This window comes from Adiantum capillus-veneris, chromosome 15 (genome assembly GCF_014529385.1).
Source record: "Adiantum capillus-veneris isolate H3 chromosome 15, ASM1452938v2, whole genome shotgun sequence".
Classification (NCBI taxonomy): Eukaryota; Viridiplantae; Streptophyta; class Polypodiopsida; order Polypodiales; family Pteridaceae; genus Adiantum; species Adiantum capillus-veneris.
Genome location: NC_140945.1, coordinates 112,220,086 through 112,364,264, shown reverse-complemented (window position 1 = coordinate 112,364,264; position 144,179 = coordinate 112,220,086). Strand labels below are relative to the sequence as shown.

Here is a 144,179-nt window from a genome sequence, read left to right as displayed (position 1 = left end):
TGATAGTAAGCTGAAGGGAATTCAAGAAGGGAGACCTGGTCTTGTTATACCACTTAAAGCTAGGCCCTAACAAACCTAATCTAAAGATAACCTTGGCGGGACCATATGAGGTCGATTGGATCTTCTCAAGTGGAGCAATTCCACTCAAAGATTTATCTGGATTATTGTTGCAAGGGTCTATAATGGGGCTAAGGACAAGCTATATTATTCCAAATCAAATAAACCTCCCCCACGCCAGAGGAACATAGCAAGCCAGATACTAAAAATCAACCATTCGATCTATTGATAATCAAACCAGATGCAATGGACCAACTAAGGGGCAGGATAGTGGTGAGGAGCCAAAGATTTTTCAATCCTAGAACTAGATGAGAAAGAATTCAAAGGTGTCTAATTCCTATAGCCGTATCTCCCAATGCATTGAAGACCAAATCTTTTGGGGCATCCCTCTAGTAATCATTAGTAAGACAAACGAATGCATGTGAAACACATTGTATACGATGTGCATAAGGTTGAGGCGCCAAAGGAGTGGTGCGAGGTGTGTATGCCACTCTACCTTTATTACTTCACCGCTTGAGTGTCTTGAACCCTACCTTCGAGAGCTCTCTCCTACATCACATGTGCAGTCTCCAGCCACCATTTCATAAACTGACACACTTACATACTCTTGGTTTTCTTTGCCACTGTCTTCAAGTGAATTTTCCTGGAATGATCTGGTCTATTTAGGTAGCTATTCCAATGTTGGAGTTCATAGCTAGTTGTGAGTTTAGAGAATTTAACTGGTGCATATCAGATCAAACAACTAGAATCAAAGTACTGAACTAGAATAGAGAATTGAACTCAAAAGAGTACTGAACTAGAAAGACTGAATACTGGAACAGTAGAACTGATAATGTATATTCAGATCAGTATGCATAATACAGAAAGTACAAGCTAAGCATTAAATTACAAATGGCTCCAAGCTCAAAAGGTTCCCAAGATTAATACAAGAACTTTAGAGATAAGTACAGAGGCTAACATCAATACATGAAAAGCGACCCGCAACCAACCAACCCTGTAGAATGTGTAATGGGTCTTATTTATAGGATTGTGTAGATTTACTACATAACTACTGTAGTTATTGCCCGTCGGATATGTTTGGAAGTTATCGCTGGTAATTCCTAAGGAACTGCTCCCACCGCTCGTAATTCCTAAGGAATTGTTCCCGCCTGTTACATCTACATCCTTCCCTTCGTTCTTGAATCTTGGTATGAACCAAAATTTACCATCGACGAGCCAAAAGGAATCTTTTGCCTTCAAAAGTATAGAGTCATTCTTGATGTGTGTATCTGGAAAATCCGCCTCCGGATTTTGATATCTGGAAGTGGACTACCTAGTATCCCTCCACTGGACCCGCTTCCTCTTACCTTTCCTCTTTGGTGCCTCAGAAGGATCAGTACCAGCATTTTCCTTGTGGATGAGCTTGTAAATGGCCTCTTGTTCAAGCTGATCCTTCCTTGTAGTCATCTGATGTTTATAGGGTATGAGAGGGTTGTATATTTTGGTGTCAGGGTCATACAAGGTTTGTTTGCCTTTAGCAAGACCGGCTCTAGCCAGGTTACAACAATGTGAGGTAGTGTGTATTCATCCTAGTGAGAGTAGCTAATTAGTCTTGACTCTGGCTTCAAAAAGGATTTTAGCCATCTCTCTGTAATGTGGGCCTAAGGCTTCCTTAGCAGTGATATCTTTTTTTGGAATTTTGGAAGATTCCACTGTTAATTGAAGGAGCTGATCTTTTATCTTTGTCAGTCCTCGGAGCTAGACCACCATTGACCCATGCAAAGCTTGAAGTGCTGGATGGAAACTTGTAAATTAGGTACATTGTCTTTCTGAGGTGCCATCTCTACTACCGATTGCCAAGCTCTCCTGTCAACAGTGGATTTGTCATACTAGTCACGGATCTCATCTGTAATTCTGAGATATGTGAACTGGTCAACTGGTTCTAGATACTAAGGATATAGTGTTGGGAGAATTGCTGGCAACTCAGATTCATTAGTAGGTAAAACATATAAAAGGACTGGAGAGTCAAGTCCAAACTCAAGGAAATTGAGAATGACCTAATTCTCTTGCTCCATCATCTTCCTGGTAATCCTTACAATTTGGAAGACATTTTTGAGAACAATTACCTGAGCTCCTATCGACACCAGAGTGTGGGGTCCTTTGCTAGTGGTAGCTTGATCCTCAATCATAGCTTGAACTCTTTGGTCTAAGATTCCCCTTGCACTCTGCATTTGAGTCAAAAGTTGTTTGAGTTGAGTTCTATCTCTTTCATACATTTGCAGGCCGGTTGCCTAACAATATATCAAGTTGTAAACCCAAAGATTTCTAATCAACTATTGAATTTCTTTGCAAAAATGGATTAACAAACTTATCCTCTTTTGTCAGTGTCTATTTAGGGACTTTGTCTAGCGGTTGAATACTGTTGGGATGAGGGGGTAATTGACAAACTTCTTGATCATGAAAATTGGCTGATTTCTAGTTTCGTACCATCTGCCTAGCCCCAACATAGAGCATCTAGAAGCGTTCTAAATCAGAGAAAATAGTTTCATCTTCCAAAAACCTCCTTGTGATGGGTGTTGATTGATGCCTTAATCTTTTATTGAGTGTAATCAGCTGTAGAGAATGTTGATCAGTGGTTTCAAACTCAGAAGGGTAGACTACAACTTTGCCTATATCTTTGCTGGTTAGTGTTGTTTGATGTTGTAGTTCGTGTTGTTTCTCATATGTACTTTTTTGATGGGTTCCTAATATTAGTATGCTACTGGTTCTGGTCATCAGCAGCACCAATATTGCCTTTATCAGCACCATTTTCCCCAGGCAGAGCTGACCCTCCATCTCCCAAGCCTGATGGTGGGGAAGGGGGAGTATCATCATCATGGTCATCAGGTTTATCTGGATTGTCCCCTGTATCTTCCTCCTCCTCCTCTTTGTTAGAATCTTCTTTAGGATTATTCTGAGTATTGATATATTCACTTATGGAATGATTCACCAGTGTTGAGTTGTAATCATTTACTTTGTCCTGCAAATCTCTTTGAATGGAGTCAATCACTGCTTGAGATCTTCAAGATTTAGTGTAACACGACCCTTAGGATTGATTATATTCGCAATATTTTGGTAAATATACTTCTCTAGTACATACTGATTTAACACAGTGTGGATTTTGAGTAGCTCTTTATAATTGGATTGCTTCATGCTTAGCACGTTTTGAAATCTGTCAGCATCAATCTAGGATTTTTCCTTTACTTTAAAAATGAGCTATTTTTTAGATCCCAACCTAGGAAGCTTAGTCTCTAGAGCAGTGATGGTATGAGCTATCTAGGCTTCTTCAATGTGATGGCAAAGATCTTGGTCAGCAAGTTCCCTTTGAGCTTGCCGAGTCTCAGCTTTAACTGTGGCCAGTTCTACTTTGAGGTTTTCTAATTCAGTGTTGGACATTGATTATTCCATCATTTGTCTAAGGGAGTGTACAATAGTATTCCACGATGTCTGAATAGTAGCGGAGCATCCATCCGTAACAGTGGCTATATCAAAATTGTTTCGCTCATAAACGAGCACAGGAGCCAGGTATAGAAGGGTTTCTCTATCTAGTTTTTGCAGTACCATCCTACCGTTTAGAATATTTTTCTGCACACGTTGGAGCCAATCACACTTTACTATTGATAAAGCTGACTTACTGATTTACTGACTTGGAGGAATGGTATATACTTTATCCTTTCCTTGGTTAGTCTTCTCTTCTTGCACTGACTACTCACTAGACTGGGTTTCTGGAGGCACAATGGAAGATGTTGGTTTGCCAAATCTTTTGGGAAAATCCTTCAATACCTCAGAGATTTTAGCCAAATTGGTAGGTTTTTTAGGGATACTGGTCTTAGTAGCTTCACCAATTATTTTCTGACCCACACCAACCAATTGTTAACCTGGATATGTATCTTGGTTTGGTTCTTCCTCATCAGAAGATACTGTAACCTTTTTAGGTGGTGCACCAGGTGATGTTTCCCAAGATTTTTTGACTTTCTGATGAGGATCTGGACTTTGATCCCAATAGAGAAATTGCCAAACATATCACTTTGAACAGATTTTGTGATTTTAGCTTGGCAATTTGCTGCAACACATTGGTAGCCAAAAATTGATTGAGATTGATAGGAGCAAGCATGGCAAAGAGATTTTCAAACACGTAGGTGGGATTGTTCTTCAGACTAATGGCTTCACCAATAAATTGATATACTAAAGGAATTCCAATGTTGCTACTGGAACCCCTTTGCCACCAGCTTTCCTCTTCTTCTAGCCTGCTCATCTTCCTTTAGTACCATATTGACCTGCTCCGGTGTAGATGAACATGGTTTCTTCTCATGAGGTAGACAAAAAGCATAAGAGTTTTCACCAGTTGAGACGTGCAATTGGACTCCATTGACTGTATCAGTACCATGGTTAGCATAAAATGTATCTGGCACCTGCTTAATGATTTCTGTGTCAAAATCAAGTTTTGTGGCCTCAACCACTAGTTGCAAATCCCAAAGATTTAGGAGCTTTATTGCTTGGTCTGTGAATACATATTTGTAAATCTTGTTGTATTGAATGGAAGGCATAGCTTTTGTGATAATATTGATCAGTGTTATAACTTCATCCATTTGCTCATGTATCCTTGCTGACATCCTTCATCTGCCCATACACTATGTCTTCACAAAACGTGATGGAGAGGAAGAAGACTCACTTGTATTTTCAAAGTTGTAGCATGGTGTGTCAGATAAAGCAGGATAAGGTGTTGAAGAAGATGACAACAAGGTTACAGGTAGTATTGTGGGATCTCAGAGCTTGGCAATGGAAAATGAGCAATAGCAAAAAGTCGTAGTGCAAGAGACTTGTGTGTGAAAACGCTTACACATCTCATTGTTATACGGGTCTGTGCCATAAAATCTCCACTACTTTCCATTTCTGGGTTAATGTGCACCAGATTTGATGTGGCACACATGCATTGGTCACTTCTTCCAGATGTTTCTGACATAATCTCCTTAATGATTTGATCACTGATTCCCTTTTGACCGTTACCTAAGACTGACTTGGGTTGTGTTTGGTCTTGAATATCTACTGGCTCTAGAAATGATGCTATTACTGGCCTGATATGAAAAAAATTTAGAGACTCTGCTTCTGGTTCATACCGGTCTATTGGTATTGATGTCTCAGAAGGAACTCTACCAACATTCTCTAGAACCCCTTCACTTGATGGAATAGTAAAGCTTAATTTTGGCCCCATTATACACTCTAGGAAATAGTAATCCAGACAGATCTTGCAGTCTAACTGTACCGTTGGAGAACACCCAGTCTACTTCGTATGGACCAGACCAGTCTATCTTGAGGTTTGGTTTTTTAAATCTTAATTTAGACTGGTAAAGTAGAACCAAATCTCCTCTCTAGAATTCTCTGACTTTGATTCTACTGTCTTGCCAGTGCTTCCTTTGTTGCTAAACCACCTCTTGCTCCAGCATTGCCCGTTGACTTAACTTATCCAATTGTAGCAATTCTTCCAGTCTCTATTGAAGATTGTGATTGAAGTCCATGCCATGCTCCCCTGCTAGTCGGAGACTGGGAATAATAAACTTCATTGGCATGAATGCTTCTATTCCATATACCATTTAGAACGGTTTCATTCCACTGGTAGCCTTATAAGCTGTTCGGTATGCCCATAAAGCAGTCTGAAGTGTAGTATCCCACTGGTGTGGCTCCTTCTGAACTATCTTTGTTAGAATATTCTTAATGGTTTTATTACTGCTCTCTGCTTGATCATTGCATTGGGGATAATATGGAGTGGATTTTCTATGTTTGCCTGAAAGCATGTCCTGTCCATCAATATTTCCATAGTATAATTAATGAAATGTGTACCCTGGCCAGTTTTGATAGGGCAGCCATACCAACAAACGATATTTTTAGAAATGAAAATAGCAATAGATTTAGCAATATTATCCGGAAGAGTCTTGGCCTCCACCCATGTGCTAACATAATAGGTAGCCATTAAAATGTATTGATTCTTTCTAGGAGTGACTTTCGTAAATGGCCCCATAAAATCTAGACCCCATTTCATAAATACCCCCAAAGGTTGTACTGGAGTGAGAGGAGTCATATCTGCTGCTGCTGCTGAAGGTATGCCCATCCTCTGGCATGCATCACAAGTTTTGCAAAATGCCCTGGCATGAGCTATCATAGTTTGCCACCATAGTCCTGCTTGCAATATCTTCTTATAAGTGATGTCAGTAGAAAAATGACATCCTAAATCACCACTATGGGCTTATGTAGAGACCTGCATTCTACCATGCATCGGTACACATCTTCAAAGAACACTATCCACACCCAACCTATACAGTAAACCCCTACTAAGAGTAAATTTCAAACTTTTGACAATCAATGCCTTCTTCTAATTCTGAGACTAAGTGTCTGGGAATCTTTGTTTCTAAAGAAAATCAAATACTTCTTTCCATTCTAGATCTAGATTTAACTCAACATCCATTGGCTCATCTCTCAAGTATATCTCAGAATAACCTTTAGTGCTTCTGGACAGAAAGTCAACTCCATAATGTGCCTTTACCGGGTTTATGGAAAATGCAAAATTCAAATTCCATCAGGAACATCATCCAACAAATCAGTATGCCCTGAATAATGACTTTTTTAATAAAAAACAATAATACTTGATGATCCAAATAAAAATGAAATAGTTTTCCCATTAGATAGTGCCTAAACTTAGTTGCACTGAACACCATTCCCAGTGCTTCTCTTTTCGTAGTGGCGTATCCTTGTTCAACAATATTGAACTTGCGCGACTGGCAAAGTAAACTTGGTAATCGATCTTTCCATCAGGTTGGGCCAATATAGCTTCCATTGCTAGTCCCGAAGCATCCACATGGACATAAAAAATTAACATCCCAATTCGGGTGTCGAACGACTGGTTTGTTGATAATCGCATTTTTTAGACACTGGAAACTTTCCTCACACTCAATGGTCCAGATAAACTTATTGCTTTTCTTAGTGAGCTCATATAAAGGTAGGGCTTTGGTTGCAAACATATGAATGAGCCTTTTGTAGGAGTTGATATAGCCCAAGAATAAACTTAATTCAGACACAGTTTTGGGTGCAATAGCTTATTGGACACATTTCACCTTATCATTCGCCATCTCAATACCATTTCGAGACACAATATGTCCTAGAAGATGACCTTTCAAGACCATGAAGATTAACTTGAATGGATTCAAGCAGATTCTTTTTTCCTTGGACCATTTCTACGAATAATAAATGCATCTCTTCCTTAGAAAAGTCTGTAAAATCATCCATGAAGATGGCTAAAAACTTGTGTAAGAATTCACTAAATATTTCCATCATACATCGTTGAAATGTTGCTAGAGCATTGCACATACCAAATGGCATTACTAGATACATAAATGCTCCCCATTCAGTGATAAATGTAGTGTAACATTTAATGCACTAGTAGCTTGTGTTTAGTGGAAATTGATAACATAGTGAGCATTTCATTAAGAACAACTTACTAATGAGCATAGAGAGAGTACTTAATTTGAGAAAGCAACATAGCAATTTACACCTAAAGAGAAAGAAATAGAACAATTGAGGACCGGATTTACATGGAGCCGGTCCCCTTCCATAAAGGCTTTGTATTATAGCTTCTCCCATCAAAGGAGACTTTTGTACAATACAATCTTTGTGTTTCTTGATGTGTGCGTCTGTCGCACGTGTCAATGCAAGGGACTTGCCGATACATTGTGTGCGAGCCACAAATGGCTCCAAGCACGCAACTAGCCTAAACTAGGAAGCTCAAAGATGATGATGGCGTGTCACTCACCGCTCTATGCTTGCTGTCGTGGAGGATTCCTCACCACGAAGAAGAGGGAGATGCCGCTACGCCGCACTCAACCGCCTCACTGCCGTCGCAATGCTTGAACACACACACACACACACACACACTCTCTCTCTCTCTCTCTCTCTCTCTCTCTCACGCATACAAACACACACAAGGACATGAAGAAGAAGAAGATGGAGATGGAGCAAGAGCACTCTTCAATTGCACAAATGAAAGAATGAGTAAATTTTAGGTTTAGTTGACTTTTATATGAGCTCGTCCCATTCACACTTGGGCACTCATGCTTAGACAACTAATTTGAATGTTCCAGTTAGAGTGCACCTCTCATCGGCGATCACTCTTACCCTTTTCCTATTGGATCGACAAGCCCGGTACCTGACTCTACCAAATAAATAAAACGGCTTCCATCTTAGGTGATAGGAATGTGCGTGAGGGTTGACATGCCCCCCTTCCTGATGTAGATTCCGTCCTCGAAAGCTATTGAGTTGAAGCTCGTTCATCGAGGTGGAAGAGCATTTGAGATGAATGTTCTTAGCCTTATTCAGTCATTGCAAAATCAAACAACATTGGCACAATCATTGCATTCTCATATACAATTAAAAATCATATGCAGTTGTAGGCAAACAATTCGATTGGTAACAGAATTTTAAACCATTTGTCAACAATAAACATTAAACTGTAGTATAATCAAATGCATAAATATTTGTAAAGATAAAAAATTAAACAAGTCTGGGGTCTCTAATGTAACGATCGAAAGGCACTAAAGATCAACTATTAATACCATGGGCGAGCTTCTCAATTTTCTCTGGTCAATTAAGTTGTTTAATCGTGAGAGCCAAGTATTTCATGTCCGAGGGCTGACTAGAGGCTATACTTAGAAGACCTTGTAGTTAAGCTACGATAAAAGGAATTGCTCATGAAATCATTGCCTGACTTATTTCCTTTTCTTTGACCCCCCAAAGTCTTTTCACATTGTTTCAATTTTGATGTGTGTGCTTATTTTATATGCCTTGGGTTTTTTGCTTTTCAAGGAAAAGTGCCCACACTGGGAACCTCTAGGGCTCTAGTACCATAGGTGATACATGTGAGTGGAGTGCCAAAACAAGCTGAGATTTCTCTTTCAGCTTAAAATTTTACATTGTGGCACTTTGATTTTTTTGTTTGTTCGTTTTTAGCATTAAAATTTTGTAACTTTGGGGGGTCATATAACACTGTTACCCTCCCCAGGCTCATCACACTAGTAAACTCTCTTTATAATAATTAAGCTAAAGGTCAATAGGGACTAAGCCCACTAGAAAGCCCTAGTACATTGCACACAATGCTGCCTAAATCGGATTAAGAACCTAAGTAACCATAGATTATTAGGAAGGCATTCCCCATGGTATTAAGAGAAGATCTCTAACACCTAGCTTGGTCAAACTAATTTAGTCGGACTGCTTGATTTTTAACCTAGACAAGTGATTATGACAAAAAATTACATTGAATTTAATGTTTGATACTAAGCAAATGCGCTGAATATTATACTACCAATCACAATTAAAGCGGACAAACATGGATGCAAAAAGATTAGGGACAATGCTAGTGGGGGATAAGAAACACAGGTTTGTGTTGATGATCGCGCTTGGTTTGAAGAGAGAATGAGAGAAAGATTCCATGAAGGTCCAAATCCTAGCCACAGCAACACATTCCTGTACACACGAGGAAACCCAAAGAATACCTCTAGGAGGCACATCAGTGGGAAGAAAGAACTTTGCTAATCACTAAACTCTAAAACAAAACCTATCATACTAATCTTACCTACCCTCCAGCACTCGAGTGATGAGGATCAAAGGTGTTTGATGACATAGGTTTTTGTTTCAGTGTACCGGATGTGAATGTGTAGGTCTGGTCAATGTTTTGACTTTTATTGTGTATACTCATTTGCTAATTGCTCTTGCTCTTTACTATTTTTGTTTTTTGTGAGTATAAGGCTTTATATATACATTCTCTAAGATTGGGAGATTAAGAGGTCAGGGAAAGAAGGGTAAGAGGGAAATAATTCAATAGGCTGACATGAATGAAGACTTCCCCCCTTCCTTGGGTAGGTCATACTGTTTGAAATGTGCTCGTCACCCTTTGAAACCAATTGTTCTAGTTGGTAATAGGTGAGTAATTTTGCCAGTAGTTTTCTATTACATTAGGTGCCTCATCGAGTTGCAAGGGTGGTAAGGTACTCTCCCAGGATCGAACTTGAAGTGATTCATCAGGTGATTCTTGAACACTGGGAGGTGTGGATTCCTTTGTAGCTTTATGGAGGTCCACTATTGTAGGTGAAGCGGCTGTGGAGAAGCTTTTACCTCTATGGATGCATTACATGAGGAGCTAGAAGCTTCATGGGACTCCCCCCTTCCTAAGCTAAGTGGAACTCGTTCTTTCTTCGGTACCCAAACTAGCTCTGGAGCGGTTGTGTAGCATTCTGTGATTTTTCTCTTTCCACAATAGTTGATTCACTTTGGAGCTACTGGATTGGGCTCACATGGCTCAGGGGACAAGTAAGAACACAATCTACGTTTGGCACAAGATTTGATCATTTCCTTGATAGTAGCCTTGGGCTTCCAATAGCTTTTTAGGAATCCAACGCAACGTTTCTTTACATTTCTTGGGGTGAATGGGACGTCTCTTACCAAGCTCCTGTCTTTTAGCACTAGCTATGGTCGCTAAAGAAGCTTTAGGGAGCCACTTGTATGTTTTCTTCGTTATATTAGGATGAGTCTTGTCAGAAGCTATATGAATTGCTTATAGCATATTTAAGGGTACGGGCATTTCATCCCCCTCATATGTTACCCAGGTCGTCCTCCTATTTTCCCAAGTGTCTATGGTTGCTGCTAGGTGGACCTTATCCACATTGTCTAATTCAGTCATCCCAGGTAGTACATCCATATAAGGAGAATCTTCCTCAACATCAGTGTCCGCTTTACACGTGTAACAATATTGCAATGGGGGCGAGTGAACTGTGGTTTCGGATCTATGATCAATTATAAATTTGTTTCCTAGGGGATGTGCCCAACCATTTACAAGATCCACTCGAATGACAAAATCTTGAAACTGCAAGTAGACATTGTTTTTAGACCAGTCATGCACCATTTTTGCTTCCCTCATGAAAGGACGTCCTAAGGTCATCTCAGATGAAATAGTGTGCTTGGAGAAATCCATAACAATGAAGTTAACTCTTATTTATGTCCAAAGACCTTGATCTTAAGATCTTGTAGCATCCCAATAGGTTTAACAATAGACCCATTGGCCATCTTCACCACTATGGTTGTGGTCTCAAGGTGAGGTCTTCCCATAGTTTCCCATCAATTTTTAGTTACAATGCTAACCCTAGCGCCACCATCAAGGATTCCTTCACAATTAATCCCTAAGTAGTGATTGGTATGGTTGCATTGGATTCATCACCCTCAAAGTATTGTCCCAACTTGTTAACATGTATTTCTATAACAAGGTTCTCATCTAGGTTAGGTTGTGGATCTAAGTGTTCCTCCTCTATTGGCATCTCCCCAGCTCCATCCATCTGTGCAAATTGTGGTAGCCCAAAATTTAGTTCTCCATTGAGGAAGGCTCAAAGAGTTGAGACTAGCTCAGGGTCTTTATATAGTTTGTACATGATGGTGGTTCTAACTTCTGAAGACATGAAATCCATCAATTTGGCAATGTTTAACGGCACCTTTTGGCCTTGAGTCCCTTGACTTGGAGAAGATGGGATCTCCATTTCTTTGATAGGATCAAGTAGTCCCTCTGTAAACATTCTTTCCATCAAGAAGTGAGTACGCCCACTTTCCCATGACTTTAAGTCAGTTTCGTCTTGGATGACACTAGGTATGGCTAAGGGTCTATGGTCTTGGTGAGGTTGTTGTTGCGTAGGGAACATGGTGTCTGTAATCTGGATCTTCCTAGGTGCTGGTTCTAGATCCCTTTGGGTATCTTTTACCAAACTCCTTAATTGCTTGACTCGCTCAATCTCCTCTGTAGGGTTTGTATAAGTTCCTATCTTCTTCTTGGATCCTGGCCATTGTGGCTCATAAAGATCTTCCTTGTTGGTTTCTATCTTAGTGGTCGTTTTGGTCTCCATGGTTTCTCCTGAATCAGAATCCTCTTCAGTGTCGTTCATATATATGGGGTCGTCACCAGTCCCTATGTTGGTGTTTGAACTGGGGTCTGACTCCGCTGCTTTTTGCGATCTCTTTCTTCGTGTTTTCTTCCTTTTTTGAGATTGGGCAATTGATGCCGTTGATAGCCGTTTTTCGGCTCTCCATAATGGCCATAGTAAGTTACTCCACCCTACCAAATTCACCCAAACGCTATGGCTATCCCTACCATTTCACTGTACATAGGCGTGTGTGAGTTAGGGGGCTTTTCCCATATCTTCTTAAAAACCCTCAGCTAGCTAGTCACTATGCTAGTTGAGCCAAAAAAATAAAAAAAATAAAAGTATATTATGGCCTCTTTGTGTGTAAATATTTCATTGTATATATGGCCTAAATATAGGGATTTTTTAGAATTATTTTGGTATTTTATTTAAATATTCTACTTAGGTGTGTGTTTTATTAAACCTATGTACACCTTCTTTCATTCTCTTACACCATAATTATATTTTTTGCCAATATTGTACATACTCTAACCTCATATTTTTCCTTTATACAAATCACTCCCACATTTTCACCCTCATCCTCGTGAAAACAAAAAATTGATTTCTACTCATTGGTTACTTTTATTATATTATTTACTTGCATACCTTTTCCTCTTTCACCCAAAATAATTCAAGGAGGGACCATATCATATGATTCCAATATCTTTCCATATCCATAACTCCTCCATATTTTTATTATTATTTTTACTTATTATTCTAACACCATGTGCTCATTGAGCTAAAGTCCATGAATAGTCCATACACTAGTCCCACCATGTATATATTTCTTTATTCACCAATAATCCTCCTCCATGCATGGGTCAAGGGAAACTTGGATGCTTTGTATTATAATATGACTAAGGAGGGGCTCACTCTTGGATGCATTGTACAAATTCAACAAAGGAGGGGGCCACTAAAAGACTTTTGCAGGCATAAAAAACAGGCTTTTTGGTGAGAATTTTGGCACCTATCTCCACTCCGAATTTGGGGCAGTGGTCAAAAGAGAAAATGTAGCCCACGCTCTGAATAATCACCTCAAATTTTTTCATGATTTTTGGAGCTACCAGCGGTGAGCTATGATTTTTTGAGTGGACCCCAGTCTGCCCACTTTTCTTACAAGTAGCTTTTAGTCTTCTCTCATCTTTCCACACTTCTACACACACACACACACATTCCTCTCAATCCCTCACTCAAACCTGCACCTTCAATGGTTTCTCTCACCTTCTTCACCATTAACCTCCCCACTTACTTCCATAGCTCTCATATGAGCTCCACATGTACATACACCATCTCTATGCCTCTCTCTATTATCTCCAAAGTACAATTCCATCTTAACCCTTATATATATACATAAATTCAGCGTGTACCATGCTTAACCTCTGCAAATCAAGAGATCTCATCAACGGAGTTACCATTTTCATCACGATAATCAACCTTGGCAGCGGTGGCATAAAGAAGGGAAGACGAAGAAGAAGATCGATAGTCATTTTGAGAACCTACACAAGTAAGTCCAAAACCTCTTCGAGCTTCACCATCACAAGGATTTTCTCACTTCATTCAACCATCTTACTTCAACCATCCACCTCATTCTACCCATTGTAAATGTAACATTAACTTTCTAGTGATTACTAACGACTAACATACTAACACAAAATAGCATTGACCTAACCATAAAAGACACCTCACCTCAAGACATGTGTATAGTAACTCTCTCTCTCTCTCTCTCTCTCTCTCTCTCTCTCTCTCTCTCTCTCTCTCTCTCTCTCCTTACTTACTTTCACCTTATCTACCATCAATAATGCTCTCTTTTGAGCCCACACCCATGACTCAAGCAGACAAAGAAGGCCCGCAATGTTTTGATATTCAAAAAAATCATAATCCTGATTTGTTAGCTTGTAAATTAGGATTTCCAATAATCTTTATGAGGGGTCTCCAACCTATAAATAGGCCCCTCTCCTTCTTGTAAAACAACCTCCAACATCTCACATAGCACCCCAACACTCTATGCGTGAGGAGAGACTTAGGTGTAGCAACCACTTGTGAGCTTCACTCTTGGTGTGAGAGAAGCCTTCAAGCTACACATTGCAAGCGAGAGAGCGTGAGTTCCACAAATCTCAAAACCACTATTGTACATGCTCCTTCATCATCAATAAATTGAGGTTTGGTGCATCAAAGGCGTGATTCGACGTTCAAATCTTCGTCCTTCCATTTGTGCAATACGGTTTGGTGAATTCAAGGTGACTTGTGTATTTTGAGTTTTTATCGGTTGATCTTGATTTTAGAAAGTGTTTTAGTGTGTTTTTCATTGCCAGTTTTGTGTCCATTGTAAAAGGGTATTGTGGTGAGAGGTTTCCCACACCCTAAGACAGTGTGTGTGTGTTTTGGAAATGATTAGCAATCACTAAGCATTGAGTGAGTTTTGTACAAGTTCTACGATAGCATCATAACGAACCATCTCCATTTGCAAGTCACAAATAAGGTATTACGCAAGATCCTTTCCTCTCTCTCTTCCCTTTGCTCTAGCTCTCTCTAGTCCATTTCATGTGTGTCTTGGTGTGAGGTTGCTTGTGTGTGTTGTGTGGTGCATCTTCTTGGTTGTGCCAAAATCTCTCTTGCGTCCTAGTTCGCATACCATAACTAGGTGGTGCGGTTGCCCCAGCCCCAATTGAGCAGCACGGGAGCCTTGAGGGGTGTTTAGAGGTCGCCTCTCTTGTTGCCCGCCCCGGACCGCCTCACCGTGTCTCTTTCCTCAAGAATATAATTTTGTTTTTGGAGCATCGATCGTGTGAGTACGTTTACTGGTACCACATGTGTACTTTGTGATGGCTCCTTGGTAACTCCAATCACGTTTAACGGCATGATCTTCGGTGCATTTGGATTATTTGGAGATTGGGCGATCAAATGATCTATGCCACATCGATTACACATGAGTATCGGCATTGTAGACGTGCTCGCTTGATTGGTTTGTATTAGTGTGGCGTTCTTTTGTAGCCTAATAGGACACTCGGCTACATGATGTGGACCTCCATACTCATAGCATTGAAGAGGTGGTATCTTAGCAGTGTATTTGATATTTTGGCCTCTTGCCGCAAGAGCAGCTACTTGATATACAGACTTGTCCCCAATAGTCCTCCATGTAGTATTGTGGAATTTCTTCAAGCACATCCATCCCATAGGCAATATTAGGATCTATATCTTCCTCACAGCCTTCCAAACAAGCAATAGATGAATCACAACCCACTTGATTTATAGAAGTGATTCTTGGATATGGTGGTTGCGGTCCTAGCACTGGAGGTGGTAAGGGTGTTGTTTGAACAACATTTTGGGCCCTAGGGACCATGTGTTGTGTTGTTTGTTCAAGAGGTGGGGCCGGCATCAATGTAGGCACTCGAGGTGTGTCTGTCCATGCTAAGGCTGGTCTATTGGCCATCACACGCTTAAATACTATGCAATCCTTAGCTTGATGACCATACCTCCCATAGGCATTGCAATTCCCATTGAATTTTACTCTAAAAGTAGGGCATTCACTGGTACTATGCGGTCCATAGCATACTGAGCACCATTGTTCCTCCCTTCTTGGATACATATGATTGTTTTGCGGAGCACGATTGTCTCTAAGACTCTTTTGAATGGCCTTGGTGAGATCTGCTAAAGTCATCTCATATATTTTTGCTCCTTAGCAATAGGCTTTAGGGTCATTGGCTGATGCCCCGATGCTTGCGAGCTAATAGATTTAGGCTCAATAGACACTCTTTCTCCTTGAATCATTAAATTATCCTCCAAGTGGATCGCATTGGTGGTGACTGCTTCCCAAGGTGGTGATACCTCTAATGACTAGGCCATTGTAGATATCCTCATGTCGTAATCCCCTAATGAATCTATCAAGCAATTGATTACTATTGAAGCACTCATTTGGATTAGAACGAGAACTCAAATGCTTCAAGCGACTAATAAAGTCTCTCACTAACTCTCCTTCCTCTTGTTGGGCATTTTGGAGCTGAGAGGCTACACCCCAAAGCACTCCCTCTCGTATGTATTCTTTCAAGAACAGTCTCCTAAGAGTAGGTAAATCTTATTTTCTTTCACCCTTAGGGTTCTATACCAATCCCCAGCCTTTCCACTTAAGGTTAGGCTTAGAGCATTACTCTTATACAGGTCATTGTGTTCTCCTAGAGAATCGCATATTTGTTCAAACACTTTAATATACTTTCTCACATCCCCTTCTCCACTAAGTTTTTGTGTGAGCTTGGATATTTGTTCTGCCTTACTTCTAGGTTCTCTATCAGGCATGTTACACATATTCTCAGCAATAGATCGATCGATAGCTTGAGCAAATGTTGCCAAGTCACTTAAGTGAGCAGGAACTGTGGGTGGAGGTGATCCAGAGACTACATGTGGAGTAGGTATTGGCATTGGGCTTGGCGCATAGGAAGCCCTTGGGTTCCACATTTGGTACGGTGTTGTGCCATGTGGCGGCCCAAAGTTCATATGGGCGGTCCTGGGCATAGCAAACATCAGATGTGACATGCTAATGCTAGCAAGTATGGTCCCATGTAAATAAGATCTTGGGTGTTGTGGTTGTGGAGCATAGGTAGTTGAAACAATGGGAGGGGTAGGAACTACATGAGTACGAGGACCCATGGGTGTATACAATTGGTACACACTTGTAGGTACTATTGTAGGCATTGAGCTACCATGTAGCGGTGCTTTACTAACAAATGAGGTCCATGGTGTGTTTCTTGGCATGACCATCATTGCGGTAGGCATGGTAGCCGTGGTATCATCAAGGGAAAGATGAGCTAGACTTGGAAAGGTAAAGCTATCACTTGTGGGCTTAGATTTCACTAAGACCCTTGGCAAAACAATATATGGAGGATCCATCGGACTTACCAAGGGAGTCTCCATTGCGATAAGGTCAGTTGTTTAGCCTTCCCTGTATCCAAGAATCTCATGAGACCCGTTGAAGGCATGTTGATCCCCTTGTTCTATCTCTACAGCTCAATAACCCTATGGATGACCTCACAAACTCTTTGTTGTTGATCCTCCACACTAGTAGCACCCATTGTGGATTGTAGGACATCTAACCAACCCACGTGATAGGTGTGACCTGTGTATAGGTTAGTTAAAGTCTCCGTTTGTAGTTCGTACTCCTAGTTCTCATTTAAGAATGCTCCATCTAAGCTTGAGGTGCTAGGGGTGTCCTTTGAGCTTGATGAAATGTTGCTCTCTATGGGCTGACCCTTAGTGGTCGCTAATTCAGGAGCACTCGATTGCTCTCCTAGCAAAGACATTGACACAGGATCTCTCGCTTTTAACTCTCTTCGTTGCTCCACCTTGCGTAAGCTCTCTATTTCCTTTTCCCTAGCCGCCGCAATGATATATCAGGTAACATAACCTCTGAGGGGAATAGTTCTAAAGAGTCAGGGGGTGCGGTGAATGAAGTATTCACGTGCACACTCTTTGAGTGCATAGGGTCTACGTTGGTCATGAATGGAGAGTTTACTTCCCCACCCCCCTCATTTACATCATTAGCTCCATGTTAGGAGCAAGTAGCTCTACTAAAAGTTTCCTTCAAGTGGCTAAGCACCCTCAGTCCGGACCGTGGGCCCATGGCATGCATGTCTTGGCTTGAGCTATTGGGATTAGGCACTCCATGACGTCGTAGTCAGAGGAAGAGTCACTAGCCGCTATGTTCGAGTCTTGGTTTGTACTACCTTGGGTTCCCGATGAGGGCCCGGAACCTAAAGTAGATGGATATTGAGAACTCGCATAAGTCAAAATGCTCTCTAGTTGCTCGGCCTCTAGCACACAACCTGGCAAATAAACTCGAAGGTTAATCGCTTACTTTTTTAGGCGTCCATTTTCACTCCTTTTTTTAAGTTTTTTAATGATCGATTTTTGGATTAGAGCGTGTGATAGCTCAAAACAAGTGTATCGCTCATAGGGTTGTGGTGTGATTTACAACACAACGTTCAGTCACCTGAAGCTCTGTTGGTCCTCAAAAAGGTCGATTTTTAGCTACGTGTGAGGCTAAAATACGTAATTTTAAAGGGCGATTGAGGCCTGAGCCTGAGCATGAGCTTGGGCTTGGGTCTGGGAGATATTCCCGATCCTGGTACTACCTTTAATTTTTTTTTGGGATAAGTTCGCCGCAACCGCGCTGTGCGCACGAGCACACACACACACACACACCTAACCTATCTACTTACAACTAATACAACTACTGTTACACACTAACACACTACTACAGTAACTCATTAGCTCTAACAGATCTACTCATTACTTACTGTACTTTACACATAACTAGTATTATGGATCTACTACCTTAATCCTAACACCTTATCATAGAAAAAACACAGTACCTTTCAAAACCTTATTAACAAAGAAAACACAGTACCTTTCAATTCGTTATTAACAAAATAATACACAACAACAAAACAAACTCCTTCTCAACACACACACCTTCCTTCTCTACCTTTCCTACAATTGAAATTGCACCACAAAGAAGCACAGAGTGCCATTCAAGCTTAGTGTATGGCATTTCCCCGACAATGGCGCCAAAAATGTGTGCCTCTGTTGCTTGCGTCAATGCAAGGGACTTGCCGATACACTGTGTGCGAGCCACAAATGGCTCCAAGCACACAACTAGCCTAAACTAGTAAGCTCAAAGATGACGATGGTGTGTCACTCACCGCTCTACGCTTGCTGTCGTGGAGGATTCCTTGCTGTGAAGAAGAGGGAGACGCCGCTACGCCGGGCTCAACCGCCTTGCCACCATCGTGCCGCCGTCGCAATGCTCAATCACACACACACACTCTCTCTCTCTCACACATACACACACACACAAGGAGATGAAGAAGAAAAAGATGGAGATGGAGTAAGAGCACCCTTCAATTGCACAAATGAAAGATTGAGTGAATTTTAGGTTTAGTTGACTTTTATATGAGCTCATCCCATTCACACTTTGATGCCCATGCTTAGCCAACTAATCCCTTGAATGTTCCTGTTAGAGTGCACCTCTCATTGATGATCACTCTTACCCTTTTCCTATTGGATGGACAAGCCTGGTACCTAACTCTACCAAATAAATAGTACGGCGTCCATCTTAGGTGATAGGAATGTGCGTGAGGGTTAACACTTGACAAAACCATTTGGTACAATGAAGATGGAAGCTTCATGCACCAAATTATGCTTGAAAAACACACTTAGTGCTCCCAGCCTCAGTCCCAAGACCTCACACACCTTCAAAAATGGTGGGAGCTAGCAAGGCATGAGGATAGATTGAGAGGAAGAAGATGTGTCTTACAAGAAAGAAGTATTCTCGTCACATAATCACTCTAATAGCATAGCTTAGCTTAGTAGTTAGCATGGTAGAGGAGATGATCATGCCATTGAAGCTTGGCTCTTGGTTGGATTTGCATTCCACAGCCAAGAGTTGTTGGTGTAGGCCTCTACTTCTCAACGCTTGGAGAAGGACATGGAGCTCTTCTTGCACACATGAGTTGTGTGTGTGTGTGTAGCATCATGTTAAAATAAAATGCAGCCCTCTCTCCCCTCTTGCTATTTGCTCATGCTGGCCTCCCATTGGCTCTTGTAAAGCTTAGCCTTGTGACATGTGTCCCCCATTCCACTTTTGTGAGAGCTTTAGGTAATTAAATAATTCAATTAAACTCTCATTGGACCTCTTGTCTTCTGGCCAATAGGAATCATGCAAGACATTGGGCTGCTGGATGCTCATTGGATCCCTTGATAGACTGTCCATAGTCTTCTAGGGAGCCAAATTTCCATTGGTTCTTTTATCAAGCATTTTCAATTGATTAGACTAACTTTACTTTAGCCTAGTTCTCATTAGTTCACCTCTATGGCCATCCAATAGGATTTGAGGGGAGCTTGGGGGCAACTAGCCTAAGAGCCTGACATGTGCCTAGTATTCCCTTTGTGTGAAGGGGAAGCTTTGGAGCGTGTATGTGTGCGTGTGTTTCACTCTCATCCCCTACTAAAAGGGCTCTCCCCCTACTTCTTAAGGATGTGGGAAGAATTTTTAGTCTTCCCATGGCCATCCAATTCCCCCTACATTGGCCTTTGGACAATTAAATTAAAATTAGGAACCTTAGCCTATGGAAGTCTTAATGGAGCTGAACCTTAGGTCTTTTAAGCCCCATTGAAGCACATTGTTCTTTTGCAGATTGTCCCCCTTCGGATCCCTGTTTTTCCTCCTTTGGATCCTATAGAGATCGGTCTGCGAGCCTTACCAATATTCTAATGTTTACTCCACTGGTACTTCCCCATATTAAGTGATCAGTTTAACATGAGAAAATCATTTGGGAGAATTAGATATTAGTTTTTATGACATTCATTGCCCGTTGTGTGCCTTAATCAAGCCTTGAAACTTCAGCAAGACCCAATCATTTTGTTTAAAGGCTAGGGCTCTTCTGTGCTTATCAACTGTAGCCTTTTGCCTTTGATGGATATAGCATCTTTAATCTTATGGAAAGATTCTTGCAGATCTCGGCTATATTCATCTGCAGTGAAGATCTTCCCATGTACCTTGAGTAGCAGGGGACTTTTTGATATTCCCTAGTACAAGGGCTGAAATCACATCTCTAAAATCGGGATTGATAGCGTACTATTGTGAGTTGCTATGGATACTGCATTCACTCTTGGTCTTGAGAGTGCATCGGCTACTTGATTATGCTTAGCAATGTGAGCAATATGAAAATGAAATTGCGAAAGGAAATTTTCCCACCTCATTTTTTTGTTAGAGAGCTTGGTATGCGTCATGAAGCACTTAAGGCTTTGGTGATCCATTCGCAAAATGAAAGGAATTCCCAATAAATCGTGCTTCCACGAGTCTGGAGCATGTAGAACTGCTAAGAGTTCCTTCCCATATATACCTAGATCTTGCTCAACAGGGTTGAGCTTTTGACTTTTGTAGGCTATGGTGTGTCCTTCTTGTAGCAAAACAACTCCAAGGCAATCACCACATGCGTCACATTGGACCTCAAATGGCTTTGAGAGATCCGTCAGTGTAAGCAGAGGTTTAGAAATAAGCTTCTCTTTAAGCTTTTTAAAAGCATTGTTCTCCTTGGTGGACCATATATACCCAACGTTTTTCTTTGTTAGGTCATGTAATGGTCTCGCAATTTGCGAGAACTTTTCTCTAAAGCGTCTATAGTATGCACACATACCTATAAAGCTTCTTAGTTCATGCAGATTCCTTGGATTAGGCCATGCTTTTATCACCTCTAGCTTTGATGGATCCATTGGGATGCAATCTTGAGAGATAATGTGACCTTAAAACGAATCTCTTGTAAGAAAAATCCACTTTTCTTCCAATTAATATAAAGTATTCTTTCTTAAAACTTGAAATATTACCTGTAGGTGTTGCTTATGTCCGTCGAATGAATTAGACTAGATGATTATATCATCAAAGAACACTCCAATAAAGGTTCGATGAGGCCTAAATAGCTTCTTCATCAGGCAGTTAAATGTGGCTGGTGCATTGGTCAAGCCAAAAGGCATATCAATGTACTCATAAAGACCAAATGTAGTACGAAATGCAGTCTTTACAATGTCTTGATCAACTATCCTTATTTGATGGTAGCCACTTTTTAGGTCAATCCTACTGAAGTAGGTTGATCCCTATAGCTTATCAAATAGGTTTTCTACCCGTGGAACGGGGAACGTATTTTTTATAGTGATCCTATTTAGTGCTCTATAGTCAACACACATACGATATGTGACGTCTTTCTTTTGCATTAATAACACTGGTGAAAAAAATGGAGATGAGCTAGGCCTAACCATGCCTTTCTCAACCAACTCATGCACTTGCCGCATAATCTCCTCTTGTTGAGCTTGAGAAACTCGATAAGGAGGTTTATTAGGCGGAGAGCTTCCTGGAAGAAGTTCAATTGCATGGTCAACATTCCCTCGTTTGGGAGGTAGTTCACAAGGGATGTCGTCAATAAAAACATCTTGGAACCCCTTGAGGAAGTTGGATAACTCTAATTCCTTTTGATTATTTATATTTTCTTTTGCTAAAGCATTAGGTTCATTTTGAGAATCTTTAACAAAAATCATGTACACAAAAATAGAGCTCTTTATTGACTTATTGAAAGCTTGCTTATGTACAAGGGGTATGGTACTACCCAACTATTAGCTTCTATGTACATATCTTTTTCCTTGAACCTAAAGTAGATTTGCCTTTCAGGGAATTTAACATTGGCAGCCATGCGATCAAACCATGGTGCCCCTAGGATTACACCCTCATGCTTGAGAGGAGAGATGAAGAAATCCTCCTTGTCCACATAGCTTTGAACATGGAGCCTCAATTTCCCAATTAAGGGAGTGATTGAGGCTTCTTGCCCCTTGAAAGCACCATCAGCAGGTAGAACATCTCCCATCTCATAGGCTTGGATGCCTAGCTTGGTGGCCAACTCTGTGTATTACAAATTGTGAGTAGAACCAGGGCCAAAGAGAATAAAAGCATCGTTTTCTCTTACCTTTCCTCAAGCATGACATAGAGGAGATCCTTTGTGATGAGAATCCTCTTCTTGAATTTCGACCAAGGTAGCTCTAGGAGGCTCATTACCAGTATTCTTGTGGGGGCAAGCACAATAGGCATGCCCTTCCTCTTCGTACTTGAAAAAACAATTATCTTTTCGATAACGCTCTAGCTCTTCAAGAGAGTTTATTTTTGCCTTTATAAACTCCCTTCTCCTTAGCTTTATTGTTGTTGGTGTTGCCTTTGGGAGACTTTTGGACATTTTCCTTCCCCTTAGGCTTGTTACAGTCCTTGTTTTTTGTGGGATTAAGATTTCTCTTAGCCCCTTGTTGGTCTTGAAGCCTCCATGGTTGGTGTATGACCGTAGATATGGTGAGTGGAATTTGGAAGTTAACATACTCCGCCATATCCTTAGTTAAACCAGCAAAATTTTTTGTTTTTGTTCTCCAAAATTCATATTTTTGAAGACAATGGCTTTGAGGTGTAAATCCCAAAACTTGTCTATATATCTATGAATAGATTCGTAGGGAGAGAGCTTCAAGCTTCGCCATTCAGTGAGTACTTTGTCTTTGGCATCGGTAGCCAAAAACTGCTTCATGATGGAAGCTCTTAAAGCTTTCCATGTTCGTGGAGCTTCACCGTTTTCTTGTAGGCTAGACCACCATTTCCTGACGGACTTTTGAAAATGCATAGCTATATGACATAGCTTAGAGGACTCCATGAAGCCCTCATCTCCAAATGCCGCATCAAATTGTTGGATAAAGGCTAAGACTTTGCTCGTAGCACCAAAGGTGCCATTGTAGGTAAGGAAAGAAATATTTTTTCCTCCCTCTTTGAACTTTTTGAGCTTGGACGACCTCTTCCAGGGGGCATAGGATTTCCTATGGCCTCTTCTTTTAGGTGGTTGAAGAGCTACACCATCACTTTCTTTAAAAGAGGAAGAGTATGAGGAGGATGGAGAAGAGGGTTCCCTCTTTCTTGCCTTTTTTTCCCTTGTTCCTCCTTGTCTGCACCATCACTTTCTTCAAAAAAGGAAGAGGATGAGGAAGATGGAGAAGAGGGTGACCTCTTTCTTCTCCTATTTTCTGTCATCCCTCTTTGAATTATGGTCTAGAGAAGTATGCGATGGTCTTCTCCATTTAGGGGGTGTTGGAGAGCGTTTTGCCCGCCATCTTTGTGGAGCCATCTCCGCCGAGGTGATAGGAGACTCACTTCTTTCTCGTTCTTTTGGTGGGGACTCTACCATTGAAACTTGGGTTCTCCTTTAAGCGTCATCAAAGTAGCAAGTTTTTGAGCCCTTTGTATGGATCCTCCTCGTCTTTCCTTATCGGCGGAGAGAGTCCTCTTTTGGAAGTCTCATTAGGAGCTTTCCTAGGTTCTCTCTCTTCTTGGTGGGGAGTTTGGAGAATACCATGGGTGCGCAATTGTTGTAGCACTTCACCTTGGAGTGATGGGTTGCCGTGGGCTTGTTGAAGCCTAGAAACAAGATAGTTTACAAGCATAGGGGTATCATTAGTTGCTCTTTCATTAGCAAAATCATATCAACATTCTTTCAATATTTTTTCCCTTGTCAACCATACTAACAAATTTTAGGTGTAAATTTTTACTTGTACTTTGGTACTCAAGCCCTAGTTGCTACTCCTCTTTACCTTCAAAGATAAGCACTCAAGCATCTATACTCGTGGCTCGAATATTATTAATTGCAAGGAATAGAAGAGAGGGTTCAATAGAGCCAAGACAGCACCAGTTCCTATCAAGCTTCTAATAGCTCAATAATGGTTAAGCCATAGGCAAGACCCGTAGGACTCCATTATTAAGACCATAGCTCTCGACAGTATCCCCATTAACTGCATAAAGCAGGCATGCTTCAAGGATAAAAAATCCCTATTCTACTTACTCTTTTGCAATTAATAACACCAACCATTTGTAGAAAGCTTGAGGACCTCTCTTCTTGAGCAAGAAAAGAGAAACCAATAGCTCTGATACCAATGTAACATTTAATGCACTAGTAACTTGTGTGTAGCAGAAATTGATAACATAGTGAGCATTTCATTAAGAACAAGTTCCTAATGAGCATAGAGAGAGTACTTAATTTGAGAAAGCAACATAGAAATTTACACCTAGCTAATTTGGCATTGACAATACTTGAAAAGAGAAAGAAATAGAAGAATCGACAACAATTGAGGACCGGATTTACATGGAGCCGGTGGTCCCCCATCCATAAAGGCTAATAGTATGGGCATTCAGTTTTATGTACTCCACACAAACCCTCAACTTCCCATTCTGCTTTGGAACCACCACTATTGGAAATAACTAGTCACTACTATCCACTTCAGTAATGAATCCTGGTTTAAGCAAATTTTCTATCTCCTCCTTGACTTTCTTGGAATAATTAGGACTCATTCTGTATCGTTGCGGCCATACTAGTCTAGCATCTAGTTTTAGTGGTATTCGATGCTGACAAACCTCTGGATCTACACCTTTTAGATCAGTGTTTCCTAAGGAAACACATCTTTATACTTCTGGAAAAGAGACTTTGCTTTCTCCTTCACCTTTGAGTTCAAGTGTTTATTGATTTTGATCATTCGGGGTTTGTCTTCTAAACCAAGGTTCCATTCTTCTACGTTGTGGTCATCTGAAAGTAACCAGTTTGGGCCACCTCCCTTCCGTTTGGCTAATGACTCTGCTTCCTTTTCACTACAAATTCTAACTACATGATCTTTGAATGAATTTCCTAATTCCAGAGTTGCACCTTGGACTTCCGTACCTTCAGTTGCCATCTCAGTGCCTTCTTGACTAGTGTTTGTCGTTGATCTAAAATCAAATTTATCCAATTCAGATTCAGACTGGTTCATTGGCCGATCATCTAATTGGATTGTCCTTTCTCTAGCATGAAGTTTAGTGAATTGGTTTGGGAACTGTCTCTTTTGTTTGTTAGCTTGCACCTTATTTATTGATATTGCATTCAGATCAATCTCTGCTAATGGAAATATATTCATTGCTGCAAGCATTCTTTCTATCTTCCTAGAACTGTACTTCTTGCATAATTCTTCAGGTCTTAAGGAGTTTTTCTAGCTTCTGGTATTATCAGTTTGGATTTGAATCCGTCTGTTAGCTCCCTGAAGAGGTATCATCTGATTTGCATAATCATGAATGGCTCATGCAGTTCTAAGCCAGGGTCGCCCTAGTAGCATTCCATATGCTCCTTGGACATCTAACACAAGAAAGGTGGTTTTGAATTTTTCCTTACCCAAGTGTATTCACATGTTTTTTATCAGACCAGTAGCATGCACTACCCTATGGTCTGCCATTCTCACTTTGAATGGTGCTTGCTTCAAATCAGTGATGCTTAGTTTCTGTCTGAGATGTTCCCCCAGTATGTTGACACCGGCACCTCCATCTAGAATAACACCGATAAAAGGTTCCCATTGTTTCCTCAACGTATAATCAACCTGAATGACTGGTACTTCATCATCTCTTACCGCTGAGAGGTCTGTTGTCCTTGCCTCGACTTCAACTTTCCTTTTTTGTCTAATGAGGCTTTGCAGTGATAGCCGTTTTTCGGCTCCTTGTAATTGCCACAGTGAGTTACCTCACCCTACCAAAATCACCCAAACACTGTGGCTATCCCTATCATTTCACTGTACATAGGCGTGCGTGAGTCACGGGACTTTTCCCATATCTTCTTAAAAAACCCTCAATTAGCTAGTCATTGGGCTAGTTGAGCCAAAAAAATAAAAAAATAAAAAATATAAGTATATTATGGCCCATTTGTGTGTAAATATTGCATTGTATATAGGGCCTAAATAAAAAGATTTTTCGTAATTATTTTGGTATTTATTTAAATATTTCTACGTAGGGTGTGTTATTTATGCTATGTACATTAACTCACCATTACCATATTTTTTCTTACCATTTTGCATACTCTTTATTCCATATGAAAATAATCTCATGCAAGCTTCTCTTATATTTGGTGTAACTCCACCCCAACAAAAATCCAAAAAAACTAGTTTTATTTATGTATATATTTTTTCACTATTGTGATTTTTCCCTTCCTACATCTATTTTGTTTTTTTTTCTAAAAAATTAGAACACCAAAAATATTTATCTTTTTATGGTAGCCTCATAATGAGAGAGATTTCTTTTGACCCCTTTATATTTTTTCCACTTATATTATTTATATTTGACATGTACATATTTTTTAGACCCCTCAATATTTGATTTTCTTAGTTGTACTATTCACTTATATCATAATCTCAACAATATCTTCAATTATAGACCTACCAAATAAGGTCAAGGGTAGGTGGCATGCATACATGCACTATGGAGGGCTCACTCTTGGAGGTATTTAAAAGAATCATCCAAAGAAGGACCCCACAAGGACCTTGTGCAGTGGAAAAAAACGGTCGGTTTTGCTGAATTTTTAAAGTTCACTTGCTCTCCGAATTTGAAAAGGTGATACAAAAAAAAGTTGTAGCTCGTGAGCTGAACTTTTGCCTCAAATTTTTTCATATTTTTTTGAGCTACGAGCTGTGAGCTATGATTTTATTAGTGGACCCCAGTTTTCCCATGCTATGCAGCCACGCTCTCTCTTCCACTTTATCATTTTCCTCTTTCACACACACTTCTCCACTCATCATCCCCACCTCTCTCACCACTCCTCTCTGCACCCTACTCACCTTCTCCTCAACCTTGAAGAATAAGAGAAACCATGGTGAACTCATACCTCCCACACACAATTCCATTCCAAAATTGACCACCTAGTCTCATTTTTCCTCCTCCAATTTACTTATATCTATCAAAAAAACCACAAAATTCAGCCTCTTCTCTTAAAAGACAGCATCATGGTGGTTGATTACTCAGCTTCAATTACCTTGTCTCTCAAGGAAGGTCAAGAGTGGAGAAAAAATGTACCGTCAAAGCTAGTGGACCGTCAACAAGCGTCAAAATTGGCCCTACTCAAGACACTTGGAGCATCAACCTTGTAAGAAATCCACCTTTTCTTACCTCTTAAGAGTTTTTCTTCCTTATTTGTATCCTACATGGATACTCCCATTGTAAATATCCAATTCCATTTGTAAATTAATACTAACTCTACTAACACTAACCCACTATGAAAAGTCCTATCACCTCCATTTCTCTCCTCTCTCTTTCCCCACCAACTGCTTGATAATTCCAAGCAAAAGAAATTAGATAAATTGCGGAAAATCTAACCCAACCATGGTTAGAGGAGTAACCCTAGCCTTCAAAATTGCTATAAAAGGAGGGTGTGGCTAGCACAAAGGGGGGAGCCATAAGCAAGAGCACTATGCTATAGCTTGAGAAGCCAAGCTCAACCTCTCTAGAAGGAGCTCTTGAGTGGAAGCTCATTGTCTTATGCATGTGCATGTGTTGTAATAGGGGATTAGCAAGGGAACTCTATGCCATCGTAAGAGAGAGAGTGATCATTTAATTGAGAGTAGGAAATCTATCATTTCTCCTACTAGTGTAAGCCCAACATTTGCTGAATCAAGGAGGGTGGATCTGGACTAATCTTGGATACTTTGTCTCCCTTCCAACGTGAAGTAATGGACAACAATGATGCGTAAGTGTCTTGGTGTTTTTTGTTAAGTTCTTGATAGCTTGTCTCTGGTGTTTTCATCAATCTAGCCATAAATCCCATATACTGTAAGAGGGCGACAGGGTGGAGAGGACTCCCCTGGCCTTAAGACAGTGATTGGGGTGGCTTTTCTTGTGATGTGTTGTGGTGAAATTTACGCAAGCTATGTTGAACAAATACTAATCTCACTTTGATTTGTCATGACAGATTTGTAAGAAGGTATTAATGCAACAAGCACCCCCTCCCCCTTTCTCTCTCTTTCTTAAATATATAGTTGTGTTTGCTTGATCATTGCCGATACGTTTCAAAGCAGCCCGAGCACTATCTCTCTCTCTCTCTCTCTCTCTCTCTCTCTCTCTCTCTCTACGCGTCCTAGTTCGCATCCAAAACTAGGTGGTGCCCCAAATTTGTGTAGGGTTAGGTTGCGGGTTTGTGTGTGTGTTTGTTGTTTTTTTCCAACCCTAACCCAATTGAGCAGCATGGGAGCCTAGAAGAGTGCTTGGAGGCCACTCTTCTTGTTGCCCGCCCCAGACCGCCTCAAATTGGTGCCCCCACTGAGGAACGGCTTGTGTATTTTTGTGTAGAATCAACCTTTAGCATAGTCAAGTAGTTTGAATGAATCACGAAAATTTGTATGATCCCTTCATTCCCATTGCAAGGCAAAAGGTACACATAATTGTTAGTACGAAGTTGCAATTTCAACGTGTCATTCGTAGAATTTTAGGTCCTCTTAGGTTGGCCGAGATAAACGCTTCAGTAAATCCTTTTATTTTGCCTCTCATTAGGTACGACCTTAGTTTGGACGTCTATATTTTTGTTTTGTTTTAAGCATTAGGTCATGCATAGACCATGGATAATGGCCCAGGAATAGAGGTTTTCCCCTTCCATTTCACTCCACACATTAGAATAAACATTGCAATTAGTAGGAAAATCCATTTTCAACAACGTATGGTATTCATGTTTGGTGCCCAAAGAGTAGGAGAAATTCTCGCATCACCAAACCCTGTCATCCTACCTCTTATTGATTATCATAGGTCGTTTGATGTGAATATCTTTATTTTGTTGTAGAATAGATTGCAAGCTAGAAAACATTATTGTGTAAATCTTTTTAAGAAAGAAAAACAAAAACGGGTGTCACTTTGAAATCAATTCAATGGAAAGCCAACGCCAAATGTCTGGGTATCCTCTTTTCTTTGGAGAGCCTGGAGAGGATGCAGAATTATTTTTAGCGAATTTCAAGATGTCTTGCCGTATCAAGAGGATAATAACTGATCAAGAACGTGTAGAAATGTTTGAGGTGGTCCTTAGGAAAGATGCTAGCACTTGGTTTGACTCTTTGCCTGAGGAAGTTAAGGGGAATTACACAGAATTTTTGAATCGTTTCAAGAAATACTTCTTTGATCCCCAAAACACTCAAAAATTATGGCAAGACATTGTTTCTCATAAGCAAAAAGACTTAGATGACTACTACTTGTACAAGCAAGAGTTTCTACATCTTTGGGCTCTATGGATACGAAATGTTGCTAACCCTGGTGATGGTGCAAAATTTCTAAAGAAGGAGAGGTTCATAGCCGGACTCTTTCCTGACCTTAAGGTAAAAGTTGAGGCGGGTGCACCTGCTACCTTTGATGCAGCTGAAACTAGGGCTGCTGAGAAATATAGGAAACTCAAGTGCTTAAGGGGAGAGGTTCCAATAGAAGGTCTTAGACCCAAAGGTAAGTCACAAGCATCAACATTGATAGAGCTTCCTGAGGTAACGGTGGAAGTAATTGAGAAGTTAAACGAATCTTTAAGCAGCCTGTCAATTCACCTTGCACAAGCTGTAGGTCCAAAGGGACAAGCAAAGAAGTCTAAAGAGCGAGATCCACGACCTAGGAGAGTCTTGCAATGTTGGAATTGCGGAGAGTCTGGACATGGGATGTATAATTGTCCTTGGCCCCGTGGAGAGCCAGGGAGACCTAACATGAATTACCCAGTGATGAATGCAGGAGAAGGAGCTGGTCAACAACCAAGGCTTCTACAAAGGCCAAATGGACCAAGACCACCTCCACAAGGGGTAGAAGGAGTTCCACCTTTGCCAGATCCAAATGTGCATGTGGTAGAGGTGACAAACTCAAATGAGGTTGACATGGAAGCAAATGGCATTAAGTGTGGCCGAGGAAAAGGTAAAGAGAAAGAGAAAGAGGGTGTCCCATCACAGAGTGACCATGGACAAGGCAAGAAGGCAAAGGAGACCAAGGAAGCTAAGAGGACTCGACGTCGTATCAATCTCCAAGACTTCCCTCTTGGACATGGTATGGCTCCATACAACCTGTTGGAAGACATGCAAGGTAAGGGTCCTGATATCTCATGGCCTCAGTTTCTTGCATTATGCCCACAAGTTAGGAGGGATTTAACAAAGGCAGTTAGCACTAGGAGAAAGGTAAAAGAGAGTTTTCCTGTTGTAAAAATTGCACATGCTGAAATGAACGAGGATATTACACCTGTGCTAGATTGTTACATAAAAGGAAGATTGGTTAGGAAAGGTCTAGTGGATGGGGGAGCACAAATTTTCATCATGACAGAAGGGCTCATGCAAAGACTAGGCATGCACATCCATGAGACACCTGAAATCAAAGTGAAAATGGCAAACAATAGCAAGGCTAGGTGCGTAGGCATTTGTAAAAATGTTTTTGTGGAGGCCTTTGGCATTAAGAAGGCAGTGGATTTTTATGTTATGTCGACCAAGGGAAGTGGTTATCCATTTATCCTAGGAAGACCATGGCTAATGAAAATGCGAGCTTTGCAGGATTGGGAGAGTGGGAAATTAATTTGTAGGAATGACAATCATAAGAAGGTTGTCTTTGACATGAAGGAGCAATGCCAAGAGGAGCTCCATGAAGAATCATCTCAAAGTGAGACGGAAGAAGGTTGGACCGATAGCACTTCAGAAGAAGAAAGTAGCAGCAGCATTACTGAAGAGGAGTCTTCCATCGAAGTCATGGGGGTAAGGTTTAAGCCAAGCAACCAAGAGACCTCTTGTCAAGGCTTGGAGGAGGTAGGTCCTCAAGAGAACGAAGGTGTTCAAGATGAAGGGATGCTGGAAGGTATGCTATCAACAACACTTACAAAGGATGAAAGAGAGGAGTTCAAATGTGTGCTAAGGAAGTTTCCTAGGCTTTTTGCTAAAGACTACACTGATGTGCGTGGAGTAGATGCTGTTCAACACAAAATTGAGTTGAAGCCAGAGGCCACGCCTAAGGCTCAGAAGCTACGAAGGCTAGGAGTCATCAAGGAGCAGGCTTTACTCAAGGAGGTAAGAAAGCTTCTAGCAGCAGGTTTCATTTATCCAGTGGAGAATTCAGAGTGGGTCTCTCCCGTTGTTGTCACTCCTAAGAAAAACGGAAAGTGGAGGGTGTGTGTGGATTACCGTCCACTCAATGAGGCAACAAAAAGAGATCACTTTCCCCTCCCATTTCAGGATGAGATACTAAATGAGGTAGCTGGTCATGAGAAGTACACTGTGTGTGATGGCTATTCAGGCTACTTTCAAATAGGTATCGCATTGGAAGATCAATTGAAAACAACCTTTATCACTCCTTGGGGTTGTTATGCTTTTAGAGTCATGCCATTTGGTCTGACAAATGCTCCTGCAACATTCCAATGTTTCATGAACATGGTGTTCAAGCATTCTTTGGAAAGTCAATTAGGGTGTTCATTGATGATTTCTGCATTTATAGCTCAAACCTATCTTTGTTGTTCCCACTTCTTGGCCTCAATAGTTAATTACTGCTGGAGCTCCTCTAAAATTTCTTCGATGATCATACCTTTGCTTCTAGTAACTACCCGAACTGGCACTGGTTTTGGTGCCTTTACATCAGGTGCTTCAGTTTTGATTGCATCCGGGCATTGAGCTGCAAAATGCCCATACTTTCCACAATTGTAGTAGTCAAAACTTTTGTGCTAAAAATGCTTATACCCTCTACCTCAGCCGGGTATCTACCTCGTCCATTACCAATCCCACCGATGCTTGGATTTTTTGCTTTAGAGTCACTGGCTCCTTTCGTTTTTACTGGTTCTGTGTTGGTTAATGCTATCAAGGATAGATCTTTGCCTTTCTTGAAGTGATGAATCCGAATGGCGCAATTATTCTAGAGATGGCCATAAGACTTCCAATGCGTGAATTGGGACATTCATTTGAGACGTGATCTCTAGATTTGCATTTGGAGCACCAGGTTTCCATCTTTTTGATGGAAGGTCTGATATGGGCAATCTCAGTAATCTGTCTAGACATTCTTCAATTTTGTGTGACCAAGATCCTTTCTTTCCTTTACCCTTACTTTTCTCATCTGAATCACTTTCAGATGTACTAGAATCTGAATTCTCAATGGATGAACCACTGCTACTGGATCTTCTCTTCTTGTGTTATTTTTCTTTCTTGGCTTGTTGCTCTAATTTGAGGGCCCTCTGCACCAAGTCATTGAATTATTTGTTGGTGCACGTACTTCTTGTTCTCCGAGTTTCTTACTACAACAACCATTCAATAACCATGCTCTCATTCTCTTTTCAGAAGGAGGTTCTTGCAATTGTCTGGTCAACTCTTGATTTTCTCCACATAGCTTTTGACATGCAATTTCCCTTGTTTAATCTGATCCAACTCACATAGTATATCCTCATACCCTCTATTATCTGAATACTCCAGTTTGAAAGCTTTTAGTAGTCTATTGTATGATTTGAGCTGGCAAGCTGGGTAATGGTAATACCATTTCTAGCTGCCACTTTCAATGTTTGGGGAAAATATTCCCCCCACTCATACTTGTCAATGTGCTTTAGCTCAACCTACTTTTCCAAAGCTTGGATATGAACATATGGATCATCTTTCTTACCTTCTTTGAAGACTGCAAATGAGATTTCAATAAGGTATTGACAGTAGCTTCTCTAAGTACTGTTGGCTTTCAAAGAATGACAATGGTGTTTGAATTGCGGTTTACGATAATGATCAGTATCAGCTTTCCAGTGACCATCTTTCTGAGTCTCAAACTCAGTACCAATACCAATATCTTACTGACTTCTTCTCTGTGTTGTGGTGAGTTCCCATGGTGCTTTTACTTTTGGTGTGCTTATTTGTGGACCTAGACCCCCCCTGAGACCTGGTTCGGTGTTGCTCACGTTCAGCCCGTCGTCACCTAGAATGACTGGAGTGGTGAGAGTCCCTTGCCTCTTCATTAGTACCATGCTTGAGAGGAGTGCCAGTTTCATTTCCAAGCTCTTGTTCTGTAACAAATCCTTGATCTCATTCTTCAGGAATGGTACTGACCTGCTCTACTTCACCACAAAACCTGGTCATTGGCTTTCGGCTACGTAACTCTAGGCGGCATGACTACAACTTAGAACACCAACGGGGAGAGAGTTCACTGGTCAAAGAGCACTTCAGATCTAGCCACCATGATTGCAAAAATGAAACGAGTTGGTCCCTTTAGGTAGCTATTCCAGTGTTGGAGTTCAGAGCTAGTTGTGAGTTCAAAGAATTTAGATGGTGCATTAGATATTAGACAACTGGAATCGAAGTACTGAGGTGGAACAGAGAACTGAACTAAGATAAAGTACTGAATTAGAAAGAGTAATGAACTGGAAAGACTGAAGACTTGAACACTGGAACTTATAATGTATATTCAAATCAGTAGGCATAATACAAAAAGTACAAGCTAAGCATTAAATTACAAAAGGCTCCAAGCCCAAAAGGTTCCCATGATCAATACAAGAACTTCAGAGATAAGTACAAATGCTAACAACAGTACATGACAACCAACCCGCAACCAACCAACCCGGTATAATGTGTAATGGGTCCTATTTAAAGGATTGTGTAGAGCTACTACAATACCTATTGTAGTTACTGCTCATTGGATACTTGTGGAAGTTACCGCTAGTAATTCCTGAGGAATTGTTCCTGCTTCCTACATCTACATTTCCTTTTCCACACAGAGTTTCTCGCCATCTGCAACTATGCTTGTATCACCCTCACCTTCACCCTCATCATGCCACTACTGCATAGCCCAACACAACCACATACTCTTGGTTTGCTTTGCCATCATCTTCAAGTGTGTTTTCCTTTTCCACACAGAGCTTCTTGTAGAGTTTGCCTATGGGAAAAAAGGGGCAGTTTCTTTCACACGCCATGCAGTTTACACATGGATGAGAATGTAGCAAAAAATAAAGAGCTACTTCAACCTATCTGGGAGCAATGTTCTTACCACATTAGAACATTTCCAAGTACATATTTCAAATAATTGAGCCATCTTTGCTGAAAATATGGGGCATGGAAGTAGTGGTAGGCGCCACTAGGATCGCTTTTGATGTTGGTATCATTCAACAGGTAATTGACACATTTAATTCTAATAGTGGAGCAATAATCAATAGTAGATTGATATAGATGACTACGACAGCCTTATCACATGTTTTAAACTTACTGTTTGATTTGAAACCCCAACCATGCTCAACCAATGAGGTCAGTGCTTTCGTGAAGGAAACCCCATAAGCTAGGAAGATAAGGAAGGATCACAAATCAGGGCATCTCAATAGCCTCCTTGGAGTACAAACCATCACATAAGCTTGTTGCTACTGAAGCAATCAATTTGAAAAACAACCCTACATATGTGTCAGAAAACTTGTTCAATATGCTACTTCTTCAGATGAAGAACACTCATGTGCAAATTAATTTAAGCTCCACACTGCTCAACAACATCATGCCATGACCCAAATTGCCAAAGTGAAAAGCCAAAATTCATTCAAAGTGTGATACATGTGGTAGTTTTTGTATTGGGCAACTTGCATTCCAACACACATGTTAATGTCACCAATGCATTGGCAAAAGTCAGTGGGGTAGGACCAATCAAAGATTGGATGCGGGATTTGAAAAACCAACAAGAACCCTCTATTGAACATATGGCCTTGGTAACTATGGGAAATAAGGTGGTATATTGCCCAGACAACAACTACAACTTCAAAGAAGGGTATTTTCTATATTGGGTGACTTGCATTATAGCACATGTTAATGTCACCAATGCACTAGAAAAGTTAGTGGGTAGGACCAACCATAGATCAGACGACCTATCTCTAAAACTAGCAAGAAAAAACAACCGAACAGCTAGCCTTTGTAACTATTGGGAACAAAGTGGGATATTGCCCGGACAGCAACTACAACATAAGAGGCTGCATCAAAAAGACAAAAAAGCACACAAGACCTCTTGGATCAAATCAAGGCTAGGAGAAATACAGATCCAACAACCACCACTTAGACCATTTCAAAGCCATATGCTGGTTAGATTCAAGGGTCATCAACTAAAAAAGAAATTGTATAGCAAGGATCTCAACCAAAGGCCACAAGACAAATCACAAAGAAACCTGATCAAGCTAGTACATTTGAAAAGACCATTGTAGTAAGCTCTTGCAATAATCTGGTAAACAACACTTGATAGGTTACAGGTTTTGCAAAAAAATTCTATGGTAGGTAGTCTAGTGATCAACACATCTGGAAAACTATCAGTGCCTTACCACATAGGAAACAAATCACAGACAGATAAGGACGCAATAATAGATGGATGCATATCAACCATTCTGATAGGGTGGAACACCATAGTGAATGAAATAGGGTAGATGATGGAAGCTCAAGGCTCCATCTAGCAACCTAAAACATGTCATCTGGAAGTTGGATTGGAAAAGGAGAGGATCACATTTGAGGAGAAAAGATAAGAAAATCTACACATCTAGGATATGGTACTCAAACTAGAAGTGCAACTAGAAAGGGATGGGAAGACAAGGGTGCAAGCAACGACACTAGGTGCATTGTAGCAAGGAGTGGAGGATATCATTGTCCCTCTTTCAAGGCACCATTTTGGAAATGGCCCATGCTAAGCCTGTAACTATTAAGCCCATAGATATGTCCTTAGCACTTCGCCTTTGTAGTGATGATTGCTTTCATGGAGCCTAGAGAGGAAAGTCGTTGTAACTTCTCAAGCAACATCTTTGCGAGCTTTATCATGTAATAGTTTTGACAATGAAATTATCATATCCATGCTTGTCAATTGCAATGTAGTGTTTGACATTTTAAGCTTGTGTTGGTTTTGTATTTGAATGTGGTTTCTTGGGTTGATTTCTCCAATCAATCCAATGAATCCATATAGATATCCACACGGTGCTCACAACATGTGTCTCTACGCTCATGGGGTCCATGTTATCTAGCCAATTCAGGCACAGCATTAATGGTAGAGAAATTGGAAGCACAAAATTCATCTTTGAATGAGGATAAAAGCCAACTAACCATAGCTAACAATGCTCATAAGGTACTTATTTCCCAGAAGATGGACGCACTTAGCAGCTTGAAGCAGGTGCACAATATACTAAAGAATTCTATTCTAGATAAGTATATCTACCAATCTCTAGTGAATATATTGGATCAAGATGGAAACTTAATGCAAAATCTTGAAGATCTCTAGAATTTGGTCAGTATTATCAAAATAGATTTGGAAGAGAAAAAAGGTATTCACAGCCACGCTGGTGAATCACGCATTAATGGAACATCTTACTCACAAATCAAAGGATGAGGATGAGGATGAAGAGCCAGGATAGGACAAACATTCTAGAGAGGGGATGACTGATAAGAGGGATGATGATGACAACCAACCCACTCCACCTCCTCCAATATTAGGGTCGGTCGCAGGTGGTCAACAGATAGGAGACATGTCATAAAATCTAATATCTAATATCTAACCAACCCAAATGATTTTCTCATATTAAATTGATCACTTAATGTGGGAGAATAAACGAGAACAAGTGTTAAGATATAGACATGTGCTTATATATCTATCTCAACACGGGGCCAATGGTAAAGGGGCCCAAATGAGAGATGGCCTATCAAAGAGCAAGGCTAACAAATGGAGCATAAGACCTTAGGGTTAGATTCATTGAAGACCTTCAATAATGTGTGTAAAAGGCCTTTGACCTTAGGTAAGCTAGGGCTGAGCTTGAGGCACGGGAACCCGACCCAGCTCGAGGTGCTTGTCATGCTTGATGACTAAGGTGCTTGAGGTGCTTGATGATTGAGGTGCTTGAGATGCTTGAGGTGTTTAATTATTGAGATGCTTGAGGTGCTTGACATGCAGCTTGAGATGCTAGGGTTGCACTTGAGTGAGAACCCAGCCTAAGCTTAAAGTGCTTATGAGCCAAGCTTGTGGTGGAAACTGGGCCTATGCATGAGGGGCTTGAGGTGTCAAAAAGTCAAAGATTCAATCCCTACAAGGAGGGGGCGAGCCCTACATGAGGGGGGATGAGAGAGAACACCCACACACTCACACAAGGCATGCATGGTACAAATAAAGCAAAAGGGACACTTGTTAAGTTCCTCCTCATGTTGCCCTCATGGTGTGCCTAAAGCCTATTGGTTGGCCACCCAAGGGGTCCAATAATAATTTAGGAGATTTAATTAAATGATTTAGCATTTATCTATCCCTCTCTCTCAAAGGGGAAAGGGGACACTTGTCTCAAGGCTACCCTTGCTGCTTGTAATGCCTCCTGCTTGTGATTGGCTAGGTCTGGAGGGGTCCAATGAGCTTCAGGCATGAGCTACAAGGGGGGGTCGACCCAAGAAATCTAGGGGGTTTCTTAGGGGGTATACTCACCCACACACACTCGAAAACACTCTCATTGTGTGCTATGCAAAGTGCAAGAGCTTCCTCTCCTTCTCCAAGCAAGTAGAGGTTGAGAGCCTACACCAACACTCTTGGATATGGAGTGCAAATCCAACCAAGAGCCATGCTTCAATGCTTAAGCTTGCCATCTCATTCTTCTTCATTACTATGCTATTATGTATGCTAGCAACGAGAGTTATGATAAGTGAGGAACTAATTCTTTCTCCTACGAAATGTTTCTTCTTCCTCTTCCCTACCCTCATTCCCTGCTAGCTCTCTCCACCTTCGAAGGTGTTTGAGGTCTTGGGATAGTTAAAGATTTCTTCAAGTTTATGTTATTTTTGTGATGCATGAAGCTTTTCATCTTCATTGTATCACCTAGGTCACAAGGAACACAAAGATTGTATTGTAACAAGTCTCTCTTAATGGGAGAAATCATAATACAAATGCCTATTAGAGGGGGGACCGGCTCCACATAAATCCGGTCCTCAACTGTTGTCATGTTCTCTAAATTCTCTCTCTTGCAAAAGTATTGTTCATGCCAAGTTAACTAATTGCTATGATTATGTTGCTATCTTCAATTATGTTTACCCGCTATGCTCACAAAGTCATTTCTCAAAAGTACTCTCATTAATTTCCGCTACTCTCAAATTAAATAGGCCAATTTCATTACATTGGTATCAGAGCATTTGGTTTCTCTTTTCTTGCTTAAGAAGAGAGGTCCTTAAGTAGCCTATAAATGGTTGATGTCGTTAATTATATTAGGGTAAGTGGAACTGGGATCTATGATTGGTTTTGTTGAGCCCACTATGTGGGGGATGGTGCACACCTCGGAAGCTTTGGACTTAATAATGGAGTCTTTTTAGACTTGCCTACGGCTTTACCATTATTGAGCCATAAGAAGTCCGAAAGGAGCTAGCCCTCGGCAACTCTGCTATGTTAGACCTACTCCTCTACTCTCTATAATTAACCACTTCGAGCCGTGGGTGTAGATACTTAAGAGACGATTTTCAAAGGCTAAGAGGAGTGGCAACAAAGGTTTTGAATTTCCAAAGCATACACTAAGTACATACATAAATTTTGTTAACATGGCTGACAATAATCAAGAGAGTAGAATGAACATTGATAGTTTTGATTTTGCACATGAAGGTGCTAATGATGATGCTCCCATGTTTGTGAATTATCTCGTCACTAGGTTGCAGCAAGCTATGGGCAACCCTGCTTTGCAAGCCGAAGTTACTCAACAACTTCGTGCTTATGGAATTTCCCTTCCTCTCCAAGAGGAGAGAGAGCTTAGGAGGCCTCTTGAAGAGACCCCCAAAAGAAGACTCTCTCCCATTCGAGAGGAGGAATCCAAAGAGCAAGAAAGCAATGAAAGTTTAAGTTCCTCTGAAGATTTGGCTCCACGAAGACGTCGGTCTAGACGATCGCCCACTCCTCCCAAGAGGAAAAGATCAACACATAGTCCTTCTCCTCATCACTCAGAAAGGCAAGAGAGGAAACAAAGGAAGAAAAGGGCTAGGAAGAGGTCACCCTCTTCTCCTTCTTCTTCACCTTCCTCCTCTTCCGACGAAAGTTATGGCTATTCTCCTAGAGAATAAAAGAGGGGAGGACATCGCAAATCATTTCCTGCATGGCGAAGGTCACAAAAGCTAAAGAAGTTCAAGGAGGGAGGAAAGAGTATCTCTTTTCTCACCTATGATGGCACCTTCGGTGCTACCGACAAAGTGTTGGCCTTCATCCAGCAATTTGATGCGGCCTTTGGAGATGAGGGCTTCACAGAGTCCTCTAAGCTACGCCATGTAGCTATGCACTTCCAAAAATCAGCTCGTCAATGGTGGGCTAGCCTTCGTGGAAATGGTGAAGCCCCAAAGACATGGAAAACTCTACGAGTTTCCATCATGAAGCAATTCCTTGCAAGCGATGCAAAGGACAAAGTTCTTACCGAATGGCGCAGCTTGAAGCTCCTCTCCCATGAGTCTATCCACAAATATGTAGACAAGTTTTGGGATTTACATCTCAAGGCTACTGTCTTTCAAAAGATAGACTTTGCCGAGCAAAGGCAGCAATTCTGTGCGGGATTACCTGAAGAGATGGCCGAATACATCAACTCTCAACGGCCTGGTACTATTACCGAAGTAATCCATCACACCATGGTTGCTTCACGCATAAATTTCCATCAAGGGGCTAGACGTAATGTCAAGCCCATGGAAAACAAAGAAAAAAATGATGCAAAGGGGAAAACCAATGTTCAAAATACTTCCCAAGTCAATTCCAACAACAACAACAATCGGTCCAAGGAGAAGGGAGTTTACAAAGGTAAAAACAAACTCTCTCTTGAAGAGCTTGAAGCTTTTCGCAAGGACTATAAGTGTTTCAAGTGTGGGGAGCAAGGACATGGCTATCGTTCTTGCCCCAAGAAGAATACTCGCAATGAGACTCCTAGGGCTTCCACCATCGAAGCTCCAAAAGAGGATGCTCATTGCAAAGGATCATCACTTTCCTATGCTTGGGGAAAGGTAAGAGAGCATGATGCCTTCATCTTGTTTGACCTTGGCTCTACTCTTAACTTCCTACCAATGGAGTTGGCCACCAAGTTGGGCATTCAAGCTTTTGAGATGGGAGATATAGTAGTGAATGATGCAGCTTTCAAGGGACAACAAGCCTCCGTTACTCCCTTGATTGGGAAATTGAGGCTTCATGTACAAAGCTATGTCGACAAGGAAGACTTCTTCATCTCTCCTCTCCAACATGAGGATGTTATCCTAGGGGCACCATGGTTTGATCGCATGGCTGCCAACATGAAGTTCCCTGAAAGGAGAATCTACTTCACCTACAGGGGAAAGAACATGCATATAGATGCTAGTGAGCGTGGTCGCACTATTCCACTTGTAAATCCTCTTGCTTTTGATAAGTCAATGAAGAGCTCAGTTTCTACGTACATGATTTTTGTCAAAGAGTCTCTAAAAGATACTAATGTTTCATCAAATGTAAATGGTAGGAATCAAGAAGAGTTAGACTTATCTAATTTTCTAAAAGGATTCCAAGATGTGTTCATCGATGATATCCCTATGGACTTACCTCCAAAACGAGGGGATGAACGAGGGGATGATGACCATCGCATTGAGCTCCTTCCTGGAAGCTCACCACCTAACAAGCCTCCTTATCGAGTCTCACAAGCTCAACAAGAGGAGATCATGAGGCAAGTACAAGAGCTGGTAGACAAAGGGATGGTGAGGCCTAGTTCCTCTCCCTTTTGTTCTCCAGTCCTTTTAGTGCAAAAGAAAGATGGTACATACCGTATGTGTGTGGACTATCGAGCACTAAACCATATCACTATCAAAAACAGATTTCCCGTACCTCGGGTAGAAGATCTGTTTGATAAGCTACAAGGATCGACCTACTTCAGTAGAATTGACCTTAAGAGTGGCTATCATCAAATAAGGATAGTGGATGAAGATATCTTGAAGACCGCGTTTCACACAATGTTTGGTCTTTATGAATATCTAGTCATGCCTTTTGGCTTGACTAATACACCAGCTACGTTCAATCGTTTGATGGGTGGAGAAAATTTTTAGACCATACCGCAAATTCACTGGAGTGTTCTTTGATGATATCATCATCTACTCCAAGTCTTTGGAGGAACATAAGCAACATCTCCAAGTGATTTTTCAAGCATTGAGGGAGAACAAGCTTTTTCTCAACCAAAAGAAAAGCGAATTCTTCCTTCAAGAGATTCAATACCTAGGTCATATTGTCTCTAAAGATGGTATCCAAATGGATCCATCAAAGTTAGAGGTAATAAAAGCATGGCCTAACCCAAGAAATCTACATGAGCTGAGAAGCTTTGTTGGTATGTGCGCATACTATAGACGCTTCATAGCAAAATTCTCTCAAGTAGCAGGACCATAACACGACTTAACTAAGAAGAACGTTAAGTTTGTATGGACTGCTAAGGAGCAAAACGCTTTTGAAAAGCTCAAAGAGAAGCTTACTTCCCAACCAGTCCTCGTGCTTGCGGATCTCTCAAAGCCATTTGAGGTCCAATGTGATGCTTGTGGTGATTGCCTTGGAGCAGTTTTGCTTCAAGAAGGGCATGCCATAGCATATGAGAGCCGAAGGCTCAATAATGATGAACGAGTCTTGGGCATTTATGAGAAAGAGATTTTAGCTGTTCTACATGCCCTAGACACATGGAAGCACTACCTATTGGGGACTCCATTTATCCTACGAACCGACCACCAAAGTCTCAAGTATTTCATGACGCAAACCAAGCTTTCCGACAAACAAATGAGGTGGGCAAATTTTCTTTCACAATTTAATTTCCATATTGCTCACATAGCTGGTAAGCACAATCAAGTGGCCGATGCACTTTCACGACGACCCAAAGTTAATGCGGTGTCTATAGCTACTCTCAATGATCTATCCTCTATGATAGATGAGTATGCTACTGACCCTGACTTTAGAGACATAATGTTAGCCCTTGCTTTGGGGAAGAAAGAGGAACCATTCACCTTGCAGGATGGTTATCTTCTCCACGGAAATAGGCTATGTGTTACCCATTCCCTTCGTGAGAAAGTTATGTATGAATCCCATGCTCCTCTACATGCGGGGCATAGAGGTATTCAACCTACTCTCCAAGCAGTAGAGACGTACTTCTATTGGCCTACCATGAAAGTGGACATACAAGAGTATGTTTCAAAATGTGTAGTATGCCAAAAGACCAAGTATGATAGAGGGAAGCAACCTGGATTACTCCAGCCATTGCCTATCCCAAATTCACCATGGGAGAGTATATCCATGGATTTCATCTTTGGATTACCCAAGTCTATCCATGAGAATATAGGAATATGGACAATAGTTGACAGGTTTAGCAAGCAAGCACATTTTATTCCTGTCAAAAAGACTATTAATGCACATCAAATGGCAAATCTCTTCATATCTCATATTTTCAAGCACCATGGATTACCCACATCCATCGTGTCAGATAGAGATCCTAGAATGACCAGTAATTTCTGGAAAGGTCTCTTTGAAAATCTAGGAACAAGATTGAATTTCTCTTCGGCCTATCACCCACAAACGGATGGCCAAAGTGAGATAGCCAATCTTATGATACTCGATCTACTCAAGACTTATGTTACCGAAGTAGATCAACGCTCACAATGGGAAAAGTACATACCTCTTGTAGAGTATGCCTACAATAATACTGTACATACTTCTACGGGAAAAGCACCTTTTGAGATCATTGAGGGAAGACTTAAAAGTGCATTGCTACTCAAAGTACATGGGAAGATCTTCGCCGCCGATGAGTATAGCCGTGACCTACAAGAATCTTTTCAAAAGATTAAGGAGGCTATATCCATCTCTCAACAAAGGAAAAAAGCTGCTACTGATAAGCACAGAAGAGCCTTAATGTTCAAAGAAAATGATTGGGTCTTACTCAAGTTTCCTAAGGCTCGATTAAGACAAACGACGGAAAATAATCCTATGGGCCATCAAAAGTATTATGCTAAACTAGCAAAAAGATATTATGGTCCTTTCCAAATCTTGAAGCCCATCAATGAGACGGCTTATCAACTCAAGTTTCCCAACCATTGGCTCATACACAATGCCTTTCATGTAAGCCTTCTTAAGCCCTACAAAGGAGAGCCACCAATTGAACCAATTATTGAAGACCCTCCCGAAGTTGAAGACCAAGAAGAGGTGCTACAACCCAAAGCTGTTCTTCGGTATGAAGACAAGGTACTAGGACATGGTAAGATTATCCGACGGTATCTTATTAAGTTCAAAAATTATCCTTTTGAAGGTGCTAGATGGATGCAAGGAATACAGCTTAAGGATAGTATGAACCTTGTCAATGCTTACAATGCTACATTAGAGTAAGCAAATGTACAAATTTCTTTTAAATGACTCATGTTTTTGTCTTATAAGACTAGTCCTCTTTTTAATTGTGCACAAATTTAACTAGTATGCATGCTTAGAATCATGTTTGTGATGACAACGTCTCTCAAACACCAAGTAGAATTTCTCACTCTAATTTGGGAGAATGAAATGGACTAAAGAGCAGACATGCTTGCGGCAGCTATGTCTCCCAAGCACCAAATGGATTAGTCATCCATCTTGGAAAGATGTCGTAGGGTAAAAAGGGATCCTCTACCGGCTAAGTAAAATTGACTAATGACTAAGGCTTTATCTCTTCTACCTCATAGTCTAGGACGACTATGATTTCAAGAGAGAGGTAATGTCATAAAATCTAATATCTAATATCTAACCAACCCAAACGATTTTCTCATATTAAATTGATCACTTAATGTGGGAGAATAAACGAGAACAAGTGTTAAGATATAGACATGTGCTTATAGATCTATCTCAACACGGGGCCAATGGTAAAAGGGCCCAAATGAGAGATGGTCTATCAAAGAGCAAGGCTAACAAATGGAGCATAAGACCTTAGGGTTAGCTTCATTGAAGACCTCCAATAATGTGTGTAAAAGGCCTTTGACCTTAGGTAATCTAGGACTGAGCTTGAGGCGCGGGAACCCGACCCAGCTCGAGGTGCTTGTCCTGCTTGTCATGCTTGATGACTAAGGTGCTTGAGGTGCTTGGTGATTGAGGTGCTTGAGATGCTTGAGGTGCTTGACATGCTTGAGATGCTAGGGTTGCACTTCAGGTGAGAACCCAACTTAAGCTTAAAGTGCTTATGAGCCAAGCTTGTGGTGGGAACTGGGCCTATGCATGAGGGGCTTGAGGTGTCAAAAAGTCAAAGATTCAATCCCTACAAGAAGGGGGCGAGCCCTACATGAGGGGGGATGAGAGAGAGCACCCACACACTCACACAAGGCATGCATGGTACAAATAAAGAAAAAGGGACACTTGTCAAGTTCCTCCTCATGTTGCCCTTGTTAGGAAATAAGACGTAGCTAAATAGATGATTGAGTAGATTACTTAATGGAGAGAGAGAGATTTACATACACGAGATTATAGAGTAGAGAGAGAGAGAGTACACACGATATACGTGGTTCACCCAATGTGGGCTATGTCCATGGGAAAGCAGCCACTCAATGGCTTTAGTACTTCAAAACAAGAAGTAGTTTAAAAAAGGATTATACCCTTAATGGAGCTCCCGCCTTGCTTCACTCTCACCACCTCACACTCACCTTGTTGCATCAACTTCACACACTATGAAATGTGTGTAGAAATGGCCTCCTTTTATAGGCCAAAAGGGCTGCCCTCTCTCATGAGAGGCAGCCATGTGTAGCCGCCCTTGTGTAGATAAGTCCAAATCGGACCCTCCAATCCGCCCATGTGTGGCCGCCCTTGAGAAGACAAGTCCGCTTTTGAATTCGGCCACCGACCATTGAATTCGGCCACCGGCCACCGGCCATTGACTTCCGACCACCGGCCAACCGATGGTTGTTTTCCGATCACTTTCCGGTGAGTGATTTTCCTTCACGCATGATGGCTTCTCCTCATAATGGGGGCCTTACAAATGTTTAGGTCCAAGGTTCGAAGCGGAACCATCACATTTACCTCCTAGTAGTAGATTCAGGGCAGGGGAACCGACAAGGGTAACCCATGAAGTCCATGATGCTAGAGAAAGCTTTAGCCGGGACACAGGAGCAATGAGATTGGTAGCAGACCATAGACGTATGAGACCATCTCAAGTAGCCAAGTGTATGCCAAAGAAGTATGGTGGCTCAAGAGATCCGTATGCACATGTGTCACTCTTTAAGCAAGTCTTAAGAGCTGAGCAGATAATAGATTTCCATACACAATACGAGGGATTTGGTCTTACTCTAGAAGGTACGGCATTGACATGGTTTCAACCACTGAACAGAGGGGGATTCCATGACATTGACCATTTGCTGAGAGAGTTTGCTGAGGAATTCTCAAAACGAGGGATTAAGCACAATACGGTCTCACAAATATATGCTTTTAAACAGAGAGAACACGAAAAAGTGAAGGAAGCTTCACTTCGCTTCAAACAATACATTGAGAGATGTCCAGTACGTGAACGACCACAAGATGACAGACTATCTATTCTCTTTATTGAAGGATTGAGAAACGACACTCTCAAGAAGGATTTGCACTTGAAAGCTTGTACAAGTTTCGAGCAAGTAACGAGAGCAGCATTGTACTACTTAGTGGATAACTGTACGGTTTATGGAGAGGTGTCAGCGGATACAGATTTTGCATTCAGTAGCTCTTCCTCCATAGCGAGCGAGACTACCACTAAAAAGAATGTTCAAACAACAACCATGCCAAATGTAGAGCAAATGATAGAAGATGCTCTAAAAAGGATGGCACCATACCAAAAACCATTGCCAAAACCACTGAAATGGTGTGCTATTGAACAAAAATGGACAAACCATCCAACAGAGGAGTGCTATTACAACAAAGGGTATGTAAGGGAGCGTCAGTATGCACCTCCTGCTCAATTAGCACCACCTCAGGTACATCCAGTACCTCGATACCCAACGGGAAATGTACCAGGACCTATGGGGATAGAAAGACCGCAACCGGTATTGGGACAACAACCACCTTTACCAGGAGCAAGACCAGTGGGCATTAGATATGCACCAACCTTAGAGAATCAGGAAGAACAAGCCTTAGTGCCTGTTCAAGCCTATTATGAAGAATCTGGTGCACACATGTCTCCAACTGTGTATTACCCACCGAAAGAACCCAAACAACCAGAACCATGGGGCATGATTGGGAATGTTGGAATACCAACAGTTACAAGTGCTTCTGATGAAGAGAGATACAATTTGGACGCAAGAACATTGATGTTCATAGCTCATGGAGGGTTAACAGGACAAAGACCATCCTATCCACAAAGGACGAATCAAGTGGGACCAAGACCAGCACTAGGACCCTGTTACAAGTGTGGAGGTGACCATCTGATGAATGTTTGTCCACATACGGAAATCATTAGAATTAACGCTTATTGCACTCAGTGTGGGGTTACTCACTTCATTGAGGATTGTTCAAATAATCCAAACAAAGTGCAAAAGACGACATTGAATATGCTAGAAACTATTCCTACCAACAGTGGGTCCGAAAATGAAACTCTGATACCAACGCAAGTTGTTACTAGAGCTCAAGCTAAGAAAACCACTAGAGAACCTGAGAATGGAAAGTTAGCGACTGAAGTGGTTAGTCAAGGACCGCGGAGTCATAGAAACACATGGAAAGCTAGAAAAGCATGCATGAAGTTGAGATAAGAACGTGAAGACGCTATTCTAGCTGAGGAACTAAAGCGAACTAAAGATAGATTAGAAAAACTTGAGAGTCAAAACGGAAAATGAGATATGAGCCCGGAAAGAACGAAACAAAAGAGTATCAAAGAAACAACGAGCTTAAGCTCAGGGGGATCAGTGCTAGTTGACAAAATACACGAACCATTGGACGCATTGATGAGAGCTTACGAAGCTAGGTTAAAGAACAACCAAACACAAGAACAGAAGTGGATGACATACCCAAATGCGGAATTGGAAAAACAGAGACTTGAAATGTGCCAGAGAATGATCAAGACTGCACAAGCCTTATTAGAACCACCAAGAGAAACAATGAATTGTGGAACGGAAAGCCCAATTCAGTAAGAGACTATCATTTCACGGGTAGTTGAAAAGACTCACAGTGCACAAAAGTCTGAAGATACACACAAGGATGACCGCATAGTACTGAACACAATCGATCAGGAGATAGAGAAATTTCATCTAGTCATACAGAGGTCTTACGGAAGAGATGAGGATTACAATGAATTTTGGAAACAAGTGAGAGAGACAAACGTTGCAAACGAGCTATGTTGCCAAGCTAATCAGACAAATTGGGAAAAGGACATCAGGAATCCTCCCATAGTGGAATTTGAGGCAGGATCTCAAGTGGACTTGGATCTGCAATCTTACTGGGGAGATGGGGGCTCTGTTAGAACAATGGAGAGAAAACCTCATTCACTGAATACCTTACCTTCATACTTAGGAGAGTATGAAGCAAAATCCGAGATTAGAGCACTTCCCTCACGAAGAATCTCATCAGAAAAAGTCATGGACTCGCAAGGATTGATAGAGATCTTGTCAACACCAGTGACATGCACTATCACTCTAGCTGAGCTTTTGAGGCTAAGACCACATATGTGGACCACTGTAGGAAAATGCTTGGAGAAATTTGGGATAAAAGACCCAACATCGAGACTGCAAGAGGGTATACAAGAGCTGAGCAAACCACAAAAGAACGCTAAGCATGTACCCTTAAACAAGGTCGGAGAGTATTGCGAAGGTGAAGAGGGGAATACAACCTTACCAATTGAATTCCAAGGAGTGAACACGATGGCAATACTAGACAGCGGAGCTGGGGTAGCCATTGCTACAAAAGAAATCTGGAAAAAATGGGGGAAACCAGCAATAAGGAAGACTAGGTTGAAACTCCAATTAGTAGATGGACACATGGAGAAACCTATGGGGTTATTAGAGAAAGTCGTAGTGACTTCTTGTGGCATTGAATACGAACATACTTTTGCTATTGTTGATTTTGGCAAGGAGAATAACTATGATATCATACTGGGAAGACCATTCATGAGACAGTTGAAAATGGTCCAGGATTGGGGCTACGATCACATACACCTGAGAAATATGGAAACCACTACACGTGTGAACCTGAAAGACCATAGCTACAAAGATGTGAACCGAACAACGGTAGAGGAGTTTGATTCAGCTACTTTGGCGGGATCCGAATTTCCAGCTTGGTTAGGTAAGCCCAAGGAGTTATGGATGTGTGGGGCCTCGAAATGTGGAAGTCTGAGGCGAGAAGAATATGTTTTAGAAAGGGCTATCGAAGACGAAGCTTATATAGGAGAACCCTTTCCAGAGGACACGCTTGAACCATTAGAATGGACACACATTCTAGCAACCCTAGATGTTTGTGCAATTCCGGATGGTCCCACAACAAAATTTTGCGACAAGGACGGGTACGACGTGGTTCCGTACTTCATGTTGAGAACTGTACTCGAAAAAGAAACTTAAAAGAACGATACACTGGAAAAGGAAGATGAAGAAGAGGTGTTTCACGACATTCCCGATCATCCAGAGTGGGGAAATGAAGCAGACAACGAGTCAACCGACAATTCAAGCGGAAACGAAGAAACTATAACGGATGTCCGATTTTGATGATTTTCCGAACCAAACTAAACAACGCCAGAAACGCTATAGAGCAAAGAGAAAAACAAAGGGGGTTAGAACCAATCCGATGCTTAGAATAAGAGGAAAAAATCAATTCCTAATGCTAGTAAAGGCGGAAGATTGTGTTAAGGATAAGATTTCTGGAAGAATGAGAGGCAATGATCAAAAGAGCTTACGAAAAGACAAAAGAAGCTCAAGAAATCAAGTTCAAAGGAATGAAACGAAAACTGAAACAGAAAAATCAGAAAAGAACAAGCGCAACAGAGAACACACGGATTCCAAGTTAGAACGTAGAAACAAGTACAGAGAGCTCAAGAAAACTCTGAAAGAAGTTTGGACGACAGAAATTGAGAGTGGAGAGGACGAAAACGCCAAAATCAAGGAAAACATGGATGTTCCCTCTCACTATAGGAAATTCACAATAGAGGATAGGAAGGTGGTATTAACCCAACCTATTTGAGAGAGAAAGGCGAACGAATCTTATGACGGACCGGAGGATGCAAAAAAAGTTGATTTAGCAGCTCCAGGTGAGACACCTAGACCGGTGTACATAGCCACAGATTTGTCTCCAGGCGAGGAAGAGAGACTTTTGAGTCTTCTCCGAGAGTACAGGGATGTGTTTGCATGGTCTTATAAGGACTTAAGGGGAGTTGACCCATCGATATGCCAACACACAATCCCACTAAAACAAGATGCAAAGCCTAGCAGACAGAGACCATACACATATAATGATACGTTTGCTAAGTGAATCAAAGACGAGATAGATAAGCTAATGGAAGCTGAATTCATATACGAGATTGAACACACCGATTGGGTATCTCCGATTGTGGTGGTACCCAAGAAGAACGGAAAACTCCGAGTGTGTGTCAACTTAAAGAAAGTGAATGCTGCAACAATCGGGGACAATTATCCCCTGCCGATAACTGATCATGTCCTAGAGCGTGTATGAGGGAAAACAGCATACTCCTTTCTTGATGGTTTTTCATGATATAACCAGCTAGCCATAGCACCGGCAGATCAACATAAAACAGCTTTTGCAATGGAGTGGGGAATTTATGCTTATCGGGTTATGCCTTTTGGTCTAACCAATGCTCCCGCAACCTTCCAGAGGCTGATGACGCATGCTTTCAAAAAATACTTAAGGTTGTTTCTAGAAATATACATGGATGACTTATGTGTACATTCTCTTCTGAGAGATGAGCATCTAGAACACCTAAGAAAAGTATTTGAGAAATGTAGGACATATCGCATTTGTCTCAATCCTGAGAAATGTGTGTTTATGGTCCGGCAGGGAAAAATTCTCGGACATATTGTCTCACAAAACGGAATATCCACGGATTTAGAGAAGATAAAAGTTATAGTGGATATGCCTAGACCAACCAATGCGAAACAAGTACAGAGCTTTATGGGACATTGCGGATATTATAGAAGATTCATTTACATGTACGCTATAAGACCATATTAGGTATTTTGGTAAAAATCTCACATTATGGGAATCTCCAAATCGACTAAATTCATGTAATTTGGGAATTTTCCACTTAAAGTGGGAAAAATTGAGGTGTGTGGTTAGTAAATAAAGAAAATCTCATAGGATTGTGGTGTTGATAAACACCAAAAGTCAAGAGGATGTACAACACATGGATTTGAATAATAACTATAAATTACATAGAACAAAGGAAGATACAAAAAAGATTTTGTTTACAAAATGACTAGTATAGTCACAATAGAAGCTCCACATAATTCTACTCCACATTTGATACCATATCTGAACTTTGATCCAAGTGTGGTTGATGTGCACGAGTGAGGCCTTCTTTGGCTTTTAGAGCATGCCTTTCTGGAATCTTTATTTTAGAAAATGGTCCTTCTTTGTTGGATCTCCAGGACCAAACAATTGCATCTACAGTTTCCCACACTTGTGGGTCCTTATAGTTGACAGCCCAATAACCCTTCCAACAATTGTTGTAAGCTTGAGTATCTGTCATCCCACTTTTTCTCGCGCAAGGTGCCCAATATTGAATCAAGAGTTTTCTGTAGTTTGGTGATGTAGGCTCATTATCAATGTCAGATAAATCCATTGCAAGCCACACTGGATAGATTTCTGTGTCACTCGGAACAAGCATAAGAAAGTCACCTTGGTGCACATCAGACATAGGGTCAAACTCTTCCCTTGGCCTATCTCGTTGAGGCCCACAAAAATGATCGTTCAACTCTTCAAGGCCTAGGAATCTTTCTGCTCCTTGTTGCAAATTCATTGTAGTGCTTTGTAGGTGAGAATATTCTTGAGTTTTTGGCCAAAACATTTCATACAAGACTCCCTCTCATATGATTGCTTTTCCAATCTCTTCAATTACCTTACTCCAATAATCTATCACGGGTCTATAATATCGCTGAATACTTGAACCATTCCCTAAATTTTTCCAAAATTTTATATAGTTCTTTAGCCCCAAATTGACTTCTTCGTGGGCCTTGACATACTCCGCCATTTGTACTAGAGGTGGATCTCCATGTGGTAACATTGGCTTGCCTTCTATGTCTGTTTTCCAAAGGCGAATACTTCCACTCCAACTTGATACACCTACATGTGCCTTATATTGCATCATTGGTGTCTCATCCTGCATAAAGAACCTGAACTGAAGCGGTTTGGAATGTCCAACAAGTATGTCTTGTCCATCACAAAGATAGCCATCACAATATTGCTTGAAATCGGGGATCTTTGTGAGAAAAAATGGAGCTGGAGATGAAGATGAGTTGTTTCGTAATGTATCCATCAAATGTGGCAAAGTATAGGTTTGTGTAACTCTCAGCTTCTCTGAAAACCTACTAAACATGGCGTCTATGTCCTCATGTGTATGCCCAACCATTAAAAATCCCAGCTGGATGGTTTTGAAAACACCCCTTGCAACAAGCATTGACAAATAGGCAAATAAGTATCGATTTTTGTTTTCCCCTGCACAATTATCCAATTGTAGCAATAAGTTCTCTGGCAATCTGCGAAATGTTGACCCCAATTCCTCTTTTGCAATTTCTGACGACTGCACAATGGGCTCTTTTCCATCACTCAAGTTATGGTAGTCCAAAGCATCCCTTGAGTTCAAAGCATGTAGAAGTGAAATATTGCTCCTTGGAAGTCTATTTGTTACTAGATCACCAAGAGGATGCTTATCTATCCTCTCTAGGTTATGTAAACAATTAGCAATTGAGCCAATTGTAAGATTTGGATCAGCTGGCCACAAACCATTCAAGACAAAGTGTCCGTAATGACCTTCTCCATGTCCATGAGTGATCATGCCAATCAATGCCACCTGCAGATTATATCCTGAATCCACACCCTTGGGAACAATGCGTAATCTAGGAATGGTAGTCTTCTTTTGATCCATCTTATCATGGATTATGCATACATATTTTTGTGGTTGAGTTTCTGAATACGTGCGCCATGCATAATATAGGCTTCTACAACTCTTTTGTTGTGCCATGTGAACTTCTCTCTCCCTCAAGAGAAGAGCTCTCTCTTCAAGAGAAGGTTTAGCTTCTAACCTTGCCTTGATTGAGCTACAAATATTGCACTTAGAGAACTCACTCGTCTTTGTTAAAGTGACATGTGGGTACTCTTTGTTCCAAATTCTACCAACAGAAGATTGGGATAGCTTCTTCTCATAGCCCATTTGGTCAAGTGTCGTGTTGATTTCACATAAAATATCCACTTGTTTGTATGTTGATGGAATCACCAATTGAGTCTCTCTTGAGCCATCTAGCAGTGTTCTACTTCTATGTGGCATCTTCTCAGAGTTGTTTTCCACAAACTCATTTAGTAGTGCTCTTGCTAAACTAGTATGTTGAAGTCCCCTTCTCAATGTACATGTGTTCCCATGTACATATTGGTGCACACCATTTTCAAAGTTCTCCTTGTATCGATAAAATGATGTCTTTGGTATTCCATGTAGCTCATACCATGCTCTACAACAAACAATAGAGCCATTTAGCCTGAATTGGTATCGTGACTTCTCATCTTTCTGATAACATATAGAAAGAACATCATAAACATAATTAGTGCGTGATTTTTTAGACTCTCCCCAAAACTGTTGTCGTAACCTTGTCACCATATCACGATCTGCAAACTGGCAACATTTTTGTGCACAACAATCAATGCATGATACCCTTTGAATTGATTTGTTTGAAAGGTAAAAAGTCGAAGCTGGTGCTGCTTTTGATTTTTGAGTCCTGTTCATGAAAGTGTATTGTCTCTTCCTTGACAACTGGACAACATTACTCCCATCAATTTTTTTTCCAACATTGTCATCGTTGGATACATCCTCATATGTAGCATGCATGCCATCAATAGGAACAAATCGTTGTAATGGGCTCCCATTCAACATTGTTGTCTGCTTGATGGGTCACTTTAGCAAAGTGATGCTACCCACTTCAACCACATCATCAATGCTTGCATTTTCTCTTTCAATACCCACACCCACACAATCAGGACCAAGTTCCTGAAAGTTGACATAATCATGTGGAAATACATATAAGATGGTCCCTTCATTCATGGTTTGCATCATTGTGTCATCTTTTAAAAGGACCCTCTGATTTCTCCAAGACTCTCGAATCATTGCTTCAAATTTTGGGCTTGTCATAGGTATTGCATCTGTAACTAGAGGATCAGAATGATCATGTTCTTCATCACCATTGTAGCTTTCCTGTGGATCAATTAAGTTCCCATTTAATACAAAAGATTGCAAAAGAAGCTTTGACCATCGAACAACACTCCATAATGAGCCTTGGAGAGATGAAGTATCCATTGTAGGAAAAGGTAGGACCACATCCTTCAAGCATTCCTCCACTAGTATGGAGACATTTCCTTGCCCTATCTTTGTACCACCACAAGTGGAATCTGGATCTGTTCTACACACACAACCAATACCAACAATTTCATTGTCAAGTATCATATGTACTTTCTCCCCAGATTCAAAGTCCATGCTGTAAGTGAAAAAGATTACATTGTTAAATCCATAGTTATAGAAAAATACTCTTCAAACAAAAAATCATGCTACAACATGGAAAAGGTTTGCATAGGTTGGACAAGTGGTGAACCTTGAGACAAAATCCTCCTTGCTATATTAATGGAAGCAAGGTTGGAAATTATGGTGGATCTTGAAACCAAAGCATCCTTGCTATATTAGAGCATAGGTTGGACAAGTGGTGGACCTAGTTGTAATACCCACTGCCACCTATCAACTACTATAGGACTATGCTTTCCAATGTCCAAGTATCCCTTGAGGCTTTCAAGGTTGAACACGTGGTGGACCTTGAAACAAAAATCCCCTTTCTATATCAGAGCATAGCTTGGACAAGTGGTGGACCTAGTTATAATGCCCAATATCCAAGGTGAAATACCTTAGGACCTTGCTACCTTGCTTGCCAATGTTTACGTAGCCCCTCATTTATTTAATGGAAGTAAGGTTGGACAAGTGGTGGACCTTGAAACCAAAGCCTCTTTGCTATTTGAGAGCATAGGTTGGACCTAGTTGTTATACCCACTACCACCTATCAACTACTATAGGACTATGCTTTCCAATGTCCAAGTATCCCTTGAGTCTTGCAAGATTGAACACGTGGTGGACCTTGAAACGAAAATCCCCTTTCTATATCAGAGCATAGCTTGGACAAGTGGTGGACCTAGTTATAATGCCCAATATCCAAGGTGAAATACCTTAGGACCTTTCTACCTTGCTTGCCAATGTTTACGTAGCCCCTCATTTCTTTAATGGAAGCAAGGTTGGACAAGTGGTGGACCTTGAAACCAAAGCCTCTTTGCTATATGAGAGCATAGGTTGGACCTAGTTGTTATACCCACTGCCACCTATCAACTACTATAGGACTATGCTTTCCAATGTCCAAGTATCCCTTGAGTCTTGCAAGGTTGAACACGTGGTGGACCTTGAAACAAAAATCCCCTTTCTATATCAAAGCATAGCTTGGACAAGTGGTGGACCTAGTTATAATGCCCAATATCCAAGGTGAAATACCTTAGGACCTTTCTACCTTGCTTGCCAATGTTTACGTAGCCCCTCATTTCTTTTATGGAAGCAAGGTTGGACAAGTGGTGGACCTTGAAACCAAAGCCTCTTTGCTATATGAGAGCATAGGTTGGACCTAGTTGTTATACCCACTGCCACCTATCAACTACTATAGGACTATGCTTTCCAATGTCCAAGTATCCCTTGAGTCTTGCAAGGTTGAACACGTGGTGGATTATTGAGACCGAAATCCCCTTTCTATATCAGAGCATATCTTGGACAATTGGTGGACCTAGTTATAATGCCCCTCCTTTCTTTAATGGAAGAAAGGTTGGAAAAGTGGTGAATCTTGAAACCCAAACCCTTTGTCTATATATAGAGGATAGCTTGGACAAGTGGTGGGCTTAGTTGTAGTATCCAATGTCCAAGGTCCAAGGTGAACTATGTAAAGACCTTACTTCCAAAAACAAAGTCGTACAAGTGGTTCTCCTTCAAACCAAAACGTCCTTAGTGTATTAGAACATAGCTTGGAGAAGTCGTGGACTTAGTTGTAATGGTGAATGTCCAAAGCAAACTATGGACAAGTGGTGGATCTTGAAACCAAAACCCCCTCACTGTATTAGAGCATAGCTTAGATAAGTGGTGGAGCTAGCTGCCATGGAAAATGTTCAATGTGAACTGCTACAGGACCTTGCTATTAAATGTCTAAGTAGAGCTAGATTCTTTAATGGAATCAAGGTTGGGAAAGTGGTGCATCTTAAAACCAAAAGCCCTTTATTGTATTAGAGCATAGCTGGACAAGTGAGGGACCTAGTTTTAATGTGTGATGTCCAAAGAAAAGTATTACAAGACCTTGCTTTCCAATATTTGAATTGGTCAAGTGGTTAAAACTAAGTATAAAACTTTGACCATTTTCTTCTCGAATTGCCAAAAAGCTAGTTTTAGACACCCCTAAATGAAAATGGTTTAGGGTGGCCTTAAGCAACGTTTTTTCAAAGACTTGAACAAAAGGGTTGCCGAAGAGTAATGAAAATTTATTATGGCTTGAAGTGCCTGAGTATGTGAAAACAAGCCTAGGTTTTCCACGAGGCAAAAGGTGACATAATAAGAACATTGGAAACTTAGGATTGACCATGTGGCCTAAACTTTGGCAGGTGAAGTGGTGGCCAAGTTTTGTGGCACTGTGTGCACTTGGTCCTATATGTGTTGACCACTTGGCTAAATCTAGGACCATAAGGCCAAACCTTTGGCACCTTAAATATAGTATGGGACATAATCTAGAACAGCTATAGTAAATTAGTAGTATAGTTAATATGTTAATATTTGTATTATATTTAAGTATATGCTAAATATAATTTATGTTCAAAATTTCACTAATGAAGAATGTTCCCATTTAGCACTCCAGATGCGGGGTCTTAGGGCAATGCCACAATGGGGTGACAAGGCAGCGCTTCCACGTGAGGTTTGGGGGTAGCGCTCTTGATGGGGATGTGCAATATAGCGCTCTCGATGGCGGGGCTTGGGAGGCTGATTTTGGGATATTGTTCCGGGCGGGGTCCTGGGGAAGCGCCCCAGGCGGGGTCCGGGGCACGCCCAAAGATTTTTTTTTTAAAAAGTGAATTCATAGTATAGAGTTACGCATGTTTTGCATATTTTCAACCATGATTTCTTTAATTTTGGCTGTGTGAATTGGTTAATGTTTTATATTGCTTTTGTTTTTTTTAATCCTATGATAAAACATGGACTTGTAGCATATGTGGCATTCTAATAAACCCTATCAAGATTAGGCACAGAGAGAGCGCACGAGCAACGCACACAGAGAAAGCAGGCGAGCAGCAAACACACAGAAAGCTCACACGGATCGTACACAGTTGGAGTATACGCGCATGTAGAGGAGCAAGCCCGGCATCGTACACAACACACAGGTGGAGTGCACAGGATTGAAAGTTCGCGCACAAGATAAAGAAACAGCAGCGTACGCAACGCTTTCCAGAAGGGCAGGATCGGGCATAGCTTCTTCTCAGGAGACATTGCACACCTCACGAATAGAGAAAAAACAGGTATTTCTCTCTCTCACTCTCTGTCTTTCTTCATATAGAGAAGATGGTTCTCTGTAACTCTTCTTGCACACACACTCTCTCGTCAAAAGACGGAGATACGTAGTTTAAAAATATCCCCGCACACATACACATATTCCTACACATCGTCTTCCTCTCTTCCACATACATAACCACAGTGAAATCTGTTATCTTGTTGTCTCTCTCTTGAAAATACATGCACATATTCCCACACATCGTCTTCCTCACTTTCACATACATAACCACAGTGAAATCTGTTATCTTGTTGTCTCTCTCTTGAAAATACGTGCACATATTCCCATACATCGTCTTCCTCTCTTCCACATACATAAACATAGTGAAATCTGTTATCTTTCTCTCTCTCCTCTCTCTAAAAAACAGGTATTTCTCTCTCTCTCTCTCTCTCTCTTTCTCTATCTATCTATCTCTGTATCTTGCTATCTCTCTCTTGAAAATACATGCTCATGTATGTGTGCGTCTGTGTTATCTATGTGTATGTATGTATATTTGTGTTATTTCATTGTAATACTCATACATAATGCAGATACACAATTACACTTAATTACGATATGCACACATAGTATATATACATACATAAATATCACAAATAACTAACACATTGTAATACTAGTAAACTTGAATGGAAGACTTACTTGCGTGATCTGTTAAAGTCGATTCTTGTAGCGAGTTCTGGATGTATGCTGAGCTGATTTTCCTCTAATCCATTTGTAGATATGATTGTAACTTCTGTTTCTCAAAAATAGTAGTGTTGTTTAGTGATACACCTAATGGACATAAATGGTTGAAACTAGGACACGTAGACCAAAAATACGTGTATTTCTTTGGATGAATATATACACTTTTTGGTGACCCTTACCACAAGTGGTGGACCTTGAGACCAGTGGACTATAAGGACCTCCAAACAATACCTTGTACACTCAATCCTTCTTGGTATCTAGGTTGGACAAGTGGTGGACCTTGTTCAAATTCTCCAACCACTCTCTCTAACATGGTGACATAATTTAGGTGTGATAAATTCATATCTATGCAAACTAATATCAGTTTAGGCTTGTTAATTTGAATTTGTTTGAATTTATGTACAATATAATGATTTGAGGTCTGCATATTTGAATTTAGGTTGTATAATGATATCTTTTTGTGGTAAACTTGAATTTAAAATCAATTTCGCGTGGAATATTTTAAATTTAAGTAGTAAAATTTAAATTTTTATAAAAAAGTTTGAATTTTAAAATTTGGGCGGGATATTTAAAAATTTAGGCGGGATATTTAAAATTTGGGAGGGATATTTTAAATTTAGGCAATTAGATTTTGAATTTTAAATTTAGGCGGGAAGGTTTTGAATTTATAGCGAGATCTCCCTTACATAAGAGAGTATAGGTTGGACAAGTGGTGGACCTTAAAGCTACAACATCCATGCTACTGGACATGATACGTAGGGAATCTAGTTGAATATTGTATGTATAATATATATGTAATAGATCTAGCTTGGACAAGTGGTGGACCTTGGAGCAAAACCCCATGTAAAACATATCATGCATATTCCAAGTGGTGAGAAAAAATATCATTTAAGATATAGCCTTATAGGTTGGACAAGTGGTGGACCTTAACACCCAAATATTCTTAATATAATGACATAGAGTGAAAAAGTGGTGAATCTTAAGACAAAACCACTCATGCTACTAGCGATAATAGCTTGGACAACTGGTGGACCTTGAACGTAAACCCCCCATGTTTCAATAGACTTAGCTTCGACAAATGGTGGAGCATCGTTCTCTCCATGTTTCAATGGAGCCTAGCTTGGACAAGTGGTGGACGTTTGTTTCTCTCTATGTTTCAATAGAGTTAGCTTGGACAAGTGGTGGACCTTGGAACCAAACCCCCATGTAAAACGTATCATGGTCACTCCAAGTGGTGATAAAGAATAACCTTAATGATATATCCTTATAGGTTGGACAAGTGGTGGGCCTTAACACCCAGATATTCTTAATATAATGGCATAGAGTGGAAAAGTGGTGAATCTTGAGACCAAACCACTCAGGCTACTACCAATAATAGCTTGGACAAGTGTTGGACCTTGAATGTAAACGCCTCATCTACGACATATCGTGGGTTTAGTGTTTTTCGATGGAGCCTAGCATCTTGGAGACATGGTGCAGCTTGCTTCTCGTCATGTTTCAATGGAGCCTATCTTGGACAAATGGTGGAGCATCCTTCTCTCCATGTTTCAATGGAGCCTAGCTTGGACAAATGGTGGACCTTTGCTTCTCTCTCTGTTTCAATAGAGTTAGCTTGGACAAGTGGTGGACCTTGGAACCAAATCCCCATGTAAAACCTATCATGGTCACTCCAAGTGGTAAGAGAGAATAACCTTTAAGATATAGACTTATAGGTTGGACAAGTGGTGGACCTTAACACATACATATTCTTAATATAATGACATAGAGTGGAAAAGTGATGAATCTTGAGACAAAACCACTCATGCTACTAGTGATAATAGCTTGGACAAGTGGTGGTACTTGAATGTAAACCCCCCATGTACAAAATATCGTGGGTTTAAGGTATTTCGACGAAGCCTAGCATCTTGGAGACATGGTGCAGCTTGCTTCTCTTCATGTTTCAATGGAGTCTATCTTGGACAAATAGTGGATCATCCTTCTCTCCATGTTTCAATGGACCCTAGCTTGGACAAGTGGTGGACCTTTGCTGATCTCTATGATTCAATAGAGTTAGCTTGGACAAGTGGTGGACCTTGGAACCAAACCCCCATGTAAAACCTATCATGGTCACTCCAAGTGGTGAGAAAGAATAACCTTTAAGATATAGCCTTATAGGTTGGACAAGTGGTGGACCTTAATACCCAAATATTCTTAATATAATGACATAGAGTGAAAAAGTGGTGAGTATTGAGATAAAACCACTCATGCTACTAGCGATAATAGCTTGGACAAGTGGTGGACCTTGAGCGTAAACCCCCCATGTTTCAATAGACTTAGCTTCGACAAATGGTGGAGCATCGTTCTCTCCATGTTTCAATGGAGCCTAGCTTGGACAAGTGGTTGACCTTTGTTTGTCTCTATGTTTCAATAGAGTTAGCTTGGACAAGTGGTGGAACTTGGAACCAAACCCCCATGTAAAACCTATCATGGTCACTCCAAGTGGGAAGAAAGAATAACCTTTAAGATGTAGCCTTATAGGTTGGACAAGTGGTGGCCCTTAACACCCACATATTCTTAATAAAAGTGGTGAATCTTGAGACCAAACCACTCAGGCTACTAGCAATAATAGCTTAAACAAGTGGTGGACGTTGAATGTAAACCCCTCATCTATGAAATATCGTGGGTTTAATGTATTTCGATGGAGCGTAGCATCTTGGAGACATGGTGCAGCTTGCTTCTCGTCATGTTTCAATGGAGCCTATCTTGGACAAATGGTGGAGCATCCTTCTCTCCATGTTTCAATGGACCCTAGCTTGGACAAGTGGTGGACCTTTGTTTCTCTCTATGTTTCAATAGAGTTAGCTTGGACAAGTGGTGGACCTTGGAACCAAACCCCCATGTATAACCTATCATGGTCACTCCAAGTGGTAAGAAAGAATAACGTTCAAGATGTAGCCTTATAAGTTGGACAAGTGGTCGACCTTAGCACCATCATATTCTTAATAAAAGTGGTGAATCTTGAGACCAAACCACTTAGGCTACTAGCAATAATAGTTTGGACAAGTGGTGGACCTTGAATGTAAACCCCTCATCTACGAAATATCGTGGGCTTAATGTATGTCGATGGAGCATATCATCTTGGAGACATGGTGCAGCTTGCTTCTCGTCATGTTTCAATGGAGCCTATCTTGAACAAATGGTGGACCATCCTTCTCTCCATGTTTCAATGGAGCCTAGCTTGGACAAGTGGTGGACCTTTGTTTCTCTCTATGTTTCAATAGAGTTAGCTTGGACAAGTGGTGGACCTTGGAACCAAACCCCCATGTAAAACCTATCATGGTCACTCCAAGAAAGAATAACATTTAAGATGTAGCCTTATAGGTTGGACAAGTGGTGGACCTTAACACCCACATATTCTTAATATAATGACATAGAGTGGAAAAGTGGTGAATCTTGAGACCAAACCACTCAGGCTACTACCAATAATAGCTTGGACAAGTGTTGGACCTTGAATGTAAACCCCTCATCTACGACATATCGTGAGTTTAATGTTTTTCGATGGAGCCTAGCATCTTGGAGACATGGTGCACCTTGCTTCTCGTCATGTTTCAATAGAGCCTATCTTGGACAAATGGTGGAGCATCCTTCTCTCCATGTTTCAATGGAGCCTAGCTTGGACAAGTGGTGGACCTTTGCTTCTCTCTCTGTTTCAATAGAGTTAGCTTGGACAAGTGGTGGACCTTGGAACCAAACCCCCATGTAAAACCTATCATGGTTACTCCAAGTGGTAAGAAAGAATAACCCTTAAGATGTAGACTTATAGGTTGGACAAGTGGTGGACCTTAACACCCACATATTGTTAATATAATGACATAGAGTGGAAAAGTGGTGAATCTTGAGACACAACCACTCATGCTACTAGCGATAATAGCTTGGACAAGTATCGGCCCTTGAATGTAAACCCCCCATGTACAAAATATCCTCGGTTTAAGGTATTTCGATGACGCCTAGCATCTTGGAGACATGGTGCAGCTTGCTTCTCTTCATTTTTTGATGGAGCCTATCTTGGACAAATGGTGGAGCATCCTTCTCTCCATGTTTCAATGGACCCTAGCTTGGACAAGTGGTGGACCTTTGCTTCTCTCTATGATTCAATAGAGTTTGCTTGGACAAGTGGTGGACCTTGGAACTCAAACCCCCATGTGAAATCTATCATGGTCACTCCAAGTGGTGAGAAAGAATAACCTTTAAAATAAAGTCTTATAGGTTGGACAAGTGGTGGACCTTAACACCCAAATATTCTTAATATAATGACATAGAGTGAAAAAGTGGTGAATCTTGAGACAAAACCACTCATGCTACTAGCGATAATAGCTTGGACAAGTGGTGGAACTTGAACGTAAACCCCCCATGTTTCAATAGACTTACCTTCCACAAATGGTGGAGCATCGTTCTCTCCATCTTTCAATGGAGCCTAGCTTGGACAAGTAGTGGACCTTTGTTTCTCTCTAGGTTTCAATAGAGTTAGCTTGGACAAGTGGTGGACCTTGGAACCAAACCCCCATGTAAAACCTATCATGTTCACTCCAAGTGGTAAGAAAGAATAACCTTAATGATATATCCTTATAGGTTGGACAAGTGGTGGACCTTAACAGTGAGATATTCTTAATATAATGGCATAGAGTGGAAAAGTGGTGAATCTTGAGAGCAAACTACTCATGCTACTAGCAATAATAGGTTGGACAAGTGGTGGACCTTGAATGTAAACCCCCCATCTACGAAATATCGTGGGTTTAAGGTATTTAGATGGAGCCTAGCATCTTGGAGACATGGTGCACCTTGCTTCTCTTCATGTTTCAATGGAGCCTATCTTGGACAGATGGTGAAGCATCCTTCTCTCCATGTTTCAATGGACCCTAGCTTGCACAAGTGGTGGACCTTTGCTTCTCTCTATGTTTCAATAGAGTTAGCTTGGACAAGTGGTGGACCTTGGAACAAAACCCCAATGTAAAACCTATCATGGTCACTCCAAGTCGTGAGAAAGAATAACCTTTAAGATATAGCTTTATAGGTTGGACAAATGGTGGACATTAACACCCAGATATCCTTAATATAATGACATAGAGTGATAAAGTGGTGAATTTTGAGACAAAACCACTCATGCTACTAGCGGTAATAGCTTGGAAAGTGGTGGACCTTGAACGTAAAACCCCCATGTTTTAATAAAGTTAGCTTCGAGAAATGATGGAGCATCCTTCTCTCCATGTTTCAATGGAGCCTAGCTTAGACAAGTGCTGGACCTTTGCTTCTCTCTATAATTCAATAGAGTTAGCTTGGACAAGTGGTGGAACTTGAAACCAAACCCCCATGTAAAACCTATCATGGTCACTCCAAGTGGTGAGAAAGAATAACCTTAATGATATATCCTTATAGGTTGGACAAGTGGTGGGCCTTAACACCCAGATATTCTTAATATAATGGCATAGAGTGGAAAAGTGGTGAATCTTGAGACCAAACCACTCAGGCTACTACCAATAATAGCTTGGACAAGTGTTGGACGTTGAATGTAAACCCCTCATCTACGACATATCATGGGTTTAATGTTTTTAGATGGAGCCTAGCATCTTGGAGACATGGTGCAGCTTGCTTCTTGTCATGTTTCAATGGATCCTATCTTGGACAAATGGTGGAGCATCCTTCTCTCCATGTTTCAATGGAGCCTAGCTTGGACAAGTGGTGGACCTTTTCTTCTCTCTCTGTTTCAATAGAGTTAGCTTGGACAAGTGGTGGAGCTTGGAACAAAACCCCCATATAAAACCTATCATGGTCACTCCAAGTGGTAAGAAAGAATAACCTTTAAGATATAGACTTATAGGTTGGACAAGTGGTGGACCTTGAATGTAAACCCCCCATCTACGAAATATGGTGGGTTTAAGGTATTTAGATGGAGTCTAGCATCTTGGAGACATGGTGCACCTTGCTTCTCTTCATGTTTCAATGGAGCCTATCTTGGACAAATGGTGGAGCATCCTTCTCTCCATGTTTCAATGGACCCTCGCTTGGACAAGTGGTGGACCTTTGCTTCTCTCTCTGTTTCAATAGAGTTAGCTTGGACAAGTGGTGGAGCTTGGAACCAAACCCCCATGTAAAACCTATCCTGGTTACTCCAAGTGGTAAGAAAGAATAACCTTTAAGATATAGACTTATAGGTTGGACAAGTGGTGGACCTTAACACCCACATATTCTTAATATAATGACATAGAGTGGAAAAGTGGTGAATCTTGAGACAAATCCACTCATGCTACTAGCGATAATAGCTTGGACAAGTATCGGCCCTTGAATGTAAACCTCCCATGTACAAAATATCCTTGGTTTAAGGTATTTCGATGAGGCCTAGCATCTTGGAAACATGGTGCAACTTGCTTCTCTTCATTTTTCGATGGAGCCTATCTTGGACAAATGGTGGAGCATCCTTCTCTCCATGTTTCAATGGACCCTAGCTTGGACAAGTGGTGGACCTTTGCTTCTCTCTATGATTCAATAGAGTTTGCTTGGACAAGTGGTGGACCTTGGAACTCAAACCCCCATGTAAAACCTATCATGGTCACTCCAAGTGGTGAGAAAGAATCACCTTTAAAATATATGCTTATAGGTTGGACAAGTGGTGGACCTTAACACCCAAATATTCTTAATATAATGACATAGAGTGAAAAAGTGGTGAATCTTGAGACAAAACCACTCATGCTACTAGCGATAATAGCTTGGACAAGTGGTGGACCTTCGCTTCTCTCTCTGTTTCAATAGAGTTAGCTTGGACAAGTGGTGGATCTTGGAACCAAACCCCCATATAAAACCTATCATGGTCACTCCAAGTGGTCAGAAAGAATAACCTTTAAGATATAGACTTATAGGTTGAACAAGTGGTGGACCTTGAATGTAAACCCCCCATCTACGAAATATGGTGGGTTTAAGGTATTTAGATGGAGCCTAGCATCTTGGAGACATGGTGCACCTTGCTTCTCTTCATGTTTCAATGGAGCCTATCTTGGACAAATGGTGGAGCATCCTTCTCTCCATGTTTCAATGGACCCTAGCTTGGACAAGTGGTGGACCTTTGCTTCTCTCTATGTTTCAATAGAGTTAGCTTGGACAAGTGGTGGACCTTGGAACCAAACCCCAATGTAAAACCTATCATGGTCACTCCAAGTCTTGAGAAAGAATAACCTTTAAGATATAGTCTTATAGGTTGGACAAGTGGTGGACCTTAACACCCAAATATTCTTAACATAATGACATAGAGTGAAAAAGTTGTGAATCTTGAGACAAACCCACTCATGCTACTAGCGGTAATAGCTTGGAAAGTGGTGGACCTTGAACGTAAACCCCCCATGTCTCAATAGAGTTAGCTTTGAGAAATGATGGAGCATCCTTCTCTCCATGTTTCAATGGAGACTAGCTTGGACAAGTGGTGGACCTTTGCTTCTCTCTATGATTCAATAGAGTTAGCTTGGACAAGTGGTGGACCTTGGAACCAAACCCCCATGTAAAACCTATCATGGTCATTCCAAGTGGTACGAAAGAATAACCTTTAAGATGTAGCCATATAGGTTGGACAAGTGGTGGACCTTAACACCCACATATTCTTAATATAATGACATAGAGTGAAAAAGTGGTGAATCTTGAGACCAAACCACTTAGGCTACTACCAATAATAGCTTGGACAAGTGTTGGACCTTGAATGTAAACCCCTCATCTACGACATATCATGGGTTTAATGTTTTTCGCTGGAGCCTAGCATCTTGGAGACATGGTGCAGCTTGCTTCTCGTCATGTTTCAATGGAGCCTATCTTGGACAAATGGTGGAGCATCCTTCTCTCCATGTTTCAATGGAGCCTAGCTTGGACAAGTGGTGGACCTTTGCTCCTCTCTTTGTTTCAATAGAGTTAGCTTGGACAAGTGGTGGAGCTTGGAACAAAACCCCCATATAAAACCTATCATGGTCACTCCAAGTGGTAAGAAAGAATAACCTTTAAGATATAGACTTATAGGTTGGACAAGTGGTGGACCTTAACACCCACATATTCTTAATATAATGACATAGAGTGGAAAAGTGGTGAATCTTGAGACAAAACCACTCATGCTACTAGCGATAATAGCTTGGACAAGTGGTGGCCCTTGAATGTAAACCCCCCATGTACAAAATATCCTGGGTTTAAGGTATTTCGATGAAGCCTAGCATCTTGGAGACATGGTGCAGCTTGCTTCTCTTCATGTTTCGATGGAGCCTATCTTCCACCAATGGGGGATCATCCTTCTCTAAATGTCTCAATGGAGCCTAGCTTGGACAAGTGGTGGACCTTTGCTTCTCTCTATGTTTCCATAGAGTTAGCTTGGACAAGTGGTGGACCTTGGAACCAAACCCCCATGTAAAACTTATCATGGTCATTCCAAGTGGTGAGAAATAATACCCTTTAAGATCTAGCCTTATACGTTGGACAAGTGGTCGACCTTAAAACCTAGATCTTCTTAATATAACGACATAGAGTGGAAAAGTGGTGAATCTTGAGACCAAACCACTTATGCTACTAAGGATAATAGGTTGTACAAGTTGTGGATCTTGAATGTATACCCTCCATGTACGAAATATCATGGGTTTAAGGTATTTCAATGGAGCCTAGCATCTTGGAGACATGGTGCAGCTTGCTTCTCTTCATGTTTCAATGGAGCCTATCTTTGACAAATGGTGGAGCATCCTTCTCTCCATGTTTCAATGGAGCCTAGCTTGGACAAGTGGTGGACCTTTTGCTTCTCTCTATGTTTCAATAGATTTAGCTTGGACAAGTGGTGGGCCTTGTAACCAAAATCCCATGTAAAACCTATCATGGTAACTCCAAGTGGTGAGAAAGAATAAAGTTTAAGATATAGCCTTATAGGTTGGACAAGTGGTGGACCTTAGCACCCAGATATTCTTAATATAATGACATAGAGTGGAAAAGTGGTGAATCTTGAGACCAAACCACTCATGCTACTAGAGATAATAGGTTGGACAAGTGGTGGACCTTGAATGTAAACCCCCCATGTACGAAATATCATGGGTTTAAGGTATTTCAATGGAGATTAGCATCTTGGAGACATGGTGTAGCTTGCTTCTCTTCATGTTTCAATGGAGCGTATCTTGGACAAAAGGTGGAGCATCCTTCTCTCCAGGTTTCAATGGACCCTAGCTTGGACAAGTGGTGGACCTTTGCTTCTCTCTATGTTTCAATACAGTTATCTTGGACAAGTGGTGGACCTTGGAACCAAACCCCCATGTAAAACCTATCATGGTCACTCCAAGTGGTGAGAAAGAATAACCCTTAAGATATAGCCTTATAGGTTGAACAAGTGGTGGACCTTAACACCCAGATATTCTTAATATAATGACATAGAGTGAAAAAGTGGTGAATCTTGAGACCAAACCACTCATGCTACTAGCTTTAATAGGTTGGACAAGTGGTGGACCTTGAATGTAAACCCCCCATGTTTCAATAGAGTTAGCTTCGACAAATGATAGAGCATCCTTCTCTCCATGTTTCAATGGAGCTTAGCTTGGACAAGTGGTGGACCTTTGTTTCTCTCTATGTTTCAATAGAGTTAGCTTGGACAAGTGGTGGACCTTGGAACCAAACCCCCATGTAAAACATATCATGGACATTTCAAGTGGTGAGAAATAATACCCTTTAAGATATACCCTTATAGGTTGGACAAGTGGTCGACCTTAACACACAGATCTTCTTAACGTAATGACATAGAATGGAAAAGTGGTGAATCTTGAGACCAAACCACTCATGCTACTAGAGATAATAGGTTGGACAAGTGGTGGACCTTGAATGTAAACTCCCCATGTACAAAATATCGTGGGTGTAAGGTATTTCAATGGATCTTAGCATCTTGGAGACATGGTGCAGCTTGCTTCTCTTCATGTTTCAATGGAGCCTATCTTGGACAAATGGTGGAGCATCCTTCTCTCTATGTTTCAATGGACCCTAGCTTGGACAAGTGGTGGACCTTTGCTTCTCTCTATGTTTCAATAGAGTTATCTTGGACAAGTGGTGGACCTTGGAACCAAACCCCCATGTAAAACCTATCATGGTCATTCCAAGTGGTCAGAAAGAATACCCTTTAAGATATAGCCTTATAGGTTGGACAAGTGGTGGACCTTAACACCCAGATCTTCTTAATATAATGACATAGAGTGGAAAAGTGGTGAATCTTGAGACCAAACCACTCATGCTACTAGTGATAATAGGTTGGACAAGTGGTGGACCTTGAATGTAAACCCCCCATGTACGAAATATCATGGGTTTAAGATATTTCAATGGAGCCTAGCATTTTGGAGACATGGTGCAGCTTGCTTCTCTTCATGTTTCAATCGAGCCTGGCTTGGACAAATGGTGGAGCATCCTTCTCTCCATGTTTCAATGGAGCCTAGCTTGGACAAGTGGTGGACCTTTGATTCTCTCTATGTTTCAATAGAGTTAGCTTGGACAAGTGGTGGACCTTGGAACCAGACCCCTATGTAAAACCTATCATGTGCATTCCAAGTGGTGGTAAATAATACCATTTTAGATATAGCATTATAGGTTGGACAAGTGGTGGACCTTAACACCCAGATCTTCTTAATATAATGACATAGTGTGGAAAAGTGGTGAATCTTGAGACCAAACCACTCATGCTACTAGGGAGAATAGGTTGGACAAGTGGTGGACCTTGAATTTAAACCCCACATATACAAAATATCGTGGGTTTAAGGTATTTCAATGGAGCCTAGCATCTCGAAGACATGGTGCATATTGCTTCTCTTCATGTTTCAATGGAGCCTATTTTGGACAAATGGTAGAGCATCCTTCTCTCCATGTTTCAATGGACCCTAGATTGGACAAGTGGTGGACCTTTGCTTCTCTCTATGTTTCAATATAGTTAGCCTATATTAGATGATTAGTAGACCTCGAATCTCTCCATGTTGTCTAGAGCTGAGCTTGGACAAGTGGTGGACCTTACTTCTCCCTTCCCTTAGTTTACTAGCTTAAAAGATTACTATGTATACTTGCTTAGATCTAACTTGAACAAGTGGTGGACCTTGTATTCACACAAACTTAATTCATTACAAAAAAGTATATGCTAAAATAACATTTTGTTTTTTTTGTTTCAGGAAAGATGGCTCCAAAAAAACAGGTTGCAAGGGTTGCTGTCTCAGTCGACTATACTTGCAATGATGTTAGGAAATGGTATTTGGACATACATGGTATAGAGGGTGCACAATTTCATAAGGTGCATCTATTTATTGCCAAAAAGGAGAATGACAGCTTGTTTGAAGATGTTGGACAAGTTGTGGAAGCATCTGTCTCTGTAGTTGATAGTCATCCGGAGGTGGAATGCATTGACATTCTAGTTCCAATGAATCTAGAATTTCAACTATCTCCAGGAGCATATGCATTGGAGCGCATGTCTAGAAACAAAGAAGAGACAATGTTTTCTCGAGGATGGAAGTTTGCAGAATCAAATCCAAACATCACAGCAGATCAACTTCAAAGCTCCATCATTGCCACACTACAACGAAAAAAGGTGAAAGCTTCACGACCACCATCCACAAAGAAGCAAGCAAAAGTGCAAAAAGTAGCAGCTAAGCGAACTAGTTCCATTTTGGATGTAGACAAGGCATCTTTGGCATCCTCATCAACAGAGGGTTCAATATCAAAGATGAGAATTGTGGATCCAGATGTTTTAGAAGCTGAGGCCATGAAAGGACAAGAAAAAGATACAGGAGGAATGAATAAGTACATAAATTATTTTCCTTTCCAATATAGGGAATTTGATATCCCTATTCAAAATTGTTGGCTTGCTCCTGATCACTATAATGCACGTAATATGGATAAAAAACACGCTGAAAGTGTGTTATTTGGATTTTCACGGAGTACGACCAAGCCTGCAGCATGTGCATATTTGATGCCTGTTCGAAATGCAAAATCAAAGAAGGGGACTCCTTTGGCAGTAGAAGAGGTAGAGGAGCAAAAAATTAAAGATTATCATTATTGGATTCTTGATGGGCAGCATTCAATCTATGCTGCAAAAGTTTTGCTTCACAATGAACAAAACAACAAAGAGATATTTGAAAGACTGATTAGCGTGTATAAATTTAGAAAGGCTTGCATTGTTGTGAATGCTCCTCCATTTGTTGCAACTGCTATATCTGCCATTGCAAATGAGGAGGCTCAGGCATTGTATGTCAAGCAACCTTACAGCCAAATATTGAGACATTTACGGAGTCAATGGATCTTCTCAGGACGACCACCAAAGGTAGCAAGTGGAATTGCAGAGGGACATGCATCTCGTGCCGGATGGGATGTAAGTTATTTTCTTTGTCTTTTTTATAGTGTTTAATTAGCAAATCTTGCTCAATAGTTTAATTATTTCTCTATTTCTTTTTAGGCTTTTCTTCGATTGGCAAGAATGAGTGCAGCAGCAAGTTGGATTGCTAAACAGGCACACATGGTCACGTACTCTGATTTAGTTTTTGATTGCTGGATAGAAATCATTGAAAAGCTAGAAGAGGAGAATAAGAAACCCCCAACAACTGTATTTAGATACCTTTGTGGCCTTGAGGAATCAGAGGTAAAGACTATTCAAGAAGAGATTAAAGATGAGAAGATTTTACTGTCAAAGAGTGCAAAGGATGGTGATGCAACTGACATGTATGATCGAATCAAGCAGTTTAAGCAAGACAAATTGATTCAAGATGCACTTCTTGAAGGCTTCAACAATTTGAATGAGTCTTCACCATGTAAAGACTAGGAGGAGGTGGTCAAAATGTATAACATCAACGATGTTGTTTATAAAACAATTTTAATGCTATGCGAGGAATGGATCAAATCTAGTTTGACGCGTGGAACAAAGAAAATGGCTTTTCCAGATGGAGCAATAAAATACATGCATTGGGCAATTCACCTTCAAAAGGAGAAAACTGAGCCTAGAGATTTGCCATGGTCAATCTATGTGGTGAGCCTACAAATGGAAGGCAATCTCTACTTGATGCGCCACTTCAATAATAAAGTGCCTATTGGCTTATGTGTTTTAGATATGACAAAAAACGTTGGAGGCAATTTGAAGTGGAGTGAGGAGACATTTAACAATGCTTTGGATGGGATCTTGGCTATTGCTGGAGGGTCAACAGATCCTGGATTTGTCTTTCTTGCATTTATGGATTTCACTAACTTCACAAAATTGCAATGTGCCTTTCACGCCATGGGAGATAATCTGAGCTACCATTGTTGTGGTGCATTGCATCACTTTCCATCAGCTCCTTTCAAAGGAGCAATTAAATTCCTAACAGTTATTGCCTTCTTGGGACAAGGCAATGCATTTGAAGACTTGAGAAGAAGATCAGAGGAACATCCCATGCCAATTGATTGTTCTCTTCTTCAAGTAGCAGATAACGATATGTCAGATTTGCAATATTTGGAGGCCAAAAAAAGAGCTTTGGTCAAGCACTACATTCGTACATATTGTTTTGAAGACCGCAAGCTTGTTGATGTTTTTGGTGATGGCTCCTTGGTTGCACAAGAAGGAATACAACAGAAAAAAGAAGTTATATGCTTAATTGATAGTGTGGAGGAGGCAAAAAACGTGGAGACCATGCTGCTAGACTTTGCTAAGTCTCATGAAGATATAGAAAAATGGGTTGGACTTCAACAATCCACTTCGTAATCAGATGACATTGTGCCTGTTACAGAGGAGTGCTCTCCACAAAGAGAAGAAGAAGAACAACAACAACATCCTCTGTCAATGTAGGACTTTTTGGAAATGGAGACACGTATGTTTTGAGTTTCTTGTGCATGTTAGTGTTTCTTGTTACTGATTTAATACTCTTAATGTTAGATTTTGCTTTATATAGTATTGATTGAGTTTGTATTTTTTATCTCAAGCATTCAAGGTTTGAATGTAAATAATAAATTACTTGAGTTTTTGAATGGTGGATCTTTAGACTAAAACTATAACATTTAATACTCACAAAGACTTAATTACTTGAGAGCTTGAACTCAATAAGTTTTGGACCTTTTATCAATACCCCCTTGATATGATACATTATATCGTAGCATGGTTAAATGGTGATGCTTCATAAATTGAACCTAGCTTAGACAGGTGTTGGAGCCTAAATTTAAACTAACCTTGCTAGAAGGGAGCTTATGTTTGGACTTTGAGAACTAGCATAAGTAATCAATTAGAGCATAGATTAGACATGTGGTGGTGGCCTTAGAGACCAAAATCTTAATGAGCTTGGAAAGGTATTTAAGTACTGCAATTTACTTAGTTTTAGTACTCACTAAATGCATAGCTTGACAAAAGGTGGACCTTACATGGATCCTAATCTCAAGAGGTGTGGTAGACCTTCAAACCAAGATCATATAGCTTGGACATGTGGTGGACCTTGCATGGAGACTAGTTTAGACAAGTGTGGTACACCTTGTAACCAACACCCATTTGTTATATTAGCTTGGACAAGTGGTGGACCTTGCTTTTATGTTTCAATGGAGCATATTTTGGACTGGTGGTAGACCTTGTTTCTCTCCATGCTTCAATGGAGAGAAACATTAGCTTGGACAAGTGGTGGACCTTGCTTTTATGTTTTAAAGGAGCATATTTTGGACAAGTGGTAGACATTGTTTCTCTCCATGGTTCAATGGAACCCACCTTAGACAAGTGAAGTACCTTGAAACCAAACCCCCATAATACAACCTACTAAATAGGTTGGAAAATTGGTGGTATATGAAACCATCCATGATAGAGCATAGTATAGGTGAAAACGTAGTGGTCCTTAGATCAATTACCCATGCATAGCTTGGACAAGTGGTGGACCTTGATTCTCTCTATGCTTCAATGGATCATATCTTGGACTATAGATATATCTTACTTATTTCCATGCTTCAATGGATTGTAGCTTGGATAAGGAGTGGACCTTCAAACAAAACTCCACAGCATAGCATATATTAACAATTCATGGGTTTTATAGAGATTTTCTTGCCTATTTTGGAGAGTTGGTACACCTTTATTCTCCATTCTTCAATGGATCTGAGGTTGGACAAGCGGAGCTGGAGAAGTGGTCAACCTTAAAATGAAACCTCCCATGCTACAACCCATCATAGATCGTATATGTAGTGGACCTTGAAACTCTTTTATGTCCCTAGCTTAGAGAAGCATTGCACTCTTTATTATCTCCATACATGAAGGCAAGGTTGGACAAGTGGTGGACCTTCAAACCAAAATCTCTATGCAATAATAGGCAAGTGGTGGAGCTTGTTTTCTCCATGTTCCAATGGAGCCTAGCTTAGACAAACAATGGAGCTTGCTTCTCTCCATGTTTCAATGGATCTTAGCTTAGAAAAGTGGTGGAGCTTTGATTCTCTCCATGTTCCAAAGGACCATAGCTTAGACAAGTGGTAGACCGTGAAAAAACCCCCCCGTATACAACATATTATGGGGTTTTCATGTTTCAATGGCACCTAGCTTGGAAAAATGGTAGAGCTTGCTTCTCTTTATGTTTTAATGGATCCAATCTTAGCCAAGTGGTGGACCTTGAAACAAGAATCCCCCCCCCCATGTACAACATATTATGGGTTTTGAAAGCACTGGGAGAAAATAATAGCTTTGATAAGTGGTGGACCTTGCTTCTCTCCATGCTTCAATGGAGCCGAGGTTGGACACATGTTGGAGAGAAGATGGTTGCCCATGAAATAAGACCATGCATGCTATAATCAATCATATGTTGTACACATGGTGGACCTTGCAATTGTTATATATGCCTAGCTTGGACAAGTGGAGGACCCTTGATTACCTCCAGATATCAACAACAAGCCAAGTTTGGACAAGTGTAGTACCACCAAACCAGAATCTCTATGCTACAATAGAGTATAGGTAGGACACGCAGTGAACCTTGATATCAAACCATCCATGCTACTAGAGATGATAGGTTTCACATATGGTGGAACCTTGTATCAATGTTCTATGTGTAGTTTTTGACTAGTTATAGACCTTGAAACTAATCCCTCTAGGCTACAAGAAAAAAGAGATGGATGAGGAGGCTAGACTACTTTTGTTGCATCAATGCATCCCATGTTACCACATATACTATAGGGTTCTTGGATAAGTGTTGGATCTTGTGTCAATGCTCCATGTCTAGCTTGGACAAGTGGTGGATCTTGGTTCTCTCTATGCTTCAAATGGGCAATAGATTGGAGACACAGTGGCCTTTTTTTTCCAATGATTTTATTTTTTGGAAACCTTGGAGGCACCATGTAAGAGGCACTCTAAGTCTTCCATACAATAGACCTATTGGACTATAAAATAATGATATCTTTCTTTGATATTGTCATTATTTTATGCATAATATTTTCTTCTTTTTGCAGACACAAAGGAGTTAAGTGATATAAAAACTAGATGTATTTCACACTATGATTGGCATGAAGATCCTTTTGGGACACCAACTTTTCCTATTCCCAAAGATGTAATTTTCCATATTAACGGTGTGGATTTTGAAGTGCGACTTTCATGTATTGAAGGAGCTGGTTATGGGCTATTTGTGCATACTACCCTGGAAAGTGGTTTGACTATTCTAAACTATGGAGGGCATAAGTATAGATTTCAAGACTGGAAAAAGATATGCAAAATTTTTCCAAGAGCTTATAAATATTCTCTTCTAGAGGATCCAAACATAGAAGAAGAGGAAGATCAATCATACATTATTGGTTGTGTAGAAGAAGGAAACGTGTCGGGCAATATAAATAGTTCTCACAGTACAAATGTCTATCCCAACGTACGCTATACATTTGATCCAAATTTGCCACCTTGGCATAAATGCACCTCTTCACACATCAAGTCAGAAGAATATGGCCATGTATGCATTGAGACTATTTGTCAAGTTGAAGCAGGAGAAGAGTTGTTTGCTGACTATAACTTTACTTGACATTGTAAAGTATTGTACATGGATGGAAATCTCAAGTACATGCATCATTTTCATTTTTCATGAATGAAATCTCAAGTGAATATAACATTTGATTATTGTTTAGTTTATGCTCAACGAGAATCTAAAGTGCTCTTATGCTTTGTGTGTTGTCTAACTTATTTGACTACCTTGGCCATAGAATCTTGATTCTACTCTAGATTTGTGATAAATCTTACCAAAATTTAATCAATGTCTAGGTTGGACAAGTGGTGGGGCTTCAAACATTACTGTCTTAAACAAGTGGAGTTATCTTACTTGAATAAGTGGTGGCCTTTGAATCCAAATCTAAGCCAAATCTCTAATTGTTTGCTTGTAGTCTAGGTTGGAAATTTGGTGGACCTTGTATCCATGTTTCCTCAACAAGGGTGGCTTTTAGTTTTCACTTTAAGTACTTATCTTTGATAAAGTGTAGGATGGAAAATGTTGAGTTAGTAGATTGTATTTTAGACAAGTGGTGTTTGGTGTACGAATGCTGAAAATGGTTGCAAGGATTCTAACAACGACTTTACCTTAAATAAATTTCTTACTAGGAGTTCTACATATAAATATGGTGAATAAAATTCTAGTGGTTTTGAGATACCATTTGTGTGTGTGTTTTCTTAGATTCACAAACTGGGATGGATAATGCTCCTATGGTTCAGTCAACAACTATAGAATCCATAGATTCTATGGTTTCTAAAGTGCCCAAGATGGATGATATTTCTATACTAGAGTCTAGTGTTGTGCAACTTGAGCAAGCTTCCAATAATGAGAACCAAGAAATCGATGCTTCAAAAATGCAACATACATCAAAAGAGACTGAAAAGTTCACTCACGAGCTATTGCCAATTGGTACTACGTCATGTAGCGTAGATGTTGAGAAATCCATGCTTACAATTATATTGGATTTAAATGGTCTATTGTTGAAACGTTCCCCTAAACCATCCTCACACCACAACTCAGTGCAAATGGATTCAAAAAGATATATTATACTCAGGCCAGGTTGCATCCAATTCTTAAAGACTATTTTACAGAGGTTTAATATTGCAATTTGGTCGACAGCTACTAGGAATAATGTGTATCAAATCCTTGCAGCACTAAACAACTTAGCTGAGGATACATTGCCTTTATTTGCAATTTGGTCACAAGATGTTTGCTACACCGCTCAAACTCAAAAATTGTTTAGACCCGACAATCCAAACGTTGAGGCAATGTTCAAGCCTCTAGCCAAAATTGCCATGGGTTTTGAATGTGATCCACAAAGAACAGTGCTTATTGATGACTCTCCTTACAAGGGATGTATTTCACCAGAAAACAATTGCATTTTTCCACCACAATTTGATGCTGAGAAGATGGTTGACAATATGCTCTTGGAGGAGCTACTGCCATACTTGATTCAGCTTGATGAGAGAAGGGATGTGCGTGATTTAATTGCTTCTAATCGTTATGGACAACCTATAGTGACAAATGATAGTGAATACAAACAAATCATGGAGTATTGGAAGCAGAAAAATGATGTTTGGTCAGCTAAGGTGTTCTTTACAAGAAGAATACCACCTGCAAAAGGTGACAGGGATGAAACTATCATTGAAAATGCAAGTGACACAAGCCACCGCAATGAAATGAGAAGAGCCCAAATACAAGAGATCTTAGCAAAGGAGCGTACACCCATTGAAAGCATGAAGGCGTCACAATTGACCACTTTAGCTAGGCAATTGGGTTGTAACACAAAAGGAGTTTTGAAGGCAACCACAGCAAAGGCTTATATAAATAAGGTGAAAGCTGAGAACAATCTTCTAAGGCTGGATAGAAAGTAACCCTAAGGTACTAGTGACATGTCATATATTCTTGATACACATACTTGAACACTCATGTGCATGGTATCTAACAAATCTTTCTTTTTATTCCTTCCTGCAGGATCTTACAAAGGATACTACTAGATGGAGCTCAATCAATAGAGATTTTGATTTGTTTGCTCAAAATAATGAAGCAGTCATCTACATTTTTTGTTTATCAATTTCTTGAGAGACTTTCTTTTAGTTTGTAATCATCAAATGAAATGAAAAGTATCCTTCTTATAATATTGCTGATCTTTTTCTCGTTCAAAACTTTCAATTGTGATTTATAGTTTTGTTAGCATGAGATTGTGCTTTTTTAGTTTGAAAAAAACTGTCAAAGATCCAAGTCTTTTTGGCTTTACTTAAGTTATTAATTGTGAAAGATCCAAGTCTTTTTGCTTTACTTAAGTTATTGATTGTCTATGAAATAGTCCTTAAAACAATATCGAATGGCTTTCTTGCTCCCATGTCTCACATTGGTCTTTAGGTAAGACAAGTGGTGACCTTGAAAGTATGGTCTCATATCTCGATCAAGTGAAGAGACATGAAGCTTAAATATCACTACTATGTATCTAGTGTTAAACTCCATCAAGACAAAGATACTAGAGTGCCAAATTGCAGTTTAGTTTAAGTGAAAATCCATTTGAGCTAAGGAAAAACTTATAGTGCCTCATTTTTCTAGGATTCTACCCCATCAAGGAAGTTAGAATCTAGCACAAACCAATTAAGACTCTTTTGGAGCCTAGATAGGACAATTTGTGGAACTTAAAAGACTTATTATTGAGTTAGAGTCTAGTTTAGATAAGCAAAAGATCTTCAAACCAGCACTTGACTTTCTTACTATTCAATATTCAAAGTCCCTTGAGGCTAACAAATTACATACCTACTTGTAACCTAACTAATGAGTAATTATATAGATCTAAGCAAGTATATATAATGAGTCTTAAAAATAATAAACCAAGGGAAGAGAGTAGCAAGGTCCACTACTTGTCCAAGCTCAGCTCTAGACAACATAGAAAGATGCTAGTTCTACTAATTGTCTAATTATAGGCATGGAGAAATGATAGAAGGTTGAACACTTGTCCAACCTATCATCTCTAGTAAGATGGGAGGTTTGGCCTTAAGATTCACCATGTAACCAACCTATACATCATTGTATTATGAAGAGTAGAAAAGCAAAGCTCCACCACTTGTCCAAGCTAGTTCTAAAATCCACATGGAGATAAGCAAGCTCCACCATTTATCAAATCTCTCTTCCATTAAAACATGAAAAAACTCAGCTATGTTGTACAGGGGGGACTTTTTTCCAAGGTCCACCACTTGTCCAAGCTAGGATCCATTAAAACATGGAAATAAACAAAGCTCCACCACTCGTCCAACCTTTAGAGTTGCAAAGTGTATGGGTTGTCTAAACTAGGTATGGGAAAATAATTGAAGGTCCTCCACTTGAAACATGGAGCGAAGCAAGCTCCACCATGTCTCCAATATGCTAGACTCCATTGAAACACCCTAAACCCATGATATTTTGTACATAGGGGATGTACATTCAAGATCCACCACTTGTCCAACCTAGTATCCCTAGTAGCTTGATAGCTTTGGTCTCAAGATTCACCACTTGTCCACTCTATGTCATTGTATTAAAAAGGATTGGGTGTTAAGGTCCACCACTTGTCCAACCTATAAGGTTATATTTTAAATGGTTTTTTTTCTCACAACTTGAACTACCCATGCTATGTTTTACAAAGGGGTTTTGTTCCAACACCCACCACTTGTCCAAGCTAACTCTATTGAAACATAGAGAGAAGCAAAGGTCCACCAATTGTCCAAGGTAGGCTCCATTGAAACATGGAGAGAAGAATGATCCACCATTTCTCCAAGATAGGTTCCATTGAAACATTGAGAGAAGCAATCTCCACCATGTCTCCAAGCTAGGCTCCATTGAAATACCCTAAACCCATAATTTTGTACATGAGGGGTTTACATTCAAGGTCCACCACTTGTCCAACCTATTATCCCTAGTAGCACGAGCGGTTTGGTCTCAAGATACACCACTTGTACACTCTATGTCATTATATTAAGAATATCTGGGTGCTAAGGTCCACCACTTGTCCAACCTATAAGGCTATATCTTAAACTTTATTCTTTCTCACCACTTGGAGTTACCATGATAGGTTTTACATTGGAGTTTGGTTACAAGGCCCACCACTTGTCCAAGCTAAATCTATTGAAACATAGAGAGAAGCAAAAGGTCCACCACTTGTCCAAGCTAGGCTCCATTGAAACATGGAGAGAAGGATGCTCCACCATTTGTCAAAGATAGGCTCCATTGAAACATGAAGAGAAGCAAGCTGCACCATGTCTCCAAGATGCTAGGCTCCATTGAAATACCTTAAACCCATGATATTTCGTACATGGGGGGTATACATTCAAGGTCCACCACCACTTGTCCAACCTATTATCCTTAGTATCATGAGTGGTTTGGTCTCAAGATTCACCACTTTTCCACTCTATGTCGTTATATTAAGAAGATCTAGGTTTTAAGGTCGACCACTTGTCCAACCTATAAGGCTAGATCTTAAAGGGTATTATTTCTCACCACTTGGAATGACCATGATATGTTTTACATGGGGGTTTGGTTCCAAGGTCCACCACTTGTCCAAGCTAACTCTATGGAAACATAGAGAGAAGCAAAGGTCCACCACTTGTCCAAGCTAGGCTCCATTGAGACATTTAGAGAAGGATGATCCCCCATTGGTGGAAGATAGGCTCCATCGAAACATGAAGAGAAGCAAGCTGCACCATGTCTCCAAGATGCTAGGCTTCATCGAAATACCTTAAACCCAGGATATTTTGTACATGGGGGGTTTACATTCAAGGGCCACCACTTGTCCAAGCTATTATCGCTAGTAGCATGAGTGGTTTTGTCTCAAGATTCACCACTTTTCCACTCTATGTCATTATATTAAGAATATGTGGGTGTTAAGGTCCACCACTTGTCCAACCTATAAGTCTATATCTTAAAGGTTATTCTTTCTTACCACTTGGAGTGACCATGATAGGTTTTATATGGGGGTTTGGTTCCAAGCTCCACCACTTGTCCAAGCTAACTCTATTGAAACAGAGAGAGAAGCAAAGGTCCACCACTTGTCCAAGCTAGGCTCCATTGAAACATGGAGAGAAGGATGATCCACCATTTCTCCAAGATAGGTTCCATTGAAACATTGAGAGAAGCAATCTCCACCATGTCTCCAAGCTAGGCTCCATTGAAATACCCTAAACCCATAATTTTGTACATGAGGGGTTTACATTCAAGGTCCACCACTTGTCCAACCTATTATCCCTAGTAGCACGAGCGGTTTGGTCTCAAGATTCACCACTTGTACACTCTATGTCATTATATTAAGAAGAACTATGTGTTAAGGTCCACCACTTGTCCAACCTATAAGGTTATATTTTAAATGGTATCCTTTCTCACCACTTAAAATGCCCATGATATGTTTTACATGGGGGTTTCATTCCAAGGTCCACCACTTGTCCAAGCTAACTCTATTAAAACATATAGAGAAAGAAAGGTCCACCACTTGTCCAAGCTAGGCTCATTGAAACATGGAGAGAAGGAACCTCCACTGTTTCTCCTAGATAGGCTCCATTGAAACATGGAGAGAAATAAGCTCCACCATGTCTCCAAGTTGCTAGGCTCCATTGAAATACCCAATACCCATAATATTTTGTACATGGGGGGTTTACATTCAAGGTTCACCACTTGTCCAACCTATTATCCCTAGTAGGTTTGGTCTCATGATTCACCACTTGTCCACTCTATGTCATCATACTAAGAGGAATTGGGTGTTAAGGTCCACCACTTGTCCAACCTATAATGTTATAGCTTGAATGGTATTTTTTCTCACCACTTGTAATACCCATGACATGATTTACATGGGGGTTTTGTTCCAAGGTCCACCACTTGTCCAAGCTAAATCTATTGAAACATAGAGAGAAACAAAGGTCCACCACTTTTCCAAGCTAATTATGTTAGGATTTACAAGGGTTTATCACAAAACTTTGAGTGATATTTGGAAGATATTTGAGGATTTGGATGCAAACAATACCTTAATTTTTGATGACACTCCATATAGGGTGATGTGGAACATGCCAGGGACATATCTTATATTTCCAAAGATGTGGAGGCAAACTTCCGAGCAACTTCAAAACTTCTTGCAGAGAACCATAATTCCATGGTTGGTAGGATGGTTGTATGCAAGAGATAAGAGAGTCTATACATACAACAAAATTGTAAATCAGTATAGTGATTCTGAGACAAATTATGTCCTTGGTGTGTACTTGTCAACACGAAAGAATTGAATAAATATGGCCATAAGATGCTTTTTTTATTCTAGTGTGTATCTTTCAACATTTGTATAATTTGATATAGTCTTTTTTAGAAAAAAACAAAGGTGTGTCAATTTTATGAACACTTGAATGGAGTGCACCCTACTCTAAGGGGACTTCAATGTACTATTGGAGTGCATCCTATTGTAAGGGGACTCTGATGTATTGCTAGAGTGCACCCAAATTTTTGGAGACTCATTTTTTATTTGATTGGGGCCTATGTTGGGTCATATAGTAAAAGAAATTCATTTTTTGTCAATTCATATCGCGGTTGCATTTATTTGTAACTATGAGAGAATTGATGTTTGATGTCAAAATAAAACTTGTAAGTATGGATCAGAGAATTCATGGACTTTAAATATGTGAGAGGGATCTTTTTCTTGGGCACAAATGTTTGCTTCAAGAATTTTGTCATTACATACTTTACGTGAAAGAGTTTTAGAACCTAAAAGACTTTGAAAACAAAACTATGAAATCTAAGTGCATGTATTCTTGAATGGCTTGAAAGTTGATGTATACATGCATGTCGCCTTGATGAAGATTTAGATCTGACAAGATGCAAAGCTAGAATTCTTGGACGTTACCTTTGTCAATTTGGTAATAACATATTTAACTTTCTTTTATTATGGGTGGAAAATATATTATTATGTGCATTTGGAACCTAATTGCTTGACCTTCAAACCAAGATTCCTATGTTATTTTTTCATATACTTTTTTGTAATGAATTAAGATTGTGGATACAAGGTCCACCACTTGTTCAAGCTAGATCTAAGAAAGTATATATACTGAGTCTTCAAACTAGTAAACCAAGGGAAGAGAGAAGCAGGGTCCATCACTTGTCCAAGCTTATCTCTAGACAACATAGAGAGATGTTAGGTCTACTAATTGTCCAATATAGTCATGGAGAAATAATAGAAGGTTCATCCACTTGTCCAACCTATCATCTCTAGTAAAATGGGAGGTTTGGCCTTAAGATTCACCATGTAACCAACCTATACTTCATTGTATTATGAAGAGTAGAAAAGCAAAGCTCCACCACTTGTCTAAGGTAGTTCCAAAATCAACATGGAGAGAAGCAAGCTTCACCATTTGTCCAAGATAGGTTCCATTAAAACATGGAAAACCTCATATATGTTGTACATGGAAGCTTTTTTCCAAGGTCCACCACTTGTCCAAGCTAGGATCCATTAAAACATGGATAGAAACAAGGCTCCACAACTCGTCCAACCTTTATAGCTGCAAAGTGTACCGGTAGTCTAAACTAGGCATGGGAAAATAATAGAAGGTCCACCACTTATCCAATATATTATCTCTAATAGCATGGGAGGTTTGGTCTCAAGATTTAGGAATTGGCTAACCTGTATTTCATTGTATTATGATGAATTTGGTTTTAAAGTCAACTACTTATCCAATCTATAAGTTTATATCTTGAATGGTATTCCTTCCCATCACTTAGAAAACCAATGATATGTTGTACATGGGGGGGTTTGTTACAAGGTCCACCACTTGTCCAAGCTAGTTTCATTGAAACATGGATGAAGACAAGCTCCACCATTTGTTAAATCTAGACTCCATTGAAATCTAGAAAATCCATTCTATGTTGTACATGGGGTTTTTGTTTTAAGGTCCAACACTTGTCCAAGCTAAGATCCATTGAAACATGGAGTAGAGAAACACTCCACCACTTGTCCAAGCTAGGAAACATTGATAGTAGTTGGCTTAGTTTGAAGATCCACCACGTGTCTAAGCTAACTCTATTGAAACATAGAGAGAAGCAAAGGTCCACCAACTGTTCAAGCTAGGCTCCATCGAAACATGGACAGAAGCAAGCTCCACCATTTCTCCAAGATAGGCTCCATTGAAACATGGAGAGAATCAAAGGTCTACCATTTCTCCAAGCCAAGCTCCATTTGTCCAACCTATAAGGTTATATCTTAAATGGTAATCTTTCTAATCACTTGGAATACCCATGATATGTTTTACATGGGGGTTTTGTTCAAAGATCACCACTTGTCCAAGCTAACTCTATTGAAACATAGAGAGAAGCAAAGGTACACCACTTGTCCAAGCTAGTCTCCATTGAAACAAGGAGAGAAGCAAGCTCCATCATTTCTCCAAGATAGGCTAGCATGGATAAGTCCACCTTGAAACCAACCTTCCTATGAGGCAATAGAGCATATGCTACATATTTTATGTATGCCCCATGCCTCAAATTAAGAAGTTATAGATTAGAAGTGGACCTTGCTTGAATGTCACATGCAATAAATTAAGGAAAAATAGCCAAGTGGATTGTATTCCTCGATGGATCCTTGCTTTCACAAGTTGTGAACCTTGAGTCACCTTTACATTAACTTGGACAAGTGGTGGACATAGAAACCAAGCTCTCCATGTTGAGATAAGTTGTAGGTAGGACAATAGAACATAGACAACGATAATGGATGCAATATACTCGTCTCCTAATAATCCAATTGATTGAAACCATGGTATTTTAGTTGTTTTCATTGTGTATTGTATGTGCATAAAGTGGAATGAGACCTTAAGAAAACTCAAATTTTGACAAAATCTCTATATTTTGTACATGATATATTGAAAGTTGTCCAACCTGGGAATTGGGATTTTCCCACTTTACCTAATATGGTCTTCTATAATAGGCCAACCACTTTACAGGCTAATAGTGAACTTTGAATGGACAGAGAAGTGTGAGGAATCATTCAAGAAATTGAAAGAGGCACTCATTACTGCTCCAGTCTTGAAATCACCAGATTGGGAGAAGACATTCCATGTGCATATAGATGCTTCGGCATATGCAATAGGATGCATTCTGGCTCAGCCAGAAGAAGGAAATATGGATTTTCCTATCTGTTACGCCAGTCGACAGCTCAACAATGCAGAGAAGAATTACAACACAACAGAGCGAGAGGGATTAGGAATGATATATATGCTGTGAAGAAATTTCGGCATTATCTTCTAGCCAACAAGTTTGTGTTTTTTACGGATCACCAAGCCTTGCTCTACCTAGTGAATAAACCATGCAATACCGAGAGAATAGTGAGATGGTTCATTATCTTACTTGAATTCGACTTCACGGTAGTAGTAAAGAAAGGAAAAACACATCTTAGAGCTGATCATCTTTCACGATTTACGAATGGGGAAGACCCTATAGGAGTAGATGACGACATGCCAGACGCGTACTTGTTCAACATAGAAATGATACCGAAGTGGTCTCAAAATGTCGTTAGCTTATTAACCTATGGAGGAGAGTTTGATAGAAGAGAATACAGCCAGAAACATATTGCTATTCAGCAATCCAAGAATCTTCAATTGGTTGCAGGAAGGTTGTATCAATTGGGAAATGATCATGTTTTACGATTATGCATCAATCCTGAGGAATATAATATATATCTGCGTGAAGCACATGTTCAGGAATGTGCATTTCAATGTTCAAGAAGGAACACATATAGGAATTTGTTACAATTGGGAGTCTATTGGCCAGGAATGAAAGAAAGCGTACATGAATATGTCACTGTATATATTGTATGTTCATCAAAACCGCCAGCAGAGTATTCGACATTATATCAGATAATGATAGCTCCGGAATGGAGTCAGTATATTGTTGAATATCTCACAAATAGAATTTTCCCAGAAGGAACGTCAAAAGCTCGTCAGAAATCTGTAGAGACAGAAGCTAGAGATTACGCTTTAATAGGAGATCAACTCTATAAGAGAGGTAAAGACAACCACCTTAGGATTTGCGCATCAGAGTCTGAGTATATGATAATCCTGGAGCAAGCTCATGGAGGAGTAGGTGGAGGCCATTTCTCAGGTGATAAGACAACAAAACTTGTCTTAGCCGCAGGAATATGGTGGCCAACATTACATATGGACGTTGAGGAATACGTTAAACGGTGTGATGACTGTCAGCGGACCAAAGTACCACTTAAAAGAGATGATATGCCGCTTAGACCAATGATGGGGGCAAGAGCTTTTGCAAAATGGGGGATTGATTATGTCGGACCCATTTCACCTCCTGCATATAAGACTCATGCACAATACATCGTTGTGGCTACAGACTATCTAACGAAGTGGGTCGAAGCAAAGGCAACTCAAAAAGCAGATGCCAGGACCACGACACAATTTCTATATGAATACGTCTTTGTACGATATGGATTGCCAATAGAAATTGTGAGTGATCGAGGCACACATTTTATAAATGAAGTGATAGAGATCCTTCTAGATGAATTCATGGTAATCCATAGGAAATCAGCCCCGTATCATCCACAAGCAAACGGACAAGCTGAAGCAACAAACAAAACCATATGTACGGTCCTTACGAAGATTGTATCTGAGTCGAGAACTGACTGGGACCAGAAGTTGCATTCAACATTATGGGCATATAGGGTAGCATATAAAACATCAATAGGAACGACCCCATATAACATGGTTTTTGGGCTAAATGCTATCGTACCAATAGAATTCTTGATTTCAACCTTAAGGGTGTCTAAGGATCTAGAGTGGACAGGACACGAGCTTTCTGATAGAATAGATGACCTGGAAAAGCTAGACGAGCTTCGCCTAAAAGCAGTAGCTTCTATCTACGCTCAAAAAAGGCGACAAAAGGAATTTTTTGATAAGCATGTGCGGACTAAAGAGTTTAAGGTTGGGGACTATGTCCTAGTTTACACTCTGAAATAGCATGCTAAGAAGCTTAAAAAGCGAGGGATGGGACCTCTGGTGATTAAAGATCTATCACCAAGTGGAGCCGTCAAGCTTGCTACATTAGACGGAGAAGAAATGCCCAATTGGATTAGTGGATGCAGAGTGAAAAAGTATCTTTTGCCGCTAACCCAAGACATGCTTCTCAAAATACATCAAGAAAAGCTGCGTGCCCAGAAAAAGAAAAAGATTGTGGAGGAAGCGCAAGCCGAGGCGAAGGAAAGAATGGAGAAAAGAAGACTACTACGTCAGGAACAGCGCAATGAAGGAGCAATAAGAATAAACGCAGTCAGTATAACAGAAATGGATAATGACAAAGAAGAACCCATCATTGAATGCAAAGTAGGAACCAACCAAATCAAAGCCATAGGACTATTGGATTCAGGAGCTCAAACTAACCTACTTTCACTCAATTTGTACAGACAATTGACAAATGACACTAAATTACAAACTGCCAAGCAAAAGTTAAAAAGTTACTCTGAGAATTCAATCAAAACTGTCGAATGCACAGTTTTACATATACAGATTAACCAGTATGTGTATCCTCATATGTTTTACGTGGTTGAAGACCAAGCTACACAACATCCATTATTGCTAGGACAACCATGGCAGAAGCAATACAATGCAATGATTGACTGGAGCTCTAAATCAGTGCTTATCAAATACGAAGGTGAAAGTCAATCAGTTAAGTTCACTAAAGGATCAGAGACAACTCCAAAGGAAGAATCCTAGAACAAAGGTAAACAACAACCAGAGAAAAAGAAGAAGCAATGGCAACCAAAAATTTCTATACAACTGGATTGCTCTTCGACGAGGAACTCTCAACATTGGATAAGGAAGACAAGCAATAATATAACAGCTCAACCTTGGGAAAAAACGGAGTCAAAGTTGGTATGGAGACCAAAAAAGGTTGTGCCAGAGAACACAAAGGTGGAAAACAGAGTCTTCAATACCAGACAACAGAGTGATTCCAGACAATCAAGGACAGTGAAACAGATCTGGATTACAAAGAAGTTTATGCCGGCACAAAGCTATAGCAAGCAAATTTGGATCCCAAGGATTTGTAAACAGGAACTCCCTTCAGTACAATCCACGGAAACTCCTAGGTATTTCAAGGCGAGGAAATCAACACAAAGAACAAAGCAGGTTTGGGTCACAAAGAGTTTGTGGCAAGCACAAGCGAAGCGGAAGCAGATTTGGATTGTGAAAAAGAACAACAAGGTAAAGAATAATCCATCTACTGATTCTACTACCGAAGTGCCAAAACCAACCCAAAACCCGACCACCAATCCTTCAATCAAACAAAGAGCAGCTTTATTGGAAAGACTATTGTATCATCGCTCTACAATTGCATTGGGAACTTATGACCAAAAAAACTACAATGCTTCGCCCACAGACACTTCATAGTCGTCCAGGAGGACTCAGACTAGGAGGGGGGGAGGTATACAGGTATACAAGAGCTACAGAGCAGCTACAAGCGACAAAAACAAAGAAAAACAAAAATTATATTACAAGGGCAGTGTCTTACATGATTTTGCAATTTTTATGTTTGATTGCGGATATTGATAATATTTATGCCCTTATATACCTTGTTTTTCAACAAGAAGAGATCAAATGATGAATTTGGGTCTCTAGACGTGTAAATATCACTAAATAAGAGTGTTTTTGGAGCTAAAAAGTGGAAAAAAGTGGTAATCCAAGTCCAGAAATCACAAATAAGTGTATATTCATATACACAGGGTTACCAGCTATTTATTGTGTATGTTTGGAATTTTTTGGCTTCAATTTGCTATTTTCCTTTATTTTTTATGATTTTCTTGATAAAAGTAAAAGAAAAATAAAAAAGCAGGTGAAACGAGATCAGAAAAAAGAAAAGAATAGATGGTGATGATCCTAATAACAAGGGCAACCCATGGTAAAAATTGAGTGCAATTCGGGAAAAGTTGCGGAAAGTCCGAAATGACAGAATTTTGGCAAAGTGGACAGATTTCTCAGAAACAGGTCAAACGGAGTCCAAATTGAGAAATTTCAAATCCTAAAGTGCATTTCACGACGAGATAGGAGCACATGTCAAATTTGGTAACAAGTGATCCGGGAAGTCCGAAGTTAAGTATTTTTCACATCACTTTCAAGCTCATTTCCACTATTACCTTCTTGGAGAGAGCAAAGAGCACACAGGAGCATCCAACCTTCTACAGCCTTCTATGACTGCTACGAGAGCTCAGAGGACACCAGACATGAGAGGTAGACTCGTTGCCATAAGCTTTTGATGCTTATCATTAACTTTTGTCGCGAAAACTGACCAAAACCAAGAAATAAGAGCAGACGGGGAATGCGGTAGAATGCTAGGTAGTGGCACAACCGCCTAACCAAACCTTGCAAGAACTTATAGGTGGGTTACCCTAGTATAGAAGATGGGTTTCTAACACTCAAAGCTCGAGAAAGAACAATTGGAAAAACCCTAGGTCAACAGAGCCTGCAAGAGGCAAACAGGAAAAAGTTGTCGAAACGACACAAAACTTCTCATTAAGCTTAACAACATCGAGGGCAATGCAACCATGGAGTATCTCCAGGTTTGGACCACAAAAAGTGGGTCAAAACAACCGATTCGACGACAGACACACAAAGCGTCATTTTGACATAACGACTGAAATTGACGACCGAATGAAATGAAACTTCACAAGCAGCTTCAAATATACATGGATGACTTATGTTTGCAAGCAAAACCCAAAAGAAAGCTTATTTACTTACCGATGGTGAAAAAGACGCTTTCGGGCAACCAAAAGGAGAAAGATGGAGAACGGGGAGCCAAAGTCAAGTTCAACCAAATAGATGGCTTCACAACATATCCAATGAGCTGGAAATGCAACTCTCGAGAAGAAAAGTTGAAGAAATTCAACTCCAAGGCAAAAAGACGACTTCGGAGACTGAAATGCCTATAAGGGGGCTTTTTAGCTAAACTGATGACTTTTTAAGTTGAAAACTACTTAGCAAGGCTTAGGGCACTAGCACAAAGCATTCTTTGCACAAAAAGACCAACATTTCAAGAAAAGACATCATACGCGTATGATGTCTCACAGCATGAATTTCACATCCATTTCAACATTTGAGTGCATAGCCTCATTCCACATGTTAATCACATCCTATGAACCAAGTATCATGAGAATTGGAGTTAGAAAACCCAAGGAAAACCAAAAAGACGCAAAGTAGGCCATAAAATTGATTTTTGGTCCTAATTTTGTCAAAATAACTCCAAACTCATTGAAACTTTGTAGGATTGTTGATTAACACATCTACAAGCTATCTGAAACCAAAAAGCACCATTTTGACACAAAAGACATCATACGCGTATGATGTCTATTTACACTTAAAGAGCCAAAACTGCTCATTTGTCATCATACATCCATTATATATATCTAATACATGCTACATATGAAATTTGGAACCATTTGGTCAAGAGGATCACCCCATTAGCCCAATTGAGGGAAAATCCTTCACCTAAAGCCTATTTTTGGCCCAAATCCAACATACTCAAGTCCAAACCAAGATTTGAGTAGAAACAGTCCTTCACTAGTACATGGGGAGTCCACAGAACCAATCCCATGAAAAATTGATGAAAAAGACATCATACGCGTATGATGTCTCCAGAGCCATTTTTAGCCCAAAATCTATCCAAACTTCATAAATCCACTGAATAAGCCTATCTAAAGCCAAATCCAAGCTTATAGAGAAATTTGATCCAAAAATACACTAAAAGACATCATACGCGTATGATGTCTCACTATGTGATTTTGGCATCTCAGGGCTTCAACCACCAAACAGAAGTGATCTACATGCCATTTGAAAGTGAACCACCGAGTTTTATCCAATTTGGATCATAAAATCCAAATCCCTTTCAAAATTTTGCCAAGAGCCGGAACTAGACTAAACTGGCCAAAACTTGACCAAATGGGATCCAAACTCAAATCCAAGCATATGATACTCATGTATACACTATCAGCTACAAGCACAACCAATATGAAGTCATTTTGACACAAAAGACATCATACGCGTATGATGTCTCCAGCATGAATTTGAGCCCATTTTGCATATTTTTTCACCTACCTTGCATCCTTAGGCCCTGAATAGCTCATGTTTCAATTTTCAAGTCATTTGAATAGTTAAAAGCTTCACTTCGGCTTTCAGTACTAAAAAGACGCTAACTTCTGAAATTGGAGTTACAGGATCCATGGATTCCGCCAAGTCATCGGCAACGAAGAGAAAGAGACCGACAATCAAAGATGCTCTTGCAGAAGCGGAACCCTTTGACATTCCAGCAGAAACCCTCAAGCCAACCAAAACTTGGGTGGAGGAAGCAATATTGGAGAAAGAGGGAATAAAGATCTACCAGCGGACTTTCAGAGATCCTCAAGGGCAAGCGGTGGATGTACCGATGATCCCACAGGAATTGGTAGATTATAGCAGGTCAGAAGACATCAGCAGGTACCTGGAAAGGGCAGACTTGCACAGTTTCTTCACCTCGAGACCATCAGGTGTGGATACAAGAAGAGTGTACGAGTTGGCAACATCCATTCAGAAGGATGGAAAAGCCACATTGACAGCCATGGATGGAGAGAAAGTAGAAGTACAGATCACTCCACAGCTCATTGCAGACGCATTGAAGCTGCACAACAAAGGGAGCTCAGTCAGGGAAAGAAGGGAGGCCATAGAGGTCTATGGGCCCAAGAAGCAGAATCCAACCTATGGAGATATGGCGGACCCAAGAGCGACAACCCTTTGCCGACTGTACAACCAATTTCTTCATGTTTGCAGTAAAAGACCGCAAAAGTATACGACACCACCCCATGCCATTGCGACCACCATCACATGGGCATTAAAGAGCAATATGCCAAAAGAGGTGAATTACGCTCAACACATCCACGAGCAAGTAATTGCCATGCATAACGAGAAGCCAAAGTACATAGGAGGAGCGGAAATTCTGACAAGAATAGCTTATGAAGCTATTGGAGCTAGAGATCAGTGGCTAAAGGTTCCCTCCCAGAATGAGTGGCTTAGAGAATCCGACGAGGAGGAAGAACAGCCCGAAGTATCCAAGAGGGCATCCACAAGAGCACGCCGAAAACTAGAAGTAGTTTCAGAACCTGCAGAGGATGTGGACGAGCCGCTTAAGAAGAAAGTAAAGAAGAAGGTTGCTCCCAAGCAAACCAAAAGTCAGAAAGCGGAAAGAATGGAAAGACTAGTGGAGAATTTTAGAGTGGAAAGAGCTCTAAAGGGTGACTTTGAAGAAAAGTGGGTGCCAGACCCACTAAAGTCGGAACTAGCTTAGCCAGGCCACATATTGATCAATACGATCAATATATTAAAGCTTATGAGGAGTCAGAGGCTATTCTGGAGCAGCAACATGTCGAGCCATACACTGAAGAGGAGGTACAACAATTAAAAGCTGAGCTGAAAAAAGACGACAAGGGGAAAAGGAAAGTAGATGAGTCTACTAAGCCTCAAGAGAAAGATGGGCAAGCCGACAAAGGGAAAGCCAAGGAAGCTGAGGACAGATATCCCCCTATGACTGATGTACCAAGCCCTAAGAAGACGGAAAAAATTGTGGAGGAGACCACAGTAGAGGTGGACACAGATGATTTGGAAAAGCCAGAGGCCGAGACCAAAGAAAAGAAGATAGATCCAGTTCAGCAAAACAGAAATGATTATGAGGATCTGGTAGAGATAGGATACACCGAAGAAGAGGCCCTTGAGGTAGTTTATGGGATCACCCTACAAAAACAAGATGAACGGAGAGGAACGGAGGAAAAAACAAAGAGTAAAAAAGAAAGTGAAGAGAAACTGGACGAGCCGAAAGTACTAGAAGAGCCAAAGCCAGTGGAGGTGGTGGCGGAAAGAGCTTTAGAGTTGACAGATGATGATGAAAAAGACATACACATGGTGCATGAACTGCTCAGCAAGATAAAAGAAATGTCCAAGGCAAAGGAAGTAGAGATTGAGACAGCCAAACAAAGGGAAGCGGAGTTGCAGAGAAAATTAGAGAATGCTATGACTGAATCTGAAAGTCATAAAGCATCACTCTATGACGCGGAAAACGAGAGAGACGGCTTGATACTCCAGCTAGCCGAGGCTTCAAGAGAAGTAACAAGTGCACAGGAAGCAAGGGAGCGGATAGAGGATGAGTTGGAGGCGGCTAAGGATGAGCTCATTGAGCTAAGGGAGAGAGTCGAGCTCCAAGAAAGAACAATCACTATACTCAGGACTACCCCTAGAGCTAGCAGAGCAGGAACTGAACAAGAGGGAGCTATCATACCAGCTTTGGAAGAGCAGAGGTCCGAAGCTTACAAAGAGAGCTGAGATTAGAGCAAGTGCAAAGGTTGCACATTGCGGAGGGATCATTGGCCGCAGAGGAGAGGCTTACATTAGAAAATCAAACACTACGGACAGAGAATGAGACCCTCCGCAAACAGCTCCAAGATCTACAAGAGCAACAAAGAAGAGAGACAGAGACACCACAAGAAGAATCAGGTGGAGCAGCCATAGAGCTACCAGAAACTGGAGAGGCAACCATAATTGAAGATCCAGCCCCATCTCAAGAGGTGGCCTCGACTTCAAGAATCTCTGAAGAAGAAGAACAAAGGCTCCATGACCAAATAGAAAAGTCAGCAGAGGAGAGTGCCAAGGCGGAAATGGAATGGGAGAGGAGACTCCTAATCTCCATTAGACTTCAGGGACTAGACACAAAAGTGCTCCATGAACAGTGGATGCAACCCAGCCTGCCTTTCCCTTTGATGAAATTTGAAGTGCTAAAGACGAAAAAGAGAATAGAGGAGGAGCAGTATGTTGCTCTTTACGAAGGCGACATCACAAAGGAGGAACAATCAAAGAAGATAGTAGATTCACAACCTAGATGGAGGAAAGGTTGGCTGAACAAATACCCAGCCTACCTCATCTACTTGGTGGAGGCACCAAAGGAGATTCGGGAGGATGCAACCTTCTGCCCGGTGCCAAGAGTCAGAAGCTGGAAAGAGCATGGCAGGATTGCAGAAAAGAAGCCAAATTGGTTTAATTATCCCAGGATTCCAGGACCAAAGGCAGGAGAGAGAATAGGTAAAGCCTACATGGTGAAAACCCTAACGGGCACCATCAAGATCTTTACTGGCTCTACTGACCTTTCATGTCAGATGCTCAAGAAAATCTGCAGGACTCTCTTAGCTTGCATTGAAGTGTTCGCGCCAGATAAAGCCACGACCTCGAGTCTACTATCGACGGCCGACACAGTGACTGATATGATGTACGATCTTTCATTGCAGCCTTCTCCAAAAGTGTTACACCTCCTATACCAAAGGATTATGTTTTTGCCTAGCTTCCACATGCAAACATTCGAAGAAGCTTTCTACACCGGCTTTTTCACCCACGAAAGCAAAATATTCGGCCCAACCTTGACCATCGGCAACCTACGATACGAATCACATTTGCAGATGCTCAAGATGACAGGACTTTATTGACCAAGCATAAAAGTCATGTCAGGGACGACATGAACGCGGAGGGGGGGAGTGTTGAGCCAGCAGAAGATCACACCCACATTTTTACTCACACTCATCATTTTGTAACCATTGATTGTAATAAATGTCTTTCCGACATTAATTTTGATTTGAGCCATTCATTAAGTAACGGGACTCAATTGAGTTCCAGCTTGTAATCCCGAAGTAATTTCACTTGCTGATGTAATTAGTTAGAGATGTTCTCACCTCCAAGGCTGAGGTATATAAGCCAAAGTTTTTGTAACCTAAAAAAGGCAGATTATTAATCAAAGTGAGTTTTTTGAGCGCCGTGACTGTGTTTGAGAGAGAGAGAGAGAGAGTCTTATCTGCTTGCTACGCGAGCTACGAAGCCGCCATTGGAGAAGCGACACCGCCATTGTGTTAGCAACGGCGAGAGCTACGCACAGATACCAAGAGTGCACGCTATTGGCTTTTATGTGTGGTAAGTTCCTACGAGCTTCGGTGTGAGTTTTCTTCCAACTCGTGTGTCAGAATGGAGCGTGTAGCATATCTATAGAACCACAACGAGTAGAGCTACACATTAGTACCATCGGGGTCAAGTTTCGATCACCTGTATTTTTCGACCTATCTTCATACGCGTTTACCGCACGGAGTGGTTATAGGTTGATTTTGCAGTTCAAGTCTTTAGGGTGTTGTTCTTACCTAGTGTATAGACTTCCCCTTGAGTTTGAGATCGATTCAATGATTCTTGATCCTGTTTCGTATAGCATTCGTTCGTAGTACGGATTTCAGTCACTTGCGTATTTTAGAACTTAGATTTGATTTCCTTAGTAGTGATTGTCATTAGAAGGTCCAGTAGGTGATTTGACACCCACCTAGTTGTTTCCATGCGCCTGCGGGTCAAGCTCCGTCCTCGTCTGACAAATTCTGTTGTTGGTTGAGTTCTCGCTATTTAGCTTCCGCTAGCGGCGTAACCGCCTTAACAGTCCTTCAATCACCATCATTGCGATGGGGAAGATCCCTTCTACATTTAGCCTCTCTATCATGGTCTCTTTGTCTTTCATACTTCTCTCATGTCGATTATGTCAGTTGTGACCCCCATCATCATGTCGATCATGTCTATTACGACGTCCATCATCATGTTCATCATGTCTACTACGTGTAATGTGTGAGCTTTGTCCTACAGTATGAGTTGAGAGAAGAGGTGCATTATCCCACATGTAGTAGTGCAAGGCTATAGAGCTACTTAAAGCTCATTTCATGAAAAAACAAATCCATTCCATGTTTACATTACATCTCTCTTGTTTATGGTGACTTTGTGATGGGTTTGCAAACTATCCAAGATCGTGTTTATGAGTCCAAGTTAACCAATCTTGGAACCTAATTCACTTGAGTAACAATCTACCCTACACACACTCACTTGTGTAAATTATGCTTGTCTTTCATCCACCCTAGCTAGCACGATCCCATTTCCATCAAGTGGTATCAGAGCTCCAGGTTATGCTAGCTAGGTTTGTTATTATGCATTTGTGTGTTAGTAATTAGCATCTCCATTAGAATGATTAGTATTTATTAATCCTTCTTATCGTTGCTTCATTACCAAGCATTGGACACCCTCTCAAATTAAGTCCCTAGGCCACTACCCTTCTTGATAATTAGTGCATTGATATACATATGTAATTACATTACTGCATGAAGCCTATTCTCACTCATCTTGCATTAATAAGCTGCTCCTCACTTGAGGAAAATTTGTATCGATTCATCGGTGTGTGCGGTAGCCCGTCTTGAGAGCTCTCATTTGAGCCTATGCATGTCAAATTTGAGTTGGGTCTCTAGGATTAACGCCCCAATTGAGTTTTGCTTAATTGAGCTTAATCTCTGGAATTTCTGTTGTAGAACCTAAGTGTGTGTGTGTGTGTGTGTGTGTGTGTGTGTGTGTGTGTGTGTGTGTGTGTGTGTGTGTGTGTGTGTGTGTGTGTGTGTGTGTGTGTGTGTGTGTGTGTGTGTGTGTGTGTGTGTGTGTGTGTGTGTGTGTGTAGAAGACATTTAATGCTCAAACCTTTTTTATTGCTTCTTGGAAGGCCAAAAATTCCTTTCTAGGAACGTGGGAAAACTGCCTATTAAAGGCAAAGGCAAAAAAGGGAGGGTGCCCACACCCATAGCCTGCCCAGCTGGCGGATCTCAAAAATACGCCAAGCTACATTCTAATTCTTTTTGGGTCCATCACCAGACACCCTCTAACTGGTACATCTCGTTCCCCTTTTCAATTGCTCCACCCGATTGGCCACATGCTACCCTGCTTGCCTAGCTACTGCCTACATGCTTGGTTTGATTGACCAATTGCCTGCTGCTTGAGTCCTTGCCCCTGGCTATCGATTGACTATTGGCTGCTCACATTGCCCGACTCTGCAGAGCACCCATTCCTGAGCCTCCCCACGGGGTGATTTTCCAAAGGCTCCAAGCCCCTTCAAGGGCCTACTCCCACCAAGGTGTAGCAAAACCAAGGAATCAAGCTTTGAGGCCACTCAAAAGGCTTCAACAAGGGACTTCAAAGGCAACCATCCAACAAGCATTCAAAGAAAGCTTTCACATCAAGCATTCAAATACCTTCAAAAGGCCTTCATCATCAAAGATCAAGCTTCCAACTGTGAAGAGGGGCTTCACCCCGGTGAAGAGGATCTTCACAAAGTTCCAAGAATTTTTTTGTTTCTCTCTCTCTCTCTCTCAACCCTAAAATTTTGCAACCAAGAACAACAGTTTTTGCAATGTATATTAGAATCTACATTTATGGTGATGATTTTATAGTTGTGCTTGTATAAAGAGGTACACATTGGCTGGGAGAGTCTTATAAGCTAAGACCCCTCTATTAGCGCAATGGAAGAGAAACGGCTTAGGAAATTTAAAGGGGAGTGCTTTCACACTTGGCAAACCAAGTTGAAAGGTTACTTAATGAAAAAGCAGTTGTGTGGGAAACAGTCAAGCCAACGACCATTGATCCATCATCCATTGATGGAGCATATGTACAAACATGAGCTATGAGCGCACAAAATCAAGCCAAGGACAATCATGCATTAGGAGTCATAATCACTGCACTACATGGCAATTCTGTACACTCTACTGATGATTGTGAAACCTCATCAGCTGCATGGGAAGCACTAGAAAAAAACTTTGGAGCTAGGAAAAAGAAGAGCTAAGTGATCTTAAAGAAGGACCTATAAAAATTAAAAATGGAACATAAAGAAGATATTGCAAGCTTGGTCAATCGCCTTAAAAGCATGACCACACAACTAGCTTATGTAAACAGTACAGTACCAGAGGAGGACAAAATTGCAGTTCTTCTAGCAGTCTTACCACCTAGATTTGACTCGATAATGACCATAATTGAGGAGAAGTATCCAACACCAAATTTCCAAGATGTAATCAACTCTCTAATGTCCAAGGAGAAGATGCAAGGGAGGAATGTTACTTCATCAGGAGGAGCTTTTGTCGCATCCTCATCATCAAGTGTAAAGAAGTGCTACGATTGTGGGAGAATGGGACATGTAGCAAAGGATTTCTACACCAACAAGTCTTGCAACAAATGTGGTAAGAAGGGGCATCCTCCTTCTCGATGCTACTCAAGCAAAGGCAACAGTAGTGGAGAAAGCAACAATGGCAGCAACAACAACAAAAACTACAAAGGCAAGAAACTTGTTAGAGGATCATCTCATGAAGTGTAGGACAAAGAAGAAGACAAATACCAAGGTGAGAACAACCTGGTCTACTACAACGACATATTGTGAATATTGTAGCCTCTTTTCAAGGGACTGATTTTAGACACCCTTTGTGGAACTGTCATCCTTAGTACATACATATTGACATCTTGTGTGGATACTATGTGTCATCCTTAGTGGATAAAGAATCTTCAAAGTATTGTCCTATTCCAAACCTCAAGGGGAGGATTGTAAGGTGTGAGCTTTAACCTAGAGTCACTAGAGTATGAGTCAAGGAGAGAAAAGGTGGTATTATTCCACATGTAGTGGTGCAAGGCTGTAGATCTACTTAAAGCTCATTTCATTGAATAGACAATCCATTCCATGTTTGTATTACATCTCTCTCGTTTATGGTGAGATTGTGATGGGTTAGCAAACTACTCAAGATCGTGTTTATGAGTCCAAGTTAATTAGTCTTGGAACCTAATTCGCTTGGGAAACAATCTAGCCTACACACACTCACTTGTGTGCATCATGTTTGTCTTTCATCCACCCTAGCTAGCACGATCCCATTCCCATCACTACAATCTCAATGATTATCTCTTATACAACATATACCATTGTTTCATAATTCTTTTAATCGATCATGTCTACCGTGATCTCCATCATCATGTCGATCATGTGTACTACAATCTCTATCATTATCTCTTCTATGAATTTTTCCATTGTGTTGATTGTCGTGTTCACTATTGCTATCATGTCTACCATCACCACCAATTTGGTGTTTCCTCATAGATAAATGCTCAAGCTCCATATGTGCATCTTTTATTCTTCCTTTTTCATTAGGACAAAATGCCCAAGGAAGACTGAATCTGAATGCTCCCTTTTGTGTTTATATGTTGGTGAGAAAAATTTTGATGTACTCATGAAGCTCAACACCACTCTATTTGAGGTTATCCCCAAAGAATAGCTGATGTTGACTTCCAACTTTGTGCAGATGCTTGAAACAAGGGACGAGTACTCCAAAGATTTCAACCCATCATCGTGTTAGGAAATATGATGTAGCTAAGTAGATAATTGAGTAGATTACTTAATGGAGAGAGATAATTTTCACACACAAGAGATTATAGAGTGGAGAGAGAGAGAGAGAGAGAGAGAGAGAGAGAGAGAGAGTACACACGATATGTGGTTCACCCAATGTGGGCTACGTCCACGGGAACGTAGCCACTCAATGGCTTTAGAACTTCAAAACAAGAAGTAGGTTATAAAGGGATTATACCCTTTTGCATCTCCCACCTTGCTTCACTCTCACCACCTCACACCCACCTTGTTGCATCAACTTCACACTATGAAATGTGTGTAGAAATGGCCTTCTTTTATAGACCAAAAGGGCTGCCCTCTCTCATGAGAGGCAGCCATGTGTAGCCGCCCTTGTGTAGATAAGTCCAGATCGGACCCTCCAATCTGCCCATGTGTGGCCGCCCTTGAAAAGACAAGTCCTCCTTTGAAATCGGCCACCGGCCATTGACTTCCGACCACCGGCCATTAACTACCGGCAACCGGCCAACCGACCGATCGTTTTCCGACCACTTTCCGGCCGCCGCCCGGCCATAATATTCCGACAAAAAAGGAATACTCCGACGAAGCCACCCGACTCGAGACTGGGTGCCAAAATTTTGGTTTCCGACTAGTGATTTTATTTTGCAGCGAGTTATTTTTCTTCACGCATGATGGCTTCTCCTCATAATGGGGGCATTACAAATGTGCATTTTTAACACAAAAAATTACAAGGGGTAAATCAGGCTCCATACTTAACAATCTCCCACTTGGAGACTGACCTCCAAACCAAACCTAAGACTGCTTTCCATCCTGGCTTCTTATCCTTGAATGTCGATTGAAGATGAGCAAAAGCGCAACTTCTCCTTGTTGACCACCTTTGTAAACATGTCTACAGGATTTTCAGTTGTATACACCTTTCCTAGCTTTAGCTGTCCCTCTTCCAAAAGAGTGCGTATATAGTGATATCTCACCTCAATGTGCTTTGTCCTTGAATAAAAGGCTGAGTTCTTCGCAAGATGGATAGCGCTTTGGCTATCACTATACAAGACTCAATTGTCTTGTTTGAATCCAAGCTCTTCTAAAAATCAGTGAAGCCATAGAATTTCTTTGCTTGCCTCTGTCATTGCTACATACTCTGCTTCTGTGGTAGAAGGTGAGACCCACTTTCTGCAGCTTTGAAACCCAGCTTACTGTTGTGCCTCCAATTGTGAAGACATAACAAGTAGTCTTCTTCCAGTATCTTTGTCATGCCATATCTGCATCAGCATACCCTTCTAGAAAAATATCAGTTCCTCCAAAATACAAAGCATTTGTTTTTGTCCTTTTTAGATACCTAAGTATCCACTTCACAACTTGCCAGTGCTCTTTACCTGGGTCGTCCATGAACCTACTTACAACTCCCACTGCATGTGCAATGTCTGGCCTTGTCCAGACCATAGGATACGTAAGAGAACCTACCACTGCAGCATATGGAACTTTAGACATATAGGCTATCTCCTCTTGTGTCTTTGGACACATATCTTTGGCTAGTTTAAATTGATCAGCCAAAGGTGTAGAAACCATTTTTTCATTTTGCATTGCAAACCTTTCTAGTACCTTCTTGATGTAATCCTCTTGAGATAGCATTATTGTCTTCTTCGTCATGTCCCTTGATATCTTCATACCAAGTATCCTCTTTGCAGCACCTAAATCTTTCATTGAAAAAGATTTAAACAGCTCTTCTTTTAGGTCTTTGATGTCCTGCATGTTAGCACTTGCAATCATCATGTCATCAACATACAACGTTAGGATGATGAACTTCCCATCTCCCAAATTCTTTGTGTATACACATGATTTGAGTTGCATCTTCTGAATCCATGATCTAACATCCATCAATCAAACTTCAAGTACCATTGTCTTGAAGCTTGCTTTAAACCACACAAGCTCTTCTTTAATCTGCAAACCATTTTCTCCTTACCTTTTACTTCATACCCCGAAGCATGTAAATTTCCTCCTCTAAGTTACCATGAGGGAATGCCGTATTCACATCCATTTGCTCAAGATTTAGATCATGAGCATCCACAAGGCTTAAGACAAGCCTAATTGAGTTCATTTTTACAACAGGAGAAAATATTTCATTGAAGTCAATACCTTTGTTTTGAGAAAACCCTTTTACCACAAGCCTAGACTTGTACCTTTTCTTCCCACCTTCTTCTTCCTTCAGCTTGTACACCCATTTTTTTTGAAGTGCCCGCTTACCTTTAGACAACTCAACCAACTCCCATGTTTGGTTACGATGTAGTGAGTCCATCTCCACTTGCATGCTCTTCATCCATTCTTTTTTGGATTTGTGATGCATAGCTTCTTCATATGATTCTGGCTCTCCAGAATTTGAGATCAAGAGATGGTTGAAGGAAGGAACAAACCTTTCTAGATGTCTACTTGTCGGGAAATAGGTTGAGTCTCCTCATTTGGTTGACGTTGTTGCATGTTGTCACCGTTTGCAGTCCTTGAGTCTTCACCGTCCTCAAGCTTCATGTACTCATCACCTGTTTCTTTTATTTGTTTTCTTTCCAAGTAATCTTTGTATATATTTTGTTCATTTACATCCCTACTCCTTAAGATTTTACCATCTTCAGGATTCCATAGGCAATACCCAAAGTCACCTTCTCCATAGCCAATGAAGAAACACTTTTTGGACTTTGCATCTAGCTTTGATCTTAGGCTTCTATCTATGTGCATGAAATCCTCACACCCAAACACTTTGAGAAATGCATAATTCATCGGTTTACCTATCCATGCCTCTTCTGGAACTCCCCCATCCAATTCTGTTGAGGGTGACATGTTGATTAAGTACACATACGTACTTATAGCTTCTGCCCAAAGCTCAAGCAGATGGTGCTTTCAAGGGGCAAGAAGCTTCACTCACTCCCTTAATCGGGAAATTGAGGCTCCATGTCCAAAGCTATGTCGACAAAGAGGACTTCTTTATCTCTCCTCTCAAGCATGAGGATGTAACCCTAGGGGCACCATGGTTTGATTGCATGGCTGCAAATCTTAAATTCCCTGAAAGGAGAATCTCCTTTAAGTTCAAGGAAAAAGATATGTATATAGATGCTAAGGAAATGGGTAACACTATACCCATTGTACATACACAAGTCAACAAGTCAAAAAAGAGCTCTATTTCCGTGTACATGATTTTTGTTAAAGATTCCCAAAATGAACCTAATGTTTTAGCAAAAGAAAATATACACAATCAAAAGGAATTAGAGTTATCCAATTTTCTCAAGGGGTTTCAGGATGTCTTTATTGACGACATCCCTCGTGAGCTACCTCCTAAACGAGGTAATGATGACCATGCAATTGAGCTTCTTCCAGGAAGTTTACCGCCTAACAAACCTCCTTATTGAGTTCCTCAAGCTCAACAAGAGGAGATTATGCGGCAAGTGCATGAGTTAGTTGAGAAGGGCATGATTAGACCTAGCTCATCTCCATTTTGTTCTCCTGTGCTACTAGTGCAAAAGAAAGATGTCATATATCGTATGTGTGTCGACTATAGAGCACTAGATAGGATCACTATGAAGAATAGGTTTCCCATTCCACGGGTAGAAGACCTATTTGATAAGCTACAAGGGCCCACCTACTTCAGTAGGATTGACCTAAAAAGTGGCTATCATCAAACGAGGATAGTTGATCAAGACATTGTAAAGACCGCATTTCTCACTACGTTTGGTCTTTAGAAATACATTGTCAAGCCTTTTGGCTTGAACAATGCACCAGCCACATTCAACCGCTTGATGGAGAAGCTATTCAGGCCTCACCGAACCTTTACTGGAGTGTTCTTTGATGATATCATCATCTACTCTAATTCATTAGATAAACACAAGTGACACCTCCAGGTAATATTTCAAGTTCTAAGAGAGAATAAACTTTATGTTAATCAAAAGAAAAGTGAAATTTTCTTGCAAGAGATTCAGTATTTAGGTCACATTATCTCTCAAGATGGCATCCAAATGGATCCATCAAAGTTAGAGGTAATAAAAAGATGGCCTAAACCAAGGAATCTTCATGAGTTAAGAGCTTTATAGGTATGTGCGCATACTATAGACGCTTCATAGAAAATTTCTCACTAATAGCATGACCATTACATGACCTAACAAAGGAAAACGTTAGGTACACGTGGTCTGCCAAGGAGAACAATGCTTTTGAAAAGCTTATCTCTCAACTTGTGCTTACACTACCGAATCTCTCAAAGCCATTTGAGGTCCAATGTGATGCTTGTGGTGATTGCCTTGGAGTTGTTTTGCTTCAAGAAGGGCACGCCATAGGCTATGAAAGTCAAAGACTCGACCCTGTTGAGCAAGCTCTAGGCATATATGAAAGCGAACTCCTTGCAGTTCTACATGCCTTAGACTCATGGAAGCACTATTTATTGGGGACTCCTTTCATTCTGCGAACGGATCACCAAAGTCTTAAGTACTTCATGATGCCAAGCTCTCCGACAAACAAATGAGGTGGGCAAACTTTCTTTCGCAATTTCATTTTCATATTGCTCACATTGCTGGCAAGCATAATCAAGTAGCTGATGCACTCTCAAGATGGCCAAGAGTGAATGCAGTTTCCATAGCAACTCACAATGATCTATCTTCTATGATAGATGAGTATGCTATTGATCCCAATTTTAGGGATGTGATTTCAGCCCTTGCACTAGGGAAGAAAGACGAACCATTTACTTTACAAGATGGTTATCTTCTCTACAGCAATAGGCTACGCGTTACTAGCTCACTACATGAGAAAGTAATGTATGAATCTCATGCTCCTCCTTATGCAGGGCAGAGAGGGATTCAGTCTACCCTAAAGGGGATTGAAACATATTTCTATTGGCCTACCATGAAAGCAAACATACAAGAGTATGTTTATAAATGTGTGGTATGCCAAAAGACGAAGTTTGATAGAGGGAAGCAACCTGGATTGGTTCAACCTTTGCCAATCCCTAATTCACCATGGGAGAGCATATCCATGGATTTTATCTTTGGATTGCCTAAGTCTATCCATGGGAATAAGGGAATATGGACGATAGTAGACAGATTCAGTAAACAAGCTCATTTTATACATGTCAAAAAGACTATCAAAGCCTATCAAATGGCAACCCTCTTCATTTCACAAATCTTCAAATACCATGGCTTGCCAATGTCCATAGTGTCGCGGATAGAGATCCTAGAATGACCAGTAATTTATGGAAGGGTCTCTTTGAGAATTTAGGAACAAGGCTAAACTTCTCTTCGGCCTATCACCCGCAAACAGATGGCCAAAGTGAAATAGCTAACCTAACAATTCTCGATCTACTAAAATCCTATGTAACGGAAGTAGATCAAAGATCCCAATGGGAGAAGTACTTACCCTTAGTGGAGTATGCCTACAATAATATTGTATATACTTCCATGGGAAAAGCACCTTTTGAGGTAATAGAGGGAAGATCAAAAAGTCTTTTGCTACTTAAGGTACACGGGAAGATCTTCATTGCAAATGAGTATAGCCGAGACCTACAAGAATCTTTCCAAAAGATTAAGGATGCTATCTCTATCTCACAACAAAGGCAAAAGGTTGCTTCTGACAAGCACAGAAGAGCCCAAGCCTTTAAAGAAAATGATTGGGTCTTACTTAAATTTCCCAAGGCTCGATTAAGGCACACGACGGGCAAGAATCCTATGGGACACCAAAAGTACTATGCTAAGTTAGCAAAAAGGTACTATGGTCCCTTCCGGATTCTTTGGCCAATCAATGAGATGGCCTATCAACTCAAGTTGCCCAACCATTGGCTCATACACAATGCTTTCCATGTGAGCCTACTAAAGCCTTACAAAGGAGAGCCACCTCAAGAACCAACTATTGAAGACCCACCGGAAATCGAGGACCAAGAAGAGGTACTGCAGCCCGAGTCCATTCTCCGACATGAAGACAAGGTACTAAGAGGTGGTAAGACTATCCGACGATATCTTATTAAGTTTAAAAATTATCCTCTTGAAGATGCTAGGTGGATGCAAGGCATACAATTAAAGGATAACCTAAACCTTGTCAATGCTTTCAATGCTTCCCTAGAGTAAGCAAATGTAAAAATGTTTAAAATGAACAAAGTTTTTGTCTTATAAGACTCTCTTTTTCTTTATTATGCACAAAAATGAAGTAATATGCATGCTTAGATCAAGTTTGCAGAGATGACGTCTCCCGAACACCAAGTAGAGCTTGTCACTCTACTATGGAAGACTAATAGAACTAATGTGCCGACATGCTTGCGGTAGCTTAGGCTCTCAAGCGCCAAATGGACTAGTCATCCATTCTGGAACGATGTCGTAGGGTAACATAGGGATCCTCTACCTGCTAAGAAAAGGACTAATGAATATGCTTTATCTTCTCTACCCCATAGTCGAGGACGACTATTATTTCAAGAGAGAGGTAATGTCATAATAATCCATATCTAATTCTCCTAAATGATTTTCTCATGTTAAACTGATCATTTAATATGGAGAAGTGCTAGGGGAGAAAAAGCTAGAATATTGGTTAAGCTAGCAAACCGGCCACAGTAGGGATCCAAAGGAGGGAAAATAGGGATCCAAATGGGGGGCCATCTGCAAAAGAGCAATGTGCAACAATGGGCTTAAAGGACCCTAAGGTTCAACCCATTAAGACTTCCAAAATGCTAAGGTTCCAAAATTCAAACGTTGTGTCCAAAGGCCAAACACTATGTTAGAAGCTGGACACACCCCACGGCTGTAACTACTCAGAGGACTATTATTTTTTGTAATTATTCATTCATTGAGGGAAACCTGATTTTTCACCTTGTAATTATTGGGACTTACAGAAGTTTCCAGATTGTATCCCAGTTTTGATAGTTAGATTGAGTAGATGGTTGATTTTGGAACTTTAGGGTTTGAGAAATTGTAAGGTATATATACCACTTTTTGACCTTAATGAAAAACCTTTTGTCATTTCGAAAAATAAGTTTGAAGTCTGTGAGTGAGCATACTGTGTACGAGAGAGAGAGAGAGAGAGAGTGTGAGATTCATCTTGACGCTACGTGTGCTCTAGTGGTCGGAATTGAGTGCGGAGAAGTGCAGCGTGTTGCCCTCGACGAGAGCTACGCGCCGATACCTACATTGCGTGCGTACGGTCCGGTCTTGCGAGCTCCTTCTACGAGCTTCATCGGGTGTTTGGGTGAGTATACGTTGTCCGATATTGCATTGCAGCATATCCACGCGTTCACATTGAGTAGAACTACACATTAGGCACTTTAGATTTCAAAAATGAAGACTTGCAGATTTCGGCCAGACATCCTACGTGTTTCTGCACCGGGTGTTTTGGGTCTGGATTTTGGTTCATAGACCCTAGGGAGAGCAACCTATTGGTATTGGTAGGGTCTCTTTCAAGTTCTATGGTGTTTCGAGATTGTTTGATGGGTGTTCGGCTCTAAAAAGTGTTGTAGGAAGTTTCCTCTTATGCACTCTTGAAGGCTGTGACTTAGACAATTGGTAGAGACCTCTGTAGGAATTAGTTAGGAGTTGGTCGAGTGTAGGTTGACACCTTATACTTGCTTCCACGCGCCTGCGGGTCGAGCTTCGTCCTTAGCTGACATTACATGTTAGGTGAGTTCTCGCTGTGCTGACGTCCGTCACGGCGTATCCGTCCAACATTGGCGCCGTTGCCGGGGACGAAAACCTTAGGTAGGTGACCGAGACTAATCCTTGAGGATTGGGATTTTTGGCTTGCCAAGAGTCTCGCTTTACATTTAGATAGGATCAGAGGGTGGAGGACTCTCTCGGTCTTAAAGGGAGTCTAGGAAGCGTGTGTCTGGCCTAGATCCTTCGACTTAGGTAGTTTTAGGTGGTAGTTGACTTCTAAAGTAGGAGTTGGAGTGGTAGAAGCGGTGAGAGGAGAGCTTGAGAGTCCGGAGAGGCCAAACAGCAACCAAAAACACCATTATCATCATTTCACATGATAGGTAGGAGTAGAGTAAGTAGGACATCATGATTCAGGATCTAAAGCATTTCATGCATGTACACTTGCTTGGTAAAATCATTACAAGTTTGTAAAAAACGCAAAAAGACGCAAAAGTGTGTTTGAAAGCCTAATTGAAGTCCAAAAGTTACTGTGAATGTTTTTGATAGATCTACAGAGCATCGGGAGCATTCCTGTCATAAAAAACTTTAATTTTAAGCTAGGAGACATCCTACGCGTAGGATGTCTACAGGCTAATCTGGGAGAAATTTTGGGATTTTGAGTTGACCAGTGTGTTCAGAAGGTAGGGTCTACCCTAATTTCAACTGGAAAGTGGAAATTTGGCAATATCTTGATAGGATAAGGCCAGATAGACTGAAATTGCCAGACATCCTACCCAAATAGGGCCAAAACATTATTTTGAGACCAAAACCATAAGATGGCTGCGTGAGCATGTCTTGCATGATATATTGAGTGATTGAAAGGGGTTTTACCTCATTTGGGTAAGAAAATTGGATTCAAAGCGGACTTTAGCACTTTTGATTGAAAAAACAAAAATAGCTGAAATTTGGGACTTTTGACATCCAAACCAAAATCTAAGCATACCATTGGGTTACTGACATCAAGGGGAAGCTGTGGGACAAATCTAGGGTCAAACAGGCCAAATAGACATCCTACGCGTAGGATGTCTTCTGAGTGATTTGGGACTCCAAACTGAATTCTGAGTATACCAAAGTGATCAGCAACTCAAGGGGAGTCTGGGCTTTGAGTTTGAAGCCATTCTGATGAAAAAGACATCCTACGCGTAGGATGTCTAATGCAAGAAATTGAAGCCAGACTTTGACTTTGAGCATAGTAAGGTGTTATATAGCCTAAGGCAAGCCTCCTAGTCAATTTTGGTCCAATTTGGAGTTGTTAGACTGATCAATATCAGCAACAAGCTGTCGGAACAGATTTCTGACTCATTGACCAGCTAATAGGTGTCCAAACCAAAAAGTAAAAGCAGTTGTAGGCTCAGCACAACAAGGGGAAACAACAGTGCAAAAATCCAAGCAAAACACAGCGGGAGACATCCTACGCGTAGGATGTCTATTGGGGCATACTGCAAGGAAAATTTGACTTGACATAGACAGTGAGATTCTATTTGGCTTAGGGGTTCCAGAACTTCTTTCAGAAGTGAATTTGGACCTTGTTTGCCCCTTTGATGAAGCAAAGATTTAATTCACACTTTTTCGCATAAATTAACCAACATCTGAGGGAAGTACTGTTTCAGATTAGCAAACCTAATCCAGAACATCAGCAGTGTATAAAATACAGTAGTGGTTGAGATTAACTCTCCAGTTATACCAATCATTAATAAGATAACCTCTAGCAGATAAATGCTTTGATTCAATTGCCGAATTAAAACACTTGTGTACAGGTATTTTCAGCAACAAAGCAAGAAGCTGAGCAGAAACTGACCTTTGCCAGGTGAGTGGTTGGATTTGTGATAAATTGCATTGATAAGATTGATGAATTTAAGATCAGGAAGATACATTGTTAGAGACCAGAAGGTGGCAGGTGACCAAGGTAGCTTAGTGTCCACCGAAGAGAGTGTAACTCAGGCAAGGCTAGATCCGCTAGCACCGATTATTGAAGAAGGTAGTGATACGACACTTCGTCAGACAAATCTTTCTTCATGATGGGTAGTCAACAGCCAGGAGGTTTCACCTATGATGGACCTATGCGAGGAGGAAGCACCTCCCAAAATCCTTTGAAAGAATCCAAGCTCACGGTGATCTTCTTAGAGGGAACAAACTTGAGAGGAGCCCTAGTCTATTCTGACTATCAAAGCCGCAAGTGCATTTGTATCGAAGAGAGGCTAGCTCAAAGATTGGAGATAATCTGAGTGTATGATGATGGAGATAGATTTCGAGACGAAAATGGGAACCACTATTTAATAGTTAGTAACCCTGAAGATTACAACAGATATGGAGATAACATGGCGAAAGGGAAAATGGTTTCAGAAACTCAAGAACCGCCACCAAACATTGATCGGCTTGGAGCTATTTTTATGTACGATAAGAAAACAACCAGGGTTCCAACTTATAACGAAAACATGGGAATCTACAAGCATAAGAGTGAGGGTATAGTCTCTTACTTTTGCAGCAAAGAACCATACGTAAACGAATTAAGCAAAGACAAGGTTCTTTACTTATTCTCTTATGAAACTGCTACGGGGAAGGGCATAGTTTTTGTTGATAGATACGGGCAAGAATACCAACGTATTCTCCCAGAGGAAGTGGAGAGAGCAACAGGCCCAGGAGCATCACCATATGCCCCTAAGGAAGTGCCAAGAGCCACCTACACCCCAAGCAAGTCAACGAATCGTTTTTCAGATGAGTATGACGCTACCTCACATTCCACCCGACTGCAAGCATTCAACAACCAAGACCAACCAGCAAACCAGCCATCATTGCAGGCATGGCTTCGACAGAGTGCAACAATAGAATCAGACCGAAACCGAGATGGTTATCAAGCCGCACGAGGGCTCAGGGATTTGCAAGAACCACCACTCTATTCAAGGTATCAGGCAGAGAGTAAGCCAAAAACACAAGGGTCAACAAAGCCTGGAGGACCACCCATAGAATGAGTATGAAGAGAAGAACCACCTCCAGCGAGAACCGTTAGAAATTATGGTTTAGGAGCACCACTGGGAGAGGAACCAGCCTATTACAGAAGGTCTGAGGAGGTATATTGACTAGGACGGGGGGATCCAATGATGAGGTTTGTAGACCATCGAAGAATTATACCTTCTCAAGTGCAAAAATGGGTAAACAAGAAATACACAGGAAGCAGAGACCCAAGAGATCATGTAGCAGCCTTTGTGCGCGTAATTAGAGCCGAAGAGGTGTTAGATTTTCCTACCCAATTTGCAAGGTTTGGACTAACCCTAGAGGATGATGCGGCCACTTGGTTTGACTATGTAGAGCGTAGAGACTTTGAGTCGATGGAAGAAGTGTTTGACAAGTTCATCGAGGAATTCTCTCAAAGGGGGATAGCTCATAATACCGTCTCACATATCCATAAATTCAAACAAAAAGATGGAGAATCTGTACGAAAGGCAGCCCTAAGACTAAAAAGATATGTTAAGTTCTGTCCGGTTGAAGAACTGCCAACTCAGTCCAGACTTATGCTGATATTCATCCAAGGACTAAGGAATGCAGATCTCCAGAAAGACTTACATATGAAAAGGAGCATGACGTTGAATGAGTTGACCAAAGAGGCTCTTTACCTTGTGGACAATTTTGCGGTCTACAAAGAAGGGGAGTTCAAGGACCTTGATGACGATTCGTCTTCATAGCAAAGTGGAAGCAAGTCTTCTAAGACAGCACCGAAAGGAGAAGTAGCGGTAAATCAGGAGCAGCTTGTAGATGAAGTGCTAAAAAAGATCAAGTTGTACGCCAAACCCCAGGCTAAACAGCCCAAGTGGTGTGCTATTGAACAAAAATGGACAAACCATGGGACCGAGGAATGTTATTATAACAAGGGATATGTGAGAGAGAGACCTTACGCTCCCCAAGCTCCAGTAGCTTCCCCTCAAGTTCAACCAATGCCTAGATATCAAGCAGGCAACTTACCAGGACCTGTAGGTGTAGAAAGACCACAACCGGTGTTGGGGCAACAACCACCCCTACCAAGATTACGACCAGTTGGTATAAGATACACACCAACAGTAACTGAAGGAGAGGAGAAGGCTTTGGTGCCTCTGCATGCATATTATGAATATCCAAATGGATATGCGGAAAACCCTGTCTATTATCCACCGGAAGAACCCTCGACACCAGAACCATGGAGCATGATCGAAAATACAGGACCACCAACTGCTATACAGGCAGCAGGAGAAGGAAGATATAGCTTAGATGAACAAACACTGATGTTCATAGCCAATGGAGGCATGGGCGGACAGAGACATGCTTACCAACAAAGAGGAGCTCAAGGAGTGCCTCAACAACCCAAGGGACCCTGCTACAAGTGTAGAGGAGACCATTGGCTGAGAGACTGTCCTCATGATGAAATCATTAGAGTCAATGCGTATTGCCCAGAATGTGGAATTACTCATTTGATTCCCGATTGCCCTAAAAACCCGAGCAAAGGAGCAAAAACCACCTTGAACATGTTAGAAACAATAGCCAGCGGAGGATCAGAAAATGAAACAATCATACCTATTCAGGCGGTAACACGGGCCCAAGCTCAAAGAAGGACGAATGAACCCATAGTTGAAGAACCAAAAACCGATGCCCAAAGTTCAGAAACGAAAAATCAGAGAAGCACTTGGAAAGCTAGAAAGGCGCGTAGGAAAGCTAGGAAGGAACGAGAGAAAACAGCCCTATCCGAGGAGTTGAAACATACCAAGGACAGATTGGAGCAGTTAGAGGATCTAGCTAGCTTAAGCTCACACACCACAGCAGCCATAGCACCCAAGGAAATAGCAGAGCCCAAGAGTGTAGGATCAGGAGGATCTATACTGGCAGACAAGGTAAATGAGCAGTTGGATGCGCTTCTAAAAGCTTATGAAGCTCGACTTAAAAAGAACCAAACCCAGGAGCAAAGGTGGATGACTTATCCATATGTAGAAATAGAAAAACAAAGGTTGGATATGTGTAAAAAGATGATTGAGATGGCTCAATCATTGATGGAAGACACGCTAGGTAAACCTACAAATTGGCATGAGGCACCAGCTCCAACCCCTACCCAACCAACTTTAGAGAAACATGTGGAAATAAAGGAAAGACTCACTAATGCCTATGAGTCCAGAGGAGAGCCTATCATAGTGCCAAATACCACCGATGGGGCAAGTGACGGGTTCCAGCCTAAAATATTGGCAGAAATAGGTAAGGACTGTAACGGTCTAGATGATCTGTGGAAGCAAATCTGTGAGGCCAACGAGGCTAATAGGATGAGTAACCACATGAATAGCACGAGAAAAGAAAATAATGTGATCTTACCTCCTATTGAAGAATTTGAGGCAAGGTCGTAGATGAACTTTGAGATACATTCACAAGGGGGAGACCAAGGATCAATTAGTTTGGGGCACAGCCAACCAGACTCGTTGAGAACTTTACCCTCTTACCTGGGAGAGTACGAAGCCAAGTCAGAAGTGAGAGAAATCCCATCTCAAAGACTTTCTTCTAACAAGGTGATGGATTCGCAAGGATTGATTGAGTTGTTATCCACTCCGGTGGTATGCACAATCACGTTAATAGAACTCCTAAGGTTAAGGCCAAACATGTGGACCACAGTAGGAAAATGCCTAGAAAAATTTGGAGTAAAAGACCTCACCTTGAAGCTACAAAAAGGGATCAGAGAGTTGGACAGGCTTCAACTAAACAATAGGCCAGTACCATTGAATAAGGTTGGAGAATATTGCGAGGGAGAAGACGGAAACACCACGCTACCGGTAGAATTCCAAGGAGTAGTTTCCAAAGCTATTCTTGACAGTGGAGCGGGGGTTGCTATCGCCACCAAAGAAATCTGGAAAAAATGGAGAAAACCGGCTTTGAGGGCTACCAGAATGAAAGTGCAGTTGGCAGATGGGTTCATGGAGAAGCCTCTAGGACTCTTAGAAAAAGCGATTGTCACTTCTTGAGGAATCGAGTATGAGCATACATTTGCAATAGTCGATTTCGACAAAAAGAACAATTATGAGATCATCTTGGGACGACCATTCATGCGACAGTTGAAGATGGTCCAAGATTGGGGTTATGACCACATATACCTCAGACATGGCGAGACAACAACTAAAATACACCTGAAAGACCATAGTTACAAATATGTGAACCAAACACCTGTGGAAGAGTTTGATTCGGCTACAGTAGCAGGATCCGAACTACCAGCATGGTTAGGGCAACCAAAAGAGCTATGGATGTGTGGAGCTTCACATTGTGGAAGCTTAAGAAGAGAGGAATGCATCTTAGAAAGAGCAATTGAGAACAAGGAGTATATTCCGGAACCTTTCCCTGAAGATGCCTTGGAACCCCTAGAATGGGAACACATACTAGCAACATTGGATGTCTGTACCATTACCGACAGTCCAACAACAAAATTTTGCGATAAGGATGACTGTGATGTGTTACCCTATTACATGGTAAGCGTTATACCAGAAAAAGAGACGGCAGAACCACCAGAACAAGAAGAGTTTTACAACTCCTCTGAACACTTGAAAGTAAATGATGATGCAGATAATGAGTGTTCAGACACCTCAAGTGAGCGTGGAAATGAAACCGAGAATATCAAGTTTTATGAGTTTGCTAATCAACGCCCTAGACGCCAAGAACGCTATAGGAGGAAACGAGCAGGAAACAAAGCGAGAGAGAACCTGATGCCAAAGATAAAAGGTAAAACTCACTATTTGATGCTTGTAAAAGCAGAGGATTGTGTAAAAGATCAAATATCAGGAAGATTCCCAAAAAATCGAATAGAAAGAATGCGAGAGGAAATAAAACAGGTACGAAAAGCTAAAACCGAAACAAAATCTCAAAAATAAAAAAAAGAAACAACAGAAGTCCAAGAGTGGACCAACTGGAGCGTAAACAGAAATACCAAGAACTGAAACGGTCTTTGAGAGAGATATGGACCACTGAAGAAGATAGCGATGGTAAAGGGAAGTCAAAAAAGGGGAACATGAATGTACCATCACACTATCAAAAATTTACTATCCAGGACAGAAAAATCATAATGACACCGCCAGTCAGATAAAGAACCAACCAAGAATCTTACGATGGGCCTGAAAATGCAAAAAAGATAGACCTCGCAGAACTAGGTGAAAAGCCTCAGCTGGTCTATATAGCTAACGATTTAGAGCCTGAGGAGGAAGAACAGCTAACACAACTTCTCAAGAAGTATAAAGATGTGTTCGCTTGGTCCTATAAAGACCTCAAAGGAGTTGATCCATTGATATGTCAACATACAATTCCTTTGAAATCGGATGCAAAACCTAGCAAACAACGTCCTTACACATATAATGACACATTTTCTAAACGAATCAAAGAAGAGATTGATAAACTAATGGAAGCTGAATTCATCTATGAGATTGAACATACAGATTGGGTGTCACCCATTGTGGTAGTTCCCAAAAAGCATGAAAAATTGCGAGTGTGTGTAAACCTCAAGAAGGTGAATGCAGCAACCATAAGGGATAATTATCCCTTGCCAATCACAGAACATGTCCTTGAGCGAGTGGCCGGGAAACGGGCTTATTCCTTTCTATATGGGTTTTCAGGATACAACCAACTGGCAATAGCAAGGGAGGATCAACACAAAATAGCGTTTGCCACAGAATGGGGAATTTATGCGTACCGAGTTATGCCATTTGGCTTAACTAATGCACCAGCCACTTTCCAAAGGTTAATGACCCACGCATTCAAGGAATACCTCAGAATATTCTTAGAAATTTACATGGATGACCTGTGTGTACACTCTCTTCTACGAGAGGAACATATTGACCATTTACAAAAGGTCTTTGAAAAGTACAGGACATATCGAATCTGTCTTAACCCGGAAAAGTGTGTATTCATGGTTAAGCAAGGACGAATCTTAGGACACATTGTCTCAAGAAATGGCATAACCACAGACCTAGACAAAGTCAAAGTCATTGTAGACCTACCCAGGCCTACTAATGCGAAACAAGTGCAATCCTTCATGGGACACTGCGGATATTATCGAAGATTCATATACATGTATGCGGTTATCGCACAACCTTTGTATCGTTTGCTAGTCAATTTCGAGTGGACCAAGGAGTGTGAAACTATATTCCAAAAGCCGAAGGAAAACCTTATATCAACACCTGTACTAAAGGCACCTGATTGGGAAAAGATATTCCATGTGCACATTGATGCATCAGCATATGCCATTGGAAGTATTCTAGCTCAACCTGGAGACGGAACAATGGATTTTCCGATTTGCTATGCGAGCCGACAGTTAAACAGTGCTGAAAATAACTACACAACAACCGAGCGGGAAGGGTTAGGAATGATTTATGCTGTAAAGAAATTTCGGCATTATTTGCTTGCAAACAAATTTGTGTTCTTCACAAATCATCAAGCTCTTTTGTACCTAGTAAATAAACCTTGCAATACAGGGAGAATCGTACACTGGTTTATTATATTGCTAGAATTTGACTTCACAGTGGTGGTTACAAAGGGTAAAATCCATCTACGAGCGGATCATCTTTCAAGGATACACAATGGGGAAGCTCCTGAAGGAGTAGATGATGACATACGAGATGCTTATCTTTTCAACATTGAAATGGTACCCAAATGGTCGCAAGAAATTGTTAGTGTTCTTTCATTTGGAAATGGGTTTGATAATACAGAATGCAGATCCAAACAACAAACAATTCGACAAACAAAAAACTTCCAGTTGATAGCAGGACGGCTGTATCATCTTGGATCGGACCTAATCCTACGATTATGTATAAATCCGGAAGAATTCGAGTGCTACCTTGAAGAGGCACATGTCCAGGGTTGTGCATTTCATTGTTCAACAATGAAGACACACCAGAGACTGAAACAGTTAGGGGTTTATTGGCCAACTATGTATGCGGACACACATTCTTATGTTACCAATTGTACTATATGTAGTGCCAAACGACTAGTGGATCACGCAACTTTGTTTTAGGTAAACATAGCACCTGCATGGAGTCAATATATCATTGACTTCTTAACCACCAGGACGTTCCCTGAAAATATCACAAGAGCACAGGAAAAGGCTATAGAGCTGGAAGCTCGTGGCTTTCAATTAATTGGGAACCAACTCTATAAGCGGGGAAAGGACAATCAACTTAGAATCTGTGCAAGTGAAAGCGAATACCTGCTGATTCTAGAACATGCACATAGCGGAATAAGTGGAGGCCATTTTTCAGGCGATAAGACGGCAAAAATTGTCTTAACCGCAGTAATTTGGTGGCCTATATTGCACATGGATGCTGAAGAGTTTGTAAAGCGTTGTGATGCATGTCAACGCACCAAGATGCCAATAAAAAGAGATGAGATGCCATTACGGCCAATGATGGGAGCAAGAGCATTTGCAAAATGGGGCATTGATTTTGTGGGACCTATATCACCCCCTGTATATCGCACCCATACCCAATATATCATTGTGGCCACAGACTATCTCACAAAATGGGTCGAAGCCAAAGCAACACAAAAAGCTGATGCACGCACCACGGCACAATTTTTGTATGAGAATGTTTTTGTACGTTACGGGTTAGCAATCGAAATCGTCAGTGACCATGGAACACATTTTCTCAATGAAGTCATTGAATATCTGCTAGAGGAATTCATGGTCATACATAGGAAATCTGCACCATACCATCCAGAGGCCAATGGGCAAGCTGAGGCCACTAATAAAACACTATGTACGGTTCTCACTAAAATAGTGTCAGAATCAAGAACAGATTGGGATCAGCAGCTACACTCAACACTATGGGCATACAGGGTAGCTTACAAAACATCAATCGGAACAACACCATACAACATGGTGTTTGGCCTAAATGCTATACTACCCATAGAGTTTTTAATTCCAACTCTATGAGTAGCAAAAAGCTTATAATGGACAAGGCATGAGCTCTCTTCAAGAAGTGATGATCTTGAAAAGCTAGATGAACTCCGCTTACGAGCTGTCGCTTCAATCTATGCTAAAAAGAGAAGACAAAAAGAATTTTTTGACAAACATGTGCGTACCAAAGAGTTTAAAACAGGTGATTACGTACTTGTTTATACCTTGAAGCAACATGCCAAAAAACTTAAAAAGTGGGGGATGGGACCATTTGTGATTAGTGATCTATCACAAAGTGGAGCTGTCAAGCTTGCTACATTAGCAGGTGAAGAAATGCCAAACTGGATTAGTGGATGTCGACTGAGAAGGTATCATCTACCACTCACACAGGAGATGCTCCAACAAATTCATCAAGGAAAAGAAAGAACGAAGGAAAAACAAAGAGTACGAGAAGAAGCTCAAGCTGAAGCACAAGAACTCATTGCAAAAAGATGGCTTCTGCGATAACAACAACAAAGTGGAACACCATTGCGAATCAATGCCATTCGACTGACGAAGTTGGAGGAGAAAACAGTGGAGCCAATAATTGAGGTCAAAGTGGGCAGCAATCAAGTTGAATCAATAGCATTGCTTGATTCAGGTGCTCAAGCAAATTTGATCTCTAACGGATTATACCAACAGCTCGAAGTAGCAGGTCAACTTCATCCTACTCCTCAAGTGCTGGAAAGTAGCACATCACACCCGTTGAAAACATTGGGATGGACTATATTGCATGTACATGTACATCAATATATTTATCCACACAAATTCTATGTGGTGACAGACGAAAGCACACAATACTCAATGATGCTGGGGCAACCTTGGCAAAAAGCATACAATGTACAGATAGATTGGAAAGCAAAGGTAGTCAAAATTCAAGACGAACATGAACAACAGGTGATAGCTTTTGCTCAGCAATACCAGCATGATCAACTGCAAGCCATGCAATCACTGAAAACAAATCCAAAAGCACCAATGCCATTAAAGAACAACATGATACCTGCGACCAACAATCAGGTAAAAGTCAACCTTGCTAATTACAGACATATGAAGTCACCGGCCGCAATGCAAAGATGTAGGCTACCAAAACAAGGTAAACAAGTATGGATGCGGAAGGATAGAAATGCCATAAACGACAACTACAAAATTCCAACAAAGCAGATGGTTCAACCACAAACCAAGATCATCAAACAGATATGGATCCCAAAGAAAATGCTTAGCCATAACCCAAATTTCACTCACATTTGGATACCAAAGCAAAAGCCAAAGGAACTCCCTTCAGTACAAGCAACAACGAAAAGCAAACAGCTGCATTTCAAAAAGGAAAACTGACATATGTGGATGCCAATGAAAGACAAAACAGTGGCAAACAAAAAAATTCCAAACCATCTACAAAGATCGGCAGCAACAAAATACCAATGGAAAGCAAAGGCAATACGGCCCATAACCATTCCGGCCCAGCCAATTCTATCCTTAGGAACAGTGTCGGCAAAGCAATTGCCGTTTGCAAAAAAGACAATTAAACAGAGAGCAGTAGAGTTACAGTTGTTACTTGCAAAGAAAGCAAGAAACCTCGATGGCAAATGCCAATAAGCATCTTGCTTATTCCCTTCTCTTGCACAGCGTTAAGTTTTCCATGCATTGACAGAGTATGCATAAAATAGGGCCACATTAATCGGCCAGGCATTAGCACAACTGTTTCAACCTATGCATGGCACATACTCCGAGGTGATACCATGTCGTTCAGGAGGACTCCGCCGGCTAGGAGGGAGGGAGGCATTCTAGAGGCACTCTCAAATGCGGAACCAATAACAGAAACAGCAAAAAAGGACATGATTTTCGACTATTTAAAGGGTTGTTGTTTGATTGCGAAATTTTCTGGAGTAACCCAAGTACATATGCCCTTATACAGCATGAAGCTACAGGTATATGGGGCCAAACGCCAAATCAAGCCCCTAGGTGTGTGTATATAAGTAGAAATAGCCATTTTTCAGGCAAAATATTGGTAAAACGGAGAAATCCGGCCATAAAAATTGCATGTGAGAGTATATAATGTGTTGCGGTGATGTTTGTGATTTATTATGATTTTTGGGTTGGATTTGCTATTTTCCTTTTAATTTTGCTAATTTTTGGCACAAAAACTTCAAAAATACAAAAAGCGGGTGAAAAACAGCGTAATGAAAAACAAAAAATATGGGGATGACCAGTGACTATAGGACAACCTATGGTACAGTGGGGGTGCAATTATGAGACTGGAGCGGAAAGCATGTTTTGGCCAGGTTTTAACCGAAATGCCAAATTTCTGGTAAACAGAGCAAATGGAGTCCAAATCAAGAAATTTTTGAGCCTAAACCGCATCTCGCGAGAAGATAGGAGCACATGTCAAATTTCATGAAAAGTGGTTCGCGGACCTCCATTATAAGAAATTTTCACCCCATTTTTAGCTCATTCTCACTATTGACTTTGTGGAGAGAGCTTCTGCCACCTAGAGCGGATCGACCTTCCAGTAGCTTCTACGACGCGCACGACTACCCGACGAGCTCCAGACATGAGAGGTAGGATCACCACCTTGAGCTTTTCGCGCATGTTTGTCATTATGTCGCAAAAACTAGCGTAGGGGTCACACACAAAGCGGGCGGTAGAGACCTGACCTACAAGTAGAGACGGCGGCCTAACGGCTAACCCGAAAGCAACAAGACTTCATCGGCAGCTTACCCTAGTCTAGGAGACCAGTCCTGGATAGCCAAAGGCAGTAGGAAACCATCGGGAAAAACCTAATTCCTAGAAACCCGCAAGAGGCCACCAAATGGGAAATCGGCGAAAGGGCGACCAAATGCTACCAAAATTCATGGGTAGGAGCATCTCAACATGCTCGACAAGTCTATATGACCCGCATGACCAAAAAGTGACCCGAAGCGGCACTAAACTTCAGAAACGGCATCAAACACACAAAGCGTCAAATTGCACTTGCGGCTAAACCGCAAGTCCGTTTGCCACCAAACTTCACGAGCGGCTTTCCTAGGCCATCAACAACCAAGTCCTATGGTGGTAGACCACCACAAATCATCAAAGGTATGTAAACGCAACTACGGGTGCTTCTAGAGCGACAAATTGCCAATTGGAGCTCTGATGAAGCCAAAGTCGACAAAAACCATACGGCAAGGATCCCCAAGGGATCGGGAAGCTATGGAGACCAACATCGAGAAATTTCATCGCCAAAAAGCACTCTAAAAGTCAGAAAACGGCTTGGAGGCTCTGAAGTCCACACAGGGAGTTATACTCTATCCATTTGACTTTTTTGTTGAAATTATGCTCAAAAGGGACTTAGGGGGGCAAAGGGCAAGCACTGGGAGCACCAGCAATGAAAAAATCATTAGGAGACATCCTACACGTAGGATGTCTCAAGGGCACTTTGTGGCACAAACTCCATCATTTTTTATCATGCACATGTTCTGAATGACATTTACAAGCCATACACCAAGTTTCATCACATTTGGACCAAGTTTGACCTCATATGCATGAAAAAAAACGCAAAGTTAGGGCATAGAGGCAATAATGGGCCATTCACCTACCAAATCTTGTCAAAATCCCATCAAACTTGCACAACACATTCACCAACACATCAACAAACAATCTGTGTGGTCAGGTAGAAAAAATGATGAAATAGACATCCTACGCGTAGGATGTCTAATTGACCTTTTTGACATGCAATGGATGTTTTATCATTCCAGATCAGGTCACCTCATCATCAGGAGCCCATATATCAAGTTGGAAGCCATTCTAATCACTTTTGACCCCCAACACCCTCAGGAAACACTTTTTGAGCCCAAAAACACCTCACAGAGCCTTACAAGCATCAAATCCTGTCTAAATTCAAATCCAAGAACATGGCCATGTTCCATAGGCCAAGGACAACCCACAGAACAAGTTTCATGTCATTTTGATGAAAAAGACATCCTACGCGTAGGATGTCTCCAACATAAATTTAGCCTTCTGTGCAAAGAATGACATCATGGGAGCCAATACCATGGTGCAATGAGCCCATATACCAATTTTCAACCCATTTGGACATCAATTGCTACCTATGATGGACATTCTACCCAAATTGTGACCTAAAACCTGAATCAGCCCAAAAACCCACTTTTTGATATCCAAATCCAAATCCAAGCATATAGCCATGTTCCATGAGCCTTACACTACCTGCATGTCAAGTATGAACCAATTATGATGAAAAAGACATCCTACACGTAGGATGTCTAGATGGAAAATTTTGGCCAGATTTGCACTATGAGCACATGCACAGCTTCACAAGTTCCTTTTAAGCTTTATTTTCAATTTTCAAGTCATTTGGATAAGTAAAAGTCAGTTTCGCAGCTAATATGGAAAAAACGCTAACTTCGGACTACTGAGTGCAACAGGATCTATGGCAGCCTCGAAGTCACCGGCAAAGAAGAAAAGAATGACCATCAAGGATTATCTGGACGAAGTGGAACCCTTTGTCATTCCAGAAGGAACACTAAAGCCCACCAGCACCTGGATACAAGAGGATCTGTTGGAGTCCAACGACCTAAAGATCTACCAAGGAGTATTCAAAGACAATGAAGGCAATGTCATAGAGCTACCAATGCTGCCGAGAGAACTCAATGAGTTTGTACGAAGCAAAATGGCCGGCTACTTGGAGAAAATTGACCTCCATAACTACTTTGAAGCAATACCGGCAGGGGTGGACATCAAAAGAGTCTGGGAGTTTGTAACAAGCATCAAAGAGGATGGAGTGGCCAAGGTAACATATTTACAAGGCAGACCAGATACAGAGATAATAATCACTGAGCGGGTTGTATCCCATGCACTAGACCTCTCCAATGAGGGAGATAGTGTAACAAAAAGAAGGGATGAAGTCAAGGTGTACAAAGAGAAAAAGGTAAATTACACCTTTGAAGACATTGCCAACCCAAAGGTGGCAATCATGAGCCAGTTATACAACCAATACTTCCACATGTGCACGAAGAGGCCACAGAAGTACAGGATGCCGCCAGGTGCAATTGCCACAACGTTTACTTGGGCAATGACAAAAGGCACCCCAAAGATAATCAACTATGCGGCATATATACATGACATCTTAGTAAAGATGGGCAACAAAAAGCCAACCTATATAGTGCCAGGAGAGCTGATCACCAAGGTGGTTTATGGGGCACTATACGCAAAAGGAAGGTGGCCCGAACCCCCATCTCAAAATGATTGGCTGAGAGTAAAAGAAGACAAGGAAGATGAGCCGCAAAGGGCACCAAGGGTGGCTACGAGGTTGAAAAGACGGCTAGAGCCATTTGAAGAGGAGCAACCCGAGCAGAAGAAAGGAAAGAAAGAGTTTGCTCAAGTGCTGGCCAAAGAGACAAGGTCACAAAAAGTGGCAAGACTAGAGAGGCTGATGGAGAGTTTCCGAGCAGAGAGAGCCCTCAAGGGTGATTTAAACGAACTCTGGAAGCCATCTCTCGAGTCTATGTCCGAATCGTCCAGAAGAGTGCAAAGGGACCTCTTTGAAGATTATAGAATTTCAAGATTCTTGATGCTGCAGCAGCAGAAAACATTCCCCATGTCCCTTTCACAGAGGAGGAAGTAGAGCAGATAAGGCAGAAACTGCTAGATGAACAAGAAAGCCAAGAAAGAGAAAGAAAAACAAAAGCAGACAGGGACTTAAAGGGCTAACCTGCAACTTTACCAGCCAGTCCTAAACCCAACCCACCGCCCTCACCACCTCCTAGCAGCCCTCCACAGGAAGACAAGGAGGCTGAGGACAAACAAGAAGAAAGGCAAGCAGAGAAGCAAGAGCAAAGGCAGGAACCTGAGCCAAAAGAAGAGGCCAAGCCTGAATCTCAGCAAAAAGGATTAGATGAGGCCTATTATGCATTTTTGGACTTCTAGCTGCAGGCGATACAAAGGAAGAAGCCGCAACAGTCGCATTCGACTTGGCGAGGACAGGGCCTAAAGAACAGATGCAAGGCATCAGGCTAGTTGAGCTAAAAGAAATTGCTACCGACACGGTAGACCTGCACCCACCCTCCAATGACTGGGACGTGGTGATGACAAAGCTAGCCGGATTGAGGGCACAATCTATGGCTTCAGAGAAAGAACTGACAACTCTCAAAACCACTGAAGAACAGATCAAAAAGGAAGTAGATTCTTTGCAGGCACAAAGCCAAAGGCAAAAGGAGAGAGAAGATGACCTGCAGGCCAGCTTGGCAACGGCTCTACAAAACTGTCAAGCAATGGAAGAAGTAAATCAGGAAGCAGTAAAAAGAATACAAGAAGCTGAAGAAGAGTGACATCAGCTCAGCAAGTCATTGCGCGATGCCGAAAGAGAAAGAGATAATCTGACACTACAGCTAGCAGAAGAAACAAAAGAAATAGAGGCCATGAGGAATGCCAAGGAAAAAGCAAAGATAGAACAAGAAGCAAGCCTGGATGAAGTCCTTGAGCTCAAGGACCAATTAAAAGTCAAAGATCAAACCATCCAGAGACTGCGAGCATCACTTGCTAGGGTCAGAGCTACGAGCTCGACTCAAATCATTTCTGAGAGTCAACTATATGAAGAGCAAATGCAGGAACTTCAGAAGGAGCTGACTCTCGAGAAAAAGTAGAGATTGATGATGGCTGAAGGTTCTATAGTAATACAAACAAGAATGGAGGAGGGCCAAAAAGTCCTGCAAGAAGAAGTGGAAAGCATGAAGATAAAGCTCGAGGAGGCGGAAAGAATAAACGTTGAACTTAATGACCTCCTCGTGAATATGGGCGGACAAGCTGAAGTGGAAAAGAAAACACTCATCAGGCAAATTGAGGAGTTGAAAGGCCAGCAAGGAGGAGAGGCAGAAAGCTTAGGGCCAACCGCCAATGAGGGCATCGACCTCGAAAATGTGGCAGATCCTGTGGACACACCCATGCAAGAGGAAAGCATAGCAGGATCCTCTCAAGAGCCACAGGATCTAACACAAGAAGAGGAGGAAAAATTGCGCAAGGCAATAGAGGAAGAGCTCAGAGAAACCACGAAGGAAGCCTTGGAGTGGGAGCAGAGGGTCTTCAAATCTATGACCATTCAGAAGATCGACGCCAGCAATCTTAGGCGCGAGTGGCTTCAACCCTCTCTCCCATATCCATTGCTGAAATATGAGGCAACTACAATAAACAAGCGGATCAGAGAAGAGCCAACGGTACCTCTCTACAATGCAGACACCTCGAAGCCAGAAGGAGTTAAGCTTATAGTGGATTCTCAGCCAAAGTGGAGGAAGGCTTGGCTTACAAAGTACCCACAATACCTAATCCACCTGGTAGAGGCACCTAAAGATATCAGAGACAACCTAAGCTTTTGTCCTCTACAAGGGTTAGGACGTGGAAGGCACAAGAAATTTTGCAAAGAAGCCAACCCACTTGGCTGAACTACCCAAAGCTGTCGGGCGTGAAGGCAGGTGAGAGAATAAGTGTCCAATACATGGTGAAAACCCTAACGGGCGCCATAAAGTTGTTCACTGGCTCACCTGACCTTACATGCATTATGATGAGAAAAATCTGCAGAACCATTTTAGCAGTGTTCGAGACCTTCAAGCCAAGCCAGGTGACCGACAGCATATTCTTCTTCCAAGATACATACAAATGCGCCTATGATCTGTCAGGTCAGCCTTCCAAGGAGGTGATACATGCGCTGTATCAAAGAATCATGTTTCTACCATCCTATCACCTCCAGGCTTTTGAAGAAGCATTCTATACAGGGTTCTTCACCATGAATACAGACATCTTTGGCCCAACAATGCTGAACCTACATGCCAGGTACGAATCACTGCTAAAGATGCGGGAAACGATAAGATGAAGCAGCCGATCAAGGCCATGTCGGGGACGACATGAGCAAGGAGGGAGGGAGTGTTAGAAGCTGGACACACCCCACGGCTGTAACTACTCGGAGGACTATTATTTTTTGTAATTATTCATTCATTGAGGGAAACCTGATTTTTCACCTTGTAATTATTGGGACTTACAGAAGTTTCCAGATTGTATCCCAGTTTTGATAATTAGATTGAGTAGATGGTTGATTTTGGAACTTTAGGGTTTGAGAAATTGTAAGGTATATATACCACTTTTTGACCTTAATGAAAAACCTTTTGTCATTTCCAAAAATAAGTTTGAAGTCTGTGAGTGAGCGTACTGTATACGAGAGAGAGAGTGTGAGCTTCATCTTGACGCTACGTGTGCTCCGGTGGTCGAATTGAGTGCGAAGAAGTGCAGCGTGTTGCCCCCGACGAGAGCTACGCGCCGATACCTACATTGCGTGCGTACGGTCCGGTCTTGCGAGCTCCTTCTACGAGCTTCATCGGGTGTTTGGGTGAGTATACGTTGTCCGATTTTGCATTGCAGCATATCCACACGTTCACATTGAGTAGAATTACACATTAGGCACTTTAGATTTCGGAAACGAAGACCTGCAGATTTCGGCCAGACATCCTACGTGTTTCTGACCCTGGTGTTTTGGGTCTGGATTTTGGTTCATAGACCCTAGGGAGAGCGACCTATTGGTATTGGTAGGGTCTTCTTCAAGTTCTATGGTGTTTCGAGATTGTTTGATGGGTGTTCGGCTCTAGAAAGCATTGTAGGAAGTTTCCTCTTATGCACTCTTGAAGGATGTGACTTAGACAATTGGTAGAGACCTCTGTAGGAATTAGTTAGGAGTCGGTCGAGTGTAGGTTGACACCTTATGCTTGCTTCCACGCGCCTGCGGGTCGAGCTTCGTCCTTAGCTGACATTACATGTTAGGTGAGTTCTCGCTGTGCTGACGTCCGTCGCGGCGTATCCGTCCAACACACTAGGGAAATTGGATGCTTAGTGTGTGTCACAAAAAGTCTTTATCAATCCCTACATAGGAGGGGGCGAGCCTTGCAAGTTGGGGATGAGAGAGAAACTCACACACACACACACACAAGCTCCCTTTACACAAAGGGAATGAGGGACACATGTCAGCTCCCTAGCCCAGATGCCCACAAAGTGTACCCAATTCCTATTGGATGGCCTTGGAGGTGGACCAATGAGAATTAGGCTAGAGTAAATGTAGTTTAATTAATTTAAAAACACTTAATAAAAGAACCAATAAGAATTAATCTCTCTAGAAGACTATTGGACAGTCTCCCAAGGGGACCAATGAGCATTCAGCAGCCCAATGGCTTCTATTGGCCAGGAGGCAAAGGGGTCCAATGAGAGTTTAGTTGAATTAAATAATTACCTAAAGCTCTCACAAAAGGGGAAAGGGGGACACATGTCAAAAGGCTATCACTTATACTGCTTAATTCCCATTGGCTAAGCCTGGGGAGGTCCAATAGGACTATAGCAAGAGCAAATTGGAAGGGGGGTCTACCAAGAGAGAGAGAGAGAGGGGGGGCTGATTTATGCAAGGCATTATCACACACACACTCACAGAATCTCATGTGTGAAGAAAAGAAGACTCTCTCTCCTTCTCAAGCTTTAATGGAAAGCTTACCACCTACTCCAAGCTTGTGAGAAGGGAGGCCTACACCAACAACTCTTGGCTTTGTGATGCAAATCCAACCAAGAGCCAAGCTTCAGTGCATGCTCATCTCCTCCACCATGCTAATTACTAAGCTAAGCTATGCTAATATGAGTGATTCTGTGAGGAGATGTACGTCTTTCTCGTAAGAATACTCCTTCTTCCTCTCAATCTACTCTCATACCCTGCTAGCTCTCACCATATTCGAAGGTGTGTGAGGTCTTGGGTCTGAGACCATGAGGGAATTGATGTTGTGTTTGATAAGTGTTTTTCTTAGTGCATGAATTTTCCATCTTCATTGCACTAGCTAGTATTGAAGGAACACAAAGAATTGTATTGTAAAATGTCTCTCTTGATGGGAGAAACCATAATACAAAGCCTTTTTTTTGGGGGGGGGGGGGGGGGGGGGGGGGGACTCCATGCAAATCCGGTCCTCAGCTGTTGTCAATTGCTTAATTTCTCTCTCTTTTGAAGTATTTTTCATGCTATCTAACTAGGTGTTATGCTTTTTGTTGTTTTCTCCACCCAAGCACTCTTGTTAATCTCATTAGGAATCTATTCTAATGAAATGCTCACTATGTTCATGCTATTTTCCGCCACACACAAGTTACTAGGCCATTAAATGTTACTGTTCTTTTATGGGGCGATGATGTAGAAGGGGCCTTTGCAACAGATTCTTATTTTCTAGAGGCTAAGATTTTAGAGACGCATCGGCCTCTTGCCCACCTTCTTCTTTTGCTACTTCCTCTAGCTTGCGTTTGGCCTTGCCTCACACAAAAATTTGGTCAATCTATTACCTGCGGCACTAGCCTTCATTGCTTCATCTCTGGCTTTGGAAGCAATGCCTGGTTTCAGCTTAGAACACCCATCACCTATTTCTTCTTCTTGCTGGGTATTTCATACCGGCCTCCGTTTTTGACAAAAACTTATAAAAAATCTCTCTCTCTCTCTCTCTCTCTCTCTCTCTCTCTCTCTCTCTCTCTCTCTCTCTCTCTCTCTCTCTCTCTCTCTCTCTCAGCCCATGTCAACGTGGAGTGCTACAGAGAGATTCCATGGAGGAAGTCATAATAAATTTGCATGCTTTTGGTCATCATATGAAGAAGCATATGACACATTCAATGGTTATTCATTTGCGGGAAGCAATTGCACATCAAAGGGATTTTACAAAGAGGGGGAAGCTTGTGTGGTTCCATTAAGAGGGTGATACAAATTTGGAGAATTATTTAAGGCATGATGATTTGTAGATGGAGCATCTACAAACTCTTTGTCTTTGTCGAGCTGTAGTGGTAGCACTGCTTGCCACTTGTGCATCCCTGCAAACCATTCAGGTGAACGGATCTGTAGCAAGTGTTAGAGGTCATTTAATGAAGGTGTTGAAGGTGCTGACTGCATAACAGTCACCAAAGCAACAAAGAAAAGCACGGTTTGCGATGTGGCCAATTCTATAATGGTCGCCTCTCAAGGGCTACATTGCCACCACATTTGGCATTTGTGCACATTAGTTTGATCAGAAATATGCACATGTCATGTTGAAATGTAGACCATGTTTCCATACTATCGCCGCTCTTTAACAATCTGGTGACCTCCTAGAAATAAACAAATGGAAAATCTTAGAGATATTAGGCTATACAATTTTGTTAAAACAGTGAAAGTGAAGAATCAAGAGAAATACTCCTCTTGTGTTTTGTGAAATCTCTCTCTCTCTCTCTCTCTCTCTCTCTCTCTCTCTCTCTCTCTCTCTCTCTCTCTCTCTCTCTCTCTCTCTCTCTAGGACGGTGGTGGATTTGCGGAACGTGGCTTGTCCTAAATTGTTTTCTCGGATTTGTGTTCGCTCGAAAAATATTGCTCGGGGTATCGTAAGACTTGCCGCAATATATGGAGAGCATGCATGCCAAGAATGCTAAACAGGAGGAGATTGCTAAGGCTAGACATGAGAAAAAGTTGGAAAAGGAGCAAAAATAAGTTCAATCACTTGTAGAGAAGGATGTGCGGTGTCAGCGAAAGGAGGCAGCCACTCAAGAAAACACATCCAAAAAAGATTGGGAAGTCCAGCAATCGCTTTTCGAGAACAGGATGCGAGCCATTTTGTGGGATCTCCCTAGAAGGGTTGGTTTTGAAGCCCTTGCATGCTGATCAACCTAATCATGCCAACGCACACACAAGTGACAACTACAAAAATTGTGTAGGTCTTGACAACAAGCCAAGATGTATAAGAGGCATTACAAGTATGTGGATATAAATTTCAAGGCTCAATTTTGGGTTTTTGGAAATATGGTCAAAATCAGAGGAAGTATAACAAACAACTATATTTTGATGTTGCCACCTTATGCTATTTATATCAGCTTTGTCTAACCCATCGCCAAAAACCAACGATCCACTTATCTTTTTTTATGAAAACAATTCTATGCGCAAAGCATCTATCTCAAAACAATTTGATGTAGTGAGAATTAATCTCTGACTCAAATCTATATGACAAAAAACTTTTTTATCGTGTTATCTTATGCTGCTTACATATGACTTAAACACATTGTCAAGTCAAACTTATTTACTTTGAGTTTCTTATTGATTTTATACTTTAGATTTTTCAATATTCCAAGGTCTTTTTTATTGGTTTGCAGTTTCATTTCAACATGAAAAATAAACAAAACACTCGCTCCTTTACATGACACCATGATTGCTAAGTGAGGTAAATGCCTTACCTTAAAATGTGCTACAATCTTTCAGCATTTGAAAGCTTCTTTCGATCCCTTATCCCTGTACATTGACTCTGCAAGTACAATTTTCCTTCATATAAGTATGCATACATTTTTAGTGTAAATTAGAAAGATATTAGTTGATTTGTTGTTGCTTTGCACCTTCCTACAAGTGTTGTTTTCAGTGAAAATGTATGGTAGATAACTATACCTTGTATGCGAGAATGAGGAAAACCCACACAGTTTCAACAAACACTCATCACCCTATTTCATCAAGGAATTGGCAATTCCTTAACAATCATACAAAACAAGGAATCACAAGTACATGCATTTGAAGAAAGAGCATGCACCATGAGAACACTTGGCAAAACCTCATCAAAACTAAGGTACAACTGAATAAAAGATGACGTCATTACAACAAACACGGACTTGTTGTTAGGATTGCTATCGCTGAATGACTTCTGGAATTCTTCAAAAAGGAGATGACGGATTGCCAACTCAACAAGAAACAAAGAACACAGAGATGGCATTGGGGGCTCTTGTTGGCTTCACAAGAAGATTTAAAAATTTTCTCATGTAGGAAAACGGAGTTTTTTTCAGTGTTTTTCATACAATGAATAACCCCCCCCCCCCCCCCCCCCCCCCCCCCCCCCCCCCCTCCTCCAGGCCGATGGTCCCCTGCCCCCAATCATACCTAGCTAGGTATGCGGTGCCTCCCTCGCAAAAGCTCATGATGTTGATAAGTCACAATGTGGGAATTATTGTGAGAATTTGTCCAAAAATTCTTGTGCTTGTAGGTGCAACCTTTCTTCACCTGCTCTTAGTGTTTCCTTCATTCATTTAAGTCTGGTTTTCCTGCACAGAGGAAAAACTACATAAAATTAGAAGAAAAGCTAGCATGTAGATACAGAACGCATACAAGCATGCAAGAAAACTATAATTTGAGAAGCCAATAGAATAATTTGACAGATTATTGTTGTGGCCACCATCATCTCACACTACAACATGTCGCACAAAAATCTGTGCAGGTACCGACAAAATAAAGTTAGTTTTTAAACTAAAAAGCGTTGAAATAGGCCTCGAAAGAGACGTCGGTATCGTAGCGTCGGTATGAGCATTGGTATACGTAACGTCGAATAATCCTTGAAATACGCATCGGAATAGACTACAAAATATGCACCAGTATTTCTATAGTATATTTCAATGCTTACTTAGAAGCCTGTACCGACTCTCATACTGTTGTTTGTACCAACGACCAAACCTGCAAATTTTTTTTGGGCAGAGAGGACTGGACACTAATGCTGCATGTACTGTAGCAAAAGAAAACAACCCTCTCTGCCCAAAGGAAGAGTGCACAAGCAACCACACTCCACCTACAAGCTGTCGCTAAAGAGTGAATGTATGGAAATTAGCAAAATTGTAAGAATAACATAACCTGTTTGCCATACCATAACCTGTTACCATAATTAAAACATGAGTCGAAAACTGTAAAACCATAAACATAACCTGTTTGCCATACCATAACCATTACCATAACTTGCTTGTCATACCATAACCATAACAGCCATACCATCATTGCACAACCATAACCATAACCATAACCATAACCATCACATGATTGCTATACCATCATAGCAAAACCATAACCATCACCTGATTGCCATACCATCATTCACAACCATAACCATAACCATCACATGATTGCCATACCATCATAGCAAAACCATAATCTTAAGTTGACTGTCAAACCTTGACCATAACATCTGTGCCATACCATAAACCATAAACATAAGCACTACAAAATTGTACATAAGGAAACAATCACTAAGTGAGAAGACCCTCATGGTAATGCCTCTAGTTGACGTCCTCTCCCTCCTCCTGCAGCAGCAGCAGTTGGGTCAAAAGGGCCACAAGTCCGTGCGTGTACCCATACTTCTCCTCTCCGCATGTCAGAAGGCGCTTCACGGCAACTTCCTGCAAAATTATGGTTTAATCATTAGATAAATCTTCAAATAACACATATATTATCAATAATTTAAAGCATATATATAATACTTACAAACTCATGTCGAAGCGTATCGTAGCCTCCACTCCTAAGATGTGACGCTCCAGCAAACTCTAAACTTGCTCTGGCTGCATCTCTCTGCTGCTGAAATCTATCAGGATTGTCTTGTGTCTCTCGTGCAATCCCCGTCCACTCCTCTGCATCCAACCATGCCGGCTTGGGACTGCCGTCATTGTACCTGTCTCTCACCTCTGACCAACGGAGTGACATTGTGGACTTCGCCACGCTTAAAATCCAGTTGTTCGAGACTTGATTGTACCCCTCTGCTGGCCTGTACTCTCTATGAATGGCCTCGATGATGTAATTCTTTCTCTCAAGATCGAGGTTATCCCAAATCTCCATCACAGACTGACCAAATTGAATCATACAGAGCTATTGAATCCTCTATCGCATGGCCTTTCTGACCCTATCTGCCACAACAGCCCCATCTCTGCTCTTGTACACCTTGCTAGGATCATGCTCGTGTGATCCCCAAGGTGTACGTGGTGTGCCGGCGATCGGTGAACTATCTACTAAAGAGAGTGGTGGACTCTCTCTCGGTGGTGTGGACGCATTGGTAGAACCACTACCACAGCAACCACTGCCTCCAGAAGGACGCCTACCTGGTCTTGAGGATGAACCACCCGTCGGTGTAGGGGGCACATGAGTCCTAGGCGTAGGGGGCACACTAGACTAAGGTGTGGGGCCGCTCGGTGTAGGGACCACACTAGTCCTGGGCGTAGGGTCGGCCATAGTAGGTCTAGAGGAACTGATACCACAGCAACCACTACCTCCAGAACGACGCCTACCTCATCTCGAGGATGAACCACCCGTCGGTGTAGGGGGTACATGAGTCCTAGGTGTAGGGGGCACACTAGACTGAGGTGTGGGGGCGCTCGGTGTAGGGACCACATTAGTCCTGGGCGTAGGGTCGACCATAGTAGGTCTAGAGGGACCTGCTGCCCAAAGGTGTTGTGCCATCACGATCTGCTCTAGTGTGAACTGAGATAAAAACGAGCCCATCTGCTCGGGTGACATGCCGGCCGGAGTGACAGGAAAACTAAAACTAGGAGAATATGGCTCATCGTCATTGTCCATGGCTAATCATACACAAACAACACCCACAAAATACATTAGTTTACGTAAGAAATGCTTAATCGATACAATGAACAAATCAACGAAACTACTACACAAATGACAACATCTAAAGTGTACTGTAGACTAATAAAAAGAGCTTTACAAAAGGGTTCCTAGAAAAAATCATTAGTTAATCTCTCATCCTCTATGAAATCTGATGCACCAAAGATGTCTATCTCAATCTGTACTTCTGCATCTTCGTCATCGAACTCTACTTCTTCGTCGCTCTCCACATCAGCTTCACTATTTGACACCTCATCTCTAGGTTCAAACAATTGCTCAATGTTGACATCCACCTCAAAATCTAAACTCAAAGTTGGAGTCAGTCCTGCGCTTTGTTCATGAATCACCTCTTTGACCTCAACATTTAATCCTTCACAAACTTGCTTGCTACGTGGAGCAACTTGAACGACATAGAGCCAGCACAGCAAGGTTTAGACAGATCATTCTCATCATTTTTTGTCCATAGTGGATCGTGTATGAACACAACTTGTTCACAATGCTGCGGAAGTACGAATGTATCCCGCACATATGTCCACACCCGCCTAGAGTTCACTTGAATCAATCCACCCTTGTCTTTACGCACAGTTGCATTAGGGCCACTGGTAATAACTTTGAACCACTTGACATCAAAGATAAACATATCAAACTTTCTAAAGCTAATCTTCAAGATGTCTTGGATGTAGCCAAAGTATTCAAGTTGGCTAGTCTCTGTATTCTCATCCCTGGCACTACTCCTACTTTCTTGGACGAAGCTTGCCCTAACACCGCTATCGAAAGTGACCCTTTGTTCGTCGATCCATTGCACTCTGAAGTGCTTCCCATGCGACCACAAAGCTCCATATTTGTGATACTTCAGCCACAAAATTGAAACAGACTAAAAGTTTTTAAAGAAAACTAATCTTCATGTGGAGCTCAAAAAGGAAGTTGTGAAATATAAATGCCAATCGCAACCCCTTGACATCTCCTCTTCCTCTTCAGTAATCAACACTCCATTCCTCTTTGCCTCTGAGAGTGTCGCATCTAACCACCGCCTAGTTGGAAAGTCAAGCAATTTTTGAAGATGATCTGGAAAAGGAAGGTTTCTAGTTGCACGGTTGCGCTTGAATTAAAGGCGATATGTCAAACGTTGTTGCTTTTTCCCTTCGTACCTCTCTAGTCACTTTTGCATGATGTCTGAGTTGAGAAGGCAAAATCTCATAACCTTTTCTTGCATTGTGATGTCCATCTTCCTAACGATGCCTTGTCCCTGTGGCTCGTCCCTTGTCACCTTGACGTTGACCTCAGTAGTCCACATTCGGGGCATCTCTGGATCACCAAAAATTCACTGATGAGGACAAGAGACTCTTGTAAACCCATCCTTCGGCCATGCTACCCTCGGGGCGAGCCCTTTGACGAACAAACCCCTTTAAAGTCTTCATAAATCTCTCCAAGAAGAACATCCACCTGCTATGGACCACCCTAGCAGCTGCAACTTCATCGACCACATGCACAAGTACATGCATTTGGATGGTAAGAATGTTTGTTGGAAAGTACTTCTCCACCATGCACAGTGCTTCAATAGCATTTAAGCATGCTGCATCGATGTTGTCTTCTCTTATCTCTTTTGAACTGATCCAACATACCAACTCACTAATTTTGTAGATTGTTCTTCTAATGTCATATGGCAAACAACCCTTTATGGCAATAAGATGAACTGTAAAAATTTGTGCCAATCGTGGGACTTAAGACCACTGAGATTTTCATCTCTCGTAAAAGCCCGTTTTCAAACATCGCATGCACCCTGTGGGAGTCTTGAATAAAGATATAGTCTTCTTCACTTGTTGCTCTTCTGCGTGACTCAGAACCCATGGACCTTTTGATATAGACCACTTTCCATTGGGTTTAAGTCAAGGCCATATCTCCGGCATTCGACCCACAGCATGCAGGTCATCTCTTTGGACCTTGCTCTCCCTTTTTCCAGTGATGGTCTTCCAAAGGATCTCCCCCACATTCTTGAAGATGTACATTGGGTCGAGCAAATGATTAATCAGCAAGTCACTCCAGTACGGGAGATCATGGAAATAGAAAGTCTTTTCATTCTAGGTGGCATCCAATCTCCCCTCTCCAGCCACATGTTTTTCCAATCGCTCGCTTTCAGTGGATGCATGTCATGTTTGCATATGTTTGGTCCACGTAGCTCATGTCCTTCAGGCAAAAATATACCATGCTCCTCATAAACTGTCTTGCTCAAATGCTTAGAGCGGTAGAAGCCAAGTCGAGGACCACATTTTGGACATGCATGAATGCCTGAGTAACTCAAGCTTGAAACATCACAAAATTAAAATATAAAAGCGTTGACATAGCCATGAATCACATGTGTGTGAGGGTTTTAAAGGCACTTACCTGAGCACTCACCGAAGCCTGGCCAATCGTGCATGGTCCACATGAGAATGCCTTGCACATGTACATTCCATTGTCCGATTGGTTGGGACATATCAAGCACATCGATTCCTGTCCACAAGATTTGGAGGTCTTCTATAAGTGGTGCCAAATAGACATCCATGTTCTTTGCTTTGTACTTTCCTGGGACAATCAATGATAACAACAGATGGCCCTTCTTGATAGCGAGCCATGGTGGAAGAGTATAATTAACCAGACAAATAGGCCACGTGCACCATGACGAACCCCGTAATCCGAATGGGTTTACTCCGTCCATTGCCAGACCAAAGCGGATACATCGAGGCTCGTTCTTAAATGTAGGCCAACTTTCCTCTATGTGCTTCCATGCACGAGAGTCAGCAGGTACCCGCATAACATCATCTGTCGATCTAGTATTTGAGTGCCATGTCATAAAAGCGGCTATGGACTTGCACCTGAACATGCTCTTTATGCTTGGAATGATAGGAAAGTGTCGAAGGACCTTTGCAAGGATAAATTTTCCTTGTGTGTCCTCCCTATACCTGTTTGATCCACGATTGGGACACTGTTCCAGGTTTGCATACTCATTGCGAAAAAGTATACAATCATTAGGACATGCATGTATTTTCTGATAATCCAAGCCCAAATTAGTAAGAAGCTTTTTAGCTGCGGCTGGACGGGTAGGGGGCATGTGATTCTCTTCTGGTAAGATTTGCTCATTCAACAACCTGTCGTTAGATAAACAAGTCAGCCCTTTGATCACTTTATATGAACTGTAATTTGCACTTACCATGCTTAGGATAAAATATGTTTACCTGAAAATCTCTGTGGGACTGAGGTGTCAGAACAACAGTACACAGACTGCAAATTAAGCATTGCCAACGCGATACGTAGAACTAAGATTTTTGCAGCGGCATGCGTGCAAGACTTTGCATCATCTCATCCTCTTAATCGTTGCTATCATGCCGTCGATACGAACGAGATGGCTGAGGTTGGTCCACAGTACTGTGTTCAATGTTGTCGCCTTCTATGTTGGAATCCATGTCAAAGAATGCATCCAACATCTGCTCCATCTCTACTTCTTGAAATGCCACTTCAGGTATTAGTGGGGAGGACTCAGTCGATGGCTGCTCGTTTGAAAATCGTCTTCTCTGGGATGAAGTTGGAGCAATATCTACTTGCGGAATTCGACCTTCAATCTCTAGACCATGAGATTGATAATGCAGGTCTTGTACTTGCTCTATCGGAAAGAGACCGTGATTGCATATGTGTTGGTCACAGATTTTTCATTTTTGAAAGATCTAATGCTTGCAATGCGCACAAGGACACGCCATCCTATCGTCCATACTTTATCTACCAATGATGCAACAAATAATCAAAACACTCTAGTTTTTATAACTACACACTAATAAGTACATGACAAGCTTTAACAACCTCACATTCTCTAGCCAGCCCGATCCCCGCACACCTCGGTCTAGAGGTGCACGGAGATTAGGATCACAGGGTGATAATCTAGTCTTTATTGGTCAATGACTATATATTAAAGTGCTTGAAGTCTTTGTGCACTTTTGAAGTATGATTGCATTTTTTCAACTATTTTCTGCTAGCTCTAACAACCTCACATTCTCTAGCCAGGCCCGATCTCCGCACACCTCGGTCTAGAGGTGCACGATGATTAGGACCATAGGATAATAATCTCGTCTTTATTGGTCAATGACTATATATTAAGGTTCTTGAAGTCTGTGTGCACTTTTGAAGTTCGATTGCGTTTTTTCTACTATTAATTTGACACTAGCTCTAACCTAATCTGTAATCTAACCTAACCTATAACATAAACTTAACCTAACTTATAACCTAAACCTAACCTAACCAAAGTCCATTTGCGTTTTTAGAAGTACACGAATCATCTTCGAAGTCCGATTGCGTATATTTCTACTATTAATTTGACGTTAGCTCTAACCTAACCTATAATAGTTATGCCTAACCTATAAATTAACCTAAGCTAAAACCTATACCTAACTTAACTTAATGTAACCTAACTTATAACCTAAATCTAACCTATAACCTAACCTAACCGAAGTCCGTTTTCGTTTTTAGAAGTACATGAATCATCTTCGAAGTCCGTTTGTATTTTTTTTGCTATTAATTTGTCGATAGCTCTAACCTAACCTATAATCTCACCTAACCTATAACCTAAACCTAACTTCACATAAAAACAACACAATGGTGAGGCGTTTAGCAAAACGACAAGCCATACAACTTGCCCACAATGCATATGCGATGTGGGCAAGCTCTATGGATTGCCAATTTGGCAAACGGCTCACCATTGTGTTGTTTTTAGAGTTGCGAAGCGATTTTATGGCCTAAAAACCGCTTGCAGACATATAGACAACACAATGGCAAGCCGTTGGCAATATGGCAAGCCATAGAGCTTTCCCACAATGCATATTCCTTGTGGGCAAGCTTTATGGCTTGTCATATTGCCAAACGGATGGCCATTGTGTTGTTTTTAGGGACACGAGGCAATTTTAGCGCTTGAAAATTGCTCGCAAAAATATAGACAACGCAATGGAGACCTGTTTAGCAAAACGGAAAGCCATAGAGCTTGCCCACAAGCATTGTGGGCAAGCTCTATGGCTTTCCGTTTTGCCAAACGGGTCTCCATTGTGTTGGTTTTAGGGTTGCTTAGCTATTTTAGGACTTGAAAACCACTTGCGGTCCTAAAAACAACACAATGGCAAGCCTTTTGGCAATACGAAAATCCATAGAGCTTGAGCTCAATGCATATGCCTTTGGGTAAGCTTTATGGCTTGCCGTATTGCCAAACGGATTGCCATTGTGTTGTTTTTAGGGACACGAGGCCATTTTAGCGCTTGAAAATCGCTCGCAAACATATAGACAACACCATGGCGAGCCGTTTGGCAATACAGCAAGCCATAAAGCTTGCCCACAATGCATATGCATTGTAAGCAAGATCTATGGCTTACCGTATTGCCAAAAGGCTTGCCATTGTGTTGTTTGTAGGACCGCTTAGCTATTTTAGGATTTGAAAACCACTTGCAGACATATAGAAAACACAATGGCGAGCCGTTTGGCAATACGTCAAGCCATAGAGCTTTCCCACAACGCATATGCATTGTGGGAAAGCTCTATGGCTTGCCGTATTGCCAAACGGCTCGCCATGGTGTTATTTTCAGGGCCGCTTAGCTATTTTAGGACTTGAAAACCGCTCGCGGACATATAAACAACACAATGGCGAGCCGTTAGCAATATGAAAATCCATAGAGCTTGCCCACAATACATATGTGTTGTAGGTAATCTTTATGGCTTTCCGTATTGACGAACGAATTGCCGTTGTGTTGTTTTTAATATGCGTTGTGGGTATGCTCTATGGTTTGCCGTATTGTCGAAAGTAGCTTAACCTAACCTAACCTAATGTAGCTTAAGCTAACCTAACGTAGATAAACCTAACGTAGATTGACTTAACATAACCTAACATATAAGATAACCTAACCTAACTTAACGTAGCTTAACCTAACCTAACCTAATATAACTTAACCTAACGTAGCTTAACTTAATCTAACCTAACGTATAAGATAACCTAACCTAACCTAACCTAACCTAACCTAACTTAATCTAACCTAGCCTAACGTATAACCTAACCTAACAACGTAGCTTAAACTTAACGTAACCTAACGTATAAGATAACCTAACCTGACGTAATCTAACTTATCTTATAACCTAAGCTTAACCTAAAACATAAACCCCATCAATTACATAATTTCAAAAACAACATAATTCAAAACAAGATTTTTTCATAAACCAAAACAATTTTTTTTCATAATTTAAAATGAAATTTCACATCACAAACCATAATTTCTTTTAAAGCATTCAAAGTTTAAAGCATGAAATTTTCTTTTATTAATATACAAAGTAATTTAAATGAATTTAATATGCATTTAAAGGTTTGAGCACTCACATTTGTCATATTTGAGCAATGAAAGTTGTTGTAAAAGTCCTGGAACCTGCAAAAACGTACACACAAACACAAAGTTAAACCCTAAACCCTAAACCTACAAGTAAACATGAAAACAATCTCACCTTAGTGTTATGTGCTAACCCACAAGCAAGATTAGCACTTCCGATGGCTTGTTTCGCACCAGATCTGTGAGAGATGGAGAAGAGAGCTTGAGAAAACACGCAAGAACAAGAGAAATGCGCATAGAAAGCTGGCGATTTCGTTTTTTGCAGGTGCCGTTGGTATAGATGTCAGCTTAGGCATCGGAACAGCTGTCGGAATAAGCATCGGAAAGTCCATTCGTGCTGTCATCAGAATAGGCGCCGGAATATATGTCAAAATTTTAAAATCAATTTTAAAAAAAAAACTTTGTCTCCCTCCATACATACACACACATATACCGATGCCCGCCAGTGACGCCGGTAATGTGGTGCCGGAATTTAGGTGACCTCTTGTAGTGTCAGCCCTATATCTTGGGAAGCTAGCCCCACTCACTGCACCTCACAGCTTGCACTTCCCATGCGATATATGTGGCCATCATCATCTCATCCTTATAGAACGACATTCTCAAAGTTGCATCTTTGATTGCATGTGAAAGAGCATCATGCAAAGATGTATGTGACGGTGCACGGCAAGGTGGGGATGTTGGCCAACAACTATGGACAAGGGCAACGGCCAGAGGATGGGCTAATGGTGCACGGGTCTGGAGAGCTTGGAGCTGATTGTGGGCAGCCATGGACAGGGGTAGCAACCAAAGGATGGGGTGATGCTAATAGCGCATCGCTAAATGCACACTGTTGTTGTGGCCTTGGGAGTTGGTAGGCACTACAACAACAGAGCTGTGAGGGAAGCAGGTCTCCCAAATGGCACACAGACAAAGGTGCCCAATGCTGCACCCATCTCTAAACTCACACCTACATGATTTTTTGAGGCACAAAGAGGTAGCAATGCTGGAAGCACACGCCTCAAATTAGTGGAGAGGATTTAACTGAAATTGCCATGAGTAGTTACTCGACATGTCTCGGACCGTTATGATTCTAGTACTGACAGAGACGTGGATGCATGTGAGGCCTAGTGCCACACCCCCAAAGTTTTAACACACAAAATGAAAAATTACTCAAAAAAACCACCTCAGCACATTGCCATGTCACCGACTTATTGCCATATGTAGAGAGACACGTGCGCTCAATATCAAGCCTCTACTTATCCAATTTGGACAAAATTGATGTCCACTATGCTGTCCCCAATTTGGGCGTCTCTAATATGGTTCCTCTACCCACTAAGTTGTCATAATAATCAATATCTAATTCTCCTAAATGATTTTCTCATATTAAACTGATCATTTAATGTGGGGAAGGCCAGGGGAGAAAAAGCTAGAATATTGGTTAAGCTAGCAGACCGGCCACAGTAGGGATCCAAAGGAGGGAAAATAGGGATCCAAAGGGGGGGCCATCTGCAAAAGAGCCATGTGCAACAATGGGCTAAAAAGACCCTAAGGTTCAGCCCATTAAGACTTCCAAAATGCTAAGGTTCCAAAATTCAAAGTTTGTGTCCAAAGGTCAACCCTAGGGAAAATTGGATGCTTTGTGTGTGCCCTAAAAGTCTTTGCACATCCCTACATGGAAGGGGGCGAGCCCTAAAGGTAGGGGATGAGAGAGAAAGCCACACACACACACACAGGCTCCCTTTACACAAAGGGAATGAGGGACACATGTCACTCCCTAGGCCAGATGCCCACAAGGTGTGCCCAATTTCTATTGGATGACCCTTGAAGTGGACCAATGAGAATTAAGCTAGAGTAAATCTAGTTTAATTAATTTAAAAACATTTAATAAAAGAAACCAATGAGAATTAAGTCTCCTAGAAGACTATTGGGCAGTCTCCCAAGGGGTCCAATGAGCATTCAGGAGCCCCATGGCTTGCCTGATTCCTATTGGCCAGGAGGCAAAGGGGTCCAATGAGAGTTTAGTTTAATTATTTAATTACCTAAAGCTCTCACAAAAGGGGAAAGGGGGACACATGTCAGAAGTCTATCACTTATGCTTCTTAATTTTAATTGGCTTGACTTGGGGAGGGTCAATGAGGCTTCAGCAAGAGCAATTAGCAAGAGGGCTCGCCCACTACAAGAGGTTGTGTGCTCTTGTGACGCTGTTAGCGACGGAAATACATTGGGTTTTTATAACCCCCGGCGTCGCTAAAACCGTCGCTACGAGCGTCGCTACGAGAGCGTCGCTATAGGCGTCGCTATATGCGTCTCTATCAGCGTCGCTATATAGCGACGCATATAGCGACGCCTATAGCGACGGTCTCACAGAAGACTATAGCGACGCTACAGAGCCATAAATAGCGACGCTTATAGCGACGCCCGAGAGAATATTTTTTTGGTGGCAGGGCATTGAATGCCCTGCCACCCATCAACCATATTGTACTTGATTCACTTTTTTAAAAAAAGTGCAAAGGTAAATAAGAGACCCAAAATAGTCACCCACAAGACGCATTGTTTGCAAAATTGACAATTGTACACATCATAAGCAAAATGAATTGATTGGCAAATGTAATAATGACAATTGTACAACATCATAGGCATAAAGAATTTATTGGCAAAAGGAACTGCGGTGACAAATGTAATAATATACATGGTTCAAAAAGACGTATAAAATCCGTCTCATGATACATAAGCTATGAGAAACCCTAAACTAATGCTATCTAGCTACGGCTAAACTGACGTCGTCTAGTCAGACGTCTCATCGCGTCCAAGCGGCGTATCTGTCGGATTCTGCAAAAAAAGACAATAAGACAGTTTTCAGTAAATATAAACATATAACGACATTTATAAAACAATACAAAAAATAAAAAAGAGTAAACCCTAATACTAACCATGCCGCCGCAAGAACTGAGAATGTCCATCAGGGCGTTTAAGCCCTTCCTGCCTGCGTACTCGCGCTCGTACGGTGTGGGATCACGTCCTGTCATCGACCACTGTCAAAACATACAAAGATTTCATTATGTTAGAACTAAAAAACTCATAAACCCTAAACTATCGAACATGCATAAAGAGCAATGTGAAAAGACTTACAAAATCGGCCTCAAATGATGCCCATCCACCGCTCCCCAAGTGGTGCGAGCTCCCTGCCTCTACTCGCGCTCTGGTTGCATCCTTTTGTTGCTTCCACTTGTCGGGATTCTCGCGCGCTGCTTTCTTCGCATTCTTCCAATCTTCTTTGGCCAGCCAATCTGGCCTGTTCCACCCATTCTTGATTGCTTTTTGCACTTCGGAACGCTTGTGTTTGCAGTATTCGCGCATTCGAATCTTCATCAGGTCTTCATTGAAGCGCTGATCCCGTGTTGGAACGGGAAACTCATCATGAAGTATGCTGATGACTCTGTTTTTTAAATCACTTGGTACTTCACTCCATTTGTTTAGTATATAGTGTCTAAACAGCTGAGAGCAAAGACCACGCATGCGCGAGATCACCTTCTTGCCGTCATCATCCATGATGATGCCGCCGCTGATGTCGACGGAGTAAGGCAAGCCCTCTGGCCGGTGACGCGTGAACCTGGGTGTCCCGGCAGGGGTCTCTAGCGGCGTGTCGATGGGGGTACGGACGTCAGGTGTCTCCACCGGCGTCTGGGCCCCGAAGCGAGGAGTGTCGAGTGGGGTGGCTCCTGGCGGAGTAGGTAGAGGTGTGTAGCTTCTAGGAACGGTCAACCGTGCAAAACCTGGCATAGACGGCGATGCTGTGGCTGGTGTGGGGGCGGGCAAAGAAGGGGAGGGTAAAGAGCCTCGTCGAACACGAGGCGGTGTGGAGGCATCGGTGGCGGAATCCCCACAACAACCGCCACCGCCACCACTAGAGCGCCGGTGTCTAGACGAGTGTGACGCTCATCTCGTCGACGCCGAAGCTTCGGAGCGCGCCGAATGCTCCGAAAGAGAGGGAGATGCGGATGGTGTAGGAACGCGCGATGATGCGCCAGAGCGATGACGCTCCACGTACCACTGTCTCTGCTGCGGTGACAAAGAAGAAAGAAACTCCTCATCATCCATACCTGCATTAAACACACGAATATTTAAACTTAATATTGAATGAATAGAGTAGACAATGACGCAAAGACCATTAAATACAATGACGTAATGACGCATATAAATACAATGACGCAATGAATCGAGTGATAGAAGAGGCAAGTCGAAAACAGAGCTTTTACAGCACGGAGCAAAATTGTTCAAATACAATATTTGTGGCTTTAAGAGATCTCTCTCTCATCCTCGCATAACTCAGCATAACTTCCTATATCTATATAGAGCTCTCCGTTTAAACACATATCCTCTGTTTCATTTTGTAGCTCCTCTGCATGCACCCCATATAGAGTAGTAGCATCTTGATGCTCGTCTGGCACCACCGCAGCGGCTTCTGATTGAGCATCTTCTCTAATCTCCTCCATTGATGTCGTTGTGATTGGCACATGGTAGCCTTCATACGTCCTTGCACTACGAGGGGCTACCTCTATGACGTACCACCAGTTTGATGTAGACTTTGTAGGATGAAATACTACCTGCCAGAGCCACATAACTTACATGAGAGCTTTCAAGCACATAACTTGTAAAAGGGGGATGTTAACTATTTATATACTTACTTGTTCACAATGCTCGGGTAGTACGAAAGTGTCTCTTAGGTCAGTCCATTTCTTAGTAGAATCCACCTCAAGAAAACCAGACTCTCCTCTACGCACAGTAGCGTTGCGACCCTCCATGATTATCTTGAACCATTGCACGTCGAATAAGTCGACAAAAAATCCTCTGTAATCGATCCTCAAAATCTCTTGCAGCGTGCCGAAGTAAGTGAGTTCCGCCACCACAGGATCTGCATCAGAGGAACGTTGTTCAAATTTTGCCATGATTCCACAATCTTGAGTAAAACGCTTTTTGTCAATTCGTTCCACCCTAAAATGTCGACCTTTACACCATGCTGCTGTGTATGACTTATACTACAACGAACAAAGATTATGAGTGGCCGTTCAAACGTTTATAAATAAAGTCACTTGCTAGTCGTACATTGCAAACTTACCTTGGTCGCGCAACCCCGAGAGTACTCCCACTCTTCTTCAGTCACTTCGTCACCGCATTGTTGTGCGCTTTTCAATTGGTTGTGCAACCATCTTAAGCTCATGAAGGTTGGTAGGCTCTCCAGAACCGCTGGATAGTGCATCGGTGGTCGTCTTCCCCGTCTCCACACGATTCGAGCCCTTTGTCGCTCTTGCTTTGCATCCTCATATTGTGAAATCCACTTTTGCATCACTGGATTGTGAAGCATGCAAAATCGGTTGATTTTAGCCTCTAGATCTTCCGTCATCTTCTTCTCAACACCGAGATTGCACATGACAATCCCAGATATGCGCTCATCATCTATGGTTCGCCATAGCGTGTCCCGGGATTTATCAAATCCGTCTAGCCACTCTCCAATGTACACTAGGGACTCTGATACCAACCAACCTTCTGCCATGCTACCCTCCGGACGTGCCTTTTGACGCACATATCCCTTAAGCGTTTTCATGAAACGCTCTAAGAAGAACATCCATCTGGAATGAACTGTGCCAGCTATTTCCACCTCATCAACTATGTGAACAAGAAGATGCACCTGAATGGTTAGCATTGTAGTAGGAAAATGTTTCTCAAACATGCACACAAGCTCCGCAGCATTTAGTTTGGCGAATGGTATGGAGTCTACGTCGATCTCCTTTTGTGAGATCCATTGCACCAGCTTTGCAAGTTTGTAGATTGTGTTACGGATGTCGAGAGACAAACATCCCTCAATGGCAACCGGTAAGATAAACTGTAAAGTATGTGTAGCAATGATATTAAAGTCCACATTTTATGCAATGATATTAAAGTCCACTATGAACGTACCTGACACATTTTATGCCAATCGTGTGACTTCAAACCGGTAAGCTTTCCTTCTTTAGTAAAACACGTTCGGAGCGAGTGCATTACGCCAGTGGGGGTCCGCAAAGATCGAATGGCCTCTTTTACTTTGCGTTCTTGGGCTCCTGTGAAAATCCATGGTGCTTTAGGGAGTTTTATCGATCCATCAGACGCTGTTTGCGGCCAATATTGCTCCATACGATCCACATTTCTAAGGTCAACTCTCGCTCCCAAAGTATCTTTCTTGCCGGTCAAATGGTCCCATAGTAGATTACCCACATTCTTGAATATGTGCATTGGATCGAGCAAGTGATTGATCACGAGTCGGGGCCAGTATGGTAACTCGTACCATAGAGATAGTCTCTTCATCCCTGGAGGCAATCCGTCATCGCACATCTCCTTCTGCTCTAACCATGCTTGTGCAGACATTGTTACCATATACATGTGGTAGTGATGTGTGTGAACACACTAGGACCGCCGGGGCATTTTTTCCCTCTTTAGGAGGTTTTTTCCCCCGTGCATTGTATATACGCCCATCACTCTAGGGCTATCTATCTTTTCATTGCACACTAAGTAATACACTCTCTATTGTGTACCTTGAGCTTCCTTCGTCTTCTCCAAGCTGTGTGTGTTTCTCTGCAACCCTAATTCCAACAATTGGTATCAGAGCAGGTCACGTCCTCCCGGGCTTAGTCGCCAGCTGCTCCAGCACACGCCTGCTCACTTTCTCCGATTTCAGTGAGCTTTGGCAAGCGTTCGCAGGTCGACAAATATTTTGGGAGAGCTCGAAGAGCTTGGTCTGCTCAGAATTTTGATTTGGGCTCATTTCGGCCTCCGTTTCCACTACGGGCAGTACTGCACAGGTTATTTCGTCATTTTGTGCAGATTTTCTGTCAGTGCCGTTTTCTGC

At 41.3% G+C, this 144,179-nt stretch overlaps 1 protein-coding gene across 1 annotated transcript; it reads right to left on the bottom strand.

Annotated features, from left to right (window-relative positions):
• Positions 1-25,823: 25,823 nt before the first annotated feature.
• On the bottom strand, positions 25,824-140,815 carry LOC147441291 (uncharacterized). Its single transcript, XM_086483417.1, has 3 exons — positions 140,429-140,815; positions 140,230-140,331; positions 25,824-26,015 (listed from the first exon to the last, which is right to left on the bottom strand). The coding sequence occupies exons 1-3, from the start codon at positions 140,813-140,815 to the stop codon at positions 25,824-25,826; spliced, it is 681 nt and encodes a 226-aa protein (XP_086339543.1).
• Between the last annotated feature and the right edge of the window lie 3,364 nt (positions 140,816-144,179).

Bases quoted from the DNA above. Each gene is read 5' to 3' on its own strand.
- LOC147441291 (XM_086483417.1), bottom strand. From the start codon at position 140,815: ATGCGTGGTCTTTGCTCTCAGCTGTTTAGACACTATATACTAAACAAA. The intron at 140,332-140,428 runs GTAAGTCTTTTC...ATGTTTTGACAG, and splicing joins CATCATTTGAGGCCGATTTT to TGGTCGATGACAGGACGTGA. The intron at 26,016-140,229 runs GTTAGTATTAGG...CCAGTCATTCAG, and splicing joins TCAGTTCTTGCGGCGGCATG to GTTGATTATACGTTGAGGAA.